The sequence below is a fragment of the Physcomitrium patens genome, chromosome 17 (assembly GCF_059467195.1).
Source record: "Physcomitrium patens ecotype Gransden chromosome 17, ASM5946719v1, whole genome shotgun sequence".
NCBI lineage: Eukaryota > Viridiplantae > Streptophyta > Bryopsida > Funariales > Funariaceae > Physcomitrium > Physcomitrium patens.
The window spans coordinates 1,559,414-1,703,592 of NC_143426.1; the positions used below are offsets into that span (position 1 = coordinate 1,559,414).

The following is a 144,179-nucleotide window of genomic DNA, read 5'->3' on the forward strand; positions in this document are numbered from 1 at the left end:
CAAGTTATGGTGCTAGAGTAGATGATGAAATTGGTGGAAGTACGGAAACTAGTGAGTTTTGGGCTTCTGCCATTTCTACAATGCAAGAAGGGAAATTACCTCGAGAAGCATTATTGAGAACTGCAGCTACAATATGAGGAAGAACAAGTTGGGAGGATCCTGTTGAGTCTCTTTCAATTCATGCATATATTGCTAAGAGCCAACATGAAGCTTTGATGGAAGAAAAAAGACGAGGAAATTTTGATGATACTAGAGAAGGAAATTCTTTTAAGAGGCAAACTCGAGGAGACAAGGCTCGGGAGGCAGCTTCACAAGAATTGCCTGTAAAGGATACCTCAGTATTATTGGGAGAAAAAACAACGGAGACAAAAGATAAGAGCAAATCAATTGCTTATAAGCTACTTTCTGACATTGAAGCGGCAACAAATTTGAAAGGGGTGTTGGAAGAACATATATTAAACGCTAAGGTGGAATTCACATTGAAAGAAGTCTTGGAAATTGCAAAGAAGGAGTTTCATGATGTTATCATTGACAGCATTAAGCGAAAGAGGCAATTAATGAGCGAAACTGGAATGAGTCATGCTATTGATGCAAGAATATGTAGAGATGAAGAAGAGGTTGATATTGGTTACAAGCAACCAACAAATGAAAAGAATGGGTATAATCAGCGAGTACGTTTCGAAGATTCTAGTGACAAGGAAAAGGAAACTTTGAGCCATTATACTCGAAAGCATTGGGCAAGGGCAACTACTGAGGTATTGGTGAAGGTAGGAGATATAGAAGAACCAATAGTTGCTTTGGTGGACCATGGTTTTGAAATAAATCTCATGTCTAAAGATCTTTATAAGAAGCAAAAATGGCCAATTGATATGAAACATGGATGGGCAATACGAGCAGCTAATAACACACGAGGCGAATTATATGGAGCTTGTCCAGATGTCAAAATTCGGATTGGGGATGTTGCGACGGAGCAACATTTCTTCATTCAAGATACAACGTCTTATCCGTTGATTTTAGGAAAACCTTATATCACGGCAACACGGATGGAAACAAAGGTACTTGACGATGGTTCTGCTTATGCAAGGGTACGGAGCGAAGATGGGAGGAAAGCTGTACAATTTCTAACAGTACCTCCTAACCATGAACGGAATCGAGATAGGTTGAGGGAGAAACCATTGCCAAAGATTGTTGAAGGATTTAAGGATTTTGGGAGGTACCACTGTAAAGCGAGATTATGGAGGTACAAAAGAGGAGGTACTCTCGCGAGATGAAGGTGCCTTTGATGCGAGTTTTATTGGTATATTGGAGAATGGAAATATTATGTATAAGAAAGTTGATGATTTTAAAAGAAAAGAAAGAAAAAGATTATATGATATTGAAGGACAGTTACGCAAGATAGGTACATTGCAAGATGATGAGAGGATTTTAGGTCTTTATGAAGAAAATGGACTGGAAGATTCATTGGAATTGATTACATCTATTGGGTTAGGGGATAATGATAAGATTGTTGAGATTCATTCGAGAGAGGTTTATACCATGCTTGAATCTTTTCAAGCACCAGAAGTCACAGTAGAGACGAGATATAAAACGGCAGATAAGAAGGTAAAGCTTGTTGCCGGACCATTACCAGAGGATTCTAAAGAACAAATGGGAGAAGCATCAAAAGAAGCGAGTTTAAGAGATCCAATGAGTATTGGACATCAGTTTACTGAAGAGACTTTTGAAGAATTGAAGATTGGTTGTGATGGTTCTTTATTGCCGGAGGAAATTACTTGCTTCAAAAAGATGTTGGCTAAACAAGGTAGATCGTTTGCCTTCGAATCTCATGAAATTGGGTGTATGGATCCAAATATTATAACACCTATGGTTATCTTCACTTTACCACATGTACCTTGGAATCTAAGACCAATTCCAGTACCGAGGGCACATTTACCTAAATTGGTGGAACTATTGAAAGAAAAGATAAAGATGAAAATATTAGAACCTTCATTTGTGCTGTGTTCTAGTCGATGGTTTACGGTACCTAAGAAGAATGGGTCACTACGGTTTATTCAAGATATGCAGCCGGTGAATGCTGTAACTGTCAGGAATGAAGGAATTGGACCTATTGTCGATGAATTTGCTGAGGCGTTTGCTGGAAGGGCGATCTATTCAATGGGTGATTTGTATTCAGGTTATGATCAATTTCAACTTGCCGAAGGAAGTAGAGATATGACAACGATGAGGATACCGCTTGGATTGGTTAGAATGTGCACTCTTCCTCAAGGCGCGACCAACTCAGTTGCGCATATGATGAATGGGATGAATAAGGTATTGAGAGATTTTATTCCAGAAAAGACTATGCCTTTTCTGGATGATGTTCCTATAAAAGGGTGCAGAGAAGGAGACAAGCATGAAACTTTAGATACGAGGGGGTGTCGCAGATATGTTGTTGATCATATACAAGATTGTGAAAAGATTTTAACTCGGCTTGGAGAAGTTCATCTTACATTATCGGGTATGAAGTCCGTATTTGGAGTGCGAGAGGTTGTAATTGTTGGACATTTATGCGGATCTTACGGAAGAAAACCAGATCCGACTAAAGTTGATGCAATTGGAAGGATGAAAGAGGATTGTGGTTCTCTAACGGAGGTTCGCAGGTTTTTGATTGCATGTGTATTTTATCGAATCTCGATCCCTCATTTTGCTCACATAGCGGATCCATTATATGAACTGTTACGCAAGGGTTACCGATTTGAATGGGAAGAAAGGCATATTCAGGCAATGCAAAGATTGAAGAAATTATTGATGTCACCTCCAATATTGAGGAAGGTTGATTATAAGTGCAATAGACCAGTGATTCTTACTGTAGACGCTAGTCCAATTGCCGTTGGATGGGCTGTGGGTCAAGATGATTTGAATGGGAGTAGATTTGCAGTTCGATTTGGGGCTAAAGTTTTAAGTATTCGTCAGCATGCATATTCGCAAGTCAAAAGAGAACTTTGGGGAGTCGTTTCGGCTATGAAAGCTGAAAAGGACTATTTGATTGAGGCAGTAGTAGTAATTGAAACAGATTGCTTGTCATTGCTTGGAATGATTATTAACTGTTCAACGCCAGATATTGCAATGTTGAGATGGATTGCTTATATTAAGTCACTAAATCCAAAATTTAAGCATATCACTGGAAAGGACAATTTAGTAGCAGACATGCTATCTCGAGCAAGATACGAGAGGGAGGACGAAATGGTTGAAAACATTGATGATGTCGGATTGAAATTCTATTCAATATCAAATCTCAACAGAGAAGACAAGCTATTTCTTGAAGAATCTTATGAAGGAGAATTATTGGATATTGGTCATTATTTGAATACCTTGTCTAAGCAGGGGAATTGGTCTACAGAAAAAATCAAACAAATAAGAAAAAAAGCATATGGATTTTTACTTCGAGATGGATTCTTATGGAAGAGACCGAAGAAAGGAATTGGGATGCCACAACGAGTGATAGGCAAAAGGGAAGAAAAACTAAAATTATTAAAGGAGTTTCATAATAGTTTATGGGCAGGGCATAGAGGAATCTGGGCTACTTTTGCTAAACTCAAGGAACGATATTGGTGGAAAAATATGTATCGAGATGTGCTCTCATTTGTAGAGTCATGTGAAATCTGTCAATCGTATTCTAATATCCAACACCGAGATGGTCTTCATCCTACGTATCCTCTGGCTATTCATTTTAAATGGGTTGTTGATTTGGTTATTATGCCGGTTGGGTTATGGCAGATGAGATATTTGGTTTTAGCTCGTGAAGATTTATCAAATCAAGTAGAAGGAAGAGCATTGAGGACAAAATCTACAGAGGGGATTTGTAGGTTTTTGCTTGAAGATGTCATTTGCCGTTACGAGTGCATAGGAAAAATCACTGCAGATCATGGAGAATTAAATGCACAAGAAGCTCGTAAGTTCTTTGAAAAATGTGGAGTTAAACTATCACTGACTACTGCTTATAATCCGGAAGGGATTGCGAAAAGCGAACGCGATCACCTGCCGATTGTGAAAGCATTGGTTAAAGCTTGTAATGGGAAAGTTAAAGAGTGGCCACGGCTTTTGTCATTTGCATTATTGGCTGATCGAACAACACATAGTTCGGTGACAGGATATATGCCAGTAGAACTTATGACAGGTCAAAAACCAATTATGCCGATTGAAGAAAGGGTACTTACTTGGAGTATGCTACCATGGGAAGATGGATTGACGAGAGAAGAACTTCTGGCTATTAGGATTCGACAATTGGAGCAAAGAACAGTAGATGTCCAGATAGCATTGAAAAGGTTAAAAAGAGCAAGGTTACAAAACAAGGCGCGATTCGATAAGCAACATCGATTAAGACCAAAAGCAATCGAGGAAGGTGACTGGGTACTTGTTTATGACAATAGTCTGGATAATCAACATAGTACTTTGCGGAAATTTTTAAAACGTTGGTTTGGACCATATGTTGTAACAACTGTTCATGATAATGCGACTTACTCATTACGGGAGTTAGATGGTACAAAATTGAAAATACCAATTGCAGGGAAGTGAGTAAAAATATTTAAACGAAGACACGCAGAGATGAATATGGAAGACCTTAATGAAGGTACAGAGATTCCGCAGCAAGAAGATGAAAGTGATATGGATAATGAAGGTGACGAAGACGAACTGGACAAAGACGTAGGGGATATATTCTGAATCAAACAGCAATTGGGTAAATTGGTGCATACCGGAGGATGCACAGGTTCAGAGGGGGTGGATGTCGTGTTGTAACACGAGTATACAGTGAAAATAAAAAGAAAGGGGAATTTTATTAATATTCAGTTATCTCGAATATTGGGAGCATCGACCAACTCCAGTACAAATACTGAGTGGTCAGGTTCAGTCACCCCGTTACAGTCAGCCGGGGCATACTGAAATGCTCCATTCGATTCTAATAACGGGAGTTAGCAGGATGAGAAGGACCAATTCACACGACGGGTTTGAAGAGCCAATTGGATCCAATTTTGAGAATCCAATCCGGGTCCTCTTACCCAATATGAGACCTGTATTGGTGGGGCAACCCAATGTAGTCTAGTTACGGGAAAATCCGAGTCTTACTACGGACCTCACCCAATCTGACGCGAAGACCAATTTGATCCAATTACGCGAGCATCCAGGTTACTACAGGAATCTTACCCAATATGGAACCTGAATTGGTCAGGCGACTCAATGTGGTCCCGATTACGGGGTTCGATTTTGTTTCGGGCTGTCCTGTTCTTTGTGCCGTTTTAGGGAACGTTGTTTTCGGTAAATGGATTTCTTAAAGGTAAAAACGGAGGAGAAAGCTTGATGGCAAGAGCCAATTTTGGATCCAAGCTTGAGGTGGGAGCCAATTCCGGATCTAAGACGGAAGATTGAAGAAATTCAGAGGATAAGGTTAGGGGGGAATCGGGGGGGAGCTAGTTTTTCAAGCTTTTGTAAGGTTATCAGTTCGGTTTTTCATTGGAGGTTTTTGAAGATCAAGGGAATTAGAGAGAGGAGCTTCATGCTTCGGGTCGGGGAAGGAAAGACATAGAATTTGGATTTTTCTTCTTCATAGAGTTTTGGGAAGACTGAGGCAATCGCTGCTGAAGTCAGTGTTGTAATGGTGAATCGGGATTTTTAAATGAAGTGGGTTTGAATACTCTTGACTGTTTTATAAAATCGAGTTACGTCTGTGATTGAAGGATTAAAGGGGTGTCTATAGGATTGAGTATGCGGAGTGAATGAAATTTATTGGGTTAATCTAACAGGACAGTCAGTGGATACAAGATCGTAAGTACAAAGGAGTATTGAAGATTAACAGTTTGGGTTGTTCGGGGTTCTCTGTAACGTCTAGAGACCTATCGGCTGGGGCAAAAAAAAGACTTCGACAAGCAGTCGAAGAGCATCCGTATAGATTTACGGTACATTGTTGCAGTCGTTTATATTCCAGCAGTCAAAAACTGATAGACTGCTTGACTATCGGCGAATCTCCATACTACCTTCTACAGCCAGACGCCCGACGCGTTCTCGAGCAGGAAAGCACGTAATACGACACCGTATTCGAGACCTCATTGGATTGCCCAACCAAGTCACATCTCATACTGGGTAAGAGGCCCATACTAGGACCTGGATTAGATGTCCTTGTAATTAGATCAAATTGGCCCTTCACATCAGACTCACCCGAATATTGAATTGGTCCTTTTTCCTTTTGCCGATTCTTGGTAAGAACGACTAAGACTCATTCCATCCAATTTACTGGAGAATCTTGAGGACATTGATTTATCTCCTCAATTTTTCCTTGGCTTTGGATCTGTTGATCTCGTTTATTGAAATTGGATGGAGCATTACATTGTTAATAAGTATGCCTCATCTGCTTGCAATTCCTATACATTGGCACGTAATCATCACTGGCTTTGGGATTGGAACATTCACTAGCATAATGACCAACCGTGTCTACAAGAGAAATGACGTAGAGGTCTTCCTGCACCCCATCATGCATATTAGGTGTCTCTATCGGTATATACCTACTAGGCTTGTTCCATGTAGGGTTGGAAAATGAACTTGGTTGTCCCGTTGGTACGGAGGGTACTTGATTCGATGATGCCGATGGGATGACATTAACTGACCCTAAATATTGGCACTGAAATTTGCCAGTGTTTCTAACATCTAAGATGACTAAATATTAATAATATCTTTTTCATTTATATTTTCACCATATAGTCGTGTTACAATATGACACTGATGTTGGCATGCTTGGTGGGAGGCCGTAACTAAATGCTTGCCACGAAGGCATATGACCTTCATAATGTTGAGATCTCGGCCATTGGGCTGATCATCCACACCCTCAAAACCAGATGGGATATAGCAAAGCCTGAGGTTGCATTGTGCGTACAATGGATGGATGGCCTTGCGGTGGTGAAAGGTTCTTTATGCCAATGCCGATCAAGGTGTGTAGACCATCATCCATGAGCAAGAACTCTAAGGCTTTATGGATATCCAACATTGGTTTGATCACTTCATAGTACATGTATTATATGACATATTAATGAAGAATAATATTTTCTATTCTAATCTTTTTACACCCCATCTATCCATATAAGTACCTTACAAATACAAATTTTAAATGACTTATTTAATTTCATACTAAGAGACAAATACATATCAAACACCATGATGTGCAAGATTCAAACTGCCATTCTTTTTGGAGCATCTAATGTCTTCATTAGGTAGCTTAAGGTAATTTATTCACCAAAAATTAATTACATTTAAGTTAAAAAATAAATAAAAAATAACTATAGAGAGATATACAAATGATAATGGTATTATTATTTGTAGGCACTTATAGGTAACAATGGATGGAGCTTAGTGAGCCAAAGTAATAGGAGGCTCTACTATGTTGGCACCATTCCAAACTTAAAAGGCAACATTTATGTAGCCGATTTAAGGTTTATGATTGGCTCATCTCCAGATGGATTTTTTTCCATTGCAATCTATGCTCGCCAAGCTCGTTTGCCACTTGCTGAGAAGCTCAATGAGCGGATCCACTCATAGAATATGTTTGGAACCAACTTGTCTTTCAAGGTGCTACTTACTACCATGTTATTCAATTAAATAGACAAATTATATAGATGGAAACATTTTTAGAATTGACATCTTTCTTATTTTTCATAAATTTTGTTACTAATCCAAGTACAAAATATGAAGAATTAATGAGTGATTATTTTTTGGCATTGGAATTTTTAATTAGACTCTTTTGGAAATTGTTTTGTGACATTTTCTTCATGAACATAGTCATTGAAGTATACATAAATGTAGTCCCTATAGATATTTAGAGTAAAAACTGGTGTATATGAAGAAATTTTCAATATTATTTTTACCCACGATAATTGTGGATTAGAGTCCTTTGCAAATATAGGTTTGAGTTTTCAACCTTGTATATCATCAATATCACATAACTCTTTGTATATTGAACAAGTGGATCTTTACATATTAAAAGATTTGTACCTTTTCATTTCAATTATGTCAAGTATGCACATTCTCCATTTGGTATGAATAATTTTATTTTAAAAAGAAGGAATAGTGGAGCTCAAAAACAAAAAAATTAATAAAAAAATAAAAAATAAATGAAGTGTAATGCATGTTTTGTAATGGTTTGATGTTTATGTTGATACATGGTGCATCCTCAATTTATTCTTTCACTTATGCATTTCTAACAAGGTTCTAGTATTTGTTAACACACTCACACAATCACCCATTTTTTTGTGATACTGCATTTTTCAATACTAAAGTTGTTGAAGTTTTATGAAGCAAGGATAAGTTTAACTGTTTAACAACATGAAATGGTGAGCAGACTGTATTATCTGTTATGGCTATTGATGGCCTGGCTACAAAATTGATAACAGCAAAGGTGCAAACATTCTTCTATAGTCACGAAACTAATACTAAAAAAATTAATTCGAGATAATACTAAAACCATCAATTATTATTGCAATATATCAATATTTCAACACATGGTGATGCACATCTAGAAAATGAATAATAATAATAATAATAATAATAATAATAACCACTTAAATTGATATCACACTCATTAAGTTGATAAGTATCTTACTTATCCCTAAGTATACTTTGATGGTTTGTTTGTTGGTTTTTATGTTTGTATTAAAACTTAATTTTTTTAAGTTTTTAAAAAATGGAGATAAAATTGAGCACTATCTGTTTTCTTATTTTTTTTATTTTTTTTAATATAGCTTTAAGCTCAAACTTGTGTGAAACAGGGCCGATTCAACATCAAATTATTTCAATCGCTGAATCCAGATCCCAAACTGTTGGCTGAATTGTACCCAACTCAGCTTGAGCCTGCCCTTCCGAGGTCCCTTACTGATTCTGGGACCTCAAATGAAGACCTTATCACGGATGACGTGGCAGTTCCATGTGCAGCCTCTCCCGTAATCCCAACGACGCGTGACGTCAGCCCTAAAATGAGCTCCAGCGTGGCAGCAGTGAAGCAAGAAGTAGAAGAAAAGTGTAGGAAGCTCATTCCACCTTTGGTGTGCATGTCCACTTAGCACCATTCAGAAACTACTGCATGATTTTGTTACAAAAATGAATAAATTAATTTTTATAAACTTCATGGCCATCAGCATGGTTTTTAGTCAGAAGAGGTGGCATTACTTTGCTTAAAACCCACCTTGCTCCTTAAAATGTATCTTGCATTTTTCAAGATGTTTTTTATGCAATTTGTGTGTATTTTTTGATAAAGATGCATGTTGTGTGTTCACTGTTTTGACATTTTGAATAAGGGTATCTTAAAAAAGTGTTCAAAGGAAGAAAAAATAAGTTATTGCCAACCATTTGTGGATGTTGGGAAATGATCATGAAATCTTGAACATACATTTATTTTTTCTTTTTCTTTTCTTTTCTTTTCTTTTTTATTTTATTTTTTATGTGTGTGTTCAAACATGCCGTATATTTGACATAGTCTTGTGGTCTTTGAAAAATTGGGTCATTTTTTCAAATGAATAATTGAATAGATATTTGGGTAAGTGCTTGTTTTAAATAAAATGACAACAACCATTGTGACAATAAAAATTGATATGAACAAACACTACTTGCAGTCAGTGTTTAAGAATTGCTTTCCATTCCTAAATGTTTTTAAAGTTGAACTTCATGTCTGTAATATTGCAAAGTTCCTCCTAATCTTAAGCATTTGATAGAGGGCTTATTGATAACTTCAATACCTTTCAACTTGGTCCATAATACTGTGCATTATTTTGATTTTTATTGACCTTTTCGGTTTTGACTAAGAAGTACATAGTTTTGTCTTTGACACATTTATTCTCATTTTTGTAATGGTCAAATTTATATTATAAATAAATAAATAGATTAAAAAAAATGCACACTAATATTCAAATTTGCATTGATTGAAGAGTTGATTTGCATATTGGCCAAATTCTTGATTGATAACTATAAAGTAGTTTTCTTGTAATTGTCCTTTTCAAATTGCACCTAAATGCACATTCAAAAAGTAGTTGGAAAATTATAGACGCAGAAAATGTGGTTCAATTGTATCATATGTTGTAACAATTAATGTGAAATTTAAATATGATCTAAAGATAGTTACCTCTTGAAGCACAGTATTAGAGTTCCATTGTACGTCTTCTTCAGCTACCTAGAAATAAAATATTTAAAAAATTACAATAATAGTATAAACATACTTTAAATTAAAAGCGGTTCTAAATGGAAATTCTAAAACAAAATATATAGTGGCTTTCATTTGTCAATTTTGGTCTCAGTACAAAAATTATCAATAAAGATTTTATTTAAAAGAATTGTAGCACTTACTTGAGAAATAGGTATCAGAACAGACATTAATGGTCGCAAATCAATGTTTCCGTCCTGCCCATTTCACTCTACCTTTTCAGCAAAGTTAATTTTAATAAAATTCTGATAATATCATTTTCGTGACATGAAATAATAAACTAAAAATGATTTATTTCAGTGTGTTTTTTAAGCTGAAAAGATAAAAGAAAAAGACAAAACTTATAAAAAATATTCTCTATACACAAATTGTCTTGTGACTTTATATTCATTGCACAGGCTATTTCCTGCGGTCTTTATAGTGATGATGCACAATTTTACAATTCTATTGTATATGGCACAACAAAAGCAGAATAGGGATAAATTCCAAATCAATTACACTTACTTTCATTTGGGGGATCATATTTAAAGAATTGTTTTCTAATTCTTGCATGCTTGGCACTCTTTGCAATGGAACTCTTGGTGGGCCAACAGACTGACAACAATAACCAATTTTTTATAAAAATATTGAATTAAGACATATTCGTTTTTTAAGCTGATTTAGTTTTTAAAGTATTTTTAGTTTTTCATATGCTTTTTACAACAACAGCAAAAATAATATATATATATATATATATATATATATATGTGTGTGTGTGTGTGTGTGTGTTTGTGTTTATATATTTTTTATTGTTAATATGTTGGAAATTTAAACTAAGATTTCCTTGTATTCTTGTTTGAAAAAATTGAAAAATATTGCAATGAAAAAAAAAAACAAAAAACAAAAACAAAAACAAACAAATTACACAAAAATCTGAAGTTTTCTCATGAATTTGGCACACAACAATTCAAATTGTACACATGTAATACTACATTGTCATCATCGTTGTACCTCAAAGAATGCGTTTCTTTTGTAATTCAACTCTGGTATGTCTTGAGCACCTAAACAATAATTTACAAAATCATTATATATCTATATATATAGATAGATAGATATCTAGAGAGAGAGAGAGAGAGAACTAGATTCCAGTTATAAAACGTCACTAGATTCAGGTCATAATTCTGGGTCTTTACATGTGAAAGGAATTAATGCAATACATTTTTTTTTCTGAATAAAAATTACTCGTGATGTCTTGCAATTTTATGTTTTTTATGATATTCTTCTACTAAACAACTTCCAAGAGGAAAAGTCCACACCAAAGGGGAACATGGGAACATGGGGAACATGGATGTCTCACCCTCTTCCATTTCATGTCTGCTGTGGTCTTTAGTTGCAAAGCCACCAACCTGACTGCACTCCCCACATCCCCCCCCAACAAAAACTCCCAGTTTTAGGGTTTTCAATTTAGGGTTTTGGAGCAGAGGAGAGAGGAGTTGCATCCACGTCAGCAGAGGGGTGGAGCCACGTCACCCAGGAGGAGTCCTACCTGGCTGGCCAGCTGCCATGTCGTGGAATGCGGGACACAGCATCTGATGTGGCATCTTGCAATTCATTTGCGTCCCACCCAACTCGAAATGTTGGCCTCATCATCTCCTACCATTACATTTTTACACACTTTTCATGGTCATCATCAACTATGTAATTCTCACTTAATGCTTATCTTTTTAATTCTTAGGATATGTAAACATATGTATATGAATATAAACATGTGTGTGTGAGAGAGAGAGTGGGGGTGGCGAAGTATTGTGAAACAATCATATAAATAAAAATGAAAGGATTTATTATGGGTGAAAAGATTTCAATTTAAAGAAATTGGACTTGCCATCACACCTTAACTGTGTGCATTGGGCACATGCACAATGTTGCACTCACTCCTCCATTATTTCCTTTCTCCTTCTCACTTTACACATCAATCGTACAAGTGCTCTAATATGGTACTTGAATTTGGCTTCATTTGGTTTTCAAGCTTTTGGTGCAATTATTTAAATTTAGGATACTTGCAAAAGGTAATCTTAGATTGTAGGATTTGATGAATAAAAACTTTATTGTTATCACATGTTTGTAAATGAATAGAAACAATGTAAAATTGGTTCATCTACTTTGACCTACACGTCTCTAATGCATGAATTGAAATATGAATATTATTCAGATGGAGAGTTTTGATGCAAATTTCCACACTTGACTATATAATCTTTTTTTTGTTTTGCTTTTAGCAAATTTGTCTATATCTAATTATGTGATTTTTTGTATAAGAAGGGAAGTGACACATCAAAACTCTCAATCACAACTACCAAAGTGTTGTAAAAAATAAAACAAAATATTAAAAAAATCGGTTATTGAAAAACAACTGTATCAAACATACATAGGCAATAATTCAATGTGTTTCATACTATGACATCAAAAATAAAGTTTCAAAATCTACATTATTGTGGCTGAAAATAACAAAAATAACCTCTTCTTGGGTGGGTACCAGGGCTTTCATCTTCTTCTACAGTAATTTTTTTTTTTTTTGATCCTGATAGCAGTTCTTTTTTATTATCTTGGATAAAATTAGATTTGAAAATCTAAAAAAAACTGTAGTATTAATATTCAAAAATTAAAAATTTCAACTGTAACACTTAATGCAACAAAATTTGCAATCGTTTTTATTTTTTGAAAGGCATATATTTTACCACTTGTACCCACTTGTCTTTCATTTTTATTGATTTGTTCTGCATATTAGTTTACACAATAAAATTTCGGATATATTTATGTAACTCATGTTTGAATAACTGGAAATTAATATTTTAGATTTAAGATGTATAGAGAGAAAAAAATATATATACATCTTTAAGTGTGTGATTGATGTTTCATCTTTCCTATCTGCATGAAATTTACAGAAGAAAATAAACGAGCAGCATAAAGTAATCAACCTGCAGTATCGATTCTTGAATTACCGCAATCATGATTTAATTTAATTTAATTTTTTCCCACTAATTAAAAATTTATATATATATATATATATATATATATACACATATACATATATCAATTACTTTGGAGATAATCCTAGAAGAACATATTAACTGTACTCTATCTTGCGAGATGTTCATTTAGTGTGAGTTTTTCTTTTCTTTGCTTTTCACACAATCTCAGAAGAGTCCTTCGTAAGACTTGCATGTGTCTTTTAGTATAAATGTTAGAGAAGTAAATTTACTTTTAAAAAATGAAAATAGAAAATAGAAAATAATTAAAGCACAAGATTGTAATTCTAAAGTTTGAGTTCAATAGGACATTTTAAACTTCTAAGTCACCATTTATAGATTTTTAACAAATTTACATGATAAAGGAGGTGACTTTTAATGCTCCATTGCTTGGTGGACCACGAGAAGTTCTTTGAACGATATTCAGATCACAAGGTTTTTTGAATCAAATAATAAATCAATAATTTAATGTAGACTCAAGGCAACAAATTTATAATTCTTAAATTACCAAAACAGATAACAACTTCATTGAATTTGCACATGCTTATTGAAGCTACTAAAAAATTTGATTCACATCATAAATTAAATAAAAACAAGTAGAAAACGCTACATACATTAAAAACACTACAAAAATTCCCTTGAAACAAGTATCATCAAAACTAAAGAACACACTTTCAATTTCCCTGCACCAGATTTACATATACAACAGAGAAAAGAGACTGTTAATTTAGCAAGGTCTCCACGAGCACAAACTTGCAATCCATGCTTTATTCAGTTGGTTTTCCCTCAAAACTTCATTGAATCTTCCTCCCAAAGTATCAACATTGTAGTGACTCCATCACCAAACATCGAATTCATGTCAACTCTCTTCTCAACACTTTTAAGAACATCACACTTGACGAAGCACAACGAAAAGCAAAATTGCAGAAACATGAACTAGAACTTTCACTAATCCTTCATAAAATAAGTGATCGGTTTGTGGATGCTACGCACAATCCAACCCATAAATTGACAATCCACATACACACAGAGAAAGAAACACTGTAACAGTATCAACAAATATGGTGCACAATCAACAAAGCTTCAAATCTGCTCACACACACATTCACCAGACAAAGACTGTTGAATTACCGACGCAGCATGTGTTGTGATCTGAACAGTCGACTTGGTTTCTGGTGTCTGGGTTACCGAAGAGTGCGACTTTTGTGACTCGTTCACCAAAAATCGTTTCGAGACCTGGAGAATCCAGAGGGTGCATTCCACCCACCTGATCACGTCGACTCATTTGCAAAATCGGCTCAGAAAGCGAGCAAGAGTAGGAACACTCCTTCGGAGCGGATAAAAAACCATTCCCATCGTCAACCAAAACTGATGTACAAGGTCGAAGCCGCTGTCTTGCAGGGAATCGACTCACTCTGCGATCACTTGGTGATGGACAAGTTGTGCATTCACGTTTTGGCAGTATAGAATCACCGGTAGCGTAGACTGGAAATGAATGACTCCTCGTCGTCGTGGTGATGTTGGATGCGCAGCAAGTTAAGAAGCAGCCATCCATCATCCACTAAGTGGCGTGCTCTCATCAGCGGTTCAAGACGGCAGGTCCAGAGCGACGTCGAAGTACCCGGCTCCGCAGCGTGGTTGAAATCGCGGCAGTGTCTTCTCCCAAGTACAACCGAGACATCACTGTGCTCGAAGAGAAGGGGAGTTCCGTAGCGGCGCCGCCTTCAACACCCAGATCACCAACTGACACCCAATCTGGAACCACCCGGTCTGGCTACGCGTCTGGGAGCTCATCTCCCATGTCGCGACCAGAGCCAGTGTATCCCGTTACCGAATCCACTGCCTGCCTGGGCCGGCACCTGGCTCGCAGACTGGTGGAGATCGGATGCAATGATATATTCACGGTGCCGGGGGACTTCAACCTGGTGTTGCTGGATCACCTGATCAGTGAACCCGGGATCAACAACATCGGGTGCTGCAACGAGATCAATGCAGGGTATGCGGCGGATGGGTACGCGCGATGGAAGGGCGTAGGCTGTGTCGTGGTCACGTTCACCGTTGGCGGGCTCAGCGTCATCAACTCCATCGCTGGCGCATACAGCGAGAACCTCCCGGTGATCTGCATCGTCGGAGGGCCCAATTCCAACGATTTCGGTACTAACCGCATCCTGCATCACACCATTGGCGTTTCCGATTTCAGCCAGGAGGCTCGATGCTTCCAGGCTGTGACATGTTTTCAGGTCCCTTTCCCATCAATCCAAACCCCCACACTCACTGCATGAACATTGAAAAAAAAACAACATCAACAACATTACTTACAACCTTTGTGTGATGTAATCTCACGATGCTGCATCGCAGGAGAACCGGATCTCGCACAGGCGGTCATAAACTGCTTGGATGATGCGCACCAGCTTGTGGATCGCGCCATATCGACCTGCCTGCTGGAGAGCAAGCCCGTGTACATCAGCGTGAGCTGCAACTTGGCCGGCATCGAGCACCCGTCCTTCACCCACAGCACCATTCCTTACGCAATCAAAGAGCAGTAAGACCCTCTCTCTCGTAAGACCTCATATCTCACAACTGGGTCACACACACTCTACGTCCCACACTACTACTACAAAAATCCATCCGGCTCCCTTCACATCCCCCTTTCTCCTGTGCTTGCTCCTGCTATTGCTCCCAACAGGAGGAGCAACAAAACCTCGCTCGAAGCAGCACTGGACGCCGCAGTCAAGTTCCTGAACCACACTGTAAAGCCAGTCCTCGTCGGAGGACCGAAACTGCGTCTCGGCAAGGCCAAGGAAGCATTCCAGGAACTGGTGGAAGCGAGTGGATATGCCTACGCCACCATGCCGTCAGCGAAAGGCCAACCTCTAGAATCGCACCCGCACTTCATCGGCACATACTGGGGCGCCGTGAGCTCACCCTTTTGTCTAGAAATTGTGGAATCCGCCGACGCGTACATCTTCGTGGGGCCGATCTTCAACGATTACAGCTCAGTGGGGTACTCGTTGTTTCTGAAGAAGGACCACATGATTGTGGTGAACCCGGACCGCGTGCAGATATGCGGTAAAGCCGAGTTCGGATGCGTGCTGATGAAGGATTTTTGCATGGAGCTCTCGAAACGGATCACACGAAACTCCACATCTTTCGAGAATTACAAGAGGATTCATGTCCCCGAGGGCACCATCCCCTCTTCCGGTGCTCAGGATCCACTGCGTGTTAATGTGCTCTTCAAGCACATTCAGGTAGCAATTCTGTTTGTGTTTTTCTACACGCCTAAATACATTCATTGCTCAGATTTTGTGACATGAAGTGCATGAACTCTGTCTGTGCTTCACTAATACTGGACTGAAATCTAGCTCTTGATGTTGTAATTGTGTGTGTTTAGTATTACGAGTTATAGTTTAGAGAGGACTGGTTAGAGGACTAATATATTACCCAACATCAAACCAAACACCCACCCAAAGTTTCTCCGAGGAATGTGATTGAATGTTGTTGCGTTGTTTTGGGGCTTTTGTCTTGTGCATTGTTGGTTGATGTGTTTTTTGCTAATTGCTGGTGTGTGGAATGGTTTTGGAGTTTTGAGGAATTGGGTTCTGAAAAAGGAAGTGACCTTCATGGACGTGTTTAATTGTTTTTATTTGTTTTTTTTGCTTTGATGGTTTTAGGGTATGCTGTCACATGATACTGCTGTACTTGCTGAAACAGGGGACTCATGGTTCAACTGCCAGAAATTAAAATTGCCTGCTGGTTGTGGGTGAGTTTCAGACTTAATGAAGTCTATCAATGAACGAATAAATATATATATATATATATATAGAGAGAGAGAGAGAGAGAGAGAGAGATGTTGCTATCAAATACAATTGCTACAATAGAATCTGTGCATTATTATGAATAGAAATGGTCTAAGGAGGTTATGAATGTGAATAAAGTCTAGTGAAACTAGAAATATGGTACAATATTCTTTACAATGCATGGTGTTAAAATATGGGCTCCATGCAAAATTGATCTTCTCTGTAAGATTTCCATGTTTCCATTTTTCTGTTAAGATTTGTCTTTGGATCCATAGAAAACCTTCATGAGTAATTTGAATCCTACTCAATTTCTTAGAGTTTGATGTTTTGAAATAATTTATTGGAATTTGCAATGTACTCCTAAAACAATGTACTGCAAGCTAAATACTAAAAATAATTATTTTTGAACAATATATATATTTGAAGCGCATTTGACATTATATGAGAGCATTAAATCTGACTCATCTACACATAAAACTACGCAATTGATTTATAGGGATGTATATACATATATAACTTCATTGTAATTACATGAAATGTGATTTAAAAATAATCCAAAAAAACAAGGGCATTGTGTTGATTCAGAAGGTTAATTTTTTCATCAATTTAAGAGAAATTTTCTTCTATTTTTGCAGATATGAGTTTCAAATGCAGTATGGCTCTATTGGGTGGTCTGTAGGTGCTTTACTAGGTTATTCCCAGGCCTTGAAGGGAATAAAACGTGTGATTGCCTGTATTGGTGATGGTAGTTTTCAAGTATGACTAAGCTTTGTAATTATAATCAAAATTTTATAATTCAGTTTTAAAATAATAATTTCAAAAAATATTATATATATTAATTCCAATTTTTATTTAATTTTATTTAATTTTATTGTATGCTAATGAAAATATATATTATTAGCATAAAATTTCATAAATCAATGTTTAGGTCACATGTCAAGATGTCTCAACTATGATGCGGCAAAATCAAAATAGTATTGTGTTCCTTATAAACAATGGAGGCTATACAATTGAAGTAGAGATCCATGATGGACCCTATAATGTGATCAAAAATTGGAATTATGTAGCCATGATCCAAGCTATTCACAATGGAGAAGGAAATGTGTGGGCAACCAAGGTAATGTTTTCTTGTATTAATCTTCGCATAACATTACTTTTTACCTCAAAGAATCATAACAAATTACATCTTGAATGTTATCTCAAATTATGCTCCAATTTTTAAATTTCACTAAATATGTACATTCAACCATCAATTTCGTGTAGGTTACAAATGAACCACAGTTGATCGCAGCCATTGCAACAGCCACAACTGATAAGAAAGATGCATTTTGTTTTATTGAAGTAATATGTCACAAAGATGATACTAGCAAAGAGCTTTTAGAATGGGGCTCACGAGTGTCTGCCGCAAATGGGAGACCCCCTTCAATTCAAATTTGATTATCCTTTACAACCTTCTTGCTTGTTCACTTTTTTGTAAAAAAAATTATTTTATCCTATAATTTTATCCTTTAGTTTTAATAATTTTAGGATTGCAAGGCTTGTTGCATATTCACATAGTCAGGCTTCACTTGGAACTCGCCTTATTGTTGAAATAAAATTCATGTGTAAATCATTGTAGATTTGGAGCATTTAAACCCCTTTTTGGGGGTTTTCAATGTTTGATTGCAATGGACAATCAAATGTGATCTAATAATGTAACAAAATTGTTGGAAAAAAAATCAAGTTTGTGTGAATCAGTAATTGTTAATTCATTTAATTGTTAATGTTTTTTTTCTTGTAGTTAATGTTTGGTGGCACAATAAACTAAGAATTTATTCTTGTGACTCAAATATAGATAATTGCTTTTTAGTTTATTACAGATAGTAGCAGAAAACTACTAAGTGATGCTTTGTATTCAATTCAAATCACAATTCTTACTTGTTTATGAATACAAACGACACACAATTCTAGAATCATATAAAAATACTATCAATGATCAGTAAAATACACTGTTACAATATACAAGATTCAGGCGTGTTTTGTAACAATTGTTTTGCAGTAGTTGAAGATCCAAGTTTCCAAATTCATAATATTGCATACAAAACATAGTTTTTAAATTTTTTCATTATATTTTTCTGTTATTCTAATAAATGAATTACACGTTTCAAAGACACCAGTAAAAAACTTAAAAACGCTCATGATTAAACAGAAATTAACATAAACATTCTTTAGCACAAACTTAGATTATAAACATTTCATAACTTTTGCAACTCTTGTTTACAATGTGTTATAATGTGTATATATATATATATATATATAGAGAGAGAGAGAGAGAGAGAGAAAGAGAGAGAGAGAGAAAGAGAGAGAAAGAGAGAGAGAGAGAGAGAGAGAGAAAGAGAAGAGAGAGAGAGTTTTAATTTATTTTAAATAGATTATTAAACATTATCAAAACACTATCTTATTTTTTTAAATGATCTTATAGAATTATGTCTTGATTTGTGATATTTTCTTAGTACATCTTTTTTATTCAAAATTTCTATACTATTTAGAAGTTATATATGTTGCAGCATATAACTTAGTTTTGAGAGATTTAATAAATAATTCAGTTTTGAATCTACTTATTGTTTGTGTATTTGAAATTAAATAAATATAAATTCTAAATTGCATATACATGGATTAATTGAAAATGCTTATAGCATAAACTCAAACCAACTTAAGAAATGAAAAGATCTTCAAATAATGTCTATGGCCTAATAAAAATTATAAAAGAGAATAAGAAAATAAGAAAAAGTGGAGTACATGAAAACCTATTATAATAAAGTTTGTTGACAAAAGACACAAGCTTTAATCTGTAGGAGACTTTGAAATAAAATAAAAGAACTCGATAAGATTTTGAAAAGACATCAATTAGACCTAACAAACTATCTATTCCAGATGAATTCACTTCCATAAAATAAAGAAACTACATCTTTTTTGTAGAACTTGTATAGAATATTCAGTGTTGGAGTCTTAAAAAGCATGACCAAGATAAAACATTAAATTTTCCATTAATCACCAAAGAATTTTTTCTACAATCGGTCTTGCATATTGTTCCAATTCAAACTTGAAGTTGATAAATTCTTTTTATGTGGGAATGTTACAAATGCCTTTTCCAAACGTGGATCACAGCACAAAATTCCCATCTTCATACACCAGCAAAACAAGTGTGTATTAGCTTAACATTACTAAACATGGAAATGCTGGAAAACCCAGTAGTAATGGAAAGCAAAAAACAAAAATAAATAAAAATAAGAAGTCATATACACATTCATTCATCTATGCATTCGTTCATTCGTCCATTGCATGGGTGGGGTCATGAGTGGTGGTGACGTGGATGACCCATCAGCCCCAGGCTAGAATTTCCCGCCAGCCAGCTTCTGGAGAAGGATCTCGGAATAGCCAGGGGAGTAGTAGTGCACGATCTCGATTGGGTAGGCGCTGTTCACACTGTCCACCAGCGACTTGATCTCGCTGCTGCTCTCCACTGCCATCTCCTGCATCTTCCCGAAGCTGCCCGAGGTGACGAACAGAGTTTTCGCCTCCTGGTCGTGAGGGATGACTTTCGCTATCTGGATGAGGACGTACTTCAGGATCCCCTCCGGCAGTGGGGGTCCCTGCAATTATCCATCCATCCCAACTTCATCCTGTTAAGAGTCTCCTCCCTAACACCTTGAATTATGTTTTAAGCATGAATTATTTGTTAAGTATGATTCCTTATTTTGTGAGTATTCAAATAAGAATGTGGTGTTTGTTTAGTGGAAGATGGAACATTGATAAATACAATTATATTATCATTGAATTATGATGGTTATGTAAAGGTGTTTCTGGAGAAAGCAGACTTTCATTATTGAAAACATTTCGCAGCTGGGGACGTACAGCCGGTTGCATGACAGGGATGGAGATGGAAAAAGAGCATGAGGGAGGTGGAGGTTGAGGTAAAGGTAACGCTTACTTGGAGGAGGCTGTTGAGCGCAGGGAAGAACGTGAGCCTGTCGCAGATGCCTTTCACGGCCTTCTTGCACTTGGATTGCAGGTCCTCGCTGCTGTGCTTGGAGACGAAGCCGCCAACGAGCGGGGGGAGCACTTCCAGCTCCGCGACGGCCTTGGCGTGGTTCGGAGAGTGTCGACCAATCTGGCCTAACGACCACGCACTGGCACTCTTGATATGATCCTCCACCTCGGTAGTGAACGCGTTCAACAGCGGGGGCAACCCCTCAGACGCGATCACCGTAAGTGCCAGCGTCTCCGAGAAAGCGGCAATGTATCCCAACGCCATCACTCCTTCACCCCTCCCCCACCATAGCCACACACACTCACACTTCAGGGCCACAACAACACCATCCCCACACTCCCGCCTTTTTCCTCCTCCACAATATTCAAAAACCAAATTTAAAATTCAAATGAAATTCCTAATGTGACAGAAAATGGAGGGAAGGGGGGCACCAGGCAATCGTTCGTTGCCACATGTCTCCCGGACATTGTCCACGAGGGCGGCCACCCCGCCAGTGGCCACCACCAGCTGGGCCAGCTCAGGGGTGTGCTTACACACCTCCCGGACCACCATCGCCGCGTTTCTCCGAACCATCGGATCGGTGTCTCGTAATAGCAGGTAGATCTTCGGGAACACGTCAGCTGCCACGACGACCTGCACAGGCCATCCTTACGGCCATGTCATTCGGTCCATATCATTTGTACATTAAATTGTTCTCTACACTAAATTGCATATTTTAGGTCTTCGACAAATATTTTAGGTGATTTAGGTATTCAACTGAGTAGTAGTGGAGCATTCTAACTAAGTTTTATTTTTTTGTTTTTTTATATATATAAACAAACTGGTATATATATATATATATATATATATATATACCAGTTTGTTATAATTATGCTGCTGGGGATGTGCAATAAGATCACATGAAAAATGATTTGGTGTTATTACCTCAGCTAAATCCACAGTGTGTTTAGCAATTTGACTCAAGAGTGCACAGACCTGCACATATATCAATCACACAAGGGATACAACAAAATCATTTTGGATGAGTAGCTTTACAAATGCATACCATTCACGTATTATATATACATATATATATATATATATATATATGTGTGTGTGTGTGTACATATATCTATGCCGAATAATAAAAATAAAAATAATAAAAAAAAGCTGTCACAACAACTTAAAGTGTTATATAGTTCAACCTTTTTTATAATAAATATGTACAATCTTTTCTATCCATAGATATATTTTATTACATGGTGCATATGCTAAGGCCATAAAATCAACATGACGGACCTCAACATTACAATAATAATCATAATTACAGCATCAAGTCTAATCGTAAACACATTTCAAACACATATATATTTAACTATGTGATTTGTGTATTGGAATTATCAATTTTGAATCAAAATGTATAGATGAACTCATGAATAAGTATGATAAATACCAATCAAAATTTGCATACATACATATATATATATATATATATATATACATATAATGAGGTCATCGTCTATTAGCTCTAATACCTTCAAGCTAGTTGTCTTGTCTAGAATTCAGATTATTTAATTAAATAGAAATTTAATTAAAAAAATACAACTATTAAATGATAATTCCGAGTAGTGAATTTGATAGCATTAGAATATGTGAAAATTTGTTAAAAAAACCATGAACTTAAAAAGTAAGAGAAACATAAAATAAAATAATAATAATAATAACTTTGTACGTAACCTTAATTTTTTGCATTTAATCTGAAACTACGATCGATTTTCCATTCATCCAAACAACGAACAACGAACAATTCAGCGCAGCCAATTACATTGTTTCCAATGGAGGTCAGAAAAAGCACATAATTCAGAAAGGAGCAAGGAATATTCCACACGAGGAGAGAATGTACTCGTGTCGGAAGCAGCACAACTCCGCTCTCGCGAGCATGTAGTAGAAATAGAATGGAATGGCAGAATGCGTTGCGGAGGACACCCTCATGCCTCCGCAACGCTTCCTGCCTGCCTGCCTGCCTGGATCCCATGGCTCGATGCTGTTACTGCGTCAATTGTCAGTCTACCGTGTTTTTCAAAGCGGGAGGGAGTCCATAACTGGAGAGTCAGCTATCTGTCGATTCCAGAATGCAGGGTATTTATTTTTAATTCGGGCTATATCGGCAGGGACGAGATCCTATCTAATGAGGCGCTGCGTTAAGTCTCTGACACTGCCTGCTGTTGAACCACTCCTCGCCGTGCCAAGACGAAAGGATTCGTGGTCTCGCACTATGTCTCTAGGTTCCTGTGAAATCTTGAGGGACTTCCTACCCCTCCTGCACCCTTCCCCCAGTTTTCTTCCACCTTGTCTCTCTTTTTTTATTTACCCGCCCTTAAGATTCGTTACGCAGTCTTTGTGCTTGGCGTTCTCATGGCGTCCGTGTTCTCGGTGACGATGATACCGAGTAGTGTGATGTTTGTCTGGAAAAGCAATGGAACTTTTGGCTGAGGGATATCTGTGTTTTTAGATTTCCTATCCATATGAATCTTTAACCGACGTTCCAGTTTCCATTCTAATCATAAATCAAGTCCACAGACATGGATAAGTATTTATATTAGAAAACTCTCGTATCTTTGGTTCTGTCAGTTTGTGCTTGTCATAGCCACAATTTATGCTTGTGTAACTTATCTAAACTTCTATTTATATATGGAAATAGATTACGAGCTAAATTTGCGTTCATCGACTCTTCTTGGAATTCAAAATGAGTGGTTCCAGTACATTGATTTAGCAGTTTTTTGCTTTAAGGTCTGCCTTAAAGCAAAAAACTGTCTATCTTTATGTATGGTAAAGCTCATACATTATGCCTTGACCGCTTCTATCGCTCAATCGATCCATGCAGGATTCAACAAACTTTCACAATAAACTCCGAGTAAGGAAACAAGGAGACTTTTTCTAGACTTTGTAATATTTGACGTTACAAATCAACTGTGACATGAATGTTGAATTCAAACTTTAAAGATGATAGGAAAATCTAGAGGAAACGAAGGGCTTGATGTTAGTGTTGATAGGGTTTTCATGGGTTAATCACGGAGTCATGAATTATATATATATATATATATATATATATACCTCAATCAATAATAATGCAATCAAAATGACATAAACCTTCAAATGTGAAAGTTCATAGATTTAAAATAAATTCTAAAAATAAATTTTTATTGAACGTTCACTATATATATAGTATTAACTAAAAAAATCATCAATTATTACTTTTAAATGTTTAAAAATCATCAAATGCTGGAGTGTGTTTGGAGCATTTAGCAATGTTTAAAAATCATTGATAGGAATAGTTTACCATTGCCACATTTAGATTTTTTTTTTAATTTTTCAATTTTTTTATAGTTTTTTTTACAAATAAAATTGAAAACCACACATATTAAACATTCTATTTACAAATGTAAATAAACCAAAAGTGAAATAATAAATAAATATAAACAGCAAAGTATTCAAACCCACTTATGTTTATTTTTTAAATTAAAAAAATATAGATTTTTTCTTCTTCTCCTTAGACACACTGCAAGCCACATATCTTACCACTCTCATACAAATCAACAATAAAATCATTTCATGGTCTCTCAAGTTTAGAAGATTCCATGTTCAATATTATTAGATCATAGATACTTTGACCTTTTAAGTAACATATCCTCTTTTATCTTCATCCATTAAAAAAACGAAAAAAGAAAAGAAAAGAAAAAACAACAAAAGAAAAAAATTACAAATTTAAGTTTTCAATTTCATATATATATATATATATGTATACAAACATACATACATGCATGTGTGTTTTCACCTCTTTTCTTAGTTTTGCATCACTATGGCTTATGAGAGGAGCCACAAACGGAACTGAGCCCGCATCCACAATTCCTTGTGCCAATTCTGGAGTGTGTTTGGCAATGTCGGCAAGCGTACATGCAGCTGTACGCCTCAAGGACAGTTCTGGCTCCTGGAATTGTCATCATGCCATGCGTTCACTAGAGTGGGCTTAGGCACACTTTCACATGGCTCAACATCCCCCCCCCTCCCATTATTATGGTGCGTACTATTATTGTGTTTACTTATTTATACCATATTAAGGTGTTGAAATCCTTTGAAACAAAATGTGCATAACCCAATGTGTTGTAGAATTCCTTTTTTTTATTGTTGTTCAAAAACCATTTCATTTTGAGTAAATTGGTATAGGTATTTTTATTTAAATATGATACATGATACAACAAATAGAGTAGACACCATGATTTGATAAGTTTAATCTCTTAAATTTTTTCAAGATTTAAAGTAAAAACATAATATATTTGTATGACATGAAATGGTTTATGCATTACAACACATGTACATTTACAACTATATGCATGTGTGTGTATATATATATATATATATATAGCAATCAATTTGACTTTGTAAATTGGCATTATTTTAAATCATGTAAATTTTTTTCTTGTGCATGCATTTTTTCTAATCTCCTTCAATTTGATTTATTTGTTTTATTTTTTTGAGAAGAAATTCTTTATGCATACAAAGTTAAAAATAGACTAAAAGAGCTAAACAATTTAAGAATCATAAAGAAATATTGATTTTAGTACTTCAGTTAATGATTTTTAAAAATTTATCTTACACTTAATTCGTTAATTACAACTACTGCTGATGAAATTCACATTCAAATACAGGGTATTAGTGTAACAATCTATTAGCACACACTCAAACACTCAAGCCCTTACTGTTTGACACTTATGCTTATTATTTGAAATTGGGTCCACATGTTTAAAATACAAAAAACACATTTTTTTTATCAATTTATTTTTTAATCTAGATACATGAAGAAAAGAAATGGTGATCTTCCAATAACAATATGAGTTATTGTGACGGAGTTAAAACACAAGTTTTAAGTTTTTCATTTATATATATATATATAATCATAAAGTGTTCCACAATTGAAATAAATCCTTAAATTATTTTTAATACCACATGATGTATTCAGGTAAACTAAATAAATAAGACCACATTTTGAATATTGTGAAACTTTGACCCACATTACAAAAAATTAAAATCAGTTCAAAAGTATATTAGAAATCTAATTTTTTATTACACGATTCAGTAGTATGTTGTTGAGGATATTTTTTCATTAATTTTTTAATTCAGATTTTTTTTTTAAAACTTAATGGTGAAATTTTGAATTATTGATGAATCACTTCAAAAACAATTCTAAATGAAGAGTGTGATTCTGCAAAAATACTCACACATTTTTGTCAATCTTAAGACTAAATAATGATAAACAAATGTATTTGTAAACAAAGTGAATGTAAAGTTAAACGTCCTGTATAATACATTCTTTTTCAGGAAATAATATGTAGTTCTAAACTAACATCGAAATACAAAACTTTACACAGAAGAATAGATTCTATTATTAAAGTTTTGTATGACGTTTCTACTTTATTGCAATTTAAAATATTAAATAAGTATTCAACATTAATATATATATATATATATATATATATATCATGAAATTAACCCTTTGCATACCAAGGTTATCATGTGCTTCAATCTCCTTAATTATTTTTTAATCTAGATCGTCAAGCAAGTCAATTTTAACATGGCATAATTGTATCATTCAAAATTATGTTTAACTGGGTGAAAAAAAAAAAAAAAAAAAAAAAAAAGGGAAGAAGAAGTAACATAAAAGACGATCACAAATACTGGATTAAAATTTACAACTCAATGGAATTTATTATGGGTTTGGGAGTTTCTAAAAATCTGTTGTCTCTCATAAATATGATAAGATGTGGCATAAATTTAATACCCCTTCACTATTCCAAAAATAATAAAAATAAATAATAAAAAATCGAATATATCTTTGGTATTTTCTGAAAGGGGTTAAAATCATTGAATTCAAAATATAATGTAAAATTTATTTATTCATAAATATTCATTTTAATGTCACAAAATATAACACATATCCATAAAATACATATCTTTTTGAGAAAATTATTCAATGTGTTAAAGTCTGAAACGTACCAAGACAAAAACATGACTGTTATATGTTTTTCCTTTGTCAATTATGGGTAATAACATGTGTAAAAATATTATATTCTGTTTTATTACACTTAAGTTATAGATCTTTTCAGCGTATATTTTTTTTCATAATCAAAGCAATTATCTTCTTTGAAAAAAATGTGATTAATTTTACTGTAGAAGAGCTACTAGATGAATTATGATGTATGAATATTTTATGGCTCAAATTGCAATTGTATGGTGATATAAATTAGATTTTCTCTCACGAGAGTAAATAAAGCAATAATCACCACATAAATGATAATAATATGCACTTAATAATGATAATGATGATTTTAGTTTGGTGATTATTTGATTCTAGCCTTCAAATTTACTTTAGACGACTGCGTATGTGCATATATATATATATATATATATACTTAATATTTTTTTCCATCACCATCAATATTAGTTTAGTGTATTCGTTTTAGTTCAATACAGACACTTAATTTACATGATATAATATGGTATATTATAAGTCACATACAAGTTCAATAAAGTAATGTAGCTTTAATCAATTAGATTCAAATCTCTCCTTCAAAACACAAAGCACTCATCATTTTATTGTTGAATGTATTCGATCTCTCTCTCTCTCTCTCTCTCTCTCTCTATATATATATATATGTATATATACACATAATAAATTCCTAACAAATTCTGTAATTTTTTCAAATACAAGTCAATGCTCTTTGTATCAAAACATCATATACATATAATGATGTTATAATTTTTACAATTGATTTTATTTTATTTTATTTTATTTTAAAAAAACTGCAATGCAACAATTATAATGCATTAAACTTAAGACTGTGTTATAAAAATATGCATTCAGAAACACATACATGCTGTCTACATACACTTGCATCTACACACATACAAAACACACATTCAAGTAGAATTGTGAAATAGAAGAAGAGAAAAGTTGAGAATGAGGTTTGGATGGTTTTTATTTATTTTTATTTTCTGCTTTGTGTTCTTCTATTCACAGTAGTGAGGTAGTAGTTTTTGTAGTGGTACCTGGATGGCAAGCAGCAACAAGCTGACGCCACCGGCATCCACCACCACCTGCGCCAGCCGTGCCGTGTGCCGCACAATGTGGCCGAGGGCCCCAGCTGCCATCTCCTTCACGGCAGGATCAAACTCCTCTAAACTTAGGATCAGTGGCTGCAATGCACCTGCATTCACCACTGCTTGCGCTAGAGCTGGGGAGTGCTTTGCAATGGCTCGCACCACCCCCGCCGCCGCCTTCTTGTTGTACCTATTTTGTTCCCTACATTCCCAAAACCCAACAAGAACAACAACAACCTCCCATGCGTCAATGCCTCCTCTTCACATAACATAACATAACCAACTATCCATACATTTCTAACTAACTAACTAACTATGTATGTATATATATATATATATATATATATGTACTTGCATATGTATAGTAGTTAGTTAGTTATGTTACTTGAGGGAGTAGACAAGTTGGATGAGGATGTTCTCATGCACGATGGCCTCTGCGAGCTCCTGGCTGAAGCTGGCCAGTCGAGCGAGTGCCAATGAGGCTGTTTGTTGGATGTTGGGCACACAGTCCAACAAAAGTGGCCGAAGTAGCGTCATCACCCCAGCATTGTGCAGCACCTCCACATTCTAAAACACACTTTCCAACACACACACACATATTTATACATATTTATTAATTAACTAATCAATTTGCATACAAGCACATATGCCCCCCACCTCCACATCATCCTCTTTTGTAATTTTTTCCATTTCACTTATTGTTGTTGTATGCTTTTTATATGGTGATTTGTCATTCTTTGTGTGTTGGTTGAATTGGACCATATGGCTTTTTGTAATGTTTGTGATTCTGAAAATTAGGTGATATCAGTATATATATCCTTTGTGCTGTCCATATATATATATATATATATATATATACATAATTTGGCCCCTTTTTCAATGTCTTATTATTATTACACTAACAAAAACACATACAGAAAAAGAATCTTCTTAAAACTTGGATTGGAAACAATAAATTCAAAATAAAAAAGCATGAATATCCAATATTTAATTGGCTATATGTATATATTCACACACACACACAAGTAATCTCATTAATACATGTCTCTAATGAAATTTCTTACAAATTTTATTTGTGGTTCTACAACATTTATTTTTACATTTATTTTTTGGCAACCATCATATGCACACAATAATAATCATAATCTTGTATTAATGAAATATCAATAAAAATTTCTTCAAATTCTAGTGTGATTAAGAGTCATAAATGCGTAGTCATTAGGAAGAATTGTTAGCAAGTAATATAGATCATGACACTTTACAACAGATTGTGATTGAGTAATTTTAATGCATCTTGTAACCATTTCTTTAAAACATTTCAACTTTCAATGTAACACATTTCCTATTCTGCACATAAACGATTATAAATTAATCCACCTAATCAATAGAGAAAACAATGCTAATTTTCAAGGTACTGAAGGACTGATTTTCCTTCACAAACACCATGTCAGATAATGAATGGTTTTTTATAAAATAAGAAAAAAAGAGACAGTAATTCAAAAAATTCAAAGAATTCGAAATTATAATAGTGTTAGTTTTAAAATTATATATATATATATATATATACACACACATAAAAATATGTGTACTCATATATACATGAATAAAATGAAGAATTACAATAAGATTTGGATTAGACGTTTATGTTCAACATTTAAGAAACATTATTCTCTTTTCTTTCCTTTCCTTTTATATTTATTTAAAATTGGTTCTTAGTATCAATATTAAGCTTCTCTTGATTTTAAAATTTATACGTTATGAAAGTAAGAAATACTGCAGCTCATTGTTATTATTATTATTATTATTATTAATATTATCAACCTTTTTATATTTCATCTGTTGATTACACTTAATTAAATTTATTGATTTTTTCTTTTTCTTTCTTTTAGCATATTTTTTCATATAACTTAACACCTTACACCCAAGAAATACAAATGGGAAATCATTAGACATATCAGCGTACAAAAGTCAAAACTCATCTAAACATGAAATAATAAAATTAAATATAATTATTATGAATGTTCCAATTAACGTGAAGTATGGAACTAAATGATTGACATCATCTCTAAAACCTAGAATATTTTTAATGAGTTTTTAAAACTAAAATATTTAGAAATCATACCCCATTTCATCTTGGTTTTCATTTTTTTTTAAGAGATGTTTCACACAAACAATTAAATACAAGAAAAAAAAAGGTGTCACATCTCGAATTCAGAACTTTGTCAGTTTCATCATAATCACTTTGAATAACTGATTTCGATTATTTTAAAATAATTTAACAAGATGGGGAGGTCATGAAAACAAAATAACCTTATCCATCAACATGCAAAAAGTGGTTGATTAGAACAACTCTAGGAGTAAATATTTATTTATATACATATAAAACATGAATTTTCTATCAATTAATACTAATTATTTGATCAAAGTCATCTAATTATTATATCATGTGTATATTCTCTTTCAAAAAATGAACATTGAAACAATAAAGAAACAATTATACATCAAAAGGTAATGTTATGCACTTAGAACATAATTTATATTCTCAATCCAAGAGATTAAAACCAAAAATGCTATTTGTGTTTATTATCTTTTTTTTACTTATTTATTTCTTCTTGTTTTAAACAAATTCATTCTCACTATGATTATTATTTTTTATTTACTTATTAATGAATACAGAATTCATAGCAAGAATAAGATTGTTTGAAAGAACTGAAATAAGTATGAAAAGAAACAACTTCATGAATATTAACAATATATAGAGAAAGAGGCCCACTTAATATATAAATATATAAATATATATATATGGTTGGTTTTGACATGTGATACCTGAGGCTTTGTTGCAAGCTCTGCCACAGTTTGGACAAAGATTATGCGTGATTTTTGGTAGTTTTCAAGTACTTGAAGAATAGCCCGTGTAGTTGCCATGTCATTCAAATTCCTGCCCCATTGATTCCATAATAATCATGTCCAACTCTAAAACGAACAATTCATTTTTTTTTTTAAAAAAAGAACATTATTTAAAAAAAAATCAAAAACTTACTTGTTTAAAAACATTCTAAGAGAGAAAATTATTGTCTATTTTTTAAAATTAAAAATAAAATATTCACGTACCACTAACAAACTGCTTCATGTAGGGAAGCATGATGTGCAATGCTCAATTTTCCACATGAAGACAAATGTGTCTTGAAAGTTCTCTCTTTCAATCTAATTAAATTTGAGATATCCGTTATTATTATTATTATTATTATAGTTATGTTTTACTTTTTCATTTTCTGTAGATTAAATGAAACTAGTGTGACACTCTAAATGCCAATACATCAAAAGCAACAAAAAGAAAAGTTCCAAGAATTTTGTTTTTGCACAAGAATGATATAATTGTAGGTTTATTGTACAGGAATTCATTCACAGAGTGAGTATATTGTAAGATCATGGGTTGTATATAATCTGATATATACACGTGAAATGTCTCTTGACATGGTTGAATTGAGCAAATTATTCTTTGTTTTAAAAAATTATTAACCACAATTGTTGCAAGATATTTTTGTTCTCAACATTATAGGCTTGCTTGGAGAACATGCAATTGAATGTGGATTGTGCTTTTGAAGCGTTTTTGTTACAATGACTATTCTTTCTTTTGGATCTCAATTTATGTAAAAAAAAATGAAAAGAAAATAAATTTCTTTAAATCGTTTGATCATTGTGTCAACATGCTTTGTTAAGTGCCAATGTTGAATTTTTTACCACTTTTAATTATAGGTGAAAATCTCAATAGTTGTACATGATGCTAATTTTGACATTAAATATGTTCTTTAGTGATTTAGTGACATTACATATTTAATGTCAAAATTTAAGAATTTGACATTATCAAATTCCAACCCCACAAATTTAGAAAGCATTTTGTTTTAAATTTCATGCCGAAATTTGGGTATTTAAGAACTTTTGTCATTTAGCCTTCATGAAAACTGTAGTTGGTGTTGTGTTTTCAAACTTACACTACTTGGGAATACAAAAAAGATATTCTGTACATTTTGATTTTGATTTTTCGAATGAATACAAATTTAAACTTAAATTACTTAGTTTTATATTTTTAGTCATATTCTTATTTTGTAAATTAAATGAGGTTTTATTGGACTAATTTATTTGCAAATAGTTCTTCAACTTTTTCATTAGTAGAACCTTCAATCTATATCTTCAACAGAAAACGAGACATTGCACCAATTTCAACAGAAAGGTTATTACCTTTTTCAAATTTTGTGAGAACCAATTTAAAAATAGAAAGATTTACTTTCTTAGAAGTCCTAAAAGTTCATGACATTCTTAATAACAATGAAATATGCTTTCTAATACTTGTTCTTACTTTTTGGAACATCCTAAACAAATACCATAAATCTTCAACATATGTTGAATTAGAGAAATCAAACAATGGAGGGTTATTAATGCATATTACTTTCCAAATATTATGCTCAATTTGCAATAAGAAAACTAATGCACAAAATAGAAACAAAGAGAATCTAATACAATTCGGACCATTATGGGATCCCCTTAAGGGGTAGTCCAATCCTCAAATCAAATATATATATATATATATATATATATTTGTTTTTAAAGGACTTCATCACAACATTCCAAATAGTTGTGGGTAAATTTGTGCATTTGACATTCTTCTAAATGTAGTGGCGTTGATTCCAACAACATGGTGTCATTGCACGAATATGCTCCGCTTCAATCTCATCTTGTTTTTCTCTTTGAGCTTGTTCTTTCTTTTTGCATTCACTCTGTTACAAAGTAAATATAGATAAATAAATAAATAAAATGAAATGAAATGAAAATGTTGTCCACTTTTGTTCACATATACACATATATGTTTTTGCAATCAAGTATCTCAGAAAATGGTAAGAGGAATCAATATTTTTAAATAACTCATAATTATAACATTACAAGAAAGCTTTGTGAATGTTTCTCTCTCTAATTTATATTTTTTTAAAGAGTTAATTTATTTATTTTTAAAAATAATGAGACAAAATTTCAACAAAGTATATCAAACTCAATAGTTAAGGATTGTAGCTTGTCGATTTTCTTCCATTAGTTGCTTCAGATATTCTTTTTTCTTGTAAATTTGATTGTGTGTTGCCTCCAGATTATGAGGTCCACAATACCTTCAATATATGATATAATACTTCATGTCAAAACTTTAAAAAAAAATGGGGATTGTTGTTATTGTTGTTGTTACTTAAAAAAAAAATCATCGGAGTCTTTGAATTACTTGTTGTAGTAAACTTCATAGTGTGCTTTGTTTTGCTCCTCTTTTTGAAGCAATTTGTTGGTTCTGCATTTTTGGTTCAATTGGTCTTCCATTGCATTTCGCATTTCTTGTCTGCAAAGGGTTCTCCTCATGTCAAACACCATCTTCTAATTCAAAATTAATAATTAAATATTTAAACTATATATATATATATATACATTTATATATATACATTTATATATATATATATATATATATATATATGAACTGAAATAAATACTTGGTCCTGTTTTTTGATAGGCATTAACAGAATAAATACATCCAAATCTTACACATGTACATGCATTTACATGTTTGAATGAAATATAATTTGCAGTTGTGGGTAATAATCACACACACCACATTAGCACCTACCAATCAAACTCAATACTAAGGAGAGCAAGATGGCACTTTTATTCATTAATTCATTCAATCATATATATATATATATATATATATATACACACATATAAATATATAAATATACATATATACACGTAACATAACCTACCGACTATTAATTACATCATCCCGCTTGGGAGACACAGTTTTCTGGATATGTTCCCTTTTCTTCGCAAACCGTTCTTGTTTGCCATACAACACTCGAAGTTGGTCTTTGAATTCCTTATCTTCATTCTAGTTTCCCCCATCAACCCATTGAGCCCTTTTAGTATGAAATTCCTATATGTGGCCCATAAATTATATGGAATTTTCTTAAATGAACTATAAATGTCAAAAACATCTTAGAAAAATATGTTTCCAAAAATTTCAATATGTGTTGTATGTAATTGAATTTTTGATACACATTGCAATATACCATACATGAATTTGGAATTGCAGGTAATTCATGAAAAAAGCATTTGGAAAAGATCAATTTACTTGTGTGTTTTTTAATGAGGTTGCAGTTATGCGCCTATTCATGATGCTTGGCCTAATTGGAGTCATTGCTGCAAATTGATGCATAGAATTGCCAAACTACTACTTAGTGTTAAGCATTCAAATTCCTTGTCTTAACAAGTGATTTTTCATTAGGGAATGATGGTGGTAACTGAGACTGCTAACAAAAAGTATGTAGAATATGTAGCTATCTATTAAACAGGAAAAAGTTAAAATAAAATTTTAAAAAAATAATTCTGCGTTGTCTTTGCAGATCAGATTTTATGTTTTTTTAACATATTTATGTTATAAAATTTGCAAAAAGAAATAAATTTTCACATGTGTTACATATACATCTCTAAAACAAAAATTCTCTTTAGAAAAAACCAAATTTATCAACAACATATGTAAACTTAAGTTAATCTTCCATTTATGTTTTGTAATAAAATATATCAATGACAATAAAACATCAAGATTAAGGTTGTTTCATTTTTTGTTGCAAAGTTCAATTATTGTTATTGTTAACACAAATTTGTCCTCTTATTTTTGAACTGGATTTTATTATGAAATTATAAACTAAAAATTTTACAATTATTTATTTTCATCATCTTTAAAATAAAAAAAAAGCGAAATTTTGTAAATCAATAAATTATCATTATTAGTCAATGATAAATTAATCCTAATTTTTTTTTTTCAAAAGAAAACAACAAGAAACAGTTTTTCATTCAATGGTACAATTATTTGAACTAATGCCACAGTGATTATTTGCACTAATGCTACAATTGAAAAATTGAACAATTGAAAATGAAATGAAATAAGTCAAAAACTATCCTCCTTTCAAGCAATGTCTTTTGAGATTTATCAGTTACAAATGATTTGTATTGATTTTTATGATGACATTGACCCATAAATAAAATGCCAAGAAAATCACAACCTGAAGGTACAGTTGAATTTAACGATTGGCTTGTTTGTTTGATAAAGTATCACAACTGAAACTCATTGCACTGATTAGATTTTTTAGGTTTTTTTTAAAAAAATAAATATGAATAAATGTGTGTATTAAATTTACATATCATTTAATCCAAAATTTGTAGAATATTTCATACACTTCAATGCTCTAAAAAAAGAAAGGAAAAGAAAAAGACAGGAACCCCAATTGGTTATTTTGTAAAGATAGTTACAAATGTAACTTAATTAGAATTCAGAATTTGAATAACATTTGAATAACATTTAAATATGTTGAATCTTTCATTGGCATGGTTAGGCTAACATCGAAGTGTGAGAAGGTTTTAATAGCTTTTAAGCATCAATAATTCATTTATTGTAGAACTTGATTGGATTTATTTATAGATAAAATAATTGTGCTCCTATTATAAGATAAAAATTCAACATTACATGATTTACTCTTCAACAAAACTCGATTTTGATGCTTTTAATTACACTGTAATTTGTTGTTGCACATTCAGCTTTAATAATGTATAAACAATGAAAGTTCTTTTTTCTTTTTTTTCTTTTTTTTTCCTTTTCCTGGAATGTAAGCTTTCTAATGTACATTGGAACAATAGAGTGGAAATTGCATATGTAACTAAATTGTTGTAGTAACATTTTGAAAAGATGAAAGTAACCCCAATGAACCTTAAAACAATGTTAATAATATTTCAAAATATGATTAATTTAAAATAAAATAAAATAAAACTCTTAACAATATATTTAATAGTCTTCTTTTCTCAAAACATTCACAAAATTTGATATCTTTTGTAAATATGCATTTGTTAAACGGCTTAATTTAACAAGAATGAATAACTTAAGTCATGCTTGCTTGTTGTGTAAAAAGTTTAGCTAAATTACATTTTACATTTATTTTATTTTTATGGTGTTGGATGAAACTTTTTTATTTATTATATTACAAGTTTTTATGAAAACTCAACTAATATTTTATTAATAGATTTACTATTTGATCATGAAAAGATGCAGCTATTGGATCAAGTATTGAACTTAGCTATCATCAGTCATGTCCTTTGAAGATCAAGGGATATCATTGTAATGAGAGAAACTTTTAGCAATTAATAGCTTGAGCTCAATTATTTTGCTCAAGTTTGAAAAACAATAAATTACAATGATTTTAGAATTCTTTTTAACACACTCTATTGCTATAGGTGAAATTCATTAAATTCAACCACATGCTCTGATCTGAAAAAAATAAAAATAAAAATAAATTAAAAAAATTAAAAGATTGCTGACAAAATTATCAATTGAACGATCTACTATCCAATGTTATAAAAAAAATCAATGTATTTAGAACAACAAAAGTAGTATGCAATGCAACAGATCTGGCAATTTGGGCTTGAGTTTCTACTCTTGCATCAGAAAAACTTGCACATCCTAAATTACCTTTTGAAAGGGATCAAACAAAGTTATAAAAACAAATTGCACCAAGAAAATGTTTCCAAAGGTTGGCAAACAACTTCAAGTGTAGGAAAATTGAAACAAAAGTACCTGGTTATAGCTTTTTACATGAGCAAGATGTTGAAGAATTTTCAAATACCAATGCAAAAATTGAACCCAATTTTTATAATAAAAACTATGTATTCCAGATTCTTGGAAGAAGCTTCCAGTGATACAGAGGCATGCAGAATGTGACTCTACCTCTACAATCAGAAAACACAATTAAAACAAAGGAAAGAAAAACAAAATAAAAAATGATAGATTTCAATTAAAATGGTGCACATTTCCATGAAAAGAAAATACTCACACTGGGATATTGGATACGTAGTGTTTTCAAAAAAGTATAGGAATCATGTTTGTAAGTTATTTGAAACCATTCAAGAAAACATTTTGACTTATACATTATTACAGAGTATTACAGAGTTTTTGGATCTCATGATTTTCATGTAAAGAAGAATATTACTACATACAGTTTGGGAATAAGGTAGGAGCCATCTCAAAGCCATATCTATATATATATATATATATATATCTATATACATATATGTATAAATTGTGAACACCTCTATGGTACCCAATTGATGATTTTAGGGGTTTTCTTTATTCCATTGGTTGATCTTTTTCGAAAAAGATTGGGGTTTTTTTCATTTTTCATTTTTTCATTTTTTTTTTTGAGTGTGTGAGCAGTTTCCAATGAAGTAGACAATCTTAGGAGGCTCTGCCATTCCCCAAAATGCTTGAAGAGGAGGATGTTCAAAACCTCATTGCAGAAAGAGACGAACTCCTGCAAAAACTGGCAGAAAATGCAGAAAAGGCCACTTTTGATGCCAATGTCATGACCCAGCTGCGTGACTCCCTTGCCAAGGTTACCCAACACCCTCCCTCCCCTCCCCTCCCCTCCCCTTCATTCAAACCCCACAGCACACATGCATCCAAACCCTAAAACTGCCAACTTGCTCACAGAATCACAAACCCAAATCTTATCCACCCACAAGTCTTCCACCTTCTTCTCATCACATCATGCACTACTCATCACAAAACTCATCACAGGTCAGAACAATGTTGAATCAACAAGAGGGAGATTAATGATATATACTAACAAAAACAATAAAAATAATATGAATAATACTAAGAAGAAGAAGGGATAAGAGAGTATATGAAAGAATGGTGAAGTAGTAAACATCATGACGGATGTATTAGGTTGCAGCTGAGAAGCTTTTGTTGGAGAGCGAGCTGAATCTGGCGCAGGATGTCTACAACAATCCTGCTGCCAGGTCCAAGGCGCCCTCCAAGCGGACCTCCTCCACCGCCGCAGCACTCAACCTGCTGCAGCAGCAAAACAACAACAACAATGGCATGGAGGATGCGAGCAACGTCGACGCCGCGGCTGCCCGGTCCACGCCTGCAGGATCTCGACAAAACTCCACCATGGTCGCTCGACCTGGATCCGTTCGAACCTCCACCACCACGCCGTCGAGGAAACCGTCTGCAGTAGGCCCATCTCGGAAGGGATCCGCGGCGGGGACTGGTGGTGGTGGTGCACCTGATGAAGCAGGAAGGAGATCTAGCAGAAAGAGCTCGACGATGATGCAGAACAATGCAGAGAGTCTTGCGCAGAGGGCGAGTCTGCTGGCGGACAACAATGCGGATGTGCTCGCTCAGAGAGCCTCGATACTCGCGGAGAACAACGCCGAGATTCTGGCGGAAAAGGCCTCGATGCTCGCGGAAAACACGGCGGATGTCCTCGCCCAGCGAGCTTCGATGCTAGCGGAGAGCTCCGCGGTGGCGCTCGCCGACACCGCGGCGGTGCTCGCCGAAGGCTCCACCGACGCCTTGGCGAAACGCGCGTCGGCTATTGCAGAGAACAACTCCATGTTCGCGCCGAACGGCGTCGAGTTGGACTTCTCGTCGTCGAGGCTTCTGCCTGCGCAACGATCCTCCATGAAGAGGCAGAGTGAGGTATTGCCCGACAGTGTGCTGGATGCGGCTCGGGCTAATCTTCGACGTGCCTCTGAGCTTGACGCCTCACGCAGAGCCTCCTCGATGGGTTTCCCATCATCGAAGAGACCTTCAGCCTTGGCATTGCCTTACTCCTTGCAGGAATCCAAGGACCCGAGCCGAAAATCCTCGACCATGAGACCGTCCTTGGATATGGCTGGAACGTCGAGGAAGAGCTCCGCGATGACGACGGATCCGAGACTCGGCAGCGGTCTTCTCCTCGACCAGTTGCTCGAGAAACTGGAAGCGTTGGAGCACGAGATCATGGAAACGAAGCGGAGTTCCCAACTTGCGAATCATGGATCCTTCAACATGGGCGACGATGTGGGCATCGATGAGCAACAACAGTTCGAATACAACTCACCGGAAACAGGTTCGGCGCCTGTGCCAATGCGAGGGTTCTCCGAATATGGTCGAAAATTCTCGTCTCTGCCGCCGGGCATTCCTCTCGAGCCTCGAGGTGGCTCTAGGAGCTCCACACGCAGTGGAAGCTCACGGGGAAGCAGGTCAGGTGTGGCTTATTATCTCCCTCTCCATTTCTCACACAACCTTCTGTGGCTTCAGTTTTGCCTCTCTTGTCAACTGCACGATCTTACCAACCACTCGTTTCAGAAGAAGAACAACAACAACAAAAAAAAAAAAAAAAAAAAAAAAAGGTTCGACGCGTTGAATACGTTCTGAGGCGCATGACCGTGTGCGTGTGCCTGTTGTTCAGACTGGCAGAGGAAGCCGCCACCATGGAAAAGATTGCGAATCTGAAGGCACGAGTGAGCATGCTGGAATGCGAGCGAGAGCGAGAGCGTGTTTGCTTGCTGGAAGCTGCCAAAAAACACGACAAGAGCGACGAAATGTTGCAACGCATCCAGCAACTGGAAATGGCCATCCAACAAACCCACGAAAACTACAAGATTCTCAACAACGGTGGGGCGTAATTCTTTCCACTACAACCCCACAATTCACATTCCCTTTGATATATGTTGCAGCTGTTATGGACTCTACTATATGTGCGTGCAGCACTGTAGTTGTTCTTGTTGTTGTCGTTGTTGTGATAATAAGAAAAGAGGAAAGCAAAAACGAAGTTGGGTGTGTGTTGATGAAATAGAGACAAAGCAGTTGCACTGCAAGAGGCCAGTGAGGCTATACCAAACCAATCGTTGCATTGAGAAGGAGAGTGACAACAACAGAAAACGATGCTCATCTCAACACCACTTTCGAGAACTGAAGAATGAAATGGACAAACGGCGCCGCGATCTCGAGGTTTCTGAATGTAGCATGCAGCAGGTTTTACCCTCTTCTTTCTTCTTCTTCTTTCTACTACATACCGATTCTCCATGATCTATTACTCATCAATATATATATATATATATATATAGATATATATGTAAAATCCATTTTGGTGAGTGTTTGTTATTAGAAGGTAGTTTTACTTGAATGTACTTATTCAGAGTGTGTTGTTTGACTGTTGTATAATGAAATGTTTTTTTTTTAAATGTTTTGACAGTTGTTTGTGATGTGTGTTATTGTTGGCAAAGAAAAAAGCAATGGGGAATTATGGAAAACTATGTAACAAAGCACCCATGATAATAAAGTCCACACCACAGTATTTAGTTGATGAGCAACCTATTGATGGCCAACTGAAGCAGTGTCTCAGTGGCTCACCCACACTTGAATTTACTCACTTGAAATTAGGCAACCAAGGAGGAGTACCTTCTGAGGTATAATCTTAATTAGTTATTTAATCTACATGCACAAATGGGTTTATTCTAAATTAATGTATTTGAAAGTCTGTATCGTTATTAGGAACAGTGATTTGGGTTATTCAAACACACACACACACACACACACATATATATATATATATATATATATTGTTTTCTATTTTTTTTATTGATTTGAAGAATGGTGATTGGAATGTGGTGATGAAGATGATCACGTTTAGCACATCCAAAGGACCACTTGGAGGCCAAATGGTCCATATCATGGAAAAGGTTGGCAAGAATTTGCCACAAGTTGTTATGCAAGAGATTGGGAAAATAGTAATAATTCCAACAATCACTTCCATTTCATGCATAATTTATCATTTTATTACTTTTATTATTTTTAATCTTACAACATTCTTTTTCTACTTCTTTTCTTTCCTGTGCATTATTATAGAATTGGAAGTTTTTACTTTATTTTTCTTTTTGTGTCCTAAGTTTAATATCAAACTTTCAATTTACATCAAAATTTTGATGGTAAATGACAAGAAGTTATTAGTTAACAATTGTGTGACTAATAGTTAATCTTGTTTTGCAGGTAGCATTTGGCCGCTCAGAAAGGAATTCACCAAGGTGCTTATCCCTTGAAAACTATGGCCCTAAGAATTGTCTTTCTAAACCTCCGTGTGGTTTTTAAACACCAATTATTCTATTGATTTTTTATTTTATTTTGTTTTGTTTTTTGATAAACAAAGGATCACATGTGTAATTTGTGGTTTGAAAGTAAGCATCATTCATTCTTCAAATCATGTGTAATTGCAAATACAAAACAACAAATAAAAAGTGCAGTTCTTTTCTTGTATGCATGAGGAAATTCCAATGTGACCTTGATGTTATAATGATATAATGAGACATGCTCTTGCTTGTGATTTAATCTTACATTTATCTACTGTTGATTGTAGAGGATGATAGTATTAAGAAGCAGTGTAATTTTCTAAATTCTTCTCATGAAAATTTTAAAACATGTAAATATTGTGAAAATAACATATTTGACATATTGTCAATAAAAACAAGTAAATAAATGAAAAAAATACCATGGTAAATGATTACTAATGAATAGACACTAAATAATTTATGTAATTTAAAAGGCAGGTAAAATTCTAGAATAAATGCTTTGGCTTTTATACAAGTTATAATAAATTATTTAATCTGCCAAATTTGTAAGATTTTACACCCCAAAAAATTTTAATTTTATCGTGTAAAAATAGCTGCTACTTTCACCAAAACATTCGATGAGATTTAAGATATAAACTTGTACTACTGTGTTAACATTTTATTAAATGCACCTTCTTCTTCTTTTTTTACTTTTTCTTATCAGTGCGTAATTCTGAAGTGGAAATTTGCTGTAAACAATAATTGCAGTAAATGAACATGTTGATTTGAGTTAAAATATTCCAAACATTATTTTTAACCCTTACAATACGCCTACTTTAATTAGATAGTTATATAGCATTTCCATTAAACATTCATCCATCCATCCATACATGTTATGGCATTAATGTGTTTACAAGTAAAAGAAATAATCTTCAGCTGCATTTAAATCCTTGTGCAAGTGACCCTACTGTATTATTGTATGACTCTGAACCACCTGTAACTGTTTGATAAAAAATTACAACTTATATACAATTTTTTTGGTGAATGTTAGATAATTGTGTTTGTATTTAGTAAAATAAAATAGGAACTACATGGTTGGTAGCCTAAACTATTACTTAAAATTTCATGTTTGAAACCCATGAAATACATTCACAAAAAAAATTTCAATTTCTTAAGTTTTTTCTCTTAAATACTTAATATGGATTTTTCCACATAATAAATTACGTAAAGACAAATCATGATAATTGTTGTATTTCATTCTTGAAGATAGGGTTTTTGCAAGCTGTTTGATGAAAATCTTTAAAAAGTATCAATAATAAATATAAACTCACTTTTTTCTTTTTCTTTTTTTCTTTTTACAACAAACAAAACAACCAAACAACAAAAGAAAGAAAGAAAGAAAAAAAAAAAAAAAAAAAAAAAAGAGCGAGTGAACCTGAGATACCATCACATTCAAGTTTTTCAGTATCAAGAATGCCTGAAATAAGTAGACAAAACATAATAATAAATTTTGAGCTAAATAATATCAGAATCAAAATTTGAGACTGTTGTTCTTTTAGCTCATCTCTGTGTGGTGTAGCTCACATCAAAATACAATAATCCTACTTATTGAACACATAATGCTTTGTTATGATATATATACATATATGCACATAAAAATATTGAAAACATATATTTTGTACATTGGATCTAAAATTTATTTACCCAAATGTTGGATATGTTCCATTATATCACATAATGGAATAGAAGAGTAGGAATATGAAAATATTTGTAAAGTTTTTTAATATTCTCTTGACTCTCATGCTATTTTAATCAAACATACTTACGACCAAAGGCTACATCAATTTTTCCGTTAAACAATAGTGTGACCATCTTTCTCTATCTTATAATTCACTTAACAATTCCACACTCTCAATTTCTACACACATTTCAAAATATTATTTATGGACTTAAAAAAGAAGACTAAGAAAATGATGTCTTGGCCTTCCTTTATTCCTCTCTTCTAAACTAAGTCTACTATAGTCTTTTAGGTCTCTAAATCTTCATAAATCTTGTATTCCAATAATCTACTAGTTTTGATTGGCTTTTATATCTATTGACTTTTATGTCAACTTTAATTTTTGGATTCAATTGACCTTTTTGTGTACACAAACCTGTATTATTTTTATCTATCTAATGAAACCTATTTAATGTTTAACCTACTTTTGTAAGTGACATTTTTCTCTTAATCAACTAGAAAAAAGAGAACATAATTGTACAATTTTATACCTGATGCATACATCCATACATATAATCTAAACCAAAAAAATAAAATGTTTTTTTTTTTTTTTTTTTTTTTTTTTTATATATAATTTTTACAGTTTAAAATATAAACGATATCATCAACATTATTATTTATATGTCTTACAAAATATGAAACTTCTTTCTAAAAAAGACAAAAAGGAATAAAATTCTGATTTTCATTATGTGATAAAATACCTTCACTTGAATATTTAAACAGAATGAACATCCAAGGTTTCACTACACAATCAATATATTTTTTCAATTTATAGAAATGCATTTTTCTTTGGTACAATCTCTCTTTGATTATTTTTTTGGAAGAAAAATATAATAATAAAGACTTCATGTTCCCCTAAATTTATATTTCTAAACCATACCTCTTATATCTATAATATCTTACAATAACACCAAATAAAATAGTTTACAATAATAATCTTTGTCACCAATTGATAGTTCATGTATTAGAATATGTAATTTATTCATAGTTCTTAGTATATAAGGTATAAGATGTAAAGTTTAAACTCTAATATTCAAATTTCAAATCTTAACTAAATGCTTGTGAAAATCTTAACTAAATGCTTGTGCAATTGCATTCTTATTGCTTGGAAAAGTTCTTTATTAATGTTGTGCTTTTTTAATTTCAAAAAAATTGTTATGCTGTAGAAGCCATTCTGACTTTTAAGTGTAAAAAAAATATAATTGCCACTTTGATCTTAATAAAAATTTAACTTAAAACATTGTATCTGTGTGTCTTTTATTTATTTATTTATTTTTATTGATGAACCCAATTTCTAACACAAAAGTTCTAAAGTGACATGTAAAATACAAGTTTTCTTTCCAAACATCATTTTAATACAAATCATAAAAAATAAAAAATAAAAAAAATCTACAAAATCACAAGGTCTCTTATGCGAACTAATAGTACAATCGCTTATATCCAACCTCAGAAGAAGATTTACAATAATTGTTACTTTTGTTCACTTTTTTCTAAGTACCTTTTTAATATACCTTTACAAGGCTTTTGTATGACATATTTTAAAAATAGACTTCTAAGTGTAAAGAATATTTAATAATTATATTTATTTTATTATTTTTAACATTTTAATCTTTAATATTGTTCTAAATCTTATAATAATACCATTAAATAGCAAACCTACTTGCTCTTAGCAATATAATTACTGTGTAATCTATCACCTTTATCAACTAAGCTATTTTAAATAATAATGTGATAATCATTAAAAAATAAAATCTTAAATATTTTTTTTCAATTAATTATAATATAACTCAAAGCTTACAAGATTTAATTTGAGCTATGCTTTAGTATCAAAAAATATATATGTTCTATACATTATAAAATAAATAACTATATTACTTACATCTTCATCTATATAAACAATGGTTGTTATTTTAATTTTCAAATTTCAATTTTTTTTTATTGATTTTTTAAAATCCCATTCAAATTGATATTCTATATTAAAGACTTTGAGTAAAAAATTGATTCAAAAATTGATAATTAATTTAAATTACTTACACTACTTTATGTTATTATTTAAAACTATAAACTTTTTGAAGTATATCTACTTTTATAAAAATAAGAAAAAATTAAATCCTAACTAAGCATTTAAGCAAAGTTCCACTACATTGAATTGTTTTTAAAATTAAAAAATGCGTGAATAAATAAATATAATATATTTTATTTTAATTTTTGATATATCATTATAAAAAATAAGTTTTTTTATATGGTTGAATAAAAACATGTGTTGAATGAACAATCTAGGCAAAACTACCCTCACAACAACAACAACAACATCAAACAAATAAAATAAAAAAAAAAGTTGAAAAATGAAAGAAAAGTAAAACCTCCAACTAAATTCATCTACATTGGTGATTTAAAAATAAATAAAAAAAATCATGGTTATTTAATGTTATTGTTACATTTTACAAAGTGAAAGTTATTTTTTAATTTGAAAAGAATAGAATAAGACAGTAATGAGAACTATGACTAAACATACACACACACACACACACACACAAAGTCAATAAGGTTACTAATATTCAACAACAATGAGTGCTTGCAAACACATCTAATACATTACCTATCTTATTAAAAAATAGAAAAAGAGGAGGGAAGAAGAAAAGATTCCTGATTGTCAATTGTAATATGTAAAAATAAAGATATAAACTCACTGTATTAACACTAGGAGAGTGGGCACAAAAAGGAAGTTGAACCTACCTAAATTCTCAAATTGGATAAATGCCCACTAAAAAAAAAATCATTCTACATGGGATAATTTAGGGCATTTTCTATTGACGAATTTCAACCACAACCAAACTCTTAACCCCGTCTAATCGTTCTTAAATAATTTTGTTTTTTGTTTTCTTAAACCCCAAATTCTTAACCCTGCACTCCTCTTACCAATAATATTTTAAGAACGCCCAATAATTGGTTGCCTATAATGAGTTAGTTTCTTACAAAATCTGACACTACTTAATGTTGTGGACATGCATGGATGGATGACGGATGAATGACAGGCGGATGAAATGAAAAGTCAAAGTGGCGAGCTGGGTGATACCTGTTCTGGGAAATCGCTGAATGGTCGCTCGGCGACTGGAGCGCGTTTCCGACTGCTGTAATCCATCCTGTAGGTAGGTACTTAAAGTAAAAGACGAGCATAGTAAATCTCAGCCACACCAATTTGCACACGCGGCCTCCCAAGCCCGGACATCCTGACCCGGTGGGGTAGGGTGGGGTGCGGGTCGGAGGTGGATCGCGGGTGGTGTTGACGCCGTCGCTCGCTGCGGTAGCGGCAATTGCTTGCGTTGCGTTGCGTTGGCTTTGGCTTTGCAGGCGTGCGTGTATGCGTTTGTGAGAAGTAGTAGCAGTGGTAGTGGTGGTGGTGCTAGCCCTGTTCCATTTGTATGAATATTGCGGGAATGAGACGAGATTGTGAGCAGGGATGCACATTCGTTCTCCCTGGCTTTTCCTCCGTGTCCCTGCTCTTGAATTAACGAGTGAAGGTTAGCTTGACTTGCCCCATTCTAGTGTGTGTGTGTGTGTGAGTTAGGGATGGGATGCTAAGGGATTTTCCGGTCCTGAGATCAAGCGGAGAAAGCTCGTGAATGGAGCGAGAGAGATTTTTGTATCCCTGCAGGGATGTGTTAAATGGATCGTGTGGTTCTTGGCGTACAGGGGTGGAGGAGGGTTTTGACCTTGAATCTCCATGAATTGATAGGGGATTTGTCTGTGTTTGGAGCAGATGCTGGATAAAGGGAGTGGACCAATGACTTGGGAACCGGACAAGTCGTCCACGAGGGCGGATTTCGGAGGGGATTTTGTGGCTTCGGATGCGGATGTGAATGTGAATGCATTTCAGGTGATCTAATTAGCTTTGCGATTGGCGATTCTGCAATTTTCCACGGATTTTACGATTAGATTGAGGACTACAGTTTCGGTAATTAGGGTTTTTGGGTGAAGTGTTGCAGAGAGAGAGAGAGGGAGAGTGACAGAGGAGGATAGTGAGACGTGTTGATGTCTGTTGCTTTTTAGGGTGAATTATTGTTCGATGAGGTTTTCGAGCATCTGGTGATAACGCCAGCGTCGGAGGATGGAACGATCAAGAATCGTGGACGCCGTTCCGCGGCGAAGGTGTCCTCGGAGGATCGTGGAAGTGAATCACTGGGTTCATTACCGCTTTTTGAAGCCGAAGGGTATTCCCGTGCTTGCAGAGTTGCTCGCAAAAAATTCATTAACCTCTGCTATCAGGTTTGCATTTATACAAGCCACTCTGATGTTTTCAATCAAAATTATGATTTTTGTGTGCACTAGCAGCAAAACTCAGAACAATCTAGAATTTGTACTATTCTGATAGCGTCACATCCTTGGTGTCGAAACAATGGGCGTAGGAGTTTATCTGTTACAGGGATAGCCATGCCACTTTTAACAATGACCTTTCTTTAGGATACGAACTCCTTCAGTCGGAAGTAGAAATCGGTACCATGAAGAATTTCACTTCCAGCATTGTAGAATCTTTTTCAGCTGCATATTTCCTCTCTCAGACTCTAGTCGTTTCGAATCTGATGAACAAAGGGAGCCCTCTTGCAAATTATTAATGAGCTCTATGATGCAACAGGTCGATGATAATTTGGGAGATCTTAGGCACGAGCTCGAGAGTTTTGATGCAAATCACGAGAAGAAATTTATTCAGGTCGGAGCCGAATTCTTAGTCACTCCCATCTCTTTCTTTCGATACCTCGTCGTCTCTTAATCGAATTCCTAGATTGCGATTATGTGCTGTTTGCCAAGTTAGTTTTAAGTGTACGTCACTGCTAAGCCTGTAACAATTGTCACAATGAGTTGTCGAGCCGGTGCTCTTTCTTAGTGGAAGGGTGTATTTGCAGTTGGAAGAGGGAGCACATGCCTTACTCAGTGTTTCCAGTCGGTTGGACACTCGATTATCAGCAGTATGTCATACTGCTGTCAAAATTGGAGGACATTTACAGGTTTGTCGTCCCTCTTTATAATCTATTCTCTGCTCTATTGGTAGTTGCAATCGATCTAGCTCTCTACAGGTAGTGTTTTAACTTTGTGCTGGCTGTCGACTACTTGTTGTAAGCTAGATTGACTTAAGACTCGTATCATGACCGCGTTTGATGGATCACGTTGAGTATCTGGGTGCTTCTTGTCCTTTAGTCAGTTTCAGTTTGGTTATCGTGTAGTGAGGAGTACTAGTGTTACTGGTTATTTGAGGACTACCAATTTTGTCAGTGCAGAAGGCAGATCAACAGAAGTCTGCTGCCAACGATGCTATCCAGCTAACTAAGGTACGAATTTATTTATGTATGAGGTAATGAAAGTTGATTACTTGGGATACTGGGTGTGATGTACGTTATGAGTGCTGCATTTTTACTGATATTTGTATATCGATTGGAGGTGGTCTAGGCTATTTTATCATCATGGGGTAAGGACTGAATCTTTCAAATTTGGCTATTCCTTACGTTTGTTATTTTATTTATTATTCATTATTTTTGAAGTAAGTTATCAAAAAGTAATTCTTGGTTGATGTCAACGGGTCCAGAACGTAAGCCGACTCAATGTGTGCACCAGTTCAAACAAATAAGTGTACGGATATTGTCTTTCCGATCTCGATTTTAACATTATATTCGTGGTGTGATGTGTCCCAATTCTGAGATGTCTCTTAGTTCTTATAAGAGAATCAGAGATCATGGATAATGTTCTGACAAATGTGGTTATGGTTTTTCTGCTCTCAGTACTTGATGGAGTTTAACTCGAGTCCATTGGAGCTTATGAAGCTTTCTCCGTTGTTCTCTGATGATGCGCGTGTCGTAGAGGCTGCAGCTGTAGCACTGAAGCTTCGTAAGTTTTGTGGCTTAAGCTCCTAATGCACATCATGAATTAAAGTGTAACACCAAAGACGAAATGGTAAACCTTGTAGTGTCAATTAATTTAATTTAATTTAATTTAATTATTTGTTTTTTAAAATTTTAACGCAAGGCGTTTGTAGTCTAGTGGGTTCTGACAACCTTAATACTGTAGTCTTTATGGGGCTACACTTGGTCAAACGGTATCTATGTTTCTGAACCAGAACCATTCGTTGATAAGGGGTGGAGGTTTTGATACTTCAGATGTGTGTCTAGTGTGTAACAATTCATTTTTATTTTAAAGCATTAATTACAGGGCATCAGGTTTCTTTGAAGTGCATTGAGCTTGAGAGTGGGATACCTATTTGCAAGATTTAATTATAACTTTCTGATTTGCAGGTTTGGTTGCTGGGTTGGAATCTGGAGCTCCTGGAACCCAAGTACATGCTACTCCGAGTTTGGGCTTGGAAGCTGCGTTTGAAAACCTTCAAGAGTATTGTAGTGGTACGGTAGTATATGGTCATTTTACACTAGAGAGATTCATGCCAGCTGAGTTAGTTTTATGGTTGATGTAATATGCCAAGTAAAACTCCTTGATACCTGTAGGGTAGTTCTTGCAATTTGGCGCTTTGAATGTTAATAATGCCAGTTCTTGCCACATGTCCTTCAGTAGTTATACAATCGTCATTGATATGTACTGAGTATCTCACCTTTTCGTCTCAGACTTGGAGAATCGTCTGCTCTCCCGTTTCAGCACGGCCTCTCAAAGACATGATCTTATTGTTATGGCCGAGTGCGCTAAAATTCTCAGCCAGGTTAGTCTTCTTTAGTGCCCGGGAACTCTGAATTTGTACGTTAGTGATGCCCATTTCAGTGTTGTTACTCAAGCTGTGTATTTGGCTTACCAATTTGTGCTTATGGTTTTATTTTCACTGAGGACTTCGTAGTTCTACGGATTGTGGATGTTATTGTCTTCGATTCAGGACGATTAGGGTGAGGGCGATTCTAACTAGAATTTTCTAATCTTCATTGTAGAGTGATGTGCTCTGTAAAGTCGGAGTTGAAGGAAAGTTTTCAATATATGCATTTTCTGTAGTTTGCGTGAGCAGCTGATGAGCCATGAGTTCGGTGAATTGGCACCATGCATTTCTGTTGATCAATTGTTGAAAGGGTATTCTAATAACATTATTGTTAAATCTTGGGGAGTCCCTGCTACCTTGTTCCAATATGGCCAGTCCTTGTTTACCAACTCTTCTCCTGAAATGTTTCATGGACCTTACTTTTGCGTTGCCTGGCTTCATTGATGTCTATGCCAACGGAATTGATATGAGATTGAGCTCTCGTTTTATTACTATTCTCAATTGTAAAACTCATCATGTCCTTGCTGCGACAGTTCAACCAAGGGAAAAGTGTGCTCCAGCTGTTTATTGCGTCTCGATCGATGTTTATGGATGCGGAATTTATGTACAATAATGCTTACCCTGACAAAGGATCTGCAGCTAAGCGTCTTCCTGATACGGTCACTGGTCTTTCTGAGACCTACAAGGATATTGCCGGTATGGGCATTAATCGAAGGCATTTATTTGTTTTTCCATCAGAGACCAAAGTGGTATTTGTATTTACTATGACGAACACCGTATATATTTTTGATAAACATTTGAGGAGATCCTGAAGATTAACATCCTCCATCGTGATTTTAAGATTTGTTGAGGAATTAAGGTAGTACTTGCAGGTGTTGGATTCAAAAGAGAGGCTTATGAATAGCTCAAGCAGGGATATTTCTTGGTGATATGTTTTGTAAATTTTGTGAGTTATGTTGAATGCTTATAAGTAACCTTATGAAACCTTTATAAGGTTGTGTAAGGCAATCTAAATTTTGGAGTTACAGGGACTGTTCGGAAGGAGGCTGATGTAATATCCGCTGTGTTCCCATCACCACAAGTAGTTTTGACTAATCTAGTTGAGGTACCTACATTATTCGTTAATTTTGATAAGTATTTCCAATTAGTATGCCTTTGTCCTCAGTTTTTTTTGGGGGAGGGGGAGGGGACGGGGTTATTCGTATGAACGATATAAACTTTATGCCGACTCTTTTTCTGCGCTAACCATAAGAACGTGTTGCAGCGAGTGCTAGAACAATTAGTGGTCGCGACACTTGAAAACCTTCTCTCAATTCCATCTCTAATGAATCCAATTCCAATGGATGAAGGCGGTTATCAGCAGGTATGGACCTATTTTTGTGTTCATCATGGATGAACTATTCAGATCAACTAATATGGGTTTTTAGTTGTCCTTTTTTCAATCTACTTCATGCGGCGTGATTTTTGCATGTTATCATGTGTAACTGTAGCTTTTACTGTACACGTTTGAGTTGTTTGCGTTGACATTATATATATATATATATATATATATATATGTGTGTGTGTGTGTGTGTGTGTGTGTGTGTTTACGTTTGTATGTAATTGTTTTCAGTACTTGCGCCTGCTTGCTGGGGCTTATGAGAGGACTCACGAATTGGTTAAGGAACTCTGCACCATGGGATCCGAGGAACTGAGTTTTGAAGGTTTAATCTTGACCAATATCCCTGTGCATGAACAGAAATTGACATTCATTTATCAACGATTGAGATGTATGCTTTTGAAGAATCAACCTGATGCATTCATATCGTCTTCTGAACAGCAACCTAGCAGTAATAGAGTATTTGTCCAGGTTGTGTCTAGTAGTCCTATGCCGGCCAATGAACTCTTTCATTGTAGACTGTTGCTCGAAGGAAGTTGTCAGGGGCTAGATAGTTGGCTTTTTTTATTTTTTTATTTATTTTTTTCTTTTTTCTATTGGTTCCCTTGATACTTTCTAGCTTTTTATGATATTTGTCTCATATATGATGGAAGGCAGCTGCTGAACCATTTGGCGTATGTGATGGAAGTAGTGTCATACGATTTGTCAACATTCTCTAAAACTCATCATGGAATGCAAGCAGATCTAGATTACCTTTTTCGTTTAATGCTCACGATTGAGTGTCCTGCACAGGGTGGGTTGAATCCCTCTTTTCACCTTATTTGGAAGTTTATTTAGAAATTGAACGTGCGTCGCTGTCTCAGCTCTTCCAATCAAAGGTACAACCAGTCGTCTTGAAGGAATATACCGAAAGAATGAACCTTGTTGGAGTGGTTCTCATCTGCGTCATAGCATGTTCTTCAGAAGCTTTGATCAGGGCACTGAATAGTTCGGAATAGATGCATTCCCAGATCAACGATTTCATTGTGATTATATATGATTGTGGACTATCCAAAATGGTTTGTTAATATTTGATTACATTTTTTGCCTCTTGTTTATGCCCCTGGTCTTAAATTTGAGCTTTATATTTTTCATGTTCTAACATTATTATCATTCTGTATTATCTTCAGATGGTAGAGTTGAACAAAGATCAAGGATCAAAGCATGATACCGCTGTGGATGAGATTCGTGGTTGGAATGAAGAAGCAGTATCTCGTTGTGTGCTCTTTACTCCACAGGTTTTCGTCTTTCACATCTTATTTTTGTACAATAGTTCTAGCCACGCTGATGTGCAATTTGGTTGTTTTGAAAAAACAAACTCGATCGGAATCACTTTATTGGTTAATTTCCAATATCATTTTACTCTACTATTTCGGATTCCATGTGTTTGTAATTTGTCTTTGCCATTGTTCCTAATTTACGAGGACCTTGAGTTTTCTTAGTTTCTTTCAAGTATTTGATCACCTTGGTTTCTTAGTTAGTTTGAAGTTTGAGTTGTATCTTGCTGATTGTAAAATATATATTTGATTGTTCATCACCTATTTTTTTGGGTTTGAAGCAGCTTTTTGTTGAAAATTCTCATTAATAACAGAAATTTCAAATTGCTTTGATTTGGAATACACTCAGATACCGATTCTCGTCTTCTGTCAATTCCTTTGTTTGCTTTCGAAATGTGATGTATTAGGATCCTCTAGAAGTAATTTGTGCAAGAGAATTTTATGGCGAACGGTGAACGCATGTTCTTATTGCTATTTGCTGTGGTGATACTTGAAGATTGGATATCTGATTTTTCTTGGTTGGGTTTGGGTTTGTGGATGTATGTTGCAGGCTGCCAATTTGGCAATGAACGTGAAGGCCGTTTTTCTTTCCTTTCTCGACCAGGTATAATGTTTTTCGTTTTTATAAATCTCTGTGCTTTTTAATGTTTTAACATTGGTTCGCAGAGATTTAAGGAAGCGCATGGAAAGAATAAGTTGATAGCAAAATAAAGTGTTGCAAGAAAGATGATATAGTCTATTTCTTTGTTTTAGTGTGTTTATTGTTTATAATTTATTTTGTGATTTTTGCAAGATCTACTTCTACCAGCAAAGAGTGTGAATCGTTTTGCATATTCTTAAGGCTTGAGAGTTGGATACTGCGCTTTTTAAAAAGACAAATGCCAACTTGTTTCTGCAATCCTCCTGTAGGAATGCCAGTGATGAAGTTTGGATCAAGAATATTATACAGTACAATTTTAAATGAAATACAGATAAAAGACACATCACAAAATTTGGCTTTACCTTGGTAATCATAGTGAACTAATATGTTATCGAAAGCTGGGACATGGCTCATATTTATTTAGTTCAGCTTTCTTATGTTTCACGTGTATAGGCGGACTGGCTCGTGCATTGAAAGTGCATAAGATCGCGTCCTCTTAATTGGAAGTTGTTTGCTTCAAGCCGGAGCTTTTTTTGACAGGGTTTTAATGACATGCAATGCCGTGGTCACAGGTCAACCAGTACACAACGGAACAATTAGAGAAAGCAATCGTTGCCTTGGATGAAGCAGCGCAGAGACGAAATCTTTACTCCGTTGGCTTTACAGTGAGCCGCCGTGTAGCTGCTGCTGCCACCACTGCGGTTCGTAATCACAATATTGTTGTTCTGTGCTTGCCTTAGATGGTTTTAGTTTTAGGCTCTACCTGCTGGTCTTCGTGCTTATTTTTGTATGTAATTTTTTGCCGTCAATCAATAATCGTACTTGGTATTCTATGGGCTCCTTTTAACCTCATTGTTTTCAGAAGTTGGTTGGTGATCATGAAGAGGATTTCTACGGGATGTCTTTACGCTAGGCTAGAGGTGTATTCTATGATTATAATCGATCGTTGGTGCTCTTGTGGATATTAAGGCTGAGGCAGCAGCTTCCGCGGGAGAACGGGCGGTTCGTGGCTTTATGGTCGCTGTGTACAGAGCCACAACTAATGCCACTTCGGTTCAGCAGGTTCGTTCTCACCACCTAGGCGTGAAAGACGGAACACACCCTGTATTTGCATCTGGAAGGCTTTGTCCATATTCCTGCACAAAATGTGTACAAAAGAGAATTCACATGTTTGCGTCCATTTGGCAGTATTTGACGAGCATCTCGCGATTATTACTTCCCTTGGATGGAACACATGCGGCATGCTGTGAACAGATGGCATTATCCATGGCTAATTCTGAACGCGCTGCTTTAAAAGGTCTTCAACTGTGTATCGACACAATCATGGCGGAGGTCTCCATGCAATTCTCTTTTCCAATTTTGTATCATTAATTGTCCCAATTCTTTCATTGTAGACTGTGAGATGTCTCGATAGGATTTGGACTTGTCCGATTCTTCTCGTGATGTTAGTAACACGGATTGTGGTTTTGTAGGTTAATCGCATTTTATTTGCAGAACAAAGAGCCACTGACTTTAAGCCAGCAGAGCATGGAAGTTCTTTGGACCATCAGCCCACCAGTGCCTGTATCAAGTGCGTAGATTTTCCTGTTGTTTTTGAATTTGAAGACTTTATTGTACTTGTCTGTTGTTGTAAACGTAATGCAAATGATATTTGATCGAACTACATCTGGAAAGATGATCGGATAGAATGGCTGTTGGTTAAATCTTCCTCAACTGAATTTTTTTCTGAAAGAAAGTTGTAGAACATGACTGATCATTAACTAAAATCACGAAATTTTAAGTTTTTTCTGACATTGTTGTGTGGAAGTTTTTAATGTATTTCAATAGTTGGAGAAGATCCTTCGTTTCTATAATTCTTATGATGTAGTCTTAAATTTTTTCAGAGTAATATCATATATGGAGCACATGCTGGATTTAGGGTATGAATCCTTAGAAGGGCTTAATAAGCAAGCCTTTTTGACAGAATTGGTATAGGTACTAAACCCTTAACTGCTATGTTTTGGGCGTTGATGAGCCTTATTCTCTGCGTGTAGATGAAGGCAATGTCAACTGTTATTACTAGCAGCACATTTCAGCCTATATTTTGACATGGGACACGCCTGAATATTTACTTTTTCTGGTCAGATGGCTAGTTCGATGAAGCGTACTGTTAGTCTGGGAAGGGTTTTAAAATGAAAGTGATGTTTTGTAGGGCAATCGACTGAACGATAGCCTCTTGATTCACTGGCAACGTTTTACCTTCAGTGTCAGGTTGGTTGGCTAACGCCAATTTATTGCATTGTGAAAGCACATTTGCATTCAGAGTGCATGAGCTATGCATATTCTTACCTGTTTAGATGATGTGTGCATGTAGCGTACAAATGCTAATATTCATCAAGAAAGTCCAATTTCATTTTAAGATTTGAGGATTTGTAGTCTTATCTATAACTATGTTTTTGGCTGCTTGTGTGCGTAGTGGAGGTCTTCGTTTGAAACGCGACGTTGCAGAGTATGCAGAATTTGTCCGAAGCTTTAAGGTTTCAATCATAGATGAAAAGTTTGAGTTTCTGGGCACGTAAGTACAGTTTGCAAACTTTAGTCCTCTTTCTGTTCCATTATTTCATCAGCTTTTGGTGCTATTCAAGCTTCAATTGCGACCTGATTATTTGAACTTGTGTCTTGTAGTTTGGCGAATGTTCTCATAGTATCTACAGAAACCCTGCCCTCTTTGATCGATAATAGTCTCAAAGAGGCTAGAGAAGACGCAGTACGGTATGTTCTGACTGCAAGTACTGACGTCTTTCAGTAGCTAATTCTGCAAGTCTTGTTGAGGGATTACCATTTTATAAAAATATCCTGTATCTTGTTCCTAAGTAATGCTCTTTGCTACAATAGATAACTAAAGCTTGGTAATACGTTAAGTGAAGAGTTGGCACTTTTGTTGTTGGATTTCATAATTATGAAGTATTTATTTTCAAAAGCTGGCGTGTTGTTCTAAGCTGTATGAGGTGTTCCCTTCGTTTTGTCTTTTTATTTTTTTGCAGTTTTGTCAAGTTGAGGGAGGACTTTAAATTGGCGAAGCTCGAGAACAGGTAAATGTTAATACTTTACAAAGATCGCATCTTTACTTCATTTTTAAAATTCGTAAGTTTATTGCGGTGAGTATCGAAGTCATTGAATCGTGTTGCAGAATGCTCTTTCCTAACAGCTTTTCGTGGCTATTGTACTCTACTATTGCAGGATCAGTGGATGGCTAGACAAGCCAAAGAAAGCTACAAGTGCATTCTTGCAGATGGGAGCTTTATTGGGGAATAAGCCTGTCAATGAAGAAGCAGTTGCTGGACAGGACTCACGGACTCCGCTAGTGTCAAATACAGTAGTAAAGGATACAGGTAGGAAGGATTCAGTTCATCCAAATTGCGATTTTGTAATGTCCCCTCAAGTACTCTCTGCATTATCTTCTCTTTTAACAGCAGTATCATTTGAAATGGGTTCCCTGAGAGAATTAAGACACAGAATGTCAGGAAGTCTGGAAATATTTTTCATCTAACTGACTTTGCCCATGATGCAGATGGTGGACATGGTGAAGTGTATCCTGTGTCAAAGGTTAGGCATAATGGTGTGACAGTTGAGGCTATTGGTAGAGTTACACCACCACGAGTACGAGATAGTGAAGGAAGAAGATTTCAAGGTTATAATAAGAAGATGGATGAATTTGGTGGCCTAGTTTCAGGACGATACGAATCGAAGATACATCGTACTACAATGGACGATTATGGGGATCTTGAACCAGCATCTCATTATGCTGAAGGTGAGTTAGGTTCATCTCGAAGAACAGGTGGAAAGAGTGCGGAAGCAAATGGAAAACTATGGACTGAAAGAGGGTCTAGCCGTAGCGGGAAAGGATCATTCTTGAAACCAGGAGTTTCAGAATTTGGAACATTTCGATACCACGGATCAGGAGAAGAGAGAGAAGCTACCATGCGAGACAACGCAAGTTCTTCGCCGCTAAGCCGGTCTGGAACCCTAAGTGAATTGCCTGACAGAGTTGGAGATGGAGTTGGAGCATATAGTGATGATGTCGCATCAGAAGAGAGAAATGATGCCATGAAAGAGACTGTAGGTTATTCTTCTTTTCGGGGATCTAGACGGTCCAGTAGATTGTACCAAAGCGGTTCAGGAAGACTTGAAGGATACAGGGATGTGGGCTCATCGAGGGCGAGAGATGTTCGTTCACACGAGAATACTGATTCTCCTTTGAGAAGATCCGAATTGTTGAGAAGATCGTCTCAAATCCTTGGTGACAGAGTTGGATCGCATAGGGAGGTCGAAGGAGAACATGCTGAAGTTTCCCTACTAGAAAGTGCTATGTCTACGTCGCTGAGAGAATCGAGAAGACCAAACCGAATGTCCGAAGAGGACAGAGGTGGTGTTAGGGGTGGAAAAAGACAGGAGTCAATGTATGTCCCGCGTTACTCACGTAACGAGGTGACTGGCGGTTCTCGAATGTCCGCTACTTCAGTCTACAAGGGACGCACAGACACCAACGTAAAACCTGAAGAAGTCAGTCTGAAGAATTCGCTTCATGAACAGAGGACGATGAGCAGTGCGTCTGGTGGAGAAGCCAATATTGGGAATTCATTCCACGAACATAGAACGATAAGCAGTGCGTCTGCTGGAGAAGTCAATATTGAGAATTCTCTCCATGAACAACGGACGGTGAACAGCACGTCTGGTGAAGTTAAAGTGGAAAACTTTGTCCCTGTTGTAGGATTACAGCGCCTACAAAGTACATATGTCAAGAAAGAAGCTCCTTTGAAGTCAACCTTTATTCATGCTCCGTCCACCCCTATTCCGGCTCTTCCTGCACCTCCTACAGCTATGTCAGATGAAACACCTGCTCCTGTGAAGTCAGTTTCAGTTGGCCAGCTGGATATAAACAGCTATGCAGACAAGTTGTCCTTGGATGCCATTCGTGATGACGAAGATGCAAGCTCAACCAGTGGTGGATGGTCATCAGATTCAGCTTCCTCACCTCGTTCAGGACAAGCTGCTCCAAGACTTCCTTTACCTTCAGTTAGGTTTATTGGTGAAAAAGGTCAAACTGCTTCTGGAATCCTACCTTCAGATGTTAAACCTGGCCTTTCAAGACGTGCTAGCAGGAAAGATAGTATTTCTGGGCTTTCAAGACGTCCTAGCAAAAGGATGAATTCAAATCGGTTTCTGTATAGTATCAATTCCACTATCTCTAGACTCGAAAGCACCCAGGAACTCGATTCAGTTTCTCCTGCACCACCTCCAGCTTCATCTTCACCTGTTGTTGAAGAAGCAGAAGCTTCTTCGCTTCCTCCGCCAGGAAAATCAGCTCCTCCTCGACGTCCTCCTCCTCCACTTCCTCCTTCTCTGCCAGGAAAATCAGCTCCTCCACCCCCACCTCCACCCCCACCTCCACCTCCCCCTCCACCAGGAAGATCAGCTCCTCCACCCCCACCTCCACCCCCACCTCCACCTCCCCCTCCACCAGGAAGATCAGCTCCTCCACCCTCTCCTCCTCCACCTCCACCACTTCCTCTAGGAGGACGAGCCGCTCCACCACCTCCTCCTGGAGGACGGGCGGCTCCACCACCTCCTCCTGGAGGACGGGCGGCTCCACCACCTCCACCACCTCCGCCACTTCCTCCTGGAGGACGGGCGGCTCCACCACCTCCGCCACCTCCGCCACTTCCTCCTGGAGGACGGGCAGCTCCACCACCTCCTCCACCTCCTCCTGGAGGACGAGCCGCTCCACCGCCACCACCTCCTCCGGGAGGACGGGGTGCTCCTCCACCGCCACCACCTCCTCCAGGGGGACGCGGCGTTGCTCCACCGCCACCTCCCCCTCCAGGAGGGCGTGGCGCTCCACCTCCACCTCCTCCTCCAGGAGGACGAGGCGCTCCTCCTCCTCCTCCTCCATTGGGTAAAAAACCACCTCCGCCGGCTCTGAATGTTGTGACTAAGAAGCCGGCACCAGCTAAAGTTATATCACCGCCAAAGCAAAAACTTAAACCTTTGCATTGGGATAAATTGAAAGCTGCGCCTGACACATCAATGGTGTGGGATAATCTGGATAAATCAATGGAGTACGTTTCTCCACCTTCCCTATACTATTCTTTCAATTCCCCTCTTGGCTTACCTACTGTTGGTGGTCTTTATCATTAGGATAATTGAAGACTTATTTAGCACTTGCCTGCAATTTCCTTATTTTGATCAATTGTAGTTGATTCTGTTTATTTGTTGCGTTCCTGTAGGTTTGATACGGAGATGCTTGAAGCACTCTTCGGCCTCGCTGCCCCGGCTCCCAAAAAGGATGTGAAAAAGTCAGCGTCAGCTGCTAATATTGTGCAAGTTGCAATACTGGAAGCTAGAAAGGCTCATAATTTTTCTATCCAGCTTCGGGCTCTCGGACTTACTAAACACGAGGTTATTGGAGCACTTCTAGATGGCTCAGGTTCATTTGTTTCCTTTCCCCTTCCTATCATGAACTGTTTTGGTTTATTTAAAATCAATGTGGCATGGAATGGTTGAGAATATAAATTTAAGTTTGCCGTCAGGTGGTAGGAGTGGGATTGTGAAATTATGTTTTCAATGTGACTGAACCAAAGATTTCATTTTTGAGTTTGGTTTCGTCGTTCTTTTGTTTCGCTCTTGGTTTTCGATACTTTCATCATTCCTTGATCTTGAAATTTTTTTCACTTGAAGCAAGGAATTGGTTTTCATTTTCTTTAAGTACAATTCTGGTACGATCTTTTTTGTTAAGTAGTTACTCCTAACTTTATTTGTGCTGAATTTCTCTTTGTTGCTTGGTTGCGAAGGTGATGGATTAAGCATGGATGTTCTCGAAACATTAGTGAAGGTGGCACCGACCGCTGACGAGAAAAAGAAGTTCATGAATTATGATGGAAGTCTTCTAAATCTTGGTCCTCCAGACCGCTTTTTCCATGCCATATTGCATGTCCCAAATGCGTTTTCTCGTCTCAGCGCATTGTTATATCGAGTAAAGTATGAAGAAGAGATGCGACACGTTCGAGGAGCAATCAAAGTTCTAGAGGTCATTACATGATTTTTTTTCTTGTTTTGGTTTTTCTGTGTGGTTGATGGTGTAGATATTGAATCGGTCTATTGACAGTTTGTTGTACAGTAGGAAATCATTACCAGCTGCATGTGATCAGAAGTGGTATACTATATAAGGCGTTAGGTTCTAAATCATGTATTGCGTTTTTGATCCAGTCGGCATGCAAAGAGCTGAGAGGGAGCAAGACATTCAATAAGCTTCTGGCGGCTGTGCTGAAGGCTGGCAACAGCTTGAACAGGGGCACTTTCCGGGGGGATGCCCAGGCATTCAAACTTGATAATCTCTTGAAACTTGATGATGTGAAAGGAGTTGATGGAAAGACCACTTTGTTGCACTTTGTGATCAAGCAAATTATAAGTTCCGAGGAAGCACGAGTTGCAAAAATGAACATGGAATCTACTCCTTCAACTCCTTGTACTCCTTCAACTCCTCAATCACAGGATGCGTCTCAGTTTGAAGCTTCCTTTGCAAGCAATCATTTAGAGAAAGAAACTGGTGATGAAACCAAAAACATGGGAATGGGAGTAATATTGAGATTACCATCTGAATTGTCAAATGTTAAGATCGCAGGCGGCTTAGATGCTTCTTCTTTGAAGGCGGTTATGCAGAAGTTACTTAATGGATTGAATGATGTCAAAGATCAGCTACGGGAAGGACGCTTCGCTGCATCGCAAGGAGTGGAGGTTAAAGTCAAGGATAGTACCATAGATATCGCTGATGATTGTTTTCAGGCGGCAATGGAAAAATTTGTTGCAGATGCAGAATCGAGTGTTGCCGCTGCAGATCGTGATTTTACTGCAGCATTTGCAGCCGTGAAGAAGGTTAGTATTTACTTCTATGGTGAAGCTGCTGCTAAGGATGATTCACAACCTCTTAAGGTGTTTCTCGTTGTTCGAGAATTTTTAGGCGTATTAGAACGTACTTGCAAAGCCATAATGCAACCTGTGAAGGGAGGTAAAAGTTCTTAGTGTATTAATGCAAATAATTTCAAGGTGCACCACTATATAGTGCTGCCTGTACTTGTAACATATCATACCTCTGAAACTGTTGATCATAAATCACATTTTAAGTATCGTATTGGGCATGTAAACACTGCTGGTATCCTCTTTGTTTGTTTTGCTGTGAACAATGCTCTCCTTATTCATATTAAAATGCTGTAATAACTAGAATTAAGAGGTTTTTACTAGAATTATCGGTATGCCTGTGGAAAGAATTTCATGTATTCAGATTCCTTTTATTCTTGTTTTGACATATTAATAAAGGGTAAATTTGAATCGTATATTACAAGAGTGAATTACATGTTTCTATTCCCTATCAGGTTAAATCCTCCTGGTAAAAGCCCTGCAATTTTGAGAACAATGTCGGACATATTTGGATTAATGACAATGCCTAAGAGAGTCTTAATTTATAGGACACGAAAGGAGCGAGGTGAAAGATAGGAGTTCGTTATAATTGGGAATGATATCAAATTTCTTCAAATTTAACATTAGCCAAGACGCTATCAACGTTAATAATTTTACCTCATTCTTCTGTATGTAATGTTTGAATTTCGCCTGTGTTGATGACAAAATATTTTTATCTTTATTCTAAAAATATTTCATCCATGTATCCATAATAATTTTTGAAGAATATGGTAAATTTTTCCTTGTCAACATGCCGACTTTAAAATTTGTTATTTTACCCTTTACAACATGAATATGTTGCAGATTTGAAAGACTTCTCATTTTTCATATCATTGATAGAACGAACATGTATCAAAGTACGCAAACTTTAAGACACTTGGAATCACGATGACCATCCAAAAGCATAAAAAGTTAACTTAATCCTAATCGTAAAGTTTACACAACTCTTCTATCTACAAACAGTTACTTGAAAAACTTCATCAAGTACTTACATATAGCGATTCTTTTAAGCGGTACCGAAATCTTATCTAAATTGTATATTTGTGTACTATTATTCCTGAAAATGGAAATGTTGCAACAAAACAACGTATTAGAAGTTTTTATGAGAATTTTACAAAATATTTGTTGTCTTAAAACAGATGGTATTTATTTTCGTAGTCCATTCGGATTCCACCGTAACAAAGTGTAAAACTATCCATTTTCCTAGTTCAAGTATGACATAATCTTGTCACAATGTACAAAATGATTGCTATGCCTAACAATAGGATATCTCCTAATTACAAAATTATACTTTTAATATCCTCGTTCTAAATATATACCAACTCAAAAAAACTCATGATACAAAATGGAAAAAAAAAAAAAAAAAAAAACACCACACAACACAAAAAACACAAAAATACAAAAGCACTCTGTAACTGAAAAAGTCTATATGTACACATTTATTTATTACAGTGTCTTTGGAGGATAATTATTCTAACATTCAATTATAAATAGGGGAATGTTAAATAGACCAATACTTATACTAAATTTACTCACCCCTCATGAAAAACTCAAATAACCTCTAGATTTATTTCTCCACTACTAGATCCAAAACCAATGAAAACCATCAACATTCATCATAATTACCATTCTTCATCATAGGTAGATCATTTTAGTAAAAACCTTGGTCTAATTAACATTCCCCTATAAATATTCAATATTTTGATTAACAATTGCACAAGCCACATTCAAACTCACTACAAACTTTTCCATCCTTCAAGGCAACAATGAACAAACTCTTACAAACTACACCCAAAATCTATTGAATTTGTGGTAAAGAAATGCGCACCAAATAGACATTCAATCACACAAAACTCCAAAACAATACAAGAACAAAATCACAACACATGAGTCCCACGGCACATCCCGATCCAACAATGAAATCACCAATAAAGAAAAAGAAATTATCAAGGAAGAAAAAGAAGGAAGAATAAACACGGCAGCACGTTATCATCCACGAACTATATATCATCCAAATACATTCATCTATCGTCTAGCTTGAGTGGGTGTGTGTGTTCGATCAAAGGTTCCGCGAGGCTTTTGCAGGCAGCGCCATCGCTTCTTCTCCATCTCCACCCCCTCCTTTGGGTATGCTCCATCCCCCTTTCTCTCTTCCCTTCTTTGCACTCCCGTGTCCACTATCACTCTCTCTTTCACAACTACGTGGGACACACAATTACCCTTCAGCAGCAGTAGTAGTAGTACAAACACACACATTTAGATATACTTACGTTCGCACATACACACAAAGGGGAAGTAAGGCAGAGTGGCGTGGTCGGAGTGAACTGAGGATGGGGCTTAGTGTACCGCAGACCTTGGGTTTTAGGATTTAGGATTTCTAGCTGCGAATGTCATTGTGTGTCTTTGTTTACTACTGGTGGTGGAGTGTGTGAACCTTTTTTCTCTGCAGGGGGAATTGGGTCTGTGAGAATTCGTGCCCACAGGGTGAGATTTCAGGTTTGGGTTTTGGGGCTTGAGTGGAGGGAGCAGTGGGTGCTGCTATCAGGGTGTAGTTGGTGTGAGAATTGGTTTAGAATTCGAGACGGTTTGAGAGATTCCTGAGAGTTGGAAGTGACTTTTGGCGAGAACGGTGGTGGGTGGGGTGGCAGTGGAGATTGCGAGTTTGAAATGAAGGAAGGGGGTTTTGTGGAGAATATTACGTAAGTTGTAAGAGGTGCAAGTGGAACGCTTCTTTCTTTTCAGATATGGGAGGAGGGTGTTTTTTTCTTTTTCTTTTTCTTGAATGAATGGTAGAGCATTGCTTGGCACCGGGGGATGGGTTTACGGATAGGAATCGTCGTTGGGTGTCTCTTCCCTTCTCTACCTTCAAGCTTCCCGTGTGCAAATTATGAGGACACCTCAAGCGAGGCGGAATTCAATGGTTCAACATTGTATTGCAAATTTTGAATGAGTTCCTAGTTCATGGCTATGGGTGCCAGAACCCGGGCATCAGAGAATTGAGAAGTGACTGGGGTGCCATGGCGGGGACTACTTCAATGAATAGCTTCCATTCCCCCTCACTGTTTCAAAGAGATGGCAGAATCTCTCTATCGTGGCATTTTGGGACTGATGTTACTGGGTTCAGGGCAGCTAGCTACGCGAGCTGTAAGAGCCTCAAAATTAGAAAGAGGGTGGTGAACACTGCATGTTTTAGTGAAGACGGGGCTCAAAATGCCAGGGTTGCGAGGCCGCGCACGGTGGAGTCCTTGGAAACCACTTCACCAGGTACGAAGTTAATCATTTTTTTCTTTTTCTTGAATGGAAGAGAAGAAAAAGACATAACACACGAATTTATTTCCTTGCGTTTCTTCCACGAAGCAGTTTGCATTCTTCAGTTACAACAATGCAAATAGCGTCCGTTTGGCTGACCACTCTTCCTGGTAGGAGCTTCAACTGGGACTCAAATTTTCTGGCATTTTAGGAAAGAATACCCTAAGAAATGGAAAAGGACGCGTAAATTTTTAGTTCAATATTCGATCTAGAGAATGATTGGCACGAGCATCAATCTCCGATTGCTTTAAATGAATTCAATGCTACTTGAATCACAAACGTTTGATGTGTTGACAGACTCAAGCTGGGATGACGCGCGGCCTGCAGTGCAGCCTGCGAGAGATAGGGCTAGTACGCGGGAGAGGGGCAATTCGAATGGAAAAGCAGTGTCACAATATTTACAGAAACAAATTCAGAAGATGGGTGAAGAGGGGTCGCAACCTGGAGCTCAGGGCAAAGAAGAGGAGCTCATTAGGCCCCGAGAGTGCAATATCTCGACTACTTCCATTGCATCCAGTACGTTCTCTTGGCTACTCTCAATTTTTCTTCTGTGGCATAGAATGAAAATCTGTACTCATGTTTCCTGATTTGCTTCAGAATGTTCTTCAGAACCCCTATTCTCTCCTCAATGATGGAACTTGATTTTAGATTTGTACTCTTCCGTTTTAAGCACTAAGTTGAAGCAGTGAGCCTCCATGTTACCTGTCGCACAGTATGAGCCCACATGAGTGCAGGAAGTGGCTTGACATTTATAAAAGAGAGCAAACCTATATTTTTATGGCCGCAATGCTAATAACTCATTTCTTAGTGCAACAAACTGCGGTGCTCCAAGTACTTCAGAATGTTATGTTGCTCTTAAGCGGAATGTATGGATTCATACCAGTTATCCCTGTCACTTCAAGTAGATGGGATAAAATATTTGTAGCTTAATTGCTCTCCAGATTTCAACATATGAATTATGCATACTCAACTAGTACGTTCTCATTCTCTAAATGTGCTTATGTTCTCTAGCTATCTGAATGTGTTCGTATTTGGGGTTTGTGTCTTAATAGGAGCTGACGAAGGAGTATCCTCTCCCGAGAATCGCTCTTCACAAAATGTCAAGCGAACTCTTCAAAGAGTACTTGAAGCGCACGCTCTTCTTGCAAGCAAGTTGCAAAATGACCAAATGGAGACAACACCTTCATCCGCTTTAGAGACTGTTAAAGCAGATCTGGGTACTAAGAATACAATCAGTATGGCGCGCGAGGTATTGGCTGGGTTTAGTAAAGGATCGGTAGAAAATGATCGAGTAGGAGAACGTAGCATGGCGGATAATGGAAACGGAGTACAGGTTTGGGGAGCAAGTCTGACACGGAGTGGCCTGGCAAAACCTTTGACTGGCAAAGGAAATCTGTGGAAACGAGACCTTGGGACTGTCCATGGTTTGCACAGTTTGACTGATCAACCCTACATAGTGCAGAAGGCATGTGTCTTTTACCAAAAGCTTCACCATGATGCGATTACTGCTGTCTTATCCGTTGTTCGGATTTTTCTATTCACCATCCAATTTGTCGTGGAGCCAAGGTCCAGGCTTTCATTATTGATGGCCTGATGCTCACATTTTGGCCTCCTGGATTATCTCGTAATGCCAAGGAGTATATTACAAATTCTTGGAAGGTTTGGATACATATGCACGTCCCTCTAGATTTGTCTCGTTTGTCTAAAAATGGATTGCGTGTGTTCAGGTTGTAGGAGCATTATCAGGATTGCGGAGCAACAGCAGTGTTATAAACACCATGAATGGATACTTGGGGCAAGTAACTGTATCAGACTTACATCAAGTATTGTATGTGCTTGGGGATACGAAGGAGTGGCTCACTGCACTGCAGGTCTATACTGACTCTAAGCAGTAGAATAAAAGTGTATAACAATGAATTTGTGATAGCAGTTATGTTTCATTCGATTACGCATTTGCTTAGTATCAAATTAATGTGAAAGTTGATGGAAGATGAGGAACAGAGGAGAGGATGTGTAGGACGTGTCTGATGACGCTTTGTGCTTTTATTCAGGTGTTTCAGTGGATGCAAGCATTACCAGATCTGAAACCCGATGAGTTGGTATATCGAACTATTATCAATGTTTTGATAAATGCTCGGAGAATGAACGTTGCAGAAGCAGTTTTCGAGGAATTTGTAAAGAGTGGCATGTCGCCCAGCCACGATGATTATGTCATCCTCATGTCTGGTTATACCAAGTGCGGCAGCTTACAAAGAGGGATTGGAATACTTCAAAAAATGAGAGAAGCCGGAATTCACCCTCAAGTCTCGGCTTACAATGTAATACTGGAAGGGTGCACTAGGTCTACCCGAGGTGATTCTCTCTACCCCCTACTACTCCTCTAGCTGTGTGTGCGTCCCTTATGAATGCCAGTCAGGATTTACAAGTTCTATCTTCTTCTCTCTCTCTCTCTCCCTTTTTTTTTTTTTTTTTTTTTTTTTTTTTTTTTTTAATTTATCAATTTCTTTTAGCTTTAAATTTCTCGTAAACTTTGTCGAACATGTCAAATTTTTGCATGAGATATAACCTTAGAATCTTCAACTTTAACATGTGTCATATGAGATTGGAGAATGAGGGAAGAGATTTTGGTGATGTGAGGTTATTTTAGATGCACAAATAAGTTCCTAGAATCTTTATGAGATAACCTTAAACTGGCCTTACTGATCACTTTGTAAATTTTTTTTTGTCGTCTCAAGGATGCCGTCCTTTTCACCAATTAGCCGTTCTATTTTTATCATAAAAATGGAGGACCTCTTGCTTTGTCGCTTTGGACGTTGATTCTATAATGCGCGAGATTCCTCATTGTATTTACATTCGTGTTGTGCTGCTGTGCAGGCTTGGATATAGCAATTCAGATTAGGGATCAAATGAAACTGGAAAATGTGGCTCTGGATCGAACATCTTACACATTCATGCTCAGCATTTACAGTCGCAAGGGATTGTACAAAGAAATCATTGACACATTCGAACAAATGCGTTTAAGCAGTTGTGTGCCTGATAGGATCCCTTGCCACATAATACTAACGGCTCACAGCAAATTAGGTGCGTACTGTTTCATGTCTTTTCAGTATTTTCCTTACTGCAGAATTGCTCAAGTCCAATACAACTGCTGATATTTTTACTGACGGACAGTTGTTCTTCTTATGTACATGAGCAGGCGATATAAATGGCATGATGGAAGCTCATAGAATCTTGATGGACATGGGGCTGCAGCAAGATTCAGTGACATTCAACATAATAATGAATGCACTGAACCGCGTGGGCCGTATTCGAGATGTTGACCGATATTGGGCTCTCATGAGAATGGTTAGTAATTGAGTTGCAATGTTTTGATATGGTTGATAAGTCCGTATTATGCAGCTGCTTGACGTTGTGCATGAAATCAGATTAGCAATTCAGAGCTCAATTTGTGCTGTCTTTCTCGAGTCATGCTAGCCTAATTGGTTTATGAATTCGTCCGCATCGGGAATCTGAGTTTCTCATTCCAAACCATAAGGTTGGCGTTTGTATTTTGCAATGGGTAGAACCTTTTGATGAATTCGTTTGGTTAGTGGAGTGAGAGGGTTCTTTGCTCACATAATTTTCGCTTGTTGCAGGGCCGCATTGTACCGGATCTGACGACTTGCTCCATCCTCATCAATGCGTTCGGCAGAGCCCGAGACTGGCACAAAGTTGACTTAGTTTTAGCAGAAATGGAAACATATGGGATAAAAGCAGATCTCATGATTTACAACTCCCTTATTAGTGTTTACGGCAAAGCAGGGCTCTTTTATGAAGTTGAACTTGTTGTCAAATCCCTTAGAGCTGAAATTGCTCGTCGTGAAGATCTAGGTAATAGTTCCTTAGCATTTGATCTAGTTACATATAATACATTGTTGGATGTCTATGGAAAGGCTGGCCGGCTGGATGATGTCATCTACTGGTTTGGTGAGATGAAGAAATCTGGAGTGCAACCTGATGTGCTGACATTCGACTCACTCGTTAATGCCTATGGCAAAGCTAGCCATTATGATGGGGTTCGTGCCGTTTCTCCTTTCAAACTCGACTTCTACGTTAGTAGTTTTCCAGAAGAGGATAGTTTTGTGGCTTGAAGCTTGGGATTTGAGGGTCTTGCGACTCTATCCTTAGTCTGGTACCCTCTTTCGTTCACAGTCTTACTTTTTCTCCAACTAAAGTTTAAACTCTAAGTGGAGACTTTACTCGAGTCTACTCTAAGGTTTAACTGAAAAAGACTTCACAGATAACTCTAATGGATGGCCGCTCCTGATCCTGTCATACTCTTCTTTCTTGTTGCTTGTGATCATTTCAGGTGAAGGAGGTGCTGGAACTGTTTAGGAAGTATAACTACAAATCCGACCTAGTCTTCTACAATACCCTGCTCTTCATGTTCGGCAAGGGTGGGCACTACGCCGATGCATGGAAGATTCTTGAGGACATGAAAGCAGCAGGATTCATGCCAACTTCAGAAACCTATAATTCCCTTATTCTTGCATTTGGTCGTGGCAGTATTCAGCAAGGTCTTCAAGTATTTGCGGACATGATAGCTTCCAATGTAGATGTAAGCTTCTTCAGCCACTTCTTATGCTAGTTTATCATTTCCTGCTTGTGTCTCTTTACTGAACCTACAAATTTTACTGAATTAATGTTCATTTCTTTCTCTATCCAGCCCAACATGGTGACATTCAGGCTTCTAATGGACATACATGCGAAAAAAGGCTTGGTGGACGAATGCTTGAACATCTATTACGAATCTCAGAAGTACCCCGACTGCAAGTATGACGAATCGCTGATGAGCGCTGCCTTGAGAGCATGTTGCAACATGCGGTGTATTGAAAAAGCTGAGGAGATCGTCATGTCCGCTGAGGCTGATGGCATTTCCATCCCTGTTGCTTGTTATAATTGGCTTATCCTCGGTACAAACTCATCACCAGTTTTATCATCATAGCTTTCAGGCAGTACTATTTTGTTTACAACTCTGATTTCGAACTGCATCGTGGTCTTTTGTGGTATTTATAGAGTTGATTCTCGCGTTACTCTTTGCAGGTCACGGGAAGAAAGGCCAGTGGCAGGAGGCTGAAAATACTTTGGAGAGAATGAAAGCAAATGGCGTTAAACCCGTTGCTCAAAGCTTCTCCTTTCTCCTTGAGGCCTACAGTTTAAGCGGCCAAATTCCGAAGGGTGAAAAGCTCATTGTCAAGATGAAAGAAGAGAATCTCATTTACGGAATTGCAGGTCATAACTCCTTGCTACGGTTCTACATGCGCGCCGGCGATATAGGCTCCATAATTCAAACCTACGAGACTTGTCAAACTCGCGGACCGAAGCCGAACCAAAGCTCTTTTGTGCCAATGATTGAAGCCCTTACCAAAGAAAACACCGTCGACGAGCGTTTCTGGGGCATTGCCCAGGACCTAGAAAACGCGCCATTTGATGTCCACTTTGCCATTCATGGCGCTCTCCTCTCTGCGCTGGGGCGATGTGGACAGAGTCCCGACGCAGACCGTCTATTAGGAATCCTCAAACGGCTCGGCTGCTCCCCAGATATTTGTAATTTATTTGAGGAAGGCGAGGCCGCACAGAGCAAGCTTTCTGGCGAGGAGGCCTGGAAAAGATTAGCAACTCTATTCAACTCCTTAGAGCAAGAAGGCGTCAATATGGAAGCAGAGCGAAACTTCCACAATGCATTAATTGACGCTTTGTGGAGGTTCGATTACAAATTGCGAGCTCTCAAGGTCACCGAGCTGAGCGTCTCATTGGGTGTTTTTGGATCCAATGTCTGTCAATGGAAGGATTGTTGGAGTTTGGACGTAAGATTTGCCGGCACTGGCGCCGCCCAAATCCTTCTACTGACATGGCTCTCAGGGATTCGACAAGCTATCAAATCTGGCGAGAAAATGCCATCGAAGGTTAAAATTTTGCTTGCATGGGAGTGGCAACTTAGGACTGGTGAGAATTGGGGTGCCCGCGACGGAGTCTCGGCTCATTTGAATGCTTTGAAGGCGCCATTCGTGTTGGTGAAAGAAGGGCAGGAGCTCGAGGCATCTGTGAGCACTCTCCGGAAATGGTTATTGAAGGAGAAAACTGCGCAAGGGCTTGTATTCAACAGCAAACTGTAATTGATGTCCTAACTAGTTCAGAGCTGAATCTATTCTAATTTTTTTTTTAAAATAAATTAAAAGTCCCTCAATTTGCCCAGGGCATGGCCTAATTTGTTGTTTAAAGCATACTGTGTCAAGTCGTCCATCTGAGCCTGCTCGTTGAGTTCATCTTCGATCTCATCTCTAGCATCTGTGATTGTTTGTGAATGAGTGAAATCACTGGAGTTCTTGCTGCAAGTTTCCCAAGTTGGAGACGCATGGTCCGAAATCCTCTGTTGATCTATTTGGTTCGTCGTTGTAAATTTGACATAAATCTAGTGATACCTGTATAGGAACGGCGGATTATTCCGATCAAACGACTAGGATGTTCTTTTCTAGGACACATGAAGCAAGTTTATCAGTGTAATTTACTTTTGCAATGGCTTGTGAGTTGTTGCTTTGGGTCTGATATTTCTAAGTTGCTATCAAAATGTAGGATGCAAAGGACATCAGTTATTTCAGGAAGATACATGTCAACGTTTCTTGTACCTAATTGTAGCTATATATATAGAGGACTTGAGTTCCATCTATTAAGTGATGGAAATACAGGTTCCCCTCATTTCAAGAATTTCTAATGTAGCTTTACTTTGTGGCAGTTGTAGCTATCTGTGATCTTTTGTGATTTCCTCCAATGGCGAGCTATATTGTCCTTTTGAAAACATGAAAGTAAATTTTTTCAACCAAATTCTGGAAGTCAATCTCAACATTTATTTGCAAGAATTTGATTGCATTTTTGTGCATTTTAAAGAAAAATAAACATGTGATTTGTAGATATGTTTCAATTAATTCTTGTTCCTTCAAATAATGTGTAGGATTTGTTCAATTTTTTCATTGAGAAAATTTAGATGGTTTAAGTTATGGTTTTAGAACTCCAAGAATCCCACAAATTAATATTCATAATTTACAAAAAAAAAGTTGCATACAAGCTAGGAACTAAAAACAATATATAAGTTACAATTCAATTTTGATTATAACAACAATTTTATTCTAAGATTGAGTTGAAAGTGCTTTATATAAGAAAAAAAATGAGAAATTGATAATAATGTCAAGATTCATGGAATGCAATAGTATTAACCTTGTTAGAACCAGAAAATATTTCATTCATTTTTCAAACTCAAATTTTCCTTTCTAACTTACTTTATCAACTTGTGTGTAATATTACTTTTTTTTTATTGATTTATTTATTTGTATCATGTCCCATTTAGAAAAGTCACTCTCATGTGGTTCTTAACTTAATGTCACAACACATGCAGCATGCTCCAAATTTAGGCACAGGTAACTTCTTCAGCAAACTTGAAATTTCCTTTGTATATGCTTCCATGCATGACTAAAAATAAGTTAAAACTACTTCAGATGTATAGTTATTGATCAGGACAGAGTGCAATTGAGCATGACTTTGACCCAAGAAACATTTTTTCTGTTGCCACCTGAAAAAGCCTTCTCCTCTGTGCTGGGTCATACAGAGAACCTTGTTGATATCATGTTCTCTAGTCTGGATAAACTGGGGAAATGCAGAGCCTCAAAATAATCTGGTCACAGCAAGCATGCCAGGAAACACTCCCTATTCATGATTCATAACTTTTCCCTACTTTTACTCACATACACACTTACATACACATACATACATTTATATCCAGATTTATAAAAAGGACTATGAAGTAGTAGTGGAGCTCAGGCTACTAATATGCTGTGTGCTTTAGAGGCTCAAATTCATAAGACTTTACTCTAACATTTGTACTTCCCAGTTCAATTGGAGACAAAAGCAACAATACAAGGTTAAGAACAGAACTGCCCAAATAATGACACCAGTTCATATGTAAAATAGTTCACAACAACTTGCATTTGTAAGATGACTCACAGCAAGTTCATTATGTCTCACCATGCACACATAAACCTCACATTCCTCCACACAATTCTAAAGCTCCACTAGTTCACCCCCTACAATCTGCTGGAGCCAGTATCCAGAAAGAAGCTACCATTCATAATATGTCACCTGTCAGTCAGTGTTCAGAGGATGGAACCCAGAAAATATATAAACTGACAGCTTTAGATTAGTTGTGCAGGTGTGAAAACGCTTCCACTAAAAAATCAAATCATAAATATATATATATATATATATATATATTTGTACGTGTACAAAACTAACTTCACACAATTAGGTAACCTCCCCTTCCTGATTTGGCTGCCATCACCAGCAAGATCCATAACACATACCAAAGGTTAACAATCCTATCAATTGTGCATTTTTCTAAAACATGGACACATAATCCAACCATGAGGAGGAGCTTTTTCAGATAGACCCATGAGCCTACTGAGCTCATTCTTCAATAAATTCTCAGACATAACCAGAGACAAGGATGATGGGCTCACTGGATCTCCAGCTGCTCAAAGAACATTCAACCATAGGTCTTCTTAGTTGGCTCACTGATTGATTCAAGATTTTTATTTAGTAGAAGTTTGTCTTTTGGAAATTCTTTTGAGTAATAGATTTTATTATCTTATTGGTTTTATTTAGGTGATAAGATTATAGACAATGTAAAGAACTAGTAACTATAAAAAGTACTATAATATATTTAGATTGTTGCTAATGCCACTAGAGTTTTTGCTTTTGCCACCACAACTTACCATTCACCACATCATTATAGTTTTCACTCCACACTATACTTTATAGAACACTAAAATGCACATCCATACAAAATGTACACTTTGTCCATTGTGGTGGCAATAGCAAAAATTGTGGTGACATTAACAACATCTTATATTTAATATGAATTACAATAAAAAAAAATTATCAATAAAAAAATCTATAATCAATTAATATTTTATTATTATTTGTGATTGAATAAATAAAATGGAAAATATGTATTAAAAAGATAACAAAAAATTACAATCACTAAGATGGTTTTATACACCAAGATTATATTATTTCCTTAAAGCAACCAAAATCAAATACAAAAATATATTTTTTTCTTCTAATTTTTAAAAATCATTAGTATATGTTTCATGTTATTCTTTTGAATATCTAAGGCTAGAAAAAATCACTATGCTTTTCTAAATTATTATATAATTTTTTACTTCTATGTTGTATATTTTTTAAATAAAAATACTGGTCTAAAAAAAATAAAATTATGCATAACAAATAAAATATAATGCACGTGCAATTCCCTTATTAATATCTTACATCAAATAAATCTTAAATTAGACATAATATTGTTTTGAATAAAATGGTATGTCCTTGGTTTGTAAATTATATTGTAATAAGAAATTATGTATTAGTGTAGTGGTATCAAAAGCCAATAATAATAACAACAATAATAATATAACAATTATAAACATTATGAGAGGGATATCAAAGACCGACATCCAAAGGAATCTATAAAAGGAAAGCGGGAGAGGGCAGCCCTAGAAGGAGCCAATAATCGGAAAAGATAAGAAAAAGAAAATACACGAGAAAGAAAAGTAAGCGATGGAAATAAAAGCACAAAGCCGAGAAAGACGAGGAAAGAGGGCCCATCACCGCACGTGGATACCGAGAGAGGCGAAGAGGATAACTCTGTTCTTGACCTCTCGAGGCGGAGCAGGATGAGGAGCGATGGCGAAGAGGACGAGGAGGACGAGAATGGAGCTGGAGCTGGAGCTGATGGAGGAGGAGGAGGAAATGGTGGCCATGGAGCTCACGATGCCGCTCATCATGCTTCCTCGTGTTGCTTGCCTCACTCTCAAACTCTAATTCTCTCTTGCTGCGTCATAGTCGTAGTTATCGTCGTCATTGTCGGAACATCACGCTTCGTCGACGCCCACGTCCCTGGAGGTAAGCGGCAAGCGCATCAATGAACGCCGTTGGCACACGTCCACGTCTCTTCCCTTTGCCACCCATGCAATTTGCGTGGTCCGCCGCTGCTGCTGCTGGTTATGGGTCCTGTCTCTGGGTCTGATGTTTTGTTGCGAACTGTTGTTGTGATGAGGATATTCCTGAAAGGTGGAACCATTTGTGGGGTTTTGTTGGGTGCTGTGCATTGAGCGGCATGTCGTCGATGCTATCCTCTTCCTCTCTTGGTGTGCCATATATTAGTTTTTTCCTTAATCTAGTTGAGGTTGTGGTGGTGTCCTCGTGTGGTAGGAGCATATTTGTCTGTGAAGAAAGTGGAAGGGTTTTATTTTTCTGGTTTTGATTTTTTAGGGACAATAGAATTCGTTTGGATAACGAACCTGGCAAAGTAAGAAGTGCGATGGGAATTTTGATGTCAAACGGAGTCAATGTCTTGCCTTATCGTTTTCAGAGCTTGCAGAATAGGCGCTGGGCTCTTGTCTTCAACTTGTTATAAATTAGTCACAAATGCCTTCGTGGATGAGTTGTCCTTTTGCTGTTAGTACTGTCACAAGCGCCGCAGGGTTTGAGAGCAGACCCTCGTGGGTTGAGGGTCACTATGTAGTCGGTGGGGTTAGAGTGTCAAGACTCTGGGGGTGGCCGTCATAAACATCTGAAGCATATATCTTTATCCTGTGTGAGTCGCCAAGGTTGTAGTTGCTGGATCTCGATGTCGTTTATAGTAGAGGAAACGCGGTGTGGTTGGCTGCATTTATTGCAATTCTCCCATCGGTAATATTAGGGTTGTCATACGCGAGTGCTTAGAGTGTGGGGCAAGTTTGGAGTACGGAGAAGTGGAAGAGGTATGTTCTCTGACGATTGAGGAGGTGTGCCTTTTGAGCAGATCGGATTTACACCTCTGCAAGAGCGGTATTGGGAGGCGGGTTTAGCGGTAGCACAAAATGCGTTCTTAGGTGAGGGCTGCATCCTTAAAATGGAGGAAGAAGACGGTACTGGGTACAAACGTAAGTCTGTTGTGGGAACCGATCTTTTGGCGCCGAGTTTTTCGCAAATGGCTGTTACGGAGGCTAGTAATGTAGACTTAGTAGGGAAGTTGAAGACCTTGGGCGCTGGACGAAAGAAGTTGATGACCAAGTATTTCGATATCGAAGAGGTTGAGAGTGGACCAATTTTTTCCGAATATTTTGCTGTGTCGCTGGCCTTTGTAGCATTGGGGTCCATGATTCGAGAAGCGAACTTGAGAATGCGAAGAAACGATGCAGATTGCGTTGATGTTGTGCCGGCGAAACTGCAAAGGATGGCACTGGATTCCATGCTCAAGTCAGCTATGGAGAGATTGCGAGGACTTGCGCGCAGGACCCAGACCTTGGAAGAGAAAGTCCGGGACAGGTCTTACATGGAAGCAGCCTTTCAATTCGAAAGACTAGAATTTTTGAAGCGAATTAGCCGTTTAGAAGCTACCATCGCCAAGCACGTTGAGGCGGAGGCTGCGTGGCGAAAGGAAAAGGACGAGCTGAACAAGCGCATATCGGATGTTGATGCTCAAAGAGGCTATTTCTTTAAGAAAATGGGCGAGGCGGAAACCTTGTTGGCAGACTTGCAGCGGCTTCGGATGGAGGATGGGAAAGCCAATGCAAAGTTGGTAGAAATTTATGCTGGAAGAGAGCAATCTTGGAAATCAGAGAGAGCAAAGTTGAGACATGAGATAGATCTTCTGAAGGAGAGGCTGAGCAGGATCCTGACGCAATCACAAGTAAAGCCCTCTCAGTCCTTCGAAGTAGCTGCAGAAGCCTTGAGAATGAGAAACTTGAAGCGCAGACCCAAGGAAATTGTGAGGGACAAAGTGATCAGCGAAAGAGAGTTCAACGCTCTTGTCGGGGTTGAACAATACCACAAACCTGAAGCAGATCTGAGTATGTTGCTACCTGTATCTAACGTCTCCTATTGTTGCTAGCTTAAGGAATCAAGAATGACCTTTAGGTTCCATTGATTGTTCTGTGAATGCCCAATGATTACTGTACCTTATTTCCAAAAAATATATTTGATGTATTCGGCGCCGATTTTGTTTATCTTAATAGTTGAGCTTGATGCTGAGAATGCAGGGTCTCGGAATGAGCTTCATACGGCTGTCACTGATCGAAAGGATTCAGGTGGGGTAGATGTCCAGGAGCCGTTGGTCCAGAATCAGGAAATGGAAGATGAGTTGGCAATCATCTTGAAACGAGTTGGAGCAATGAAGAGAAGGGGAACCTCCGGAAGCAAGCTTGATGAACTGCTCAATCAAGCCAAGGGTAAACCTGAACTTAAACGCTTAGGATCTTTCGAACAAGCTCCAAGGAGCTTATCTATTGACAGCACACTTCTGTTACGATCTGATGCTAAAAACATGAAGGATGTAGAAATTGATGACGAGGGTGCTAAAGATATTTGGCAAGCAATCGAGGTCCAAGAATGTAAAAATGTACAGGGAAGCAGCAATTTTGTTAATGAAGAGAACGCGAAAAGCGAATCATCTCGTAGCAGTCTTCTCAACCCTACAGATTTAATTCATGAAAAACTTGATGCCCCAGAGACCAATGCAAGCCAAGAGCAGAGCAGTGCAGCTGTAGGGTCGACTGTTGCAGAACACGATCGAGCGTTACAAAACACTGTAGAAAACGCCAAGCTTACATCAGATCCGATGGCTATTAATTCGGTCGAGGATGCCATTGATCTGTCTCCTAATGAAGGCTGTTGGGTAGTATCATCAGAGGCCACGAACAGTGTGGGAACGGAATTTAAAGGGTACTTTATCACAACTGCAGAGTCGAGCTGCGGTGACGAAATACCGGTTACTCTCGCCGATGTTCCAGTTGGCCAGGGTTTCGTTGATAGTCTCAAATTGTTTGAAGATGACGTGAACAGTGGGATTGTTTTAGACAATCCCACTTGTACTTCTCCTACGTCTGATGGTAACCAACTGGATGTAGTTGATGATGAGCCTTCTTCAAGTTTTCTGGACCACTTGGTTCAGCTACAAGCCTCAGCTGAAGAGATTGATCGCTGTCAGGTCAATACGAGTGATGATGCAGGGTTGCCGTTAACAAGAATGCGGAATATCGATGTCACAGAAGTTTCTACAGGTACAAGTTGCCAGGAGACTGAAGAGCTTCAAGGTAGTTCTCAAGAAATGAAGGAACCCAGAGAGGAGGACTGTGAGGTGTCACCTCAAGCCTCATCCATCAAGTGCGAAACAAGTAGTCACAAGGGTGAAACTGAAGCAAGCGACATTGCCCAATTCCTGCTAAATGACTCGGTCGTCTCTAATGGAGAAATGGATACTTTGGCAGAGGTTCCTTCGTCAAATGATGTGGACGAACCTGCTGATGCTTCGTCTGGAAGGGCTCAAGCAGAAGATCCAGTCTCCACTGTTGAAACTGGCGACGATGTTGCAAGTCTCAAGCCAGTCACTGAAACTTCGGAGCGGCTAGCAGACAGTCCTCTCCTGCAAAGCCCAAGTGCTACATAGAGCAGTCTTCAACCCTGCATGATGGTGTTCTCACCCATCTTTTCCAGGTGTTCGTAAGATTTCTAGAGCCTTCGTCGTCGCCGTTGGCTGGCAGCCTTTGGCGATATAATTTTATTTCTGATTTTCTTTTCGGAGGAAAAAGAACTTGATATGCTCAACATGGGGCAGCTCACTTCTGATTATCTGTTTTATCATTCTAGACTCCTAAATGGTTGCTCTGAATGTGAAAGGTTGCGGGTGGCCTTTTCAGATAATCGACCAGAGAGGTGTGAATCAAGTTCTTGTCCGCAGTAACAATCTGAAATTGGACGTTCTATTGTGTCCGTCTGTGTCAAATGACCATGATTGAAAGCTGTTGCTAAGTAACATAGTATGTCCTGCATGGCAAATCTTTTTATTGTAGATGAGGGTCGTCAAGTAGATCCGGCATAAGTGTAGACAGAGAAAAGCAGGGTAAATACTGAAGCTAAGCGCTTGCTCAGTCATTGTGACTGTAGAAATGGTTACTGTGAAAGGTCAACCCTACTAACCTCAATAAACTCCGCATTGTACTATTAGAAGACTTCCATATTCTTGCTTTCGTTCTGCTGGAGTTGCACATCTAACTTGGACAGTAGAGCCACCACGGAAATGATTGTCTTAACGATAATGTCAAATATTTCAGGTTGCCAACTGTAGTATGGTAAGCTCCAAAATCCATAATGAATTATCATGGTTTCTCAACTTAAGCCGCCTTCCGCAATTGGAGGTATGTTCATTGAAATGTGTAAATATCTGATTGGAGAACTTTTCACAAAGTAGGTGATTGAAAACGTATAATCAATCAACCAGTTTTTCGAAGTTCAGTTACTAGCTTCTAATTTCGAGCGATGTCTCCAGACTCTTGTGTTCGAGCCTGGCATGGCCAAGTCCATCCACCACGCTCGTGTTCTCATCAAGCAACGCCACATCATGGTCGGCAAACAAATCGTCGATGTCCCCTCTTTTAGGTTCGCGTTGACAGTCAAAAGCACGTTGACTTTGCTCTGTCAAGCCCACTTGGTGGCGGAAGACCTGGCAGAGAAGCCCAGAACTTGAAGGCTGCATCCCAGAAGGCATCTGGTGGTGACGACGATGAGGACAAGGATGACGAGTAGATCTTGAATTTACCAGTAGCTGAAGGGGTTCACCAGGCTATTTGTGTGATTGATGAATAAGCTAAGAAAAGCAGTTGATTCTCTTTCCTGTGGGAAGGAAAAAAAGAAAGATATAACAAAGTGTTTGAAGTAATGATCTTAAAAAATAATGGGCAGGATGAGTTCAATTAATCATAATTTTAATTTATTTTTAGTATCTGTTGACTCCTTGCAACATAAACATAAATGTTGCTTCAGCTGTGATTAGATGTCGTATTGTGCATGAGAGTAAATTGTACACGTGTACATGCCGCGCATTTTCAGACGGCCACAGGTCGCGCATTGATGTCGAAGGGGCAGGGTTCAAAAAGAATTAAAGTTTTTTCCAACGTTTTCCTGAATAAATGTTTGCTACTAAACTGAATCGCCGACCGTAAGAGGGTATCTATTCATAGGAGAAGTCCCATGGTGCCAATCCCTATCGTTAGCTGTTAACACTGAAAGTGAAAACTTCAGAAGTGGCACCAATTGGAAGCCGCGCCACCATAGCCTTTTGCCTACCACTACAGCTGTGGCAGCAACTGCAGTCTGTGCTTATAAACGGCTGTTAATCTCATCTCAGGATACTTATGCCTCGTGTTGCACCTGAGCGATGGTCATGTAATTCAGGTTGATGTCGCTTGTATTCCTCAGGTCAGTGACTGTAGATCGCAATTTGAAAAGCGTTGGAGAACGTCATCAAATTTGCTGTTTTGTGAGAGTGCACGAGTGTAAGTAAGCGTTTAAGCTGAAGCATCAATCCTGGACCTGATAATCTCTGGTCGTGTTCTAGTTTTGTGTCCAGGTTGATAGTGCACAATCCTTGTTTCTGTGAGTGTAGTTTGCACTTGAATTGGGCTAGCTTGAACTTACAACTTGAATTGCAAGTTGCACTTACAACGTGATTTGCAAGGCAAATCCGTCACAATGAGCTCAGACCCGCTGCCAGAATATCTCTCTCTACAACCCAGGTTGCGATTCACGTCTGATGAGATCGACGATCCCTTCTACGGAGCGCCCCCGGGAACCTGGCCGAGATGCGCCCTAAGTTCCTATTGAAGCTGAGCTCCACCAGGCCAATGCTGGTGCTGTGGCACGACGTTTTTAATAGTCTAGGAACATTTGATTCGCTTTCATTGATTGCCACTTGCAGCATTGTAACGTAAGCTAGCTTTGAGTCTGATGTGGAATAATTACCAGTCAGGTTATAGGTTGATTTTTTTTAACTTTTCGAACTTTACGCATCCTCTTCTCTTCTCCTTTCGTTTGATTTCTCTGCACATGTTGAACTTAAAAATCTTACTTACCTCTCATATTGGCCTTTACCAATTTCTTCTCCTCTAGTACGTTTTGTTTGTGTGGTTCTCTGGGATATTCTTTTGCTGTAAAATCCATTGTGGCACCATTCACCGTCAATTTTTGTGTTCAGAATAGCAAAATACTATGATCAGTAGAGGTTTAAATTATTTGTTTCTACACAGCACTAAAAACAATACCTCATCTTGAAATCAAAAAGTGTAAGTGTGATACACAAGGTTTTGAAAAAAAAACATAAACCACAAAATACATTTTTTGTGAGGACTGCTTATTTTTCATGTCTAATTTATATAAAAACGAAATGGCTTCTATCCCATATTTCAGATAAAAGAATGTGGCTCTTGTGATAATGTCAAAAAGTTTCTGTAAACATCTATGAAGTGATTTTATATTTTGCATCATTCCAATTAAAGAATTTATATTAAAAAATAAATTAATATTGATAATAAATGCCAAGAATATTACATAATACTTATGATTATAAAAATACTTTTTAATAGCTAATTTTTAAAAATATAAAAATGAAAGATATATACAAAAGATATAAAAATGAAATATATATATATATATATATATAAAATAATGTGATTCAAACTTCAAGGAAAGAATCAATTCCTTTTACAACCAAATGCCTAATGCATTTCAAGTTTGATTAGTATATAATATAACATATTTGATGAATCCAACATGAAAGCTTAAGTTAGAAGGTGTTTTGTTTTGTTTTGTTTTTTTTATTTTGGTTAAACTATAGAGATAAAAGATAAGAATTGTTGGAGGTGGTGGAGGTAGAAGACCAACTTGTCTTTCAAAACGAGATGTTACAAATAGAGTATTGACTTATCTACCACCAATAGGAGATGGAAATAGAAGACCAACTCATCATTTAGAAGAGGTGGTCAAGGAGGATAATTAACTTGTCTTCTAAAATGAGGTAGTGGAAGTGGATGATTGACTTGTCTTCCAGGAAGACATTGTTGTATTATGTGTATTCTTACTTGAGAACACACCAAGTGCCTAGTTGTAGAAGGTAAGTAGAAATGCAAGAACAATCTTATCAAGTCTAATATAATCTTAAATAATCTTAAGTAGACCTTAATGATTCCGATCAAATTTTGATCAATTCAAAATAAATTTAAAAGAAGTTATAAAAGTAATACAAAGAAGTTTCACATTAATCTCAAAGAAAAATAAAAATAAATCTTATAGAAATATAAAAATAAAACTTTAAAGAAATATTAGAAATAAAAATATTTTAAAGAAATAATTAAGAATCCTAAAAAAATACTAAAAATAAAAATTCTAATGTAATTCCAATTAAAATCCTAATTGAACCTTAATCAAATCTTAAGTCAAATCGTAATTGAAACCTTAATTGAATCTTAACTAAATCCTATATCAAACCCTAATAAAATCCTAAATAAATCCTAAACCATATATAAATCCTAGACAAATCTTAGTCAAATCCTAATCAAGTTCTAAACCAATCTTCAAGAAAATCCTAATCCTAATAAAATCCTACACCACATCCTAAGTTCTAACCAAATTGTAAAAAAATCCTATAGCAAATTTGAACATCAATAACTAATGATCAAACCATTGATATCAACTCAAATTTTGTATACTTCTTAATATCTTAGTTAGAAAAAAATACAAGAAAGATGAAATCAATACCAAATACCAATTGAGAGAAATGCAAGATAATCCAATCAGGTATTAAGTAACCTCCTATTCCAATCTAGATGTTGAACTTCTAATGCCAATATCTCCTTCTTAAACTATTGAATTGCTCTAAAATTTTACTAATTTTTTTGAAAATTGAGTCTAGCATCCAAACAAAAATATTTCACTTCAATCTAATTGACAAATTGCTGAAGAAGTTAAAAACACTCATTGATCTTCAAACTCTAATTTTTGAGATCTCAATCTAAAAATACCTTCATATACTTCTATCTAACTATTTGATTAATCTCAAAACTTATACACATATTTACAAATAGCACACCAACATACTATCCAAATTTCATCCATACATATATTACAAAATTTAAGAAAATTTCAAATTTAGAAACATATTTTTATTTTTTAAAATCTAAACCAATTGAGAACATCATTAATTTTGAAAATTCTTCAAAAACTCAATATTGACTCAATTGATATAAAACTAATGCCAAAAAACCTTTTCTCAAGTTTGCTCTCAAATCTAATTCTTTGATCTACCAAAGAATTCTAAAGTCACTATAAGAGCACAGTTTTGTGCCTTACGGATTGTTTTTGATTCAAGTTGACAACTCATCCTCTCTAGGTATCAATTCTTGGCTTCTTGAGGTAATATATATATATATATATATATATATATATTTTTCATTAGCTATATTATATCATGACAATGTTTTAGAAGACTTGCTCATCTTCCAAGAAAAAGTAATTGACATAGTAGATCAATGCGACTTATGAAAAGAGATGGTAGATGTGAAGCACAAGCTTGTCCTCTAGGAGGATATAATAGAATTGGAAGATTGATTTATTTTCTAAGAAAAAATAACAGTAGAGGAAGAATAGCTTGTTCTCTAGAAAAATATTGTAAAGATAGACAACCAACTTGTCTTTTAAAAAGAAGAAGAAGAAGTAGAAGACCACATTGTCTTCTAAAAAGAAGTAGTCAAAGTGAAAGACCAAAATATCTTCTATATATCACACACATATATATATATTTATTCTAATATTTATTTATATGATTAAATAGAAATAGATAAAAGTATATTTATTTCATAATATTTTTTAAAGAAGCTTTTTAGAAGCTTTATAGATGTTCCTTTGATTTTTCATGTATTTGTAGTTGATTGGTAGATTATAAACTTAATCAATAAATTAACCACATATTAATAGCTTATGAAACAAGCTAATTATATAGTGCATATAGAAAAAATTTATCTTGTAAATTAAGATACATGTTTTGTAAAGTCAACACGTTTTTGGAAATCCTAAAGGACATTGTGTCACGGACATACTCATGTAAGCTAGTAATTACATATATAAATAGATGGAAGTAAGTAAAATTAGATAAAAATAAATTAATTCTATAATATTTAATATGAAAGCTTCTTAGAAGCTTCATAGATACTGCTTTGACTTCACAGGTGTCTTTAATTGACTTTTTGGATTAGAAACGTGGTCAATAAGTTGGCCATGTGCCACACATGTTGCTAGCTTGAAGATCAAACTAACTATGTGGCCCACACATAGAAAAACTTGCCTTGCAAGTCAAGGCATGTATCCTACAAAGTCAATACATATTGGAGGTCCTATAGAACATCGCCATGTAGCTCCTAATTAGATAGTATATATAGAGACAAGAGTGAAGCCCTCTTCACTCTTGTCAACTCCTTTCTTGCTTCTAGTCTAGTTTCAAGGGTCTCTAGTTTTCTTATCTTTTGGCAATAGTCATTCCAGTTTCTCTTTCAATATACATACTTGTTTATTTATATTTTGTTACCTTTCTTTGAGTGAAGGCTCACTTATCTAAATTTCTTTTTTATTGAGTTCTTATCCTTGATAGATTGACAAGAATACCCCTACAATATCAGAGCTTTGTCTAATCTTGATTAAGAGTGGATTACCCTTTTTTTTTGATAAGATATAAGCATATTAGAAGTTGCGGATTACCCTCTTCTAAACTGATATTGTCCTTAGTATTTTCTTTGTTCTTAAGTCCTCTCTTCTATTTGTCTTAAGCGATATTAGATATCTTCTCTTTTCTAAGTGTTATCATGGCAGAACTTATTGAAATGAAGAGTGCAATGGCATAAATACAAGAGCAATTGAGAGAGTTAATGCTTGCGATGCATCAACTCAATTTACCACCACAAGGAGCAACAAGATTGGCAGGAAGTGAAGATATAGAAATGGTTGGAGCTGCTTCAACATCTGCACCAAATCATGTCTTTTTTCCTATGGTGGAATGCCCTTCCAGTATTAGAGAACCAAGAATTGCCCTACCCGAGAAGTTTGATGGTACCAGATCCAAGTTTTGAGGATTTATCAATCAAGTGTAACTTGAAATTGAACTTCAATCTCAAAGCTATCCAACTCCATGATCGCAAGTTAGATTCATTGGTATGCTTCTTTTAGGTTCAGCACTATTGTAGTTTTCATCTTTTCTTGAATGATGAGATCCAATATTAAATAATCTAGAGGCTTTTTTGGCGGAGTTTCGATCCATGTATGGAGAACATGATATAATTCATGTTGCAACCAATAAGATCCATTTTTTACGACAAGACAATCGATCAGTAACGTTGTACACTTCATAATTTTGACAACTTACAACTGATATTAAGTGGGATGATGCTGCACTTATTAGCTAATTTCTCTACGGATTATAATATGAGGTAAAAAAATTAATGCTCAACTTACCTGATCCTCAAACATTGAGTTAAGCAATTGACTTTGCTGTGAAGTGCGACAATCACCTTTTTGAATTTCGATCTGAGAACCAACTTCAACGTTACTATAATTCAATGGCAACACCAACACCTCTTCAACACATACATTTGGAAGTAGAGGATATGCAAATTGATGCAGTACGTTTCAAACCTCTTACTGAGCAAGAAAAGACTCGTCGTCGTCAAGAAGGATTATGTTTATATTGTGGAGAACCAAAGCACACTGCTCAACATTGTGCAAAGAAATGACATAATCACAAAATGAGGAGTATGGCTGTGAAAGAAGACAATATGTCGGAAAACGAGTTTGTCCAGCTACAATAGGGACCATGCAGTTGGAACCTTGCACAACATCTAGTAAAAGTCCTATTCTCTTCTCAGAGCCCTCTCCTTGTTTTATATTAAATATTATTTTAGGACCTAAACATTACAAAGTCTCTAGCTTATTAGATTCGGGAGCCTCAGTGTGTCTTTTAGATGAAGAATTTACTAAAAGACATAGCATATCTTTAGTAAAGAAAACTAAACCTGTTCATGTAGAAGTCATAGATGATCGTCCATTGTCTTCTGGAGATATTACTCACGAAATCTTTCTTATAGAAGTAATAATCAATGGTCATAATAGCTTTGTAGTATTTAATATCATTAGATTTCTCTCTAATCCAATCATTCTAGGTTTATCGTGGTTAGAAAAATACAACCCTCAAATAGATTGGATTTTTCAAACTCTTACTTTCTCTAAAAGTATAACTAATAGTGTGATTAATCAAGTAGAGAGTCATAAGTCTAGTTCAATTAAATCCATATTTATAGGTGTAAAAGCTTTCTTGCATGCTGCTATGAAAGAATCACCATATATTATTTATGCCACACTTGTTCCTACTGGTGGAAAGACTTCAAGTGGCATTTCAAGCCAATATCAAGAATTTCAAGATATATTTTGAAAAAAAGAATGCGGATACACTTCCGGAACATCATCCCTATGATTGCTCAATTGACCTTCAAGAAGGAACACAATCGCCATTCGGACTAATCTACATTTTATCACAAAATGAGTTGACTGAACTCAAGGAGTATATTGAAGAAAATCTAGCGAAGAATTTCATACGCCATTCTAAATCTCCGACAGGAGTTTCAATTCTATTTGTAAAGAAAAAAGATGGATTATTGCGGATGTATATTGATTATCGAGGACTCAACAAGATTACTATGAAGAATAGGTATCCACTACCTTTAATATCTGGACTTCTTGATCAGCTGAATCAAGCTAAGATCTATACAAAAATAGATCTCCGGGGAGCATACAATCTAGTACGCATCAAAGAAGGAGATGAATGGAAGACTACGTTTCGAACTAGGTAGGGACATTTTGAATACAATGTCATGCCTTTTGGACTTACAAATGCATCAACAGCTTTTCAACATCTAATGAATGATATTTTTAAAGAATTTTTGGACGATTTTGTGGTTTGTTATCTAGACGACATCTTGATCTATTCTAAGAATCCAGAAGAACATGAACTTCATACTCGTCGTGTATTACAAAAATTAAGAGATGCAAGATTCTATACAAAGATAAAAAAGTGTATATTCCACACTATTCAAGTCGATTTCTTAGGTTACATCATTTCAAATGATGGACTTATGATGGATCCTAAGAAAGTTCAAACTATTATAGATTGGAAGATCTCAAAAACGGTAAGAGATGTCCAATGTTTTTTAGGATTTATCAACTACTATCGAATCTTCATCAAGGACTTCTCTAGAGTTGCAGCTCCACTTACACGTTTGTCTTGTAAAGACAAACTCCAATGGAATCAAGAAGCGAAAGTTGCTTTTGAATCTTTGAAGACAACGTTTATTTCTGGACCAATCTTGTATCGTGTTGATTTTTCCAAAGCATTCTTTATGGAAACAGATGCATCAAACTTTGCTCTGGATGCGATTTTATCACAAATGGGAATAGATGACAAGCTTCATCTAATAGCCTTTCATTCAAGAAAATTCTCAGCAGCAGAAATCAATTATGAAATCCACAATAAAGAACTTGTTACAATCATGGATTCTTTTCAAGAATGGCATCATTATCTAGAAGGCGCTTCCAGTCCAGTCACCATGTATATGGATCACAAGAACCTCGAGTATTTTATGTCAGCATGTATATTAAATCATCATCAAGCTCCTTGGAGCATGTCTTTATCAAGTTTCGAGTTCATCATCACTTATCGGCTAGAAAAACAATAAGGTTTGTCCGATGCCTTGTTTAGACATTCTTATCTTGCACCAAAAGAAGGAGATGCAGCTTTTGAGTAACAAAGAATGGTTCTCTTGAAGCCGGAGTAATTTCATCTTTGAACAATAAAATCAACAATGACTGTTGATTTAACTTTTCTTAAGCAAGTCCAGTTAAGTATGTCTTCAGACCCTCTTGTTCATGATATCAAGAATAATTCTTCTAAATCTCATGATTCCTCTAAATTTGAATTCAAGAACAACCTACTCTATTTTGAAGGATGCCTATATGTTCTAGAAGGAGAAGCACGTTTACGTATTCTTCAAGCTCATCATGACTTTCCAACAGCAGGATATTTTGGATATAATAAGACTTTGAAGCTGATATCTAGGGATTTTTGGTGGCCTCAAATGTGGAAGGCAGTTAAAGATTTTGTACAATCATGTGATGTTTGTTCAAGATCAAAAACTCCTCGTCATCGACTTTTTGGACTTCTTCAGCCATTATCCATTCCAGAACACCCATGGTCTTCTGTTTCTATGGACTTCATCACGGATCTTCCAATCTCAGATTCTTATGATTCTATATTCGTGATAGTAGATCATTTTACCAAGATGGCACATTTTTTACCATGTAAAAAAACTATCACAGGTGAAGAAACAACTAAGCTCTTTCTTGACAATATCTATCGCTATCATGGATTATCTAAGGATATTATATCAGATATGAGAATTCAATTTATATCAAGATTTTGGCGGACTCTTCTCAAGATTCTTAAAGTGGATATAAAACTATCTTCGGCATTCCATCCTCAAACTGATGGACAAACGGAGCATGTTAATCAAGTTTTGGAGCAATATTTAAGATGTACCATTAATTACCAACAAAATGATTGGACAACTCTTTTGCCATTGGTAGAGTTTGCTTACAATAATACGATACATTCTTCTACAAAACAAACACCTTTCTTTACTAATTATGGTTATCATCCACGACTTGATACTTTTGACTTTTCAAAAGTTGATAATCTTGGTGCAAAAGATTTGGCGATTCATTTATCAGAGCTACATGCAATGATGAAGGCGCAGTTAAAAGAGGCTCAAGAATAACAAAAGATCAATGTGGATGTCTATCGAAAGGAATAACCACCATTTATCTTGGGTGATAAGGTATAGCTACTTCGTCACAATATCAAGACCACTCGTACTTGTGATAAGTTGGACTATCGAAGACTTTGACCATTTTCTATTTCTATATAAATCAATCCAATTGCATATCGTTTACATCTACCAGTGTCATATTACGTGCTTTCCTGCTCGAGAATGCGTTGGGGGTCTAGCTATAGAAGATAGTATGGAGATTCGCTAATATTCAAGCAGTCTATCAGTTTTTGACTGTTGGAATATAAACGATTGTAAGAATATACCATAAATCTATACGGATGTCCTTCGACTGCTCGTCGAAATCCTTTTTGTCCCAACCGGTAGGTCTCTAGACGTTACAGAGAACCCCGAACAACCCGATGTGCTAATCCCCGATACCACTTTATACTCATGACCTTGTATCCACTGACTGTCTTGTTAGATTAACCCAAAAATTTTCATTCATTCTGCATACTCAATCCTATAGACATCCTTTTAATTCTTCAATTACAGACGTAACTTCGATTTCACAAAACAGTCAAGAGTAATCACACCCACTTCATTAAAACCCCGATTCACCAATACAACATTGACTTCAGCAACGATTGCTTCAGTCTTCCTAAAACCCTATGAAGAAATAAAAAACCCCAATTCTCTGTCTTTCTCCACCTCCCCCCTCCCCCCCTCAAAGCATGAAGCTAGCTCTCTGACCCTTAAAATCCTAATTCTCCCCTCTTTCAAATCCTAGCCTCTGAATTTCTTCAATCTTCCGTCTTGGATCCAAAATTGACTCCATCGCCAGAGCTTTCTCCTCTGTTTTTTTTTCCTTTTAAAAGGTTCTTTTTTTGGAAACAACGTTCCCTGAAATGGCACAGAGAACAGGACACCCTGAAACAGAATCGAAACCCCCGTAATCGGGACCACATTGAGCCGTCCGACCAATTCAGGTCTCATATTGGCTAAGAGGCCCGTAGTAAGACCTGGATGTTTCCATAATTGGGTCAAATTGGTCCTTCGCGTCAAGCTCACTCAGTCATCGATTTAGTCCTTTCGATTCTGTTGACTCCCACTATTGGACTCGAACGGAGCATTTCATTACTAATAAGTATGCCCTGACCAACTGTAATGGGGTGTCTGAACTGGCCCCTGAATATTGGCACTGGAATCGGTTGTTGCTCCCAATATTCGAGATAAGTGAACATTAATAAAAGTCCCCTTTCTTTATATTTTCATCATATAGACATGTTACAACATGACATCCACCTCCTCTGAACTTGTGCATCCTCCGGTATGCACCAATTTACCCAATTGCTGTTTGATTTATAATATATTCTCTACGTCTTTGTCCAGTTCGTCTTTATCACCTTCATTATCCAAATCACTTTCATCTTCTTGCTGCGGAGTCTCTATACCTTCATTAAGGTCTTCCATATTCATCTCCGCGTGTCTTCGTTTAAATATTTTTACTCGCTTCCCTGCAATTGGTATTTTCAATTATGTACTATCTAATTCCCGTAATGAGTAAGTCACATTATCATGAACAGTTGTTACTACATATGGTCCAAACCAACGTTTTGAAAACTTCCGTAAAGTGCTATATTAGTTGTCCAGACTACTATCATAAACAAGTACCCAATCACCTTTTTCAATTGCTTTAGGTCTCAATCGATGTTGCTTATCGAATCACGCCTTGTTTTGTAACCTTGCTCTTTTTAACCTTTCCAATGCTATCTACACATCTTCCGATCTTTGCTCCAATTGTTGAATCCTAATAGTCAAAAGTTCTTCTCTTGTCAATCCATCTTCCCATAGTAGCATACTCCAAGTAAGTACCTTTTCTTCAATCGGCATAATTGGTTTTTGACCTGTCATAAGTTCTACTGGCATATATCCTGTCACTGAACTATGTATTGTTTGATCAGTCCATAATGCAAATGACAAAAGCCGTGGCCACTCTCTAACTTTTCTATTACAAGCTTTAACTAATGCTTTCACAATCGATGGGTCACCACGTTCGCTTTTTGCATTCCCTTCCGGATTATAAGCAGTAGTCAGTGATAGTTTAACTCCACATCTTTCAAAGAACTTATGAGCTTCTTGTGCATTTAATTCTCCATGATCTGCAGTGATTTTTCCTATGCATCCGTAGCAGCAAATGACATCTTCAAGCAAAAACCTACAAATCCCCTCTGTAGATTTTGTCCTCAATGCTCTTCTTTCTACTTGATTTGATAAATCTTCATGAGCTAAGATCAAATATCTCATCTGCCATAACCCAACTAGCATAATAACCAAATCAACAACCCATTTAAAATGAATAGCCAAAGGATACGTAAGATGAAGACCATCTCGATGTTGAATATTAGAATAGGATTGACAGATTTCACATGACTCTACAAATGAGAGCACATCTCGATACATATTTTTTTACTAATATCGTTTCTTGAGTTTAGCAAAAGTAGCCCAGATTCCTCTATGCCCTGTCCATAAACTATTATGAAATTCCTTTAATAATTTTAGTTTTTCTTCTTTTTTGCCTATCACTCGTTGTGGCATCCCAATTCCTTTCTTTGGTCTCTTCCATAAGAATCCATCTCAAAGCAAAAATCTATATGATTTTTTTCTTATTTGTTTGAATTTTTCTGTAGACCAATTCCCCTGCTTAGTCAAGGTATTCAAGTAATGACCAATATCTAATAATTCTCCTTCATAAGATTCTTCAAGAAATAGCTTGTCTTCTCTGTTGAGATTTGATATTGAATAGAATTTCAATTCGACATCATCAATGTCTTTGACCATTTTGTTCTCCCTCTCATATTTTGCTCGAGATAACATGTCTGCTACTAAATTGTCCTTCCGAGTAACATGCTTAAATTCTGGATTTAGTGACTTAATATAAGCAATCCATCTCAACATTGTAATATCTGGCGTTGAACAGTTAGTAATCATTCTAAGCAATGGCAAGCAATCTGTTTCAATTACTACTACTGCCCCAATCAAATAGTCCTTTTCAGCTTTCATAGTCGAAACAACTTCCCAAAGGTTCTTTTTTGACTTGCGAATATGTACGCTGACGAATATTTAAAACTTTAGCTCCAAATCGAACTGCAAATCTATTTCCACTTATATCATCTTGACCCACAGTCCATCCAATGGTAATTGGACTAGCGTCCATAGTAAGAATCATTGGTCTATTGCACTTATAATCAACCTTCTTCAATATTGGAGGTGATATCAATAATTTCTTCAATCTTTGCATTGCCTGAATATGCCTTTCTTTCCATTTAAATTGGTAGCCCTTGTGTAACAATTCATATAATGGATCCGCTATGTGAGCATAATGAAGTATCCAGATTCGATAAAATATACATGCACCTAAAAACCTGCGAACCTCTGTTAAAGAATCACAATCCTCTTTCATCCTTTCAATTGCATCAACTTTAGTCAAATCTGGATTTCTTTCGTAAGATCCACATAAATGTCCAACAATCACAACCTCTTGTACTCCAAATATGGACTTCATATCCGATAATGTAAGATGAACTTCTCCAAGCTGAGTTAAAATCTTTTCACAATCTTGTATATGATCAACAACACATTTGCGACACCCCTTCTTATCTAAAGTTTCATCCTTGTCTCCTTCTCTGCACCCTTTTATAGGAACATCATCTAGAAAAGGCATAGTCTTCTCCGAAATAAAATCTCTCAATACCTTATTCATCCCATTCATCATATGTGCAATTGAGTTGGTCGCGCCTTAAGGACGAGTGCACATTCTAACCAATCCAAGTGGTGTCCTCATCGTCATCATATCTCTACTTCTTTCAGCGAGTTGAAATTGATCATAACCTGAATACAAATCACCCATTGAATAGATCGCCCTCCTGTAAACGCCTTAGCAAATTCATCCACAATAGATCCAATTCCTGCATTCCTAACAGTTACTACATTCATTGGTTGCATATCTTGAATAAACTGTAGTGACCCATTCTTCTTAGGTACCGTAAACCATCAACTAGAATACGGCGGAAATGAGGGTTCCAATATTTTCATCTTCATCTTTTCTTTTAATAATTCCACCAATTTAGGTAAATGTACCCTCGGTACTAAAATCGGTCTTAGATTTCAAGGTACATGCAGTACAGTGAAGATAACCATATGTGTTATAATATTCGGATCCACACACCCAATTTCATAAGATTCGAAGGCAAACGATCTACCTTGTTTAGCCAACATCTTTTTGAAGCAAGTAATTTCTTTTGGCAATAAAGAACCATCAGAACCAATCTTCAATTCTTCAAAAGTCTCTTTAGTAAACTGATGTCCAATTCTCATTGGATCTCTTAAACTTGCTTCTTTTGATGCTTCTCATATTTGTTCCTTAGACTTTTCTGGTAATGGTCCGGCAATAGGCTTTACCTTCTTATCTGTCGTTTTATATCTCGTCTCTACAGTGACTTCTGGTGCTTGAAAAGATTCAAGTATGGTATAAACCTCTCTTGAATGAATCTCAACAATCTTATCATTATCTCCTAATCCAATAGATGTAATCAATTCCAATAAATCTTCTAGTCCATTTTCTTCATAAACACCTAAAATCCTCTCATCATCTTATAATGTACCTAACTTGCATAATTCTCTTTTAATATTATATAATCTTTTTTTTTCTTTTCTTTTAAAATCATTAACTTTCTTATACATAATATTTCCATTCTCCAAAATACCAATAAAACTCGCATCAAAGGTACCTTCATCTCGCAAGAGTACCTCCTCTTTTGTACCTCCATAATCTTGCTTTATAGTGGTACCTCCCCAAAATCCTTAAATCCTTCAACAATCTTTGACAATGGTTTCTCCCTCAACCTATCTCGATTTTGTTCATGGTTAGGAGGTACTGTTAGAAATTGTACAACTTTTCTCCCATCTTTGCTACATACCCTTGCATAAACAGAACCATCGTCAAGTACTTTTGTTTCTATCCGTGTTGCCATAATATAAGGTTGTCCTAAAATCAACGGATAAGACGTTGTATCTTGAACAAAGAAATGTTACTCCGTCGCAACATCCCCAATCCGAATTTTGACATCTGGACAAGCTCCATATAATTCGCCTTGTGCGTTATTAGCTGCTCGTATTGCCCATCCATGTTCCATATCAATTGGCCATTTTTGCTTCTTATAAAGATATTTAGACATGAGATTTATTTTAGAACCATGGTCGACTAAAGCAACAATTGGTTCTTCTATATCTCCTACTTTCACTAATACCTCAGTAGTTGGCCTTGCCCAATGCTTTCGAGTATAATGATTCAAAGTTTTTGTTTCCTTATCACTATAATCTTTGAAATGTACTCATTGATTATACCCATTCCTTTCATTTTTTGGTTGCTTGTAACCAATATCAACCTCTTCTTCATCTTTATATATTCTTGCATCAATAGCATGACTCATTCCAGTTTCGCCCATTAATTGCCTCTTTTGCTTAATGTTGTCAATGATAACATCATGAAACTCCTTCTTTGCAATTCCCAAGACTTCTTTCAATGTGAATTCCACCTTAGCGTTTAATATATGTTCTTCCAACACCCCTTTCAAATTTGTTGCCGCTTCAATGTCAGAAAGTAGTTTATAAGCAATTAATTTGCCTTTATCTTTTGTCTCCCTTGTTTTTTCTTCCAATGATGCTGAGATATCCTTTACAGGCAATTCTTGTGAAGCTGCCTCCCGAGCCTTGTCTCCTCGAGTTTACCTCTTAGAAGAATTTCCTTCTCTCGTATCATCAAAATTTTCTCGTCTCTTTTCTTCCATCAAAGCTTCATGTTGACTCTTAGCAATATATGCATGAACTGAAAGAGACTCAACAAGATCCTCCCAACCTGTTGCACCTTGTATTGTAGCTGCAGTCCTCAATAATGCTTCTCGAGGTAATTTCCCTTCTTGCATTGTAGAAATGGCAGAAGCCCAAAACTCACTAGTTTCCGTACTTCCACCAAGGTCATCATCTACTCTAGCACCATAACTTGCACTTTCTCGTGCTGTTGTTTCATGCTCTTTTAAGTAATCTTGAACCAATGCTCTCATTCTTCCCTTGCCAAAATTGGTTTGAAGAAGATCCTCTCTATCTTTTAATGCTATCTTCCCATCTTTTCAGCAAATAATTCCTTGCCATATCATATTATTAAATTCATTGCAATCTTTCCTAGTGTGTGAAGCGTCATTACACCAAATGCATCTTTGTACATATCCTTGTTTTGAAACATTCTTCAAATTGTTTGTAGAAATATTCTCTTCAAGTCTTGCCAATTTGATTTGAAGATCTCGCATTCCTCGTATAATTTCTTCCATCCCCATATCTACCTTCTTTGATAAGGATGTTGAAGGTTGAACTGTAGGCATTATTGGTGGTGATGTACGTATTGGAGTTTTGGGTGCTTGTACTATTTTTGGAATATTACTCCTATCCTTCTTCCTTTCTCTTTTTGTAAGCAACCCCACCACATCTTCAACGTTCTTCCACTTTGTTGTCAATCCTTCATCTTCTTCTTTGTCTTCAAGAAGGAGTTCTAATTTCCCTTGCAATTCTCCATCAGTAGCTTGAAGAAATAGATCAACTTTGTTCGGCTCCAATGTCAATTTTTCTACCTTCGATAATTGAGAGTACTGCCTCTGAAATTCTCTTAGTAGCTCTGTTGCTTGCAAATTCTTATTAGGCCGTTCAATCTATTCCAAAAATAGCTTCTTAATAACACAATCAGCATCTTTCAAGAAATATTCGTTTTTCAATGCATGTAAAAAAACCTCCCATGAATTCCCATAACGATCCGTAATTGATGTAATATGGTCTCTTATCTCCGGTATCATGGCAAGTCTAAATAATTCAACCATTTTCTTCTCAGAAACCCGATTTAATTCCATTCCATGAACATAACATCTTAAATACCTTGAAATATTCCTTCCATCAAATTGATCAATTTTATTGACCACTGCTTGCAATGCTTTGGTTGCCAGAGCTTCCTTTCGATCATTGCTTTGCTGTTGCTGCATTGATAATGAAAAGGCTTGAAACATACTAGCAATAGATAGATCCATGTGCATACCTTGTCCTTTAAAAGAACCCCCACCAAAAACTCCTCCTAAAGATCCTTCAAAGTTTTTATTTTCGTTCTCCATAAAAATAAAAATAAAATCAAACGAAATCCAATACCTTTTACCTCAAGCTTTTACGTTGGGTTCACTACTTATTTCGTATTACGTGCTTTCCTGCCAAAGAACACGTCGCGCATTTGGCTGTAGAAAGTAGTATGGAGATTCGCTAATATTCAAGCAGTCTACCAGTTTTTGACTATTGGAATATAAATGATTGTAAGAATATATCATAAATCTATACGGATGTCCTTCGATTGCTTGCCGAAATCCTTTTTGCCCCAACCGGTAGGTCTCTAGACGTTATAGAGAACCCCGAACAACCCGATCTCCTAATCTTCGATACCGCTTTATACTCATGACCTTGTATCCACTGACTATCTTGTTAGATTAACCCAACAAATTTCATTCACTCCGCATACGCAATCCTATAGACACTCTTTTAATTTTTCAATCACAGACGTAACTTTGATTTCACAAAACAGTCAAGAGTAATCACACCCACTTCATTAAAATCCTGATTCACTAGTACAACACTGACTTGAGTAACGATTGCATCAATTTTCCCAAAATCCTATGAAGAAAAAAAAAACCTCAATTCTCTGTCTTTCTCCCCCTCCCTTCCCCAGAAGCATGAAGCTAGCTCTCTGACCCTTAAAATCCTAATTCTCCCCTCTTTCAAATCCTAGCCTTTGAATTTCTTCAATCTTTCGTTTTGGATCCAAAATTGGCTCCACTGTCAGAGCTTCCTCCTCTATTTTTTTTTTCCTTTTAAAAGGTTCTTTTTCTGCAAACAACGTTTCTTGAAATGGCACAGAGAACAAGACAGCCTGAAACAGAATCGAAATCCATGTAATCGGGACCACATTGAGCTGCTCGACCAATTCAGGTCTCATATTGGCTAAGAGGCCCGTAGTAAGACTTGGATGTTCCCATAATTGAATCAAATTGGTCCTTCGCGTCAAGCTCACTCAATCATCGATTTAGTCCTTTTGATTTTGTTGACTCCCACTATTGGACTCGAATGGAGCATTTCGTTACTAGTAAGTATGCCCTGACCGACTTTGACGGGGTATCTCAACTGGCCCCTGAATATTGGCACTGGAATCAATCGTTGCTCCTAATATTCGAGGTAATTGAACATTAATAAAAGTCCCTTTTCTTTATATTCTCACGGTATACTCATGTTACAACACGACACCAGAGTCAATGAAAATCCATCCAATATTTCACATGTCTCTTCTTGAACCATACAAGACAGTGGACATACCAAGAAGATGACAAGCTCCACCTCCTCCTATAGAAGTGGATAATAATGAAGAGTTTGAAGTAGAAGAAGTTTTAGATTCAAGGCGGCACTGAAATAAATTGGAATTACTTGTCCATTGGCGCGTATATGATATTAGTGAATGCACATGGGAGCCAATAAAGAATCTTAAAAATGTAGCAAAGGTGGTGGAGGCTTTTCATCGACGACATCCATCAAAATCAAGATGAAAACCTTCTTTATAAAAGAAACAATATCTAGGCAAGATAACATTCTACTTTCAATCCTTGTTCGTAGCTTCTTTGTAGTTGTGACGCTCAAGAGATAGAGAACTACCAACCAGCAGATTCGACTTAAGAGCCTTCATTTGCTGACCTGTCGGACGAGACATTATGATTGTCACAACCTTCAAGACGACACAATCGAGATGAAGATCTTCAAGAACAACATGTTCTTCCTCGAATAGATGGCGAGATACAATGCATTTGATATCACGATTTGGGAAGGGACTCACGATGTTTGGTGATTTTTCTAGAGGTAGGAACAATTCCTGATGGTGTTCCAAATGTTCTATTTGAAGGAAGTTATGAGGGCCTGTGATTGTCGTTTTACTTACTCTAACTAATCTAATCAGAGTAAATCTGTATAGGGGAATTCGAACACAGGGAAAGATTACCGCATGAGCTTACACGTTAGGGTCACACAATCAACTGTATTCCGCACTACTTAAAACACCCAGGAAATACTACAATGCTTTCCACTTCCTAATAATACTCCACCATCACTGATAACAACAACGTGTAATCTCGCACTATCCTAAATGACAGGACATAATCATACTATAATCCAAACTCTGGAGTACTTCACCATTAACTGCCTTCACATTACAGTGTTTCATACAAACACAGACTCATTCTCTCTGCTGAATTACAATCAGATTTCAGCATTCAATCTTTCTTCTTCCCATTTAATAACAATCATACTTCCATTCCATAATTCACTTTCACAATATTCAGAAACTCTTAATCTTCTTATTCAAAGAAAATAACAAACAAAAGAAAAGAGGTAGCACCAAGCTTACCTCGGCTCACACTATCACAGTCTGGCCCTTACTTCCTCTCTTCCATCCTCCTTATGCTACCATGAGATACCAACTGCTACATCTCTAATGAAAACTACTTTTCCTAACTATTCATCCATTTTACCTACTGAACTACCTTTTCAACAGTCATCTATCCCTGTTTACACTATAAACTAAGTATCTACAATTCAGCAAATAACTACTTATTCTACAGGGCCTCAACAATGATCAAATAATTGGGTGGTCTTTTCGCCCTGGTATGGGATACTATCGATGGTTGAGAGGCCTTATCAATCATCTTCGAAGAGAATAAAGATCAGAATATGTAGCGAATATAATTCATCACATCATAGATTTCCTCAACATATGATGACCGCTCTTCATGGAACTCGTCCCTAGAAGAGGAGGTAATGCCACGGACATACTCATGTAAGCTAATAATTACATATACAAATAGGTGGAAGTAAGTAAAAGTAGATAAAAGTAAGTTAATTCTATAGTATTTAATATAAAAGCTTCTTAGAAGCTTCATAGATATTACTTTGACTTCATAGGTGTCTTTAATTGACTTTTTGGATTAGAAACATAGTCAATAAGTTGGCCATGTGCCACACATATTGTTAGCTTGAAGATCAAGCTAATTATGTGGCCTACATGTAGAAAAACTTGCCTTGTAAGTCAAGGTATGTGTCCTACAAATTCAACACATATTGGAGGTCCTATAGAACGTCGCCATGTAGCCCCTAGTTAGATAGTATATATAGAGACAAGAGTGAAGCCTTCTTCACTCTTGTCAACTCTTTTCTTGCTTCTAGTCTAGTTTCAAGGGTCTCTAGTTTTCTTGTCTTTTGGCAATAGCCATTCCAGTTTTTCTTTCAATATACATACTTGTTTATTTATATTTTGTTACCTTTCTTTGAGCGAAGGCTCACTTGTCTAAATTTCTTTTTTATCGAGTTCTTGTCCTTGAGACATTGTTACATAAGTATGGAAGTAAGAGTGAAGCCTTCTTCACTTTTGTCAATGCATTTTTACTCTTTAGTTTTATTTCAAGATTTTTTTAATTTTCTTGTCTTTGATAATAGCCATTTTAATTTAATAATACATCATTTCTGAGTGATTTTCTAGACCTTTTGAGTGACATAAGAGTGTATTGAAGATTTGTTTTTTCAAGATTCATGTCTTTGATACCACAACAAGATAATCAAGGTTGAAGAATGACTCATCTTTTAAGAAGAGGTAGTATACATCAACAACCAATTTGTCCTCTAAGAAGATATAGTAGATATGAAAGATCGACTTGTCTTTTAAGAAGAGGTAGTGGAGGTTGAAAATCAATTTTTCTTTCAAAACAAGGAATTGGAGGTAATTAATCTACTCCTTGTATATAATGAGGTAATAGAGGTCAAAGACTAACTCGTCCTCAAAAAGAAGTGGTGGGGATGGATGGCTATTTTTCTTCCAAGATAAACTAATAGAAGTTAAGAACTAGCTTATTTTAAAAATTAAAATCAAAGACTAATTTATTTATCAAGAAGATGAAATTAAAGATCAATTTGTCCTTTAAGAAAAAAAAATGAAGGTTGAATATTGATTCATCTTCTAAGATAAGATACTAGATTATTTTATTTTTTATTTTTTATTTATTTATTTATTTTTACAAATGATGGTTGAGATCAAAACACATTCATCTTCCAAGATAAGTGTCATAGATACATATCTTTATTCTAATATTTTTTTATATGATTAAATAGAAATAAATAAAAGTAGATTTATTTCATAATATTTTTTAGAAAAGTTTCTTAGTAGCTTTATAGATGTTGCTTTGACTTTACATGTCTTTGTAATTGATTGATAGATTAGAAACTTGGTCAATAAGTTAATTATGTGTTGGTAGCTTACAAAATAAGCTAACTATATGGCTTATATGTAAAAACCTTGTCTTACAAATTAAAATATATTTCTTACAAAGTCAACATATTTTGGAGGTCATATAGGTTATTGCTACATAGCTCCTAGTTAAGAGTATATATAGAGGCAAAAGTGAATCCTTCTTCACTCTTATCAATGCCTTTCAAGTCTTTAGTTTTTTTTTAAGAATTTTTAAGTTATCTTGTCTTTGGCAATAGCCATTCTAATTTAATACTATACCATCTTTGAAAGACTTTCGAGTTCTTTTCAGTCACATAAGCATATATTGAAGATTTCTTTCTTTGAGTTTCATGTCCTTTACAGTTTGATAAGAGTGCTAATTTATTATTCTTATCTTATTTTAAAAGTGTGTAGATTACCTCAATTTTATTAAAATTATTGCAAGGTTGCAAGGTTGCAAGGTTATTTGGTTGCAAGGTTGCAAGGTTGCAAGGTTGCAAGGTTATTTGGTTGCAAGGTTGCAAGGTTATTTTAAAAGTGTGAAGATTACCTATCTTTAAATAAATTATTTAATTTTCTAACACTAATATTTTTCTTAAAGACATAAAATTATCTTTATTTGTAGAAATTTTTATTTGATATTAGAGATTATAGATTATCTTCCTTTAATTTGACTTGTGGATTTATTAAATTGATTGAAAAGAAAGAAAATAAAACAACCTTGCAACCAAATCAAAGAAGTTTTGCTTCTATAAATACACAGGGATAGAAATTTATATGAACTAGAAGTTTGATGGAATAAGATTAAAATTTTAAGGATTTTTGTAATAAAACAAGCTCTATTTAAGATTGCATCTCTTCTAATATCTTCATGGATTTACTAAAATTTAATTCATGTGTATACTTTTATCTAAAAGTGGTCTTTCTTGGTTTGCACCTTTGATGAAAAAGGATTTTTAGTTCTTTTATGATTTGAATTCATTCTTAGAAGTGTTTATAGATACATTTGAAAAAAGTGATTAAGAAAGAGTAGTAGAGAAAAAGCTCTTATCTTTACAACAAGAATTATAATTAGTTACTATATATGATGTTGAATTCCAAAACCTTGCTTTCAACGTGGATTAGAATGACAAAGCCCTCATCAATTAATTTTAATATAGATTGAAGGATAACATCAAAGATTTGTTATTGGCAATGTTGAAGCATGATCTTTAGAATAATTTATTGCTCAAACCATTGTATATAATAATCAATTATTTGAAAGGTGTCAAGAACAAAGACTTGATTGAAAAGAAATAAGCCAAGTTATGATGGCAGTTGTCAAATTTTCAATAACTTATTTATCAATGCCAAAACCAATGTAAATTAATATAATATATTTTAAATCCTTCACTCAGTAAGAAAAGATTTGATGTCATCAAAAATATTTATGCTTATATTGTGGAGAAGCTAAGAAAACTACTCAATATTGTCCAAAGACATAAAGCAATTGTAAAATGAGAAGTATAATTACTAAAAAAGACTGTATCAAAAAACAAGTTTTTCAAACTATAATAGAGGCCATGTGGCTGAAATCTTATACAACATATAGTAAAGGTTCTATTTTCTCCTTAAATCTCTCACCTTGTTTTACAATAGATATTTTTTTTAAGACCTAAAAATCACAAAGTCTTTGTATTATTAGATTTAAAAGCCTAAATCTATTTTATAGACAAAGCTTTATCAAAAAAATAAGAAATATCTTTAATCAAAAAAACTAAACTTGTACATGTATAAAAAGTTTTTTGTTATCTTTTGAAGATGTTATATATGATATTTTTCTTTTAAATATAGTAATTAAAGATTATAATAGTTCAATAATATTTAATAGAATAAGTTCTCTTTCCAATCTAATTATTTTAAGATTATTGTAGTAAGAAAAATATAACCGACAAATAGATTGGATTTCTTATAACCATATCTTTTCTTATAGTTTAATCCAAAATTTTGATAATAAAATAAAAATAGATAAGCCTAATACATTCAAATTTTTACTAGTAAGTACAAGGACTTTCATGCATGTGGTAAAATAAAGCCATCTTTTGCTACATATACCACATTCATTTTTAATGGTAGAAAGACATCAAGTGATATTTCTAGCCAATATCAAGATTTTTAGGATATTTTTTAAAAGATAAATGTAGATATTCTTCCAAAAAATTGATCCTATGATTGTTCAATTGATCTACAAGAAGGAGCTCAACCACCATTTAGATTGACATACAGCTTATGGCAAAATGAGTTGGCTATACTAAAAGAGTACATTGAGAAGAATTTTTCTAAGAACTTCATATGCTATTCAAAATCTCCAATAGGAGCTCCTATCTTATTAGTAAAAAAAAATAAAAAAAAAAAGAAGATGGATCTCTATGGATGTACATAGAGTATCAAAGACTTAATAATATTTCTATCAAGAATAAATATTTCCTACCTTTGATTTCAAGACTTGACTAATTCAATCAAGTAAAGATCTATCCAAAAATAGATCTACAAAGAGCATACAATCTTATCTGCATTAAAGAAGAAGATGAATAGAAGGCTATTTTTCAAATTAAGTATGGACATTTTGAATATAATGTCATTTATTTTAGACTCAGGAATGCACCAGCTGCTTTTCAACATCTTATGTATGATATCTTTTGTAAATTTTTTGGTTATTTTGTTGTTTTTTATTTAGATGACATTCTAATCTATTTTAAGAATACAAAAAAATATGAACTTCATATTTGTCATGTATTCTAAAAACTTAGAGATGTAGGATTCTATGCAAAGATAAAAAAGTATATATTCTATACTTCTCAAATAGTTTTTTTAGGGTGTATCATTTCCAATGAAGGATTAATGATGGATTCTAAGAAAGTTTAGACTATTATCCATTAAAAGGACCCAAAAATAGTCAAAGATGTACAATATTATTTGAGATTTATAAAATATTATTGAATCTTCATCAAAAATAATTCTCAAGTTGTGGCTTTTTTTACATGTCTGATATGTAAAGACAAATTTGAATAGATTAAAGCAATAAAAATATCTTTTGAAGCCTTAAAAATAATATTTATTTCTAGATCAATTTTGTATCACATTAATTTTTTTAAGGCATTCTTTATAGAAACAAACGTATTGGATTTTACTATAGATGTTGTTTTATCACAAATGGGAGAAATTATAAGCTCTACTTCGTGTCAAAGTAGAGAGAATTTGCCTCAAGAAAGCATTGGGCTCCGGGCTATCTCTAATTGCTCAATTAAGTCTTGAAATAAGAAAGACCAAGTTTTTTTTATATATATATATATATATGTCACTTTTAGGAGCAATTATACCAAATATATAAGTCTTAAGTTTCCAAAAATACCCAAAATATGATATAAAAAACTCTAAATCCTTATATATCCTTATAGAGTATTATTTTCAAACTTCAATCACTCATATCTCTCAATTAGACTATTCAAACATATTCAAATTTTACATGAAGTATTGATGTATTTCTAAAAACCACCACAACAAATTTCAACTACAAATTTGTAGCAGATCTTAAGATATTGCTAAAATCCTAACAATAGTTTTAAATCCTAGTTTTTATACACCTATATGTAATTTTCTTCATATTTTACAAATTAAGCATTTAAATGCTACAAAATTTATATATATAGCTTTTTAATATATTAATTTATCTTTTTCAAAATATTTGAATAAAAAATTCATTCAAAAACTCAAAATATGGCTCCAACCATTACTATGAACAAAATCACTTACTTATTGCCTTTGATTTGGATGTACTAACTTCAACTCTTTATAACTTCTTTTTCTAAATTCCAAATATAATAATTCCTTTATAATAGATATAAGTCATAAAATTGTCGTTCTAGTTGTATTTTTTGATTTCCAAAAACTGCCATAAAACTCTTCATATATTCAAAAAAATAAGAATATATCTTAAAATATTACATTAATTTTAAATGGCTATAATTTCTTCATCCTAACTCCAAACTCACTAATTTTTGTATCCAAATTGTAGCCCAAATTCTAAACCTTATAATTTTAGTTTTTAATTTTAAATGACCTTTTTAAAATTACCAAAACTCTTGTTATGGGCATAGATAGCATATTGAATGCTCATTAGGCATGGCCTTTGACCAATAGGGATAAAGATCCTTACTTTTATTTCTTAAATGTCTCTTTTGAAGTTATCAAAATCCTTGTTATGAGCAAGGATAGCCTATTAAATGCCCATTGGGCATGGCCTTTCACTAATATGAATAAAGATCCTTATTTTTTTGCTTTCATCCGACCATGCCTTGATTTCATCCCTTTTCATAAGCCCTCTAGTAGTTTAGATTTTTATCTTTAGGCTTCTACTTTTTCTTATAGCTCTATACTAAAAATCTAAATCTTATATAATTTAAATACTATAATAAAAATAAATGAAATTCAAAATAAAGTTTCTTATATCCACTTTCTTTAAATTAATTATTAACCATTTTAATGTACATCAAGACTTATGAACATAAAATATGTTTTAACTAAATTTTACATACTATAGGTATTTATAGTCTAACATTGGTTGCTTTTCATTCCAAGAAATTTACAATAGCTGAGATTAACTATGAGATCTACAATAAAGAACTTCTTGTTCTTATAGATTCATTTCAAGAAAGTTGTCATTATTTAGAAGGTACTTTTAGTCTAATTATTATGTATATGGATCACAAGAATCTTCAGTAATTCATATTGGCATGTATTTTGAATCGTTGCCAAGCCCATTGGAGTATGTCTTTATTAAGATTTGATTTTAAGTTCACTTATAGATCTAAAAAAAAAAAAATTATCATATGTCTTTTTTAGATGTTTCTATCTTAAAAAAAAAAAAAAAAAAAAAAAAAAAAACAGCTTTTAATCAACAAAGAATGGTTTTTTTTGAAATTGGAGCATTTTCATCTTTAAGCAATAAAATCAACATTGATTGTTGATTCAACCTTTGTTAAGTAAATTCAATCAAGTATGTCTCATGATCCTCTTATTTATGATATCAAGAATAATTCTTCTAAGTTTTAATACAATCATGTGATATTTGTTCAAGATCTAAAACTCCTTGTCATCAATCTTATGGACTTTTTTTAGCCATTATCTATTATCAAATAACCATAGTCTTTTGTTTCTATGGATTTTATCATAGATTTTTTAATCTTAGGTTTGTATAATTCTATATTTATAATAGTGTATTATTTTATAAAGATGGTTTATTTTATATCATGTACAGAATCTATCATAAGTAAAGAAATTATTGAGTTTTTTTTTTACAACATCTATTGCTATCATGAATTGCTTAAGAATATTATATCAAATAGGGGGCTAAATTTATATTAAGTTTTTAGAGAATAATTTTTAAGATATTAAAAATAGATAAAAAGCTCTCTTTGACTTTTCATCTTCAAATTGATAGGCAAAAAAAATAGGTGAATTAAGTTCTAAAGTAGTATTTGAAGTGTATCATTAATTATTATCAAGATGAATTGATATCTCTTTTTCTTTTAGTAGAGTCTATGTATAATTTGCTATATTCTTCTACTCAATAAAAAACTTTTTTTATCAATTATGGTTATTATCCATGACTTGATACTTTTGACTTTTTAAAAGTTGATAATCCTATATAAAAATATTTGGCAAATCATTTGTCAAAATTACATATAACAATAAAGGTACAATTAAAAAAAAACTCAATAATGACAAAAAATCAATGAAGATGCATATCACAAAGAAAAATCATAATTCAATATAGATGATAAGGTATGGCTACTTTGCCACAATACTAAGAATACTTGTCCTTATGACAAATTAGACTATCATATACTTGAACTTTTTTCCTATTAGTGAGCAAATCAATCTTGTTGCTTATCAATTAAATCTACTAGAGTCTACAAAGATCCATCTTATATTCTATGTGTCTATTCTTAAGCCATATAAGATAATGAATATCTTGAAAGAAAGACAAATACCACCTCCTCCTATAGAAGTGGATAATAATCAAGAATTTGATATGAAAGAAGTCTTAGATTCAAGGCAATGCTAAAATAGCTTAAAACATCTTATTCATTGATGTGGTTTAAATATCAATGAATGCACATGGAGGCTAGTAAAGAAACTTGCAAATAAAACAAAGAAAGTTGAGGTTTTTTATTGCCGACATCTATCAAAATTAAGATGAAGAATAATAAATCTTTGCTATAAAAAAATAATATTTAAAAAAATATCATTCTACCTTCTATTCTTGTTTGGTAATTTTGTACATTTTTCAAATTTAAGAGATAAAAAATCAATAACTAGCAAATTCAACTCAAGAACTATTACTTGCAGACTTGCTAGAAAAAATATTATAATTATTAGAATCTTTAAGACAATGTAATCGGAATGAAGATCGTCAAGAATGACATATCGTTCCTTAAATAAGTAGCAAGATACAATGTATTTGATATCACAACCTTGGAAGAAAATCTTAATGTTTGGTGATTTTAATAGAAGATGAAACAAGTCCTAAAAATTTTCAAATATTTTATTTGAAAGTAGTTATGAAAGTGTGAGTCATCAAATTGACTCACTTATTATTTTAGGATAAAAATATGCATTCAAAATACTTTAAATTACAATATATAGTGACTAGTATAGAAATCCTTTGAGAAATAGAAAATGAGAATGTTAGTGGTGGAGATAGAGTCTTAGTAAGTCTTGGAGGGAATTATCTTCATTTATTTAGTATTTTTATTTATTTTTGAGTATTAAGGATTGTAGAATGTATAAATGACTTTTCTGGTTCATTATCGGTTAAATAGTAGTAATGTTGGGATTTAGATGAATGGTTAGTTCGATTAGTTGTTAATAGTAGGAAGTTAGGAACATATGCGGTTAAGAAGCCAAAGTTTCACAACCTGTGGAATCTGCTGAATGACGATTCATATTTTGGTAGGATAAAGAGGTTGAGGAAGAAGGAATGAGGGCTAGACTGTGATAGTCGTGAGCCAAGGTAAAGCTTGGAGCTACCCTTTTGTTTTCTTTGCTTTTGTGTTTTTCTTTAGTATTGGATTTTAGAAAAAGATTGCTGAAACTGTGATTGAGATATTGAAAATTATGAATTCAAATTAATTAATTTAGAGAAAGAAAGTGTGATTGTGATAATAGAGATTATTGCATTGTGTTAGTAGCACTGGAAGATTGAGTAAAAGTAAAGGAATTGAGAATTGAAGTACTGTAGAAAGAGATTAAGCATCCTGTAGATGTCAGGAATGTCAGTGATATTTAGTAGTTGCAGGGCAGTGAACGATTGTAGAGATTGTGAAGGGATTGAATTGAAATGAGGAAGAGAACTTTGGAAGTTTTAGATAATTAATACATAATAAATTGTGACATAACATATCCAATTCATACAACGAGTCTTTCCCCGAGATCGAACCCACCTATATTGATCAAATATCTTGGTGTTTTGAGTCCGAGTCAAACGACGATTACAAGGATTATTTATTAAGAACCAATATTTATATTTTTCTTCTATCTATATGTACTATTTATAAAAATTATAAATGCTAGTAGTTAGAAGAGGCATGAGAAAGAACCTCATATCAATTTAGTTATTGATATAAAAAATAATATTAATTTTTTTAAAATATATTTTTTATTTTTTTATTTTTTACTAAGTAAAAAACTCTATGAACAGATTGTGACCGAGTTTTGAAGTGTATATTTGCTTGTATACATTCCTTTCACTTGTTTGTATTGTTTCTTCTTTTGTTCTTATTCATTGCATCTTCTACTTCATACTACCCATTACAAGCAACTCTTAATTGAGGCCATCTTGTAATTTGGGTAGAGGGGTGAATTTTACACTCACATTTTGGTGCATTTGTTGGGAAATGGTGCTTCTAATGGTGTGTCTAAATGTGAATTTTTCTTGTTGTGATTGATCTTATTTGGTTTTGTTGAGTGAACAATTCAAGTAGCTCATCATTAGTGGTAAGTATTCTTCATTTCTTCTTTATTGTTGTAAGCAAAAAAATTCTTTTTCTCAATTTATAAAATAGTCAAAAAATTCATTGTTAAGTTGGATGTTGATTTTCTCTTGGGTTTTTGTCAATCAGTTTTTGGATGTTTGATAATTGAAACTAAAATTTTGGCAGTGCATGTATCTTGCTGTTAGCTTTCTAAAAAGATATTATACGCTCAATTTGGAGCTATAACGAATTTTTGGTGAATTTTCAAACACAAGAAGGTTCAATGCCTTGGCAGTTTCGTGTACCCTGTCTTGTACAAGGCATTTCTTAGTGCCGGGTAATTATTTTACAATGAAATTTTTTACGTACAAGAATTTCAAATTTTAGGTTGTATTGGTGTAAAATTCAATGATTTTGAATCAAAATTGAATTTGTGGCGACTTTTGGAGGAGAGAGAGGTTTCTGCCTTGAGCAAATACGATTGAGGTTAGTAATTTCTACCTCTTCAATCATTTACATTGTTGATTTTATGTTATTTTTTTAAATTTTTTGTTTTAAATTTTCTCTCAACTATAATAAATTATAATAATAATAATAATAAAGAAAAATATAAAATAAATAATAAATATATAAATAAAATAATAAATATATAAATAAAATAATAAATATATAAATAAAATAATAAATAAGAATATTAAATAAAATAAATAAATTATAAAAAATATTATTAATAAATAATAATAGTCTTATAAAAATAAATAAATTATTTAATTAATAAAAACTAAAATCAATTGATATTTTAAATTTTACTTTTAATTTTTATTTTAACCCTTATTTTTGCTTTTATTTTATTTTACCTTATTTGATTTCATTTTTCTTTTTTTCTTTAGTTTTATATTTAATTACCTTTTATCTTGATTTTTTATTTAATTTTTACCATTATTTTTATTTATTGATATTATTTTTTTTTTATTAGATGCATTATAAGTTTTATGTATTGACTTAAGTCTAAGATGTTTTTAATTATTAATTTAATCTATTTTTTTAAGTAGCATTATTATTTCTAACCTTAAATAATATTAGATTAGTTTAGTATTAGTATTAGCATTATATGGTGATTTTTTAAGGATTGGTTGTCACTTCCAAAGCATCAAGGGTGGAGCTCGTCTTCAAGGTTTCATCACTCCTTCTCCTTGTAAATTTTCTAGTTGAGGGCTTTTTTCTAGTGACAAGAGGATTCAATCACTCCCTCCACCCTTTGTACCATCTCTTTGCATCCTTATAAATTTCCAATAGAGGGCCTTTCTCTAGTGGTAGGGAGATTTAATCACTCCCTCCACCCCTCATATTCCTTCTATATACAGGAGTAGTGTAGAAGGAGCTTAAGAAGAATTCAAGAATATTCTTCATTAACAAAAGAAAAAGAGATTCAAGAAAAAGAAATAGATAGAAGGATTAGATAGAAAGAATTTGAAAAAAGTAAAAAAAAATAAAAAAATAAAAAAAAGAGAGAGACCAACAAGTTCAAATCATAATCCAAGATAAGTATATTTTTAACAAAAATTATTTAGTTTCAAATTTATTTTGCTAACACAGATTGTGGTTTGAAGAGAAGGAGTATAAAAAAAATGGCAAAAAAATGAATAGCTTGCAACCAAGTAAGTCCTTAAACTTTGTCAATTATTCTTTTTTTGAAATTTTAGAAAATTGCTTGAATACAAGGAGCGGAAGCTAGGAGTTGGAAGGTAGAATCTAGGAGGAAGATACAAGAGAGGTAAGTCTTCAATCTTTCTTGTAGATGTAGATGGAAGAAAGTAGATAGAACCTTTAATCTATTAGCTTTAAACCATAAATCCTTATCTAGAACATTTAGTCGAGATCGGCTAGGGGAGAAGTCACATATTCTAAAAGTTTGTTAACAAGTGACAAGTCGGTTGGTCATGCAGCTAGGTGAGTTCTTCTTCAATGTGGTGTGAATTATTTGCAAGGAATTATTTTTGTAACATAATCTTTGTTGTTAAGTGTTATAGTAGGTAATTCTTTAATTATCTTATTGTAAAAAAATAAAAAAAAGAGAGCTTGGACTTCTTGCCATATCGATACAAAATTCTTTTTCACAATTAAGATTGCTTAAGGTCACTCGTACACAACAATAGTTCTATATAATAATTAAAATTAGAAATAGTCTTCCTTGGAGTGATACTTAAGCAAACATTCTTCCTTTAGTTGATTTTGTTTTGTTTTCTTTCTATATCAGAAGATACTATAAGTGGGTTGTAGGTGGAAGAGCCAAAATATTTTAACTGGATTTTGTAGAAATAGATGTGTTTAAATTATGAGTGTAGGTAAACGTTATATCTATAATCATGTTAGATGCACCATTCTATTAGATCTAGACAACCTAAATTAGTCCCACCTATTGAAAACTTAGAAAAGCTATTAAAAAATCCATGCCATAATTTAGAAGAATTAAGGTCCAACATTGGAAAAATAAGATTTATCTATAACATTACTAGACATATTTGTGATCAATCTGTTGGAATTAAATCGTAACCAAGTGGTAGGAGAAAAAAGGTTGGATCGGGGATTTTTTAATTTTTTTGTAGGAATAAATCAAGAAAGAAAAGAGTCAAGACCTAATTTTTGTTTAGTGGATTGTGGAAGAGAAGCCTCTCTTAATTCTATATCTATAAGCTCCTTAGTTCAACCAAGAAGTTTGCCCATTATAATTTTAGAGGGATTACAAGCAGTTCCTATGCCCCACAACCTCCTTATATTTAAAGGGACTAGAGACAATGATCAATTGGTACACGTGGAGAGATTTATAGAACTTCTCACAATATATTTAATAACCAATCCAAGTTATTATCTTGTATGGTTTTCAAGTACCCTAAAGGATGGAGCTTATGAATGGTATAAAAACCATCCCTCTCAAACCTTTAAGAACCGGGACATGCTTATGAGAGCATTCTTAGAAAAGTTAAGGCTAGAAGTAGGGCAAAGCAATGCCCTTACAACCCTTTTTTCTTTGAGATAAGGAAATGGGGAAGAAATCACTCAATACATTTGATAATTTGAGCTTGTAATAACCAGATTCATGGGAGCTCTTCTTATAGATGATACCTTCATCCATTTCTTTATTCAAGGATTTAATAGTGAAAGAACAATTGAAGAGATCCTCAAGGGAAGACTAGATAATTTAGAAGAGGCCAAAAAATTAGCTTGAGTGATTGAAAATATCAATAAGTAGCAAGAACAAATGTGAAAGAAGGAGGATCATAGAATACCTAGCTTCATTTGAATACATGCTCAAAACATAGGAAATTCCCAAAGGCATTTACATGGGATTGAAGGAACTCAATTTCTACCTATACACTACTATCCAATACTTTTAGAAGTTAGATTGCCTCCCAACCTTCCTAAATTATCATACCTAGAAGATAGGAATATATGAAAGGAGGACTTTAAGAATGAAGTCTTTTAGAGCCAAAAAGGGTTTCAAAATGAACTTGCCCAAAAAATGAAGGTTATATAAGAACAGATGAATATTTTAATTAAGAATCAAACTCAAAACCAAGCCCCACTTCCTATAGAATCTGGTAGATACACCTTAGGACTTAGGTGCATTCAATGTGGCCAATCAAAGCAGAGAAGTCAATTTTGCTCAAACCAACAAAATCACCAACAAAATCAATGAGGGCTACAATTGTATGCTCTACCTCATAGAAATCAAAGTATGGTAGGTTCAAATTTCCAGTTCCAACCTCAATAAAATTCCAACCATAGCTTTAAAAACCTGTAACAACAACAACATGAGGTGTACCACGTTTGTAGAAAAAGACATCTACTAGGTAGTTATTGGATAGAAAATAGGATAGTATATAGAAATTGTGAGAAAAATCATCTTATAAATGTGTATAGACAACCTGACAAGATGATTCCTTTAAAGTTTCTACAAAGAAATTATCAACAGTAAGTCCAACATCAATTTACGGGGTAAAAAATCCAAATCTATACAATACCTTAGGACTTCCTAACCTATTCTATGATTATAATAATAATCTTCAATACAACACCTCTCTTCAAGTCTAAATACACAAAGAGGATTTATTTCATTAAATGTAGATCAACTTCAATATGTCCAACAAGACGAGGGAAGAAATTCACAAGATGTAAGGTATTTGGAAATATCAACTGAAGGACAAGGTTCTCAACCTCTTAGAGACCAATCATCATCTTCTCACACACATTATATCTCTCATAAAGGAGCACCTTATAAGAATAAAGAACTTTCTAATATGCCAGCCTTGGCAATCATGACAAGGTCTAGATATACCAGTTCTCCACCTCCTACCTCAATAGATAGTGAGAACAATTTAAAAGACTCTCTTTATTTTTTGATTTAAATAAAGTTACAAGAGAGGCAATGGATAATGTGAGGAAAGCAAAAAAAATGTTCCATGATTTAGAACCCACTTCCACTCAAAAAACTAAGATAGAAAAAAAAAAAAAAAATCTTTGTAGAAGAATTCTCCTCTACAAAAGAATGGGAAGGTCCTAAGATTGTTAAATTAGAAGATGATATCTCATTCTCTCAAAAAAAAAAAAAAAAATAATAATAAAAAGGAGTCTTATAACTTATAGAAAGACTTGAACAAAATCAATGCTCACATAACTATTGCTCAATTATTGGAGGTTTCTCCAATAATGAAAAAAGTCTTTAAAACAGACTTGCCAATTAAGAGATACCAAAGATCCAAGAAAATAGTTCAAGCACCATGTTAGAACAATTTAAGTGGCACAAGAGGTAAAGAAAATTGAGTTAGAAGTGTCTATAGTAGATAAAATCATATCTTATACCATTTTAGATGGAGATAGTAGATTAAATATTATGCCAATAAGAACTATGGAAAAATTAGAACTTAGTATCACTGAACCCTCTTCTTATGTGATTAATATGGCTAATCAAAGCCAAGACACTCCTTTGACGTAAATTAGTGGTTGTAAGATGAAAATAAGGGATGAAGAGTATCCCTGACATTCCATGTCATACATACGCATCCTAGTAAAAATTCATATCCACTACTTCTAGGTAGACTATGATTAAGGGCAGAAAGTGCCAAAATTGATTGGAGTGGTAAAAAAAACCCCATATTATTTATGATCTATTAGAATATCTTACAAAAATCTTCATTCAATGCTAAAGATTATTTTTGGAAAAAAATTCATCTCTCTTTAGAAGATATGCTTTTAAATCCATAACTAGAGAATGAATTAAAAGAAAAAAAAAATGAGATTTGTCAATTTAGGAGGAAAAGAATTAGCTTATTCCAATGTAATCTAATCTACCTCATTAGGTTGTATGGGCGTAGGACTATATGATTGGGAAGATGATAGAAAATTCACCCAATGGTTGAAAACTCATCCTACTTCAAATGCAGATGAGGTTGTAAGTGTTAATTTCATAGATAGTTTTGTCACTTGGTAAAACAATGAAATAGAAGTGGATTTAGTAACTTTGGTAGATGACAATAATTTTAAATATGTCTTTAGATTAAACTTTAATAGTACTCAAATTCATGAGTTGGATGAGTTAATAGAAGAAGGTAACCTTAATCCACCTTTACAATTCAAACAAACTTCTAATGGTCTTACAACTAGAAATGACATTGTTATTTATCCACAAATTCCAAATGATTGGTATAAAGGCCCTACAAAATAAGTTCATGCACATAACCTTGATTACTAAATAATGGATGTATCTTTGAAGAAAAAAGATCCAAAATTCATCAAAGTAGAGATTCAATTAATAGAGGATGAGTTGACAAGTTACAAGTCATTAATTAAGGAATAAAGGGATGTATTTACATGGTCTTATAAAGATCTTAAGGGCATACCTCCAGAAGTAGCCCAACATAGAATCCCTCTTCTCTCCAATTTAATTCTTATGAGACAAAAAGAAAGAAGAATGAATCTCAATCTGCAATTAATTGTCAAGATAAAATTAAAAAAACTCTTCTAAGCAGGATTTATTCAACCTATAGAAATTACGGACTAGATTTCACCTATGGTTTTAGTCAAAATAAAGAATGGAAAACTTTGAGTATATATAGATTACAGGAAACTTAATAAGTATATTCAAAAAGATCATTTTCTTCTATTTGTATTAATATCATTTTAGAAAAAGTGGCAGATCATGAACTTTATACATTTATAGATGGATATTCAAGATATAATCAAATATCCATAACTCAAGAGGAACATTACAAAACTGCTTTCACTATGCCATGGGATACTTTTATTTATGTAGTGATGCCTTTTCAACCTTGTAATGCTCGAGCGGCATTTCAAAGGGCCATGTCCTATACCTTCTGTGACCTTCTACACAAGTCAATGATAGTGATCATTGATGACTTTAGCACTATCTCTTCTAAGATAAAATATTTGGAATGTGTCTGGGCTAGTCTTCAACATTGTCGAAAGACCAAGATTGCATTAAATCTTGACAAAATATTCCTTGCAGATCAAAAGGAAGTTCTACTAGGATATGAAGTGTCAAAAAAGGGTAGAAAATTTGATTTGGTGTCGTATTACGTGTTATTTGCTCAAAAATGTACTAGGCACCTAGCTGTGGAAGGTGAGATTGTGTTTCACAAGTAACCAAGAACCCTAATAGCTTTTGCCTATACAAGAAGAATATAATTTGAATTTCAATTCAAAAGTGCTTAAAATACTCTTCTTAGTAGTCTTAACCATACATAAATCCCAATTACCTTGTTACTTTCATATTTAAATAATTTAGATTTTTCTTGTAAGTTCCAATCCTAATCAGTGAGCTTTAACAAGCTATAACATCCAATCTGACTGTCCATGTAGAATAGATATTAATTCTTTCTAACAATTTTATTATTTGAGAAGAAAAAAGATTGAATGCTGAAATCTTATTGTAGTTCAGTAGAGAAAATAAGTCTGAGTTTGTGTGAAACACCGTGATGTGAATGGCAGTTTTATGTGAAGAATTCAAGTGATTGGAATGAGGGTAATTGTGTGCTGAAAGCTGTGAAGGCGCAATATTATAGTTGGAGATTATGAGGGTGAATATATTGGTGGAAATAGCAGTTATTGGTATGATTGAATTGCTGTAAGAAAGAGACCGATAAGGTGAAGGAGGAGATTATAGTTTCCTTGTATGTTCAAATATTGGAAATAGAGACAATACATTCAAGAGGTCATTGATTGTGTGACCCTAACGTGAACGCTGTCATATTGTAAATGCTTACAATATGTAAAAATTAGCTAAAATATATTATATGTTGATAAATCTAGATGTGTGTTAGAGTGGCTAGTAGATTAAATTAAAAGGATTTGGTATAAGAAACTTTACTTTGTTTCTTTACTTCTTTTGATTTTGATATTAAAATATATATATATATATATATATATAGGACCTAAATGTTTAGTATGAAGCCTTGGGAGAAGGTGGAAACCTAAGGATGAAAATCTAAACTAGTAGGAGGCTAATTGAAAGGGATGAAAGCAAGGCATGGTCGGATGAAGGCAAGAAATGGAGAACTTCATCCCTATTGGTCGAATACCATGCCCAATAGGCTTCAAGGAGGCTGCCCGAGGCCTTATTAGGGATTAGGATTCCTCTTTCGAGGGCATTCGGAGATTAGAAGCTAGGATTGTAAAGTTTAGAGTTTGAAGAACAATTTGTGTACAAAAATTAGAGGATTTGGAGTTAGGGTGAAAAAGTTATAACCATTTGAAGTTAAGGTGTTTATTTAAGACATACTGTTACTCTTTTGAGAGTACAAGGAGTTTTACAATAGCTTTTGAAGATCAGAAGGTGCAAATGGAACGACGATTTCAAGGCCTACATCTTTTACGAAAGAATTATTGCTTTTGAAGTTCATATAAAGGAGTTGTAAGGAGTTGAAGGCTACGCTTCCAAATCAAAAGCAGTAAGTAAACGGGTTTGTTTGTAGTAATGGTTGAAGCCATAACTTGAGTTTCCGGACGAATTTTTGGCTCAAACTTTTTGGAGAATGTAAAATTTTGTGTTAAGAAGCTATAAATATAAATTTCGTGGCATTTGAGCATATATTTTGTGAGATATGAAGAAAATTGCACGCAGATATATAAAGACAAGGGTTTGAAGCGACTATTAGGGATTTCAAGATATCTCAAGATCTGAAATGAATTTGCCGTTGAAAATTGTTGTAGAAGTTAATAAGAATACATCAGTACCTCATGTAGAATTTGACTTTGTTTGGACGGTTGGATTAAGAGATATGAAGTGTTGAAGTTCGGGAAAATCTCCACATAAGAATAAACAAGGATTTAGAAGATTTTATCATATTTTGGAAGTTGTGGGTTACTTGAGGATTGTGTATTTGGTGTAATTACTCAAAAAGAGAAAAATTATATATAAACTTAGGGCTTTCCTTATTTTCAAGCTTGATTGAATAATTAGTGACAGCCACAAGCCCAGCATTTTCTTGAGGTAAATTCTTTCTATCCCGACAACGCTTAAGCAACTAGTCATTCCCCGTGTTCGAATCCTCCTATATGGGTTTATTCCCATTAGATTAATTTGAAATAAGTAAAACAAGTAATCACATTTTGGCGTCGCTGCTGGAGAGTAATAATAGCTCTGAATATTAGGAATTAATTACCAAACACGTGAAAAAATTGGCAATGGAAGACGATTTTAATAGTGTTTGAAGCAAGATTATGGTTAATAATAACGAGAGCATTGTATCGAGGAAAATAAATCAGTTGAGAAAAAGACAAGAAAGAGCGCAAGGAAGGAACTTGCCTAGAGAGGAGCAGGAACGTAATCTTTAAAGGAAGCATCAACAGAATTGGATTAAACCATGGTTGCAAGCTTGTCGGCGCATCCAAACATATCAAGAACTAGACAGACTGTTAATTCTATAGTCTTATGTACCATTAGAAAAACTGCCAAGAACACTTGCAGGAAATTTTGTTAACATTCCAGTGGAAATCTTGAGGCCATTAATTGAAAGAGAAGGAGGCGTAGAATAATTTGGTACTCCATTGGATATTTTTCCAGTAGGAGGTATCGCTGAAACGAGCAATAGTGACTCTTCAGATTGGCACAAATTGGTCGCCAATAAAGATAACTATATTATATTTTAAAATCTGACATTTTCACCTATAATTCAACCAATAAAACTATTTGTGGAAAATAATAGTAAATCGAGGAGCAATGAGAGCTCAGAAATTAAAATAAGGAAAAGCAGAGATTATTTTAAAATGGAGTTTAGTGGAACAAAAAATTCAATGGCATCAGGAGGACCAGCTGTTTCGATTGCAGTACAAATGGGTACAGTAGGCAATCGTACGACTAATGTCATGCCACTACCTACTTTTTGGGGATTTCTAGGTGTAGATCTCGATCAACATTTGTCTCAGTTTCTTATAGCATGTGTAGCTAATAATGGCAGAACTGAAGATATTTGGTTGCGATGGCTGCCAGCGACATTTTTAAGACAGCATTTGAGTGCTATAACCGCCAACCTGTGGGACAATTTATCAATTGGGAGGCATTGAAAAATATATTTTTAGCCCATTTTCGATCAATTGGTTTTGAAGAACGTCTTAGAAAAAAATTAATGAACAGCAGAATGGTACCAGGGGAAGCGGTACAGTCATATTATGGTCGCGTAGCAAATATACTTCGAAAATGGCCAAATAACCAAATGTCGGAATCGTTTGTGTTGTCCATATTGGTTAATGGACTACACCTACCAGAATTGAAGATGTTTATAAAGGAGGCCCAATCAGCCACCATTGCATCATCTCTTGAGTGAGAAAAAGTAACTATAATCAGAACTTAACAGTTGGAGCCACGATGATTTCATCTCAAGGAGGTTATCAAATGACAAATTGGAATGACGCATCGAAAAGTTATCCAGAAAGAAATGATTATGGTATAATTCCACAGAGAATAGTGGATGTCATTCCATTGCAAGCTGTACCACCATCATCATCACAACTGTATGCGCCTTATTCTGCGTATCAAAAATCAATACCTACGAAGGAATTGTCAAATGCATTGATATTAAGGGATCCCAATGAGTCATTGCTATTAATATTGACGAAAAAAATGGATAAATTCATTGTGAATCTGGCCAAAGATTAAAAATATATATATATATATATATATATATATATATACAACCCAATATGTGTCCCAATGTTTAGTGCAGCAATTGTAAGGGACAAGGTCATTTAGTAACAGAATATCCTTCACCTCCCCAAATGACTGTACAATGTACCTTTTGCGGGGGCAAGCATATTACCACCAACTGTTGGAATTTACGGAAGCAACAACAACTCAGTAACCAGATAATGACTCAACCAACTTCATGGGATGTCAATCAAGTAAAAATGAATAATAGGTTTGGCTAGAATAGAAATCGAGCGAATAAATAAAATAGGAACTATTCCAATTTCTTAAACTCTAAATTTCATCAAGAAGATGTATCCAATACTCACGGATTGGCGATGAATCAACTAGGATACCATCAATATTTATCCATGATAAAGCCAATGCCAGAGTCTACAGTAACAATGGGTCAATCAAGACCCTTTACTCATCCGACATGGAACACACCTAGCCGTTATATACCAGTAGAGACACCCAATATCCCTGAAGGAGTTGGCAAGAGACCACTTTGTTGCTATCATTGTAGACAAATCGGACATTATGCAAGTGAATGTCCTAATCCAAGGGCCAATGATGACTATGCTCTAATATGTGGAAATTGTAAGCATTCTGGTCACACTTATCAGCAGTGCAATGCGCCGTTTAATTATAATAATCGGGACGAGCAAATACAAACAAGCCAACTGGCAGAGGACAATGGCCCTATTCAACGAGACTTACTAGTACATCGTATTGAGGTAGTGAACGCAGTGCTTACCAGAGGCCAACAAAAAGACAAGAATTCAATTCAGGACCTAGATGAATCAATCGCAGGAGAGCAAATAGCACCATTCATGGAGCTAAACGAATCAATATCAGTATTGGGACGTATCTCAATATTGAGACCTCAACAGACTTAGGAACCCAATTCGGTTCCACGTGCCAATTTACCGGGACCATCAAGAACGATCCCAACTGATCAACTACTAATACCTGTACAGTCCAATAAAAGATCTTACGCATTAAAAGAACCTTTAATGGTAGAAAAGTTGACAAAGTTATCAGAGGCAATCCCAATCGCCAGGAAGGAATTGCTGTCGAATAGAGTAAAATTGAAACCAATGAAATGCAAAAGAGTATTGGAAATTACTCTCAATATAGAACCCTACGACATTCTAAAGGATTTGGATGTTATTCAGCCTTCAATTACAATGAAGCAACTTTTGGCTATACCACCGAAATATTGATCTACATTGAATTCAGCGCTAATACGACGAAGATCCTGCATTAAAGAAATTCATGAAGTTAACTTAAACCGAGATCCGGAAGCACCAACAATCGATGTATTAATCGATGGCATTTTAATTCCAGAGGTACAAGTTAATGGTAGCTCCAATGTAAATTTAATGAACGGGGATACAATGGAGGACTTAGATCTAAAGCAATTGCTACCTATGACATTGGTCTTGCGAATGGCAGATCATAGTCAGGTAAAGCCAATGGGAATCTTACAAAATATTGCCACTGTAATCGTAGGATTGACATACAAAATCGATTATATTATATTTTGATTACAGAGTTCTACGTTATCATATCCTATTTTATTAGATAGACCTTGGCTTTATTAAGCCAAAGCTAAGAACGATTGGGGCCGAGGTACATTGACAATTGTAAGAATCAGAATTTACATCAGACAACGAGAGTTAATTGATTGAGGAAGATGTCGATGCTATAGATTCACTGCAATTTGGGGTAGGACAAAATACTTCAATAGCAAAGGCAAGAGTCTACCAATACAGAGGTCTCGGTGAATATTTACTGCATTAGGAGGATGCGACTAACTCGGATCATGCTATTACGAAATGGATGAACAATCCCACAGTCAATAGAGTCAGCACATTGGAACCAGATTTGCGTAGTTTCCATATGTCGGATAATACAAGATATTCAGATAAAGAGAAGACAATTAAATCAGAGGTTGTTGAAAACCCTGTGTGTCAATCTATTAACATGGGCACCAATGAAATGCCACAGCTAATTAAAATATATGCCAATATTATCGGTACAGAATTGGATGCTTGGAAACAGTTTTTTGTCCGTCACAAATCTGCCTTTGCGTGGTCATATACGGATTTGAAAGGGATTCTAGCCAACATGTATGAGCACCAGATTATTTTGGAGGAGGGTATTATACCAGTTTGTCAAAGACAACACCGGCTTAACCCAAAATATTCCTTTTTAGTAAAAGAGGAATTGGATAAACTTCTCGACATGGATTTTATTTATCCTATTTTGCATAGTGTATGGGTGTCGTCAATCGTGATGGTACCAAAGAAGAATGGAAAAATCCAAATTTGTTAAGATTTCTGGAAACTTAATATGGATACCAAGAAAGATTACTTCCCATTACCTTTCACGGACAGTATGGGTAACATGTTGTCATTATCACCAAGTAGTAAAAGAATAGAAGTAGGGCAACAGTTAAAGTCATTCTGTGGTGTTATTTTGGGTTGACTAGAGTGCCATTTTCTTGTATTTCTTGTATTTTCGAGAGTAATAGTTCCAGTTAAGAGTTAACAGTGAGAAGCCGGTCACAAGTGTTGATTGAAGATATTCTAGAATGGATGAATCAGCAGCAACATCAATTGGAACTTGGGGATGTTCAGATCTTAAAATTGGATGCTCAAGTTTGTGTACTGGATGAGTATAATGAAGATCTATCAAACCAGTTGAGGAAGGAGTTGATGGATTGGAGAAAGAAGAAGAAGATGTACAATTGGAATCAGATTTGGTCGAACCTACATTCGATAATGTAGCAAATGATTAATTAGGTGGGCTAGAGGAACTAGTAACTTTGTGGAGATTTGTTAAGTAGTTTTTAGATAGGTATCAATTGAATATTTGCGAGGATGCTGTCGTATTGTAATTCGTCTATATGATGAGAATATAAATGAAGAAGACTTATTAATATTTAGTCACCTTGGGTATTAGAAGCGGTGGCCAATTCCAGTGCAAATACTGAGAGGCCAGGTTTAGTCATCCCATTAGTCAGCTGGGGCATACTCACCAGTAACGAAATGCTAGATTCGATTCCAATAACTGGAGTCAGCAAAAAAAGAAAGGACCAATTCAACGACGGATGAACCTAGTTCGAAGAGCCAATTGAATCCAATTTCAGAAGACCTTGAATCCAGGTCCTATTACGAGCCTCTTATCCAATATGAGACCTGACTTGGTCGGGCAACCCAATGCGGTCCAATTACGGGGCTTCGATTCTGTTTCAGGCTGTTCCATTCTTTGTGCCATTTTGAGAACGTCCTTTTAGTAAAAGAATCTCTTAAAGGCAAAAATGGGAGAGAAAGCTCCATCGGCTATTCCAATTCGGAGAGTCCAAGGCGGGAAAATAGGATCTTCTCAGGGTTAAAGGAGAAGATAGGTTAAGAAATGAAGAGGGAAGAATCAGGGTTTTAAGGGAGAAGAGCTAGCTTCATACTTTGGAAGGAAAAAAGATAGAGAATTGGGGTTTTTTTTTCTTTATAGGATTTTGGGAAGACTGAGGCAATCGTTGCTGAAGTCAGTGTTGTACTAGTGAATCGAGGTTTTAATGAAGTGGGTGTGATTACTCTTGACTGTTTTATGAAATCAAAGTTACGTCTGTGATTGAAGAATTAAAAGGGTGTCTATAGGATTGAGTATGCGGAATGAATGAAAATTTTTGGATTAATCTAACAAGACAGTCAGTGGATACAAGGTGGTGAGTATAAAGCGGTATCGAAGATTAGGAGATTGGGTTGTTCGGGGTTCTCTGTAACGTCTAGAGACCTATTGGCTAGGGCAAAAAGGATTTCGGTGAGCAGTCGAAAGACATCCATATAGATTTATGATATATTCTTACAATCTTTTATATTCCAACAAACAAAAACCGATAGACTGCTTGAATATTAGCGAATCTCCATACTACCTTCTACAGCCAAACGCCCAGTGCGTTCTCGAGCAGGAAAGCATGTAATATGACATAAGTGGTGAATCCGATGTGAAAGCTTGAAGTGGAAGGTATTGGATTTCATTTGATTTTATTTTTATTTTTATGGAGAACGAAAATAAAAACTTTGAAAGATCTTTGGGAGGAGTTTCTGGTTGGGATTCTTCTAAGGAATAAGGAATGCACATGGATCCATCTATTGCTAGTATGTTTCAAGCCTTCTCATTATCAATATAGCAACAGCAAAGCAATGATCGAAAGGAAGCTTTGGCAACCAAAGCATTACAAGCAATGGTCAATAAAATTAATTAATTTGATGGAAGGAATATTTCAAGGTATTTAAGATGTTATGTTCATGAAATGGAATTAAATCGGGTTTCTGAGAAGAAAATGGTTGAATTATTTAGACTTGCCATGATACCGGAGATAAGAGACCATATTACATCAATTACGGATCGTTATGGGAATTCATGGGAGGTTTTTTTACATGCATTGAAAAACGAATATTTCTTGAAAGATGCTGATTGCGTTATTAAGAAGCTATTTTTGGAATAGATTGAACGGCCTAATAAGAATTTGCAAGCAACAGAGCTACTAAGAGAATTTCAGAGGCAGTACTCTCAATTATCGAAGGTAGAAAAATTGACATTGGAGCCGAACAAAGTTGATCTATTTCTTCAAGCTACTGATGGAGAATTGCAAGGGAAATTAGAACTCCTTCTTGAAGACAAAGAAGAAGATGAAGGATTGACAACAAAGTGGAAGAACGTTGAAGATGTGGTGGGGTTGCTTACAAAAAGAGAAAGGAAGAAGGATAGGAGTAATATTCCAAAAATAGTACAAGCACCCAAAACTCCAATACGTACATCACCACCAATAATGCCTACAGTTCAACCTTCAACATCCTTATCAAAGAAGGTAGATATGGGGATGGAAGAAATTATACGAGGAATGCGAGATCTTCAAATCAAATTGGCAAGACTTGAAGAGAATATTTCTACAAACAATTTGAAGAATGTTTCAAAACAAGGATATGTACAAAGATGCATTTGGTGTAATGACGCTTCACACACTAGGAAAGATTGCAATGAATTTAATAATATGATATGGCAAGGAATTATTTGCTGAAAAGATGGGAAGATAGCATTAAAAGATAGAGAGGATCTTCTTCAAACCAATTTTGGCAAGGGAAGAATGAGAGCATTGGTTCAAGATTACTTAAAAGAGCATGAAACAACAGCACGAGAAAGTGCAAGTTATGGTGCTAGAGTAGATGATGACCTTGGTGGAAGTACGGAAACTAGTGAGTTTTGGGCTTCTGCCATTTCTACAATGCAAGAAGGGAAATTACCTCGAGAAGCATTATTGAGGACTGCAGCTACAATACAAGGTGCAACAGGTTGGGAGGATCTTGTTGAGTCTCTTTCAGTTCATGCATATATTGCTAAGAGTCAACATGAAGCTTTGATGGAAGAAAAGAGACGAGAAAATTTTGATGATACGAGAGAAGGAAATTCTTCTAAGAGGTAAACTCGAGGAGACAAGGCTTGGGAGGCAGCTTCACAAGAATTGCCTGTAAAGGATATCTCAACATCATTGGAAGAAAAAACAAGGGAGACAAAAGATAAAGGCAAATTAATTGCTTATAAACTACTTTCTGACATTGAAGCGGCAACAAATTTGAAAGGGGTGTTGGAAGAACATATATTAAACGCTAAGGTGGAATTCACATTGAAAGAAGTCTTGGGAATTGCAAAGAAGGAGTTTCATGATGTTATCATTGACAACATTAAGCAAAAGAGGCAATTAATGGGCGAAACTGGAATGAGTCATGCTATTGATGCAAGAATATATAAAGATGAAGAAGAGGTTGATATTGGTTACAAGCAACCAAAAAATGAAAGGAATGGGTATAATCAACGAGTACATTTCAAAGATTATAGTGATAAGGAAACGAAAACTTTGAATCATTATACTCGAAAGCATTGGGCAAGGCCAACTACTGAGGTATTAGTGAAAGTAGGAGATATAGAAGAACCAATTGTTGCTTTAGTCGACCATGGTTCTAAAATAAATCTCATGTCTAAATATCTTTATAAGAAGCAAAAATGGCCAATTGATATGGAACATGGATGGGCAATACGAGCAGCTAATAACGCACAAGGCGAATTATATGGAGCTTGTCCAGATGTCAAAATTCGGATTGGGGATGTTGCGACGGAGTAACATTTCTTTGTTCAAGATACAACGTCTTATCCGTTGATTTTAGGACAACCTTATATTATGGCAACACGGATAGAAACAAAAGTACTTGACGATGGTTCTGTTTATGCAAGGGTATGTAGCAAAGATGGGAGAAAAGTTGTACAATTTCTAACAGTACCTCCTAACCATGAACAAAATCGAGATAGGTTGAGGGAGAAACCATTGTCAAAGATTGTTGAAGGATTTAAGGATTTTGGGGAGGTACCACTATAAAGCAAGATTATGGAGGTACAAAAGAGGAGGTACTCTTGCGAGATGAAGGTACCTTTGATGCGAGTTTTATTGGTATTTTGGAGAATGGAAATATTATGTATAAGAAAGTTAATGATTTTAAAAGAAAAGAAAAAAAAAAGATTATATAATATTAAAAGAGAATTATGCAAGTTAGGTACATTATAAGATGATGAGAGGATTTTAGGTGTTTATGAAGAAAATGGACTAGAAGATTTATTGGAATTGATTACATCTATTGGATTAGGAGATAATGATAAGATTGTTGAGATTCATTCAAGAGAGGTTTATACCATACTTGAATCTTTTCAAGCACCAGAAGTCACTGTAGAGACGAGATATAAAACGACAGATAAGAAGGTAAAGCCTATTGCCGGACCATTACCAGAAAAGTCTAAGGAAAAAATATGAGAAGCATCAAAAGAAGCAAGTTTAAGAGATCCAATGAGAATTGGACATCAGTTTACTAAAGAGACTTTTGAAGAATTGAAGATTGGTTCTGATGGTTCTTTATTGCCAAAAGAAATTACTTGCTTCAAAAAGATGTTGGCTAAACAAGGTAGATCGTTTGCCTTCGAATCTTATGAAATTGGGTGTGTGGATCCGAATATTATAACACATATGGTTATCTTCACTGTACTGCATGTACCTTGAAATCTAAGACCGATTTCAGTACCGAGGGCACATTTACCTAAATTGGTGGAACTATTAAAAGAAAAGATGAAGATGAAAATATTGGAACCCTCATTTCCGCTGTATTCTAGTTGATGGTTTACGGTACCTAAGAAGAATGGGTCACTACAGTTTATTCAAGATATGCAACCAGTGAATGTAGTAACTGTTAGGAATGCAAGAATTGGATCTATTGTGGATGAATTTGCTAAGGCGTTTACAGGAGGGCGATCTATTCAATGGGTGATTTGTATTCAGGTTATGATCAATTTCAACTCGCTGAAAGAAGTAGAGATATGATGACGATGAGGACACCACTTGGATTGGTTAGAATGTGCACTCGTCCTTAAAGCGCGACCAACTCAATTGCACATATGATGAATGGGATGAATAAGGTATTGAGAGATTTTATTTCGGAGAAGACTATGTCTTTTCTGGATGATGTTCCTATAAAAGAGTGCAGAGAAGGAGAGAAGGATGAAACTTTAGATAAGAAGGGGTGTCGCAAATGTGTTGTTGATCATATACAAGATTGTGAAAAGATTTTAACTCAGCTTGGAGAAGTTCATCTTACATTATCGGGTATGAAGTCCATATTTGGAGTACAAGAGGTTGTGATTGTTGGACATTTATGTGGATCTTACGAAAGAAATCCAGATTTGACTAAAGTTGATGCAATTGAAAGGATGAAAGAGGATTGTGATTCTTTAACAGAGGTTCGCAGGTTTTTAGGTGCATGTATATTTTATCGAATCTGGATACTTCATTATGCTCACATAGCGGATCCATTATATGAATTGTTACACAAGGGCTACCAATTTAAATGAAAAGAAAGGCATATTCAGGCAATGCAAAGATTGAAGAAATTATTGATGTCACCTCCAATATTGAGGAAGGTTGATTATAAGTGCAATAGACCAATGATTCTTACTATGGACGCTAGTCCAATTACCATTGGATGGACTGTGGGTCAAGATGATATAAGTGGAAATAGATTTGCAGTTCGATTTGGAGCTAAAGTTTTAAATATTCGTCAGCGTACATATTCGCAAGTCAAAAAAGAACCTTTGGGAAGTTGTTTCGGCTATGAAAGCTGAAAAGGACTATTTGATTGGGGCAGTAGTAGTAATTGAAACAGATTGCTTGCCATTGCTTAGAATGATTACTAACTGTTCAACGCCAGATATTACAATGTTGAGATGGATTGCTTATATTAAGTCACTAAATCCAGAATTTAAGCATGTTACTCGGAAGGACAATTTAGTAGCAGACATGTTATCTCGAGCAAAATATGAGAGGGTGAACAAAATGGTCAAAGACATTGATGATGTCGGATTGAAATTCTATTCAATATCAAATCTCAACAGAGAAGACAAGCTATTTCTTGAAGAATCTTATGAAGGAGAATTATTAGATATTGGTCATTACTTGAATACCTTGACTAAGCAGGGGAATTGGTCTACAGAAAAATTCAAACAAATAAGAAAAAAATCATATAGATTTTTGCTTTGAGATGGATTCTTATGGAAGAGACCAAAGAAAGGAATTGGGATGCCACAACGAGTGATAGGCAAAAAAGAAGAAAAACTAAAATTATTAAAGGAATTTCATAATAGTTTATGGACAGGGCATAGAGGAATCTGGGCTACTTTTGCTAAACTCAAGAAACGATATTAGTAAAAAAATATGTATCGAGATGTGCTCTCATTTGTAGAGTCATGTGAAATCTGTCAATCCTATTCTAATATTCAACATCGAGATGGTCTTCATCTTACGTATCCTTTGGCTATTCATTTTAAATGGGTTGTTGATTTGGTTATTATGCTAGTTGGGTTATGGCAGATGAGATATTTGATCTTAGCTCATGAAGATTTATCAAATCAAGTAGAAAGAAGAGCATTGAGGACAAAATCTACAGAGGGGATTTGTAGGTTTTTGCTTGAAGATGTCATTTGCTGCTACGGATGCATAGGAAAAATCACTGCAGATCATGGAGAATTAAATGCACAAGAAGCTCATAAGTTCTTTGAAAGATGTGGAGTTAAACTATCACTGACTACTGCTTATAATCCGGAAGGGAATGCAAAAAGCGAACGTGGTGACCCATCGATTGTGAAAGCATTAGTTAAAGCTTGTAATAGAAAAGTTAGAGAGTGGCCACGGCTTTTGTCATTTGCATTATGGACTGATCAAACAATACATAGTTCAGTGACAGGATATATGCCAGTAGAACTTATGACAGGTCAAAAACCAATTATGCCGATTGAAGAAAAGGTACTTACTTGGAGTATGCTACCATGGGAAGATGGATTGACAAGAGAAGAACTTCTGGCTATTAGGATTCAACAATTGGAGCAAAGATCGGAAGATGTATAGATAGCATTGGAAAGGTTAAAAAGAGCAAGGTTACAAAACAAGGCGTGATTCGATAAGCAACATTGATTGAGACCTAAAGCAATTGAAGAAGGTGATTGGGTACTTGTTTATGATAGTAGTCTGGACAACCAATATAGCACTTTACGAAAGTTTTCAAAACATTGGTTTGGACCATATGTAGTAACAACTGTTCATGATAATGCGACTTACTCATTATGGGAGTTAGATGGTACAAAATTAAAAATACCAATTGCAGGGAAGCGAGTAAAAATATTTAAACAAAGACATGCGGAGATGAATATGGAAGACCTTAATGAAGGTATAGAGACTCCGCAGCAAGAAGATGAAAGTGATTTGGATAATGAAGGTGACAAAGACGAACTGGACAAAGACGTAGAGAATATATTATAAATCAAATAATAATTGGATAAATTGGTGCATACCGGAGGATGCACAGGTTCAGAGGAGGTGGATGTCATGTTGTAACATGTCTATATGATGAAAATATAAATGAAGAAGACTTATTAATATTTAGTTACTTTAGATATTAGAAGTGATGGCCAATTCCAGTGCAAATACTGAGAGGCGAGGTTCAGTCATCCCGTTAGTCAGCCGGGGCATACTTACTAGTTACGAAATGCTCCGTTCGATTCTAATAACGGAAGTCAGCACAAAGGGAAAGGACCAATTCAACGACGGGTGAGCGTGGTTCGAAGAGCCAATTGAATCTAATTTCAGAAGACCTCGAATTCAAGTCCTATTACGGGCCTCTTATCCAATATGAGACCTTACTTAGTTGGGCAACCCAATGCGGTCCAATTATGGGGCTCCGATTCCATTTCAGGTTGTTCCGTTTTTTGTGCCGTTTCGAGAACGTCCTTTCGATAAAAGGATCTCTTAAAGGCAAAAATGGGGGAGAAAGCTCCATCGGCTGTTCCAATTCGGGGAATCTAAGGCGGGAGAATAGGATCTTCTCAGGGTTAAAGGGGAAGATAGGTTAAGAAATGAAGAAGGGAGAATAAGGATTTTAAGGGGGGAGAGCTAGCTTCATGCTTCGAGGGAAAAAAAGACAGAGAATTGGGATTTTTTTTTCTTCATAGGGTTTTGGGAAGATTGAGGCAATCGTTGCTGAAGTCAGTGTTGTACTAGTGAATCGGGGTTTTAATGAAGTGGGTGTGATTACTCTTGACTGTTTTATGAAATCGAAGTTATGTCTGTGATTGAAGAATTAAAAGGGTGTCTATAGGATTGAGTATGCGGAATGAATGAAAATTTTTGGGCTAATCTAACAAGATAGTGAGTGGATACAAGGTCGTGAGTATAAAGCAGTATCGAAGATTAGCAGATTGGGTTGTTCGAGGTTCTCTATAATGTCTAGAGACCTACCGACTGGAGCAAAAAGGATTTTGGTGAGCACTCCAAGGACATCCGTATAGATTTATGATATATTCTTATAATCGTTTATATTCCAACAGTCAAAAACTGATAGACTGCTTGAATATTAGCAAATCTCCATACTACCTTCTACAGCCAGACGCCTGGTGCGTTCTCGAGCAGGAAAGCACGTAATACGACAATATTGCACAGATAGGAGTGGGGCTATGTAGAATAGATATTAATTCATTTTTGAAAGATATTGATAAAATATATTAATAGTCCATATAATAGGAAATTCAGGAGGACGGATGAGTGATTTAGTTCTTAAAAGCAATTAATTACAAAATTACGATTAAAATCTGGAGAATGAGGGAAAAGTATATAGGGGTTGTAGAAGTTAATTAAGGTGCCATCGCTGTGATAGTTGTGAGCCGGAGTAAGCTTGGTGCTACCTCTTTTTTTTTGTTTGTTATTTTCTTTAAATAAGAGAATTGAGAGTTTCTGAATATTGTGAAGTGAATTATGGAATGGAAATGTGATTGGTATTATTTGAGAAGAAGAAAGATTGAATGCTGAAATCAGATTGTAGTTCAGCAAAGAGAATGAGTTTGTGTTTGTATGAAATACCGTAATATAAATGGCAGTTCTGTGTGAAGAATTCCAGTGATTGGAATGAGGATAATTGTATGCTGAAAGTTGTGACGGCACAGTATTATAGTTGGAGATTATGAGGGTGAATATATTAGTGGAAATAGCAATTATTGGTATGACTGAATGGCTATAAAGAAGAGACCGATAAGGTGAAGGAAGAGATTATAGTTTCCTTATGTATTCAGATATTGGAAATAGAGATGATACATTCAAGAGGTAATTGATTGTATGACCTTAACATGAATGCTCAAGCAACTAGTCATTTCTCATGTTCGAATCCCCCTATACGGATTTATTCCCATTAGATTAATTTGGAATAAGTAAAATGAGTAATCACAATCTACTTGATGTAGAATTTTGCATGCAATTATCAAAATAAGTCTTGTATATGCTTAAGAACTTTTATCCCAATCCAACTTATAGATTGTAAGAAAACCTCCAAAAATTGTACTGATGTCACTCAATCGCCAATTTGAAAAATGAAGCTGAAATTCCAATAATGATTTTTTTCTTTTCAACCATTAACTTTGTCTTAAAATTGGTGTGTAGATTGATCTTCAAGTCCTTCAACACCATGTAAATTTTCACTTTAATTCGATTGATAGATCTTCAGATATCATAGAAACTCTACCCAACCTCAAACTGCCACCTTCCAAAATCCTCTTGTGCTAAAAACTAGATATCTCTAAACCATGCTATTAAATTATCACAAAATTTTGTATACACTTAGCACACTCAATAATCCAAATAGTATCAAAATTTCAACTATAGATATTATACCAATTGTACAAACTAGTCAAAAATATTAGTCCTAATTATATTATATAAAATCCAAATCATTGATATAAACCCTAACTTCAAACAACAATTTCTAAGTCTTTCAAAACCCTCTCAAAAAAATTCTTATGTTTCTAAAAAGAACTTTAAGCTAGCTCTCAAATCTTAACCTTTGATCTTTGAATGCTTTCCTAACTTGCCCTTGGCAGTTATTTTAGTAACCAAAGGTCTGATTTCAATCATGTCTCACAAATGATCAAGCCTTGGGTATCAATCTAACTTATTCTCAAGATTTTTTAGCCCAATTCTATCCTTAATTTGATCCTAGTATCAGTCATACCAACCATTTATCTCTTCTATCCTAATTTTATCAATTTATGATCTTTCTAAGGTAGTAGAAGAGTCTCTATAACCTAAAAGGTAAAATTACTAATTAACCTTCAACCTACTAACTATTAAGATAAGAAAATAACCTAAGAGGCTTTTATTAAAGCCATGTTTAGATACCTCAAATTATAATTGAACTAAGATAATTAGATATTAATTAGAAATTCAATTTTAATTATAATTTTATTATATAATCATATTACATCACAACATCTACCCCTTCTTAACCTACGCATCCTATGGCATGCGCCAAATGAACCATATGTCATAATTGGCACTACACCATCTCTTTATTTTCTTTGTCAAATTCTTCATTTCTATTTATATCATCCTCTTCAAAATAATTGTCTTCTTCAAAAATATCAATATCTTCAGTATAATCTTCCATATTGATTTCTCTATCTCGTCTTTTAAAAATCTTCACTCGCTTCACAGCAATAGGTATTTTCAACTTAGTACCATCAACCTCTCTTGATGAATATGTGGCATTATCATGAACCATTTCTACCTCATATGGTCTAAACCAACGTTTCGAAAACTTTTGCAAAGTACTATGTTGGTTATTCAGACTGCTATCATAAACAAGTACCTAATCACCTTCTTCAATTGCTTTAGGTCTCAATTGATGTTGCTTATCAAAACAAGTCTTATTTCCTAACCTTGCCTTTTGTAACCTTTTTAATGCTAGTTTTATATCTTTTGATCTTTTTTCAAGTTGTCGGATTCTAATGGCTAACAATTCCTCTCTTGTCAACCCATCTTTATATGGTAGCATATTTCAAGTTGGCACATTTTTTTCAATTGGCATAATTGGTTTTTGACTTGTCATAAGTTCCATTGGTATATATCCAATCACTGAACTATGTGTTGTTCGATCAGCCCATAATGCATAAGGTAGAAGTCGAGGCCATTCTCTCTTTCTTCCATTACAAGCTTTAACTAAGGCTTTTACAATTGATGGATGCCCACGTTCACTCTTTGCATTCCCCTCTAGATTATAAGTAGTAATCAATAATAATTTGATCCCACATCTCTTAAAAAAATCACGAGCTTTATGTGTATCTAATTCTCTTTGATCTGTAGTAATCTTTCTTATATATCTATAGCAACAAATAACTTCCTTAAGTAAAAATCTACAAATTTCCTCTATAGACTTTATTTTTAATGCTTGCCTTCTACTTGGTTTGATAAATCTTCATGAGCCAAAATTAAATATCTCATTTCTCATAGTTTCATCGACATAATAACCAAATCCACAACCCATTTAAAATGAATAACTAAAAGATATATCAGATGTAACCCATCTCGATGTTGAATATTTGAATATATCTAACAAGTTACATAAGATTCTATAAACAAAGTTACATCTCAATTTATATTCTTCTATCAATATCATTCTTTTATTTTAGCAAAAGTAGCCCAAATTCCTCTATGTCCCATCCATAGACTTTTATGAAACTCCTTGAATAGACTTTGATGATCTTCTTTAGTACCTACTACTCGTCTTGGCATTCCAATTCCTTTCTTTGGTCTCTTCTATAAAAACCCTTCTTGAAGCAAAAATCCATAAGCCTTCTTTCTTACACCAAATATATCTTTGTACATACTTTTGTTTAAAAGTAGCCTTTGAACTTATTATAGAAGTTTTTTCTTCAAGCCTTGTAAGTTTGATTTGAAGATTTTACATCCCTCGTACAATTTGCTCAAGTCCCATATCTTCTTTTTTTGATGTAGTCAATGGAGGTTGGACAATAGGTACAATCAATCTTGTAGTAGGCATTGGGATCTTTGGTACTTGTACCACTCATCGAGAACTAAATCCATCCTTTCTCCTTTCTTTTTTTGTAAGTAATCTAATAACATCTTCAATAGCTCTCCACTTTGTTGTCAATCCTTCCTCTTCTTTCTTATCTTCAAGAAGAATCTCTAATTTTTCTTATAATTTTTCATTAGTAGCTTGAAGAAACAATTCAAACTTGTTTGGTCCCAATGTTAACTTTTCCATTTTCGATAATCGAATAAATTGCCTTTCAAATTTTTTTAATGATTCTGTAGCTTACAAATTTTTGTTAGGTTGCTCAATCTATTCCAAGAATGATTTCTTGGTAACTCAATCAATATCTTCCAAAAAATACTCATCCTTAAATGCATGTAAAAATACCTCCCATGAACTTCCAAATTATCCCATAATAGATCTTATATACTCTTATTTCTAGTACCATTGTCATAATATGTGAAGTCTTGCTTGAGAATGCTCTGGGCACCTGGCTAAGAAAAGAAGAATGAAAATTACAATAACAAAATCTTAATTCTAATAGAATATTAACAATGCTCTAATTAGACTATAATAATACTAAGCAAGCTTAATCAAATTCAAAAAAACCTCAAAGAAATTTCAAACAAAGAATAAGAATTCTTAAAGAAATATTAGAATGATCACAAATATCACTCAAATACATCTCAATTCAATTTTAATTTAATTCTAATTAAAGTCCTATTGAACTTCATTCAAATTTTAGGCCAAAACTAATTAAAACTTAAACTCTAATAAAATCCTAAACCCTAAATCAAAATCTAAATAAACCTTAAACCAAATCCCAACCAAATCCTAAACCAAATCCTAAACAAACCTTAAACCAAACCCCAACCAAATCCTAAATCAAACCCTAACCAAATCCTAATCAAACCCTAAACCAAACCTTAAATCTTAAATCAAATCCTAACCAAATCCTAATCCAAATCCTAAACTCTAAACCGAACCCTAATCCAAACCCTAAATAAAACCCTAACCAAACCCTAAACAAACCTTAAACCAAATCCCGACCAAATCCTAAACCAAATCCTAACCAAACCCTAACCAAATCCTAATATAAACCCTAAATCCTAAATCAAATCCTAACCAAATTCTAACCAAATCCTAAATCCTAAATAAAATCCTAATCAGACCTTAAATCCTAAATCAAATCCTAAACCAAATCCTAAACCCTAAATCAAACTCTAACGAAATCTTAAACCAAATCCTTGTAATTCCTACAATAGATTTAAACCTCAATAACTAATAAATAAACCGTTGATCATAACTCAAATTTTTCATATTTCTTAAAAATTAAGTAAATAAGAAGCACAAAAAAATTAAAAAGGATCGAAGTTACCAAATTGATTTTAACTTCAAAAATGTGCTCGAGTATTGGCCGGCCTCCTTCTCCAATCTTGATGCCAATCTTCCACAACTGATATCTCTCCATTGCACCGTTCGATTGATCTCAAAATTCTCATGCACATAGGAAAATAAGTCTAATATCCTTTCACGTAACTTTCACTCCAATCTAACTAGTAGATTGCAAGAAATCTTAAAAATCCCTATTAGACCTAAAATTCTACTTTTTGAAACCTTGACCCACTTAAATCTCAATATTCCTCAATTCAACCGTTAGATCGAGCTCAAATTTACAACACATATTGATCACAACTATAACCACAAATCCACAAAATTTCACCTATAGATATATTACAAAACTCTTGAAATCATCCAAAACATAAATCTTGTTTTATTTCATAAATCCCAAGTCATTTGAAACAAACCTTGACTTTGCAAAGCTCTTACAAAGTCATATCAACTTCAAATCATCCAAAATTAATTTTCATAGAAACCTTATCTAATCTTCTCTCAAACTCCATTCTCCAATTTGCCAAAGAGTCCCGAAGTCGTTGTTGAGACTCAGTTTTGTGCCCCAGGGTCTGATTTCGACCCTGGTTCATAACTGGCCCTATCCGGATATCAATATCTAGTTTTTCTACATAACTTCTTTCTAGAATTTATTCTTAATTTCCTTTTAAAGATGCCTATATCATTTATTTTTCCAATCTACTTTGATTTGCCTTACTTATGGTGCTACAAAGTAAGTAGAAGTCACCTTTCTAAAAGGCAGCATTGGTACCTTTTAATTTTTCTATCCCTTTGACTATTAACTATATTTCTAAGATAATTTGTTCTAATACTTTGAACTAAGATCTCCTAAATTATAATAATTTCCACACTCTTTCACCTATTAATCATGTTATATCACAATACCGTAACAAGCTCAAATAATTGAATCATCTTCTTCTGAGAAACGCAATTCAATTTCATTTCCCACACATAACATCTTAAATATTTAAAAATATCCCTTCCATCAAATTGGTCAACCTTGTTAACCACTACTTGCAATGCTTTGGTTGCCAAAGCCTCTTTGTGATCATTATCCTATTGCTATTGCATAAATAATGTAAATGCTTGAAACATTTTTGCAGTGTTTGGATCAAGGTACATATCTTATTCACCAGTAGATATTCTACTTGAAGTTGCGCTTGAAGATCCACTTGAAGCTCTACCCAAAGCTCCATGAAAAAGTCCAAATTCAACCTTCTTATCTTCTTCTGCCATCAATTCCAAATAACCACAAATATAATCCAATACCTTCCACCCCAAACTTTCACGTCCAGTTCACCACTTATATCGTATTACATGTTATTTGCTCAAGAATGCACCTAGCTGTGGAAGGTGAGGTTGTGTTTCAGAAGTAACTAAGAACCCTAATAGGTTTTGCCTATACAAGAAGAATATAATCTGAATTTCAATTCAAAAGTACTTAAAACATTCTTTTTAGTAGTCTTAACGATACATAAATCTCAATTACCTTGTTACTTTCATATTTAAATAATTTAGATTTTTCTTATGAGCCCCAATCCTAATCAATGAGCTTTAACAAGCTATAACATCCAATCTGACTGTCCACTTGATGTGGAATTTTACATGCAATTGTCAAAATAAGTCTTGTATATGCTTAAGAACTTTTATCCCAATCCAACTTATAGATTGTAAGAAAACCTCCAAAAATTGTACTGATGTCACTCAATTGCCAATTTGAAAAATGAAGCTGAAATTCCAATAATGATTTTTTCCTTTCCAACCATTAACTTTGTCTTAAAATTGGTGTGTAGATTGATCTTCAAGTCCTTCAACACCATGTAAATTTTCACTTTAATCCGATTGATAGATCTTCAGATATCATAGAAACTCTACCCAACCTCAAACTGCCACCTTCCAAAATCCTCTTGTGCTAAAAACTAGATATCTCTAAACCATGCTATTAAATTATCACAAAATTTTGTATACACTTAGCACACTCAATAATCCAAATAGTTTCAAAATTTCAACTATAGATGTTATACCAATTGCACAAACTAGCCAAAAATGCTAGCCTTAATTATATTATATAAAATCCAAATCATTGATATAAACCCTAACTTCAAACAACAATTTCTAAGTCTTCCAAAACCCTCTCAAAAAAATTCTTATGTTTCTAAAAAGAACTTTAAGCTAGCTCTCAAATCTTAACCTTTGATCTTTGAATGCTTCCCTAACTTGCCCTTGGCAGTTGTTTTAGTGACCAGAGGTCTGATTTCAACCATGTCTCACAAATGGTCGAGCCTTGGGTATCAATCTAACTTATCCTCAAGATTTTTTAGTCCAATTCTACCCTTAACTTGACCTTAGTATCAATCATACCAACCATTTATCTCTTCTATCCTAATTTTATTAATTTATGATCTTTCTAAGGTAGTAGAAGAGTCTCTATAACCTAAAAGGTAAAATTACTAATTAACCTTCAACCTACTAACTATTAAGATAAGAAAATAACCTAAGAGGCTTTTATTAAAGCCATGTTTAGATACCTAAAATTATAATTGAACTAAGATAATTAAATATTAATTAGAAATTCAATTTTAATTATAATTTTATTGTATAATCGTATTACATCACGATATCGAAAAAGATCAAAGTTATTATGGACTTAAAACCTCCTTCCATGGTAAAAGAAGTATAAAGGACGTTGGGACATATAGGATGGTATCAAGAAGTCATATAAGATTATGCTACACTGTCCATGCATATATCTCAACTGATACAAAAAGATATGAAGTTTGAATGGGATGAAAAATGCCAAGAGGCATTTGATATCCTTAAAGAAAAACTTAGTACCTTTCCCATCTTAAGACCCCTCAATTGATCATTGCCCTTCCATGTACTTTATGACACTTCATTGGTAGCCATAGGGAGCATGTTGTATTGAGCAAGTGGAGAGAGAGGTAAGGACTATCCCATAGCCTTTGCTAATAGGCAATTGAATTGTGTAGAGAAGAATTATACTACCATGGTGCGAAAATGCCTTGCCATGGTTTATTCTATTAAAAAGTTTAGATATTACCTTCTCTTAAATCCAATGGTGTTTTTTGTAGACGACATGGTAATCAAGTACTTTAAGAATAAGATTGATTTAAGTGATAGACTTGCAAGATAGGTGCTTCTACTAGAAGAATTTGATTATATAGTAGAATACAAGCCTCAAAAGATGCATAAGCAAATAGACCATTTATCTAGGTTGTCAGAACAAATTGGTGAAGCCTCGATTGACGATACCTTAATAGATGAAACCTTGTTTATTGTTTCAACTACTCCTACTTGATATGAATTAATTGCCAAGTTTTTTACAATCCAAGCCTTGGCTTCTCATCTTTCTAAAACAGAACGTAGGAAGGTGAAAATCAATAGTAGACACTTTGCCATAATTGGGGGCAAATTACATAGATATGGAATCAAAGGGATGTTAAAGAGGTGTATGATGGGCAACGAAATTCCTACCATTTTATCATCATGTCATCATAGTGCATGTAGGGGGCATTTTTCAGGGACCTTAATAGACCAAAAAATCCTTATAGTTGGCTATTATTGGCCTATATTATTCCAAGATTCCATAGATATACCAAGGCCTATGATGCATATCAACGATATGTTAGGAATAACTTAAAGTTGAGTATTCCTCTCTATGTGTCCTTACCTTTAGTTTCTTTTGAAAAATAGAGCATTGATTATATTCGAGAGGTCCATTCTAATTCTATTAGTAGTATGAAATACATAGTAGTAATAAATAAATACTTGATTAAGTGGGCTGAGGCAAGGATAGTTAAAGCCAATGACACCAAGCAAGCTGCAAAATTCCTCTATGAGCAGATCATCACTAGATTTGGATGTCCAAAAATTCTAATTAGTAATAGGTGCAAGCATTTTTTAAATAAAATGATAGAAAACTCGACTAATCAATTTAAAATTGATCATAGAAAAACTACCCCTTATCACCTTCAAATCAATAGACATATGGAAAAAGTCAACCAAACATTAGTTAATATTCTCAAGAAAATAGTGACAACATCAAAACGAGATTGGGATATAAAGCTTCTTACAGCCTTATGGGCTCATAGAACAATCTTTAAAGTAACAACCCAAGCAATCTTTTTTTCTTTTGTTTATGGCATAGAAGCAATTTTACCAATCGAGTTTGAAATTCCTTCCTTTTGTATTGCCTTGATAGAAAGATTGTCAACTAAACAATCTTTAATTGATAGGTTGGAACAATTAAAAAACCTAGATGAAGCTAAAAGATGAAGTGCTCAACATACAGAGGCAATTCAAAGAAGAAGTAAAATTACCTTTGAGAAATGATACAAGATTAGAATCTTAACACCTGGCATGTTGGTCTTCTTACAAGATGTTAGGAGATTAGACTTTCCTAAAAAAATTTGATGTCATATGGTTGGACCCCTATTTGGTTAAAAAAGTCTTTTCAAACAATTCAGTTTGACTATAAATACTCAATAGTAAAAAAAATTCAACCAAAATATTTAAAAATAGATATAAAGAATATAGAGTGTGATTTTTATCATACACAAAGTCATGTGGCTCAACTTCAAATTCACCTTTATTCAATTTCTTAAGTGGAAAATTATCAAAACTAGATAAAATTTAGTAGCTAAAATATTGGACCTCAAGATAAACTATAGTTATATTCAATTGTCTTGTCTTCCGCTCAATTTATTTCCTTCACCAAATAATTAGAGATATTCTAACTGAAGGAGACGAGTACTTGATGAGACTTTCATACAAAAATAAATAAATAAATAAATTATTAAGAGTTGTAAGAATATATTTTAATAAACATCCAAAAGACATAGAAGGATTGATTACATGAGAGGTTGTCAAGTGAGTGTCTTGGGTTTGAATCTGGTTGGAAAAAATGAGTTATTCCAATGAGATAGACCAACCTTGACACCTAATGGAAACATATGCCTTAGAAGGTTGATAGTAAAATCCACTCATATGAAAGAAGAAAATAAAAAGATCACTTTTTTAGCTTTGATTCTTATATATATATATATAATCATTAATTCTTAAGTTAGATTTAATTTTTTTTTGATTCTTGATTAATTCTATAGAAAAAAACCTACTTTAGTTTCTTTAAATAAATAGCAAGTCACTCATTCTTGTCTTGAACAATTGTTAAGAACTTCCATAGAAAAATCTTCTTTATGTTCAATAATATTTTAGAAAGTCAGTTCTAGGTTTTTTTTCTTTATAAGTCGTCTCAAATGGTTGCCATGTGTGAATCATCAAATTAACTCGCTTATTATTTTAGGATAAAAATTTGCATTTAGAATGCTTTAAATCACAATATATAGTGACTAGCGTAGAAATCCTTTGAGAAATAGAAAATGAGAATGTTAGTAGTGGAGATGAAGTCTTAGTAAGTCTTGGAGGCAATTATCTTTATATTATTATCAAAAATCATAAAGGTAGGAAAATATAGCCTTATATGGATATTAGCATTATAAAAATATTATAGGATTTTTTAAATTTTATTTAGAATTTATTTATAATTTTTTAGGAATTTTTAGAGTAATGTTTAAGATCTTAGTAAAAATGAGTTTTACCACTTCGAAAGCCATTATGAAGAAAGGGAGTAAGATTGGAAGGCCATATTAAGTTCCTATGCTAATTGGATATTTTTAAACACCATGGTAAAGTCAAAAATATAAAAAAAGGAGTTTTACTAGTAGAAAATAGGAGGACCAGCAACTAGTCTAGTCCTTGTGGGAAGGAAGGTGTACAAGTTCCATATGAATTGTAGCACCTTGGGTATAGGTAGGAAGATAAGACTAAGGCCTCAAGGCCTCTTTAGACACCCAATATACACTACATGTGAGCCTTGGTGAGGCTCGAACCCTTGACCTATAAGTAAGTTATCTTTGAGGTAAAATATTTTTACTTAACTTTTATTTATTTACTTATTATTTTTAAATCTTCATAACTTATTCATAGTAACTCGGATTTACATGTTTCTTACATCATTGGAAAGTTTTAAAAATTAAATTTTTTAAAATATATTTTTTATTTTTTTATTTTTTAGTAGGTAAAAAACTCTGTGAACAGACTAAGACGAAGTTTTGGAGTGTGTATTTGCTTGTATACATTCCTTTCACTTATTTGTATTGTTTCTTCTTTTGTTCTTGTTCATTGCATCTTCTACTTCATACTACCCATTACAAGCAACTCTTAATTGAGGCCATCCTGTAATTTAGATAGAGAGATAAATTTTACACTTATAGAAGGCCGCAACAATGATCAAATAATAGAATGGTCTTCCTACCTTAGTATGGAGTACTATTGATGGCTGAGAGGACCTATTAACTATCTTCAAAGAAAAAAAAGATCATAGTATGTGGCAAAATTTAATTTGTTGTATCTTAAATTTTCTAAACATATGATGACCAATTTTTGTGAAACTCGTCTCCAGAAGGAAGAATGATGTCACGAATATATATATTTATTCTAATATTTATCTATATGATTAAATAGAAATAGATAAAAGTAGATTTATTTCGTGATATTTTTTAGAAAAACTTCTTAGCAACTTTATAGATGTTGCTTTGATTTTATTTTTGTTTATATTTGATTAATAGGTTAAAAACTTGGTCAATAAGTTAATAATGTGTTGATAGCTTGCAAAATAAGCTAATTATGTGATACACATATAAAAAACTTATCTTGCAAATTAAGATATGTTTCTTGTAAAATCAATATGTTTTAGAGGTCTTTACTTTTGTTTCAAGACTTTTTAAGTCTTCTTGTCTTTGGCAATAGCCATTTTAGTTTAATATTATACCATTTTTGAGTGATTTTTAATTCTTTTGAATCACACAAAAGTGTATTGAGGATTTCTTTTTTAAAATTTTGTATCCTTAATAACAAGGTGGTGGAAGTAGATGACAAACTTGTCTTTTAAGAATAAGTGGTAGTATTAGAGGACTAATGTTGTATAGTAAAATAATCTATATAGAATATTTATATTTTATAAAATAGTCTTTTAGTTATTTTATAAGATTATAAATGAAAATAATCGAAGTAAATAAGAAAAATAACTTATATAAATATCTTTAAGAAAGATTTAAAAATAAATTGTAGCAAAATTATTTCAAAAAACTAAGAATTTATATTAAAAAATGATCAGTTGTGAATCAAGGTTGGACTGAAATTTTTAAGCACTAAATTATGTACCTATGATAATTTAGGAATTTTTTGGAAAATCAAAGAATAAGACTTGAGAAAAAATTAGAATAAAGATCCTAGGGCCTTGAATTTAAGTGATTTGAGTTTGTAATAACTTTATAAAAACTTTGCAAAATTAGGATTTTTTTGGGTGATTTTGTATTTGGATAAATATAAATATTTTATATTATAGATATTTTAATAAGATTAATAAATAAACTATGGTAAAATTTTGAAATTGAATGACTATTTTTGTATTCAATATATATCATAAGTTTAAGTTTTCTTGATTAATTCATTTGAAGGCTATTAAATTTTAAAGTATTAGGATCTTAAAAATTAGAGTGTAGAAGACCAATGAAGATTTTTAAGATTTGCAACAATTTTCCATTTGGATTGAAATAAAATTTTGTATATTGATAGTAGACTTAAATTCTAATAATTGTGCAAAACTTAAAAGCTATTATATGGTGATTTTAAAAAATATTGATACTAGAAGATCGGTAACAAGGTTAGAGAAGAATGCCAATTAATATCCAAGTAGATTATAGAATTTATCTTATATTTGGTAAGTTTGATTTTTTTTAATTTTTTTGTATTTATTTTTAATTAAGTTATTAAAATATATAAAAATTTTGAGTCAAAATCTATTATTAAATTATTAATTATTAAAGTTTTAATTTACTTTAGGATTGATTAAAGATTTTTTTATAATTTAAAGTTTGATTAAATTTTCATTAGGATTTGATTTAGGATTTAAAATTTCGTTAGAATTTTTTTAAAATTATATTAGAATTTAGTTATATTAAATTAGAATTTGATAAGAATTTTATTAGGATTTTATTAGAATTTAATTAATATTTATTTAGGATTTTATTAGAATTTATTTAAGATTTATTTAGAATTTTATTTATTGATATTTTTTAAAGTTTTTGTAAAGTTCTAAATGATTTCTTTAAAAAAAATAGGATTTTTTTATGTTTCTTTTACAAAAAATTTAATACTTCTTTTGGAATTTATTAAAGTTTGATAAGGATTATTAAGGTCTAATTGAAATTTATTTAAGATTATATTAAAATCATTAGAATCTTGTCATTATAATTTCCAATTTACCTCCTATAATTAAGTGATGAATGCATTCTCAAGCAAGGCTTTATATAAAACAACATTGGCTTGTCCTCTAAGAAGAAGTAGTGGAAATTGAGGACATACTTATCATCTACAATAAGATGGTCAATGTACAAGACTAGATTGTTCTTTAGGAAGAAGTAGTAGAAGTAGAGAATTGGCTTATTTTCTAAGAAAAAATGGTTAAGATCAAAGACTAGCACATTTTTCTAGACAAGGAGATAGAAAACCAACTTATCTTCTAAAATGAGATAGTAGAGGTGGAGGTGGAAGTAGAAATTCCACTTATCTTCTACGAAAAAATTGTGGTGGAAGATTGTAATATCTTTGAAGATAAGGGGGTCAATGTACACAACCAACTTATTTTCAAGGAAGATATGGTAGAAATTGAGAATTGATATTTTTTTTAAAAGAAGGTAGTTGAGCTTAAAAATTAGCTCATTTTCTAGAATGATAAGTTAGATGTAGTAGATGTAGAGATTGGACTTATTTTCCACAAAGATAAAGTGATAGCAGTGGTGAAAGACTGACTTGTCTTTAAAGACAAGATAGTAGAAGTAAATAACTAGCTCATTATTGTATAATAATACAAATATTAAGTGAAAGAGAAATAAAAAAGAAATGCTTTATCATAGAAGAGCTTAAATAAAATTATTTTAGCAAATCATTTTTAAAATATAGATAATAGGCAAAGAAGTGATAAAAATTAATAAGTATTAATATTGCTTTTTATAAAAGAGACTCCTATTTATTTTGTAGAGATATAAATAAGCAAAATTAAAATAAATAAAATAAATAATTAATATAGGCATATTAAAAAAAGATTAAAAATAGTTTTTAATAAAAATTACCTCAAAATATGAAGAATTGATACAGAAAGAAGATTAGTTGTGAACCAAGATCAAAACTAAATCTAGAGACACAAAACCATGCACCTACGATACTTCTAAGATTCTTTGGTTGATTAAAGAATAGAATTTGAAAGCAAACTTATGAAAGGATTTTTGAGAGTTGATTTCATGTAATTTGAAGATATATGAAGGTTTTGAAAGCTTTTCAAAGTGAGAGGTGTATTCAATGGATTTGGATTTTAAAAAATAAAATTTTTAAAATCACAAATTTAATAATTTTATAAATATTGTAGTATATTTATATGTAAAAATTTATTAATTTGTCATTGTTCTTGTTGTAAATGAGTGTGAAAAATTATATATCAATTGAGTAGTTAGATTGAAGGTTATAAGAATTTTTATAGATTATGGTCTCAAATAATTCAAATTTAGGGTCAACAAGGGCTTTTACAATCTTGTAATATTTGCTAGTTTGATTAAAATAAAAAATTTTGAGAGCAATTCAGACTTAAATATTGAAATACGGACCAATTTTTAAAACAATTGAATTGTTCAACAAAGAGAAATATTTTTTGGAAGATCAACATTCAGGTTGGAGAAAGAGAGTGGCCAATATTTGAAAGGTTTTGGGAGCTTTTCTTTTAGTTGGTGAATTTGATTCTCCTCAAATTTTATATGATTGTGAATTTCTTGTGAATTAAAGTTTGGATAAAATTTTAGTTGAGATTAATAATTCAATTAATATTTATTTAGGTTTAAAAATAGTTATATTAATTGATTAATATTTATTTAGAATTTTCTTGAGATTTTTTAGGATTTATTTAAGATTTAATTACAATTTAGAATTTGATTAAAATTTTATTATGATTTTTTTAGAATTTAATTAAAATATAAAATTTGATTAAAATTTAATTAAGATTGATTAAAAATTTTATTAGAAATTTAGATAGAATTTAGAATTTAATTAGGATTTGATTAGAATTTGATTAGGATGTGGTCTAGGATTTTATTAGGATTTCATTAGGATTTCATTAGAATTTGGTCTAGGATTAAGATTTAGGAATTTATTAGGATTTAATTAGAATTTTATTAGAATTTAATTAAGATTTGATTAGATTTGATTTAGGATTTTATCAAAATTTTATTAGGATTTGATGAAGATTTGTTGAAGATTACATTAAGATTTGATTAAGATTCATTTAAGATTTCTATTTTTAATATTTTTTAAAGATTTTTTTGAGATTTTTTTGGATTTTTTTTATTATATCTATTCTTTTAAGATTAATTTATGATTTTTTATGTTTTTTTTGTAAGATCTATGGGACTTCTTTTGAGATTTAATTAAAGATTGATTAACATAATTATAATTTAATCAAATATTATTTAGGATTCTATTAGAGTTTTTAGGATCTTCTTATTGCAAGTTTTA

General features: G+C 34.6%; 8 protein-coding genes across 31 annotated transcripts; 6 read left to right on the forward strand and 2 right to left on the reverse strand.

The window, feature by feature from the left end:
• Nucleotides 1-9,768: 9,768 nt before the first annotated feature.
• On the reverse strand, nt 9,769-14,052 carry LOC112294196 (uncharacterized). 15 transcript variants are annotated; one of them, XM_090244021.1, is made up of 12 exons: nt 13,966-14,052; nt 13,569-13,622; nt 13,285-13,412; nt 12,702-13,111; nt 12,080-12,215; nt 11,736-11,842; nt 11,547-11,599; nt 11,201-11,250; nt 10,715-10,804; nt 10,354-10,407; nt 10,133-10,180; nt 9,769-10,017 (listed from the first exon to the last, which is right to left on the reverse strand). In XM_090244021.1, the coding sequence occupies exons 5-12, from the start codon at nt 12,101-12,103 to the stop codon at nt 9,976-9,978; spliced, it is 468 nt and encodes a 155-aa protein (XP_090100147.1). In that variant the 5' UTR covers nt 12,104-12,215; nt 12,702-13,111; nt 13,285-13,412; nt 13,569-13,622; nt 13,966-14,052; the 3' UTR covers nt 9,769-9,975. The 15 variants fall into 15 exon arrangements, with proteins under 15 accessions (XP_090100147.1, XP_090100148.1, XP_090100146.1 ...); XM_090244022.1 differs by having other exon boundaries at nt 13,285-13,401; nt 13,966-14,045; XM_090244020.1 differs by lacking the exon at nt 13,966-14,052 and adding an exon at nt 13,827-13,912 and having other exon boundaries at nt 13,285-13,401.
• Nucleotides 14,053-15,011: 959 nt separating this feature from the next.
• Nucleotides 15,012-18,742, forward strand: LOC112294195 (pyruvate decarboxylase 4). Of its 2 annotated transcripts, XM_024544432.3 has the most exons (7): nt 15,012-15,452; nt 15,591-15,754; nt 15,899-16,460; nt 16,884-16,972; nt 17,645-17,765; nt 17,938-18,126; nt 18,273-18,742. In XM_024544432.3, exons 1-7 carry the CDS (start codon nt 15,012-15,014, stop codon nt 18,444-18,446), a joined length of 1,740 nt encoding a protein of 579 aa, XP_024400200.1. In that variant the 3' UTR covers nt 18,447-18,742. The 2 variants fall into 2 exon arrangements, with proteins under 2 accessions (XP_024400200.1, XP_024400201.1); XM_024544433.3 differs by lacking the exon at nt 18,273-18,742 and having other exon boundaries at nt 17,645-17,754; nt 17,938-18,120.
• Nucleotides 18,743-20,009: 1,267 nt separating this feature from the next.
• Nucleotides 20,010-36,155, reverse strand: LOC112294225 (uncharacterized). 7 transcript variants are annotated; one of them, XM_090244011.1, is made up of 15 exons: nt 35,726-36,155; nt 35,265-35,319; nt 34,334-34,401; nt 33,966-34,090; nt 33,437-33,547; nt 33,239-33,329; nt 31,285-32,948; nt 31,000-31,111; nt 28,559-28,740; nt 28,123-28,375; nt 24,854-25,006; nt 21,964-22,014; nt 21,471-21,672; nt 20,980-21,308; nt 20,010-20,641 (listed from the first exon to the last, which is right to left on the reverse strand). In XM_090244011.1, exons 8-15 carry the CDS (start codon nt 31,096-31,098, stop codon nt 20,381-20,383), a joined length of 1,530 nt encoding a protein of 509 aa, XP_090100137.1. In that variant the 5' UTR covers nt 31,099-31,111; nt 31,285-32,948; nt 33,239-33,329; nt 33,437-33,547; nt 33,966-34,090; nt 34,334-34,401; nt 35,265-35,319; nt 35,726-36,155; the 3' UTR covers nt 20,010-20,380. The 7 variants fall into 7 exon arrangements, with proteins under 7 accessions (XP_090100137.1, XP_024400253.1, XP_090100136.1 ...); XM_024544485.3 differs by having other exon boundaries at nt 31,285-31,377; nt 31,629-32,948; nt 35,265-36,155; XM_090244010.1 differs by having other exon boundaries at nt 31,285-31,377; nt 31,566-32,948; nt 35,265-36,155.
• Nucleotides 36,156-36,268: 113 nt separating this feature from the next.
• LOC112294716 (uncharacterized) lies at nt 36,269-41,735 on the forward strand. 3 transcript variants are annotated; one of them, XM_073540330.2, is made up of 9 exons: nt 36,293-37,259; nt 37,463-37,640; nt 37,976-39,279; nt 39,489-39,694; nt 39,876-40,054; nt 40,306-40,488; nt 40,699-40,809; nt 41,069-41,103; nt 41,433-41,735. In XM_073540330.2, the coding sequence occupies exons 2-9, from the start codon at nt 37,509-37,511 to the stop codon at nt 41,437-41,439; spliced, it is 2,157 nt and encodes a 718-aa protein (XP_073396431.1). In that variant the 5' UTR covers nt 36,293-37,259; nt 37,463-37,508; the 3' UTR covers nt 41,440-41,735. The 3 variants fall into 3 exon arrangements, with proteins under 3 accessions (XP_024401243.1, XP_073396431.1, XP_073396432.1); XM_024545475.3 differs by lacking the exon at nt 41,433-41,735 and having other exon boundaries at nt 36,269-37,259; nt 41,069-41,332; XM_073540331.1 differs by lacking the exons at nt 36,293-37,259; nt 41,433-41,735 and having other exon boundaries at nt 37,500-37,640; nt 37,983-39,279; nt 41,069-41,332.
• A 4,490-nt stretch (nt 41,736-46,225) lies between these two features.
• On the forward strand, nt 46,226-61,157 carry LOC112294431 (uncharacterized). The gene is made up of 30 exons (XM_024544829.3): nt 46,226-46,422; nt 46,662-46,778; nt 46,952-47,167; nt 47,535-47,609; nt 47,803-47,904; nt 48,175-48,225; nt 48,673-48,778; nt 49,183-49,287; nt 49,507-49,598; nt 50,177-50,339; nt 50,672-50,748; nt 50,908-51,006; nt 51,256-51,346; nt 51,814-51,899; nt 52,191-52,298; nt 52,888-52,941; nt 53,550-53,678; nt 53,947-54,039; nt 54,166-54,309; nt 54,450-54,547; nt 54,861-54,945; nt 55,169-55,227; nt 55,433-55,531; nt 55,642-55,728; nt 56,001-56,048; nt 56,197-56,348; nt 56,528-59,075; nt 59,244-59,443; nt 59,808-60,043; nt 60,223-61,157. Exons 2-30 carry the CDS (start codon nt 46,662-46,664, stop codon nt 61,033-61,035), a joined length of 6,333 nt encoding a protein of 2,110 aa, XP_024400597.1. The 5' UTR covers nt 46,226-46,422; the 3' UTR covers nt 61,036-61,157.
• Nucleotides 61,158-63,059: 1,902 nt separating this feature from the next.
• LOC112294627 (uncharacterized) lies at nt 63,060-70,525 on the forward strand. The gene is made up of 11 exons (XM_024545302.3): nt 63,060-64,233; nt 64,576-64,794; nt 65,331-65,743; nt 66,006-66,149; nt 66,330-66,630; nt 67,153-67,359; nt 67,475-67,623; nt 67,914-68,333; nt 68,627-68,875; nt 68,984-69,230; nt 69,361-70,525. The coding sequence occupies exons 1-11, from the start codon at nt 63,987-63,989 to the stop codon at nt 70,431-70,433; spliced, it is 3,669 nt and encodes a 1,222-aa protein (XP_024401070.1). The 5' UTR covers nt 63,060-63,986; the 3' UTR covers nt 70,434-70,525.
• Nucleotides 70,526-74,045: 3,520 nt separating this feature from the next.
• LOC112294447 (uncharacterized) lies at nt 74,046-78,345 on the forward strand. The gene is made up of 3 exons (XM_024544863.3): nt 74,046-74,265; nt 75,167-76,196; nt 76,386-78,345. The coding sequence occupies exons 2-3, from the start codon at nt 75,257-75,259 to the stop codon at nt 77,789-77,791; spliced, it is 2,346 nt and encodes a 781-aa protein (XP_024400631.1). The 5' UTR covers nt 74,046-74,265; nt 75,167-75,256; the 3' UTR covers nt 77,792-78,345.
• On the forward strand, nt 78,000-80,792 carry LOC149987505 (small ribosomal subunit protein uS4-like). The gene is given in 4 exon segments (XM_090244003.1): nt 78,000-78,101; nt 78,456-78,473; nt 78,623-78,776; nt 78,779-80,792. Coding segments are annotated over 4 exon segments (423 nt in total). The 3' UTR covers nt 78,928-80,792.
• Nucleotides 80,793-144,179: the final 63,387 nt, after the last annotated feature.

Coding starts and splice junctions, on each gene's coding strand:
- LOC112294196 (XM_090244021.1), bottom strand. CDS start 12,103: ATGTGCCCAATGCACACAGTTAAG. Junction 10,408..10,714: donor ATATGATCCCCCAAATGAAA/GTAAGTGTAATT, acceptor TGAAATGGGCAG/GACGGAAACATTGATTTGCG. Junction 10,181..10,353: donor TTCTGATACCTATTTCTCAA/GTAAGTGCTACA, acceptor TTTTATTTCTAG/GTAGCTGAAGAAGACGTACA.
- LOC112294195 (XM_024544432.3), top strand. CDS start 15,012: ATGTCGCGACCAGAGCCAGTGTATCCCGTTACCGAATCCACTGCCTGC. Junction 15,755..15,898: donor CCTTACGCAATCAAAGAGCA/GTAAGACCCTCT, acceptor TGCTCCCAACAG/GAGGAGCAACAAAACCTCGC. Junction 16,461..16,883: donor TGCTCTTCAAGCACATTCAG/GTAGCAATTCTG, acceptor TGATGGTTTTAG/GGTATGCTGTCACATGATAC.
- LOC112294225 (XM_090244012.1), bottom strand. CDS start 31,098: ATGGCAACTACACGGGCTATTCTTCAAGTACTTGAAAACTACCAAAAA. Junction 22,015..24,853: donor ATGCAAAACTAAGAAAAGAG/GTGAAAACACAC, acceptor ATATATGTGCAG/GTCTGTGCACTCTTGAGTCA. Junction 20,642..20,979: donor CGCTCAACAGCCTCCTCCAA/GTAAGCGTTACC, acceptor GGATAATTGCAG/GGACCCCCACTGCCGGAGGG.
- LOC112294716 (XM_024545475.3), top strand. CDS start 37,509: ATGCTTGAAGAGGAGGATGTTCAAAACCTCATTGCAGAAAGAGACGAA. Junction 39,280..39,488: donor GGAAGCTCACGGGGAAGCAG/GTCAGGTGTGGC, acceptor CCTGTTGTTCAG/ACTGGCAGAGGAAGCCGCCA. Junction 40,055..40,305: donor CTGAATGTAGCATGCAGCAG/GTTTTACCCTCT, acceptor TTGTTGGCAAAG/AAAAAAGCAATGGGGAATTA.
- LOC112294431 (XM_024544829.3), top strand. CDS start 46,662: ATGCTGGATAAAGGGAGTGGACCAATGACTTGGGAACCGGACAAGTCG. Junction 48,779..49,182: donor AGCTGTAGCACTGAAGCTTC/GTAAGTTTTGTG, acceptor TCTGATTTGCAG/GTTTGGTTGCTGGGTTGGAA. Junction 60,044..60,222: donor GAGCAATCAAAGTTCTAGAG/GTCATTACATGA, acceptor TTTTTGATCCAG/TCGGCATGCAAAGAGCTGAG.
- LOC112294627 (XM_024545302.3), top strand. CDS start 63,987: ATGGCGGGGACTACTTCAATGAATAGCTTCCATTCCCCCTCACTGTTT. Junction 66,631..67,152: donor GTGCACTAGGTCTACCCGAG/GTGATTCTCTCT, acceptor GCTGCTGTGCAG/GCTTGGATATAGCAATTCAG. Junction 67,624..67,913: donor ATTGGGCTCTCATGAGAATG/GTTAGTAATTGA, acceptor CGCTTGTTGCAG/GGCCGCATTGTACCGGATCT.
- LOC112294447 (XM_024544863.3), top strand. CDS start 75,257: ATGGAGGAAGAAGACGGTACTGGGTACAAACGTAAGTCTGTTGTGGGA. Junction 76,197..76,385: donor CAAACCTGAAGCAGATCTGA/GTATGTTGCTAC, acceptor CTGAGAATGCAG/GGTCTCGGAATGAGCTTCAT.